This window comes from Paramormyrops kingsleyae, chromosome 4 (assembly GCF_048594095.1).
Source record: "Paramormyrops kingsleyae isolate MSU_618 chromosome 4, PKINGS_0.4, whole genome shotgun sequence".
Taxonomy (NCBI): domain Eukaryota; kingdom Metazoa; phylum Chordata; class Actinopteri; order Osteoglossiformes; family Mormyridae; genus Paramormyrops; species Paramormyrops kingsleyae.
The window spans coordinates 9,810,999-9,932,894 of NC_132800.1; the positions used below are offsets into that span (position 1 = coordinate 9,810,999).

The following is a 121,896-nucleotide window of genomic DNA, read 5'->3' on the forward strand; positions in this document are numbered from 1 at the left end:
GCTGGGTTATTGTCTGCAGGTAGTTTCTAACTGCAGCAAAGGCCAGTGTTACAGCTGCACTCTGTAATAACTGATCCAGTTCTGCCATAAATACATTATGATATATTAATAACATCATTTATCTCACCTGCCCACTATCAGGGCCCTGGGATGTGGACACTTTGGTCACAACCCTAATTTATTATTCTACATCTAACCAGCTTTTTAGTTGAATATTTTGGTTATTCTTTTTCAGTTTTAGAAATGACCCTCACAGTCTGTACTGGCTCACAGATCATGGCAGGGGTGCATGAATTTGGGGGGGGGGGGGATTAGGATGATTCCAAGGACCCCTGAGTGACAGGGCCCCAAGAAAATAGGAACATAATTGGATTGGTCTGTGCTGGGGGCCCAATCTGATTTGCTTTCATGGGGTCCAAAATCTCTAGTGGCCCCAGGAACAGGGTTGTTTATTTTTTATGTAACAATCCTTTCTCTTGTTTCCAATGCTGTCCCTTTTTGGCAAATGATGAAGAAGGAGGGATTAATGAAAAACAGAGGTAAGCATTCAGCAGCAATTACAGCAGTGTGGTGTCCAGCTATGAACATCTACCTGATCACACAGTGATGGGAAACTTCTGTTATTTTATGGGAACATTGTTTTTCTTTTGTTTCCTTAATTATAATATCCCTGTGATGGCATCACATCCAGGGTGAGCCCCTGCTTTGTGCCCTCTGCTGCTGGGGAAAGGCTGCAGCCCCCCTTCAGATCATCTGAATAAATATTTGGAAGATGGGTGGATGGAGGGATGAAGGGTTGGATGGATTTTACAAAAAAATATAGCATGCAGAACTGGCAGTTAAAATTCTTTAGCTATTTTTATAGTCTTTGTTAATGTCTCCTGCTCCTCACATACAGTCTGTGTTATAGTACAGATGTGGCTGAACCATGTTACTATAAAGCATGTAAGACTTTACTGTTCAAATCCATTCACCTCTTATTCAGCTCCTTGGTCCAGCTGGCTCTGTATGTAGGACTGGGCTTGTTGGTGCTGCTATTGATCAGGAAGGTGTTAGTGCCTCAGCCTGAACTGACGAATTAAGTAGCCAATGTTAATGCTTATCTGTTCCTTGTCCAGTAGGGGGCAGTAACACCGAGATGCTCCTCTACATGTGGAGAGCTGCTGCTGAGGATGAGAGCTGTGAGGGACACACAGATACTGCAGTGATGGGGAGGGATAATCACCAGAGAGGAGCATCTTACAGTAATGTCAGCTGTATTTAAATGGCATGCAGCTCTCTCACATTACAGTGTGTATTTCAGCCATGATCAATGTGCTGTTTATCTCACTTGTATGTTGCTTTGGACAAGATGGAATAAATGTAAATGTAAGGTATTATCTTGGCGGTCTGTGAACTGCCGCTTTTAATTCATATAATGGAAAAAATATCATTAACTATCCTGCTTGATTAGTATAAAATAAAGTGTTTGTTATTTCAATATGCATCACTTTCGGGTTATTTGCCAATGTCTGTTTGTCTCTTGTGTATGGAATGTTGAGCATTTACTGAGGTCTGTGGATAGAGAATGCCTTGTACGTCCAATGACGTTTTTTGACAGGTTGTTCAGGCTTGAGAATCCACTCGTAATTTTCAGAAGCGCAAGCGTAAATTTCAGAAGCAAGCGTAATTTTCAGAAGCGCAAGCGTAAATTTCAGAAGCAAGCGTAATTTTCAGAGGCGCAAGCGTAATTTACGCTTGTGAAACGTACATTTGACGTACATTTTTACGAGTTATTTTTGACAGCGATCTTACTCCATAAGCGTTGAGCGATTTGACTGGAGCGGGAGGAAATTTTAGTGGAGTGAGGAGCGGTGTTGAGCGGAGTGGTTTAGTGCGAATTAGAACGGAGAAGCGGGTGGAGCCAACAGCCTCGTGAGCGAGGAGCGGAAATTCTCACTGCTCCACTCCGCTCACATTCTCTGATACAAAGCCTCATTAATAATTTAGCCATACTAAGCTGCTTAAATTGTGGGCGTAAATAAACGTCCGTATAGCACAGAAAAGCTGGCGCACTGCCAAATGTTGCCCCTTTCATCTGAAGCCCTAGTGATTATTGCGCATGCGCGATATAATATCGATATGATATCGCCCAGCCCTAATTTGAACTCATTTAAGCATTCAGCTGCTGTGTTTTACTAACCCACCATAATAAGAAAGACTTAGACCAACATAGCCTTTTCTCTTTTTATGCCAGATTTTGTTTTTTTTTAAGCTTAGTTTTTGATGTCCAAAGAACTGTGCTCATGTAGGGAAAAAAAACAAAACTTTTGTTACAAGTGTATTTACTTAAGCATGAGTAAGGTTTCTTCAAATATGGTAAGAAAGAACCAGTCAAGCTCTCCTGGGGACCATCTGTGGTATAAAAGTGAGTGAAAAGTATTGCACCAGTTACCAAACACAGATTATTAAACTAGACTGTGTTAGACTGCATAACATAATTTAGCAGGGTTGAGAAAAGGTGAGAGCTATTTTAATGGTTGGAGAGTATTTCCACTAAATCAGATATAATGGGTGGTGGCCTTATTGCTTTTAGACAACAACTTGGGATAGGAGAACAAATCAAATCACTTTGCTCATTTAATATTCAGATTTTCATTAAGCTTAATTTTAGAAACCCACCACTATCGAGGATGGTATGGCACTGATATTAGTCTTTACCACATTGCATTGCTTGTTTTTCTGGGTTGCCTGTGTATGCTAATTTGTCTGAGTAGTATAGTTCTTATATAAATGCATCTCTAAAAAAACTACGATTGCAAAAGTACTTAAAAGGAGATACAAAATTATTGTTTTTTCTTAACAACATGCCTTCACTAGCTGAAAAGGCTAAACTATCTAGCTTATTCACTAGATAGCACATAAGAGCTGTTTCGGTGGTTTTTGTTCTCTTGCCCTATTCATCGCAATCATGGTGGATTAAAAAAAAAATCTAGTAAGTCAAAGACAGTACTGTGTCATGCTATGCAAATATACATCCAGCGCCATTGGTCTACAGGGGAGCGGGCGCTACCAGGAGCTGCACAGAGAAGGGTATCCCAACTGTAATAACACTTTCTGCATATATTAACCATTCAATGGCATGACCAGTATGAAAATACACCCCCACATCTTTCAAATATATATCACCCAGGAGACATATCCAGTATGTTTCCAAGAGTTTTTCCTCTGACTTGATGCCAATATGCCATATATCCAAAAAAAAAAAAAAAAAAAAAAACCAGCAGAACCATAGCTTGCTAATGTTCAAGATCAATCAGAACTGAGTCAGCAAAGCTTCAATATATAATCAGAAAAAGCTGTAATGTCCTTTTTGGTCAGAGTCGTTCTCATGACGGTGGGTAAATCTGGGATGGCACTTCTGATCCTCATGAATTGTGCGCATATTAAAATGGGGCAGATATCTGGAGGTGGAGACTCATTGACTTAACACCCTATGGTGTAATTTGAACACTATTAAAGTTAATAAAGATTAACACTGTAAAAACAACACTCACTGCACACTGTAATGTGTTAAAGGTAACACTGAATGGTGTGAACCCATATAGACACCATGTAGAGTAAATTTAACACTGGCAAATTTGCTGTGTGTCATAAATTTCTACCACACCTCCAAATACCTCTATGGGTAGCACTGTTCTCTCCAGGGGCATAGGACCGTGGGTAAGAGTGGACCTGACTAACCAGGCCTCTGTCTAGATGGGGGGGGGAAATAATTTGACTTTGGTTTCTAATTCTAATACTTTCTCATATTATATAAATAAAAAACTTAAATGATAAGTTCTGCTTGTCTGCCTAGTGTTTCCTTCATCTGCTTATCTGCTTGCTTCTTGGAATGAAAGTTAGAAGAGGGCAGGCACCTGCTGACAAGTGTCTTTCAGAAAACAGGTGAGTCTAAAGTGCACTAAATATGTTGCAGTAAGTTAGCTTGCAAATAAGAAAAATTTGAACAGATACGTGTAGAATCCTCATTTAACCTGCTTTAAACCCTGCACTGCCTGTGATTGGCTCCAGACCTCCCATGTGACCCTGACCACGATTACTGGCCATTACTGGAGATTGATAGACATTAAAAAACAAACATTCTTGTGATTCCATAACATATATAAATCACCAGGTGTAAGTATTATGTTGTAACATTTGTTGCTGACCTTAAACAGAGCCAAGAGACTAAGAGGTCTAAGAAACAGGAATTTATTTGGCGATTAGGGGAGATGGATTAACAGAAGCAGGACAGCATGATGCAAGGAAAACAGCCAAAATGTAGCTTATATATCACTTTGCTATTAAACGGACAATAACAAATATAGACAGTTAGTCATTCTCACTCTTGTGGTTGGTTAACAGAGTGTATGGACAAGCATTCATTATTGAGAAAGTGATAAAGGTAGAATTTCAGGGGTTGTTGTTTAAGACACTGAGCATGTGCAGAGGAGGAGAGAATGAGGGCAGGACCTCAAAGGGGGTGTCGAAGGGCAGGAGGGCGTCTCACACGGGGCCCCGGATTTCAGGAGGTGTCTGTCGCAGCTGGAGGTGGGATCAGAAGGGGCGTCAGTGCGGTCAGAGCCCCGTCCTAAGGAGCTGTCACTGCTGCTGCCCTCCCTAGGAGAGAGACCCCAGTGATCACTGCCCTGTTAGGGGGAAGAGAGAGAATCACATCCCGGGATATTAACCGAGCCTCAAGTCACTGCATCAGTAAATACACTGGTCTGAACACAATGTTTTCCTATTTACTTTTCCAATCCATTAAGACCCAGCATTTACTAGAACTTACTGTGGTTTCTCCAGGTGATAATGGCCACTCCGGTACACAGCAGGTAGACCAGACCAACAGCAGCGTGAAGCAGAAAGTGCCAAGTGTGGTCTCTGATGGATAAGCAAGCAAAGAACATGCATTCAGTGGAAACTTTATCCACCTTTTGCCTGAGAACAGCCTGACTTGATCCTGGCATGGATTCCAGAAGGTGCTTGAAACATTCCTCTCTCCACATCTGGCACCAGCAATCAGAACATGCTGGAAAATGCTTAGGTCTCACATTGTGCTCATTTTATTGTTCAGAAAGATTAAGAGGACGTCTTTCCCCTGCTTCTATGGATAATATACAGAGCTGTAGTCACAGTGTTTGCTGTGTGCAGGGGCAGGCTGGTTGCATTAACAAGCAAATACAGGGTTATGTCCCCCTAATAATGCAGAAAGCAAACACATATGGAAATGCACAGTCAGGGGGTGGCTGGATTGTTTTCTGTTACTGACCCACATTTCTGCTGAATGGTGAAAGTAAAGCTGAGTGTCGCTGTCATCTGTGTTGATTATTACAAGTTTGTGAGCTAACAGCACTATATGTTTAAATTTAATTTATTATAAAAAATGTGAATTATCTGTAAGCTAGCAGTAATAAAAAGAATATCCTTCACAATACCATTAACTTGTTTGATTATGTTAAGATTAGTCTGGCTCACTGGTTCTGCTGGTTCTGCAGAATCCAGATAATCATGACAGTGGCCAAAAGCAACAGAAGCAGCACCAATATCAGCAGAAGGAGCATTTGACTGGAGAAGAACAAGAGAAGGAAAGTGAAGGTTTAAGACATGCAGGGTTTCATGCAGGATCAATAACAGGTTTTCATTTATCAGACTTTGATTAACAAGTGTACAGAGAAAGAAATGGGTTTGGCAGTTTACCTTGGTGACTGTATGGTGTTCAGATTCTCATTAGTGGTGGAAGTCAAGGCACCAGAGGGATACATGGTCACAGCCCATCCTGTTGGGTGTTTTGTTGCTGAAGTAAAACTTTCTGTCTGCTGTAAAGCTGTAGTCAGCTCTCCCTGTTTGGCTGAAACTGCTGTTGCTGTGGAAGACCAGGTCAAAACAACAGTCAAAACATTTTAAATTACTTAAATCAAACTTACTCAATTTCACAATATACATGTACAGTAAATATGAATGAATTTACAACAAGTTAAAATTATCAAAGTAAAATACACTAAAAGAACCTTGGATGTCACTAGTGAGAATTTAACTATGTAACCATAAACATGTCATAGACAGTCTGTCCATAGTACATAATGTAATGATCAATAACAGACTGTGTATGTTTACATATGTAACATGCAGAGGAGTTAATATAATCTGCAGTCCTTGACCTGCAGGCTAATTTAATAATTCACCTTCCATGACAATCAGCTGTAGATAGACACCATCATCTGCTGCCCCATGAGTCTCCACAGCACACCAGTAAGTGTCAGAGTCATTTTCCTGCAGGTTCCTCATGGTTACATTAAAGACCAGGTGGGCGGGGTCATCACTGATTGACACTTTCCCTGCTGTCTGATTGGAGTCAGAACGTGCCAATATGGAGCAGGAATTCCAGTTAGACCCTCTACACCAGTACTTCACATGGTGTTTATTCTTCTGATCATAGAAACATGGGATGGTGAGAGATTCTCCACTCTGTGCATTTAAATACCCGAACGTCCTCACACTGTCACCACCTGCAGGGACATCATGGAAATCAGTGTTTACCAACTGTTTGATCTTTGTGGGTAGAAGACCCCCCCCCCCACCCCCGACTACGGCCTGCAAAATCGACCAATCACGACTCCGTAGCTCCTCAAATAATTCTCTTTGAAATAGTAGCTCGCAGTATAAACGTGAATGAAGATCACTGATGTAAATGGTGCACTGAGCAATTCAATGTCTTGGGGTGGGGCATACGCAGGTAATGTATTTTGTGAAAACCGCCGCTCATTAGATGTTTTTGCTTTTTCGGCAAATAACACATTGCAGCCATACATACTGTCAGTAAATAACTAGCATAAGTTCAGCTTCCAATAAATGCACAGGTACAAGTGCCAGCAGTATTGGCGCAAGAGCTACACAACAACTATACTTCTACACAACAACTACACAATAACTTCTATCAAGGCAAATATTACACAGAGCAACTTATCACATAACAGCAACACTAGTAAGTATCAAGCAATAACAGCCAGTGATGACACTGAACAATAAATGATGCCAAGCAAGAACACAGGGAAATAAAGAAATACAAAATGTAATATATTAAATAGAAATTAAATTAATATTGATGTTGTCCATTCTTTGTCTAAACAAAGACACAAATCTGAAAACATAAACTGATATATTTAGGCATTGTTCGTCTTTTATGGTCCTTTCTGGTGAGTTTGTGAATATTACGTAATAGTGAATATTTCTGTCTTACCTGGCAGCCTAATGAAGAAGACGTGGAGGAGGAAGAGGAGAGGAACCATGACTGAGTCTGTCAGAGACTCCAGCCCTCTGAAGACTGGCTCTCTCTTCCTGGTCCACTCTGATACCCCTGATATCCTTTTATGTCTCTGTTCTCAGAAGAAAAAAGGTGCAACACATGCGTACAGTAACACGCAGCAAATGCGCAGACACTGTGTGATGCGACATGTTCTATTAAAATAGTCACAGCACATCGTTAAGGAGGCTTTATGAAGGGACGCGGTTTAACTAAACATGAAAAGGGGAAGCAAATGACCGCAGTGATGCAGTATGTTAGAAATGGCCACCATCTTATCACGCAACAGGGCCTCTGTGGATTATCATGAATTCTGTGGTGAAACTGAACCTACAAGACTAAGTCCCATCACTGGAAACATCTGCAACATGGGGGATGGACGTCAGGAGCAAGACAAGTACTGTGGCAGCAGGCAGGCCGCAAACAAGCAAATATTTGCAAAGTACAGCAGCCTCATGCAGAGCAGAATATCATCAACGGCCACTGAGAGTCCATCAGAACAGCAGAACAAAAAGACACATTGAGAGCTTTTAGGTGTTTGTTTTGGAGCGAGCTAATGGTGTAGTGAAGCCTTCTGAGCGTGTCGTTAGCATTAGCGTTCGGGGACCATAAACAGCCATGATAAACACTGCAGTAAATTTTCATAACAGATAATGTGGTCGGCATTTTATTGTAAGGTGTTGTACTGCTGCAGAACAATGGCTGTAACAAGAGAGCAGTTGGTGCACCGAATTTTGTTTAGGTATATGTAGGCTCTGCCTCCTCGGTTTTTTCCCGACAGGGAATTCTGATCAGCGTGGCAGGGCAGCGATCCAATGAGTTGGTAGTTTCTGATATGTTGTAAAGCTAGATTTCAGTCAGTAGAAGAGCACAATAGTTCCGCATTTCCCAATAAATATTGTGTTTCCGTTCATTTCAATGTCCAATAAGCGTGCATTAGCCAGGATTAGTGATGGAATAGCTGGTCTGGGCTCATTAGCCTTTAGCTTGGCTATTAGGCCGCCCCACTCACCCCTCCTCTGCTTCTGAGTAAAACCGCTTCCTCTTTCCTCTGTGTAGTTACAGCCAGTTATGTCAGACCGCTGCTGCTGGGCCTGGTGTTCTTAGGAGCTGCAATCTATCAGGCTCAGCTTTCAGCCTCGGAGGCGGTGGAGCGAGTGATTTGTTTTGTTCAAAAGTGCAGTTAGACTGTTCTTCTTTGGTCTGATTGCATTGTAGGTACTGAATATATCATTTAGGGCTAGTTATCCTGAATCTGTAGCTGAGTCTTTGAATATATGAATCTTCTTGTTTGGGTCTCAAGTTGTGGTGGGTTTTCATGTCTATGTGGCAATTCAAAAAGTTTGCGTGAGAAGCTCTCAAAGAGGGTGTTGTTTTGAATTTTTGTCCATATTCAGAGCCTTGCAGGAGGAAAAGTATATAAGATACAGCTGATCTGATACATTCTTTAATTCTACAGACAAATGTAGCCCCAGTTGCAAAGTATCAAAGCTGTACATGCCATGTCAAAGTAGCTACTGTATGAATGTTCAATTCAATTAAATTTATTTTATTTAGCACCTTTCACAACAGAGTTGTGAATTCTCCCCAGACAAGCTTGATAGGCCTTTTTAATTGCTTCCCCACACTGGTGAGAGTGGGACATGGGAGCATCAACATACACACCACAGTCTTTATCATAATCAACTTCCTGTATTTCAGTGGGACCCATAAAATATCTGCACTCATTTGGAAACTTCTTATGCTCTCGTGTTCTTGACAGTTTGCATACTTTCAATGGTCCATCAGTCCGAAATGTCATTATCTCTGCGCCCCAAACCCATCAGTGTGAAAGTAATTGAAGAAGAGACAATAAAAGCCTTTTACAGTTTCTTACATGCAATGGATAAAGTAAATGGAATGATACAAAATGTGAGTAAATGAGTAAATTAACAATACAATATAAGTAAATGAAATAAACTGAATGTTATTAATGTTATTGCATGGCTCAGTAACATTATCTTCCTGCTCTCTCTCACACCCCTGATATCCATGTACTTCCTCTTCTGTATCTCTTCTGCCACAGAAGAGACACTGTAACACGCAGCCCTGTTCAGTATGAGCTCTACTTAAATAGACTGCAGCATGGCACGTCATTGTACGTCGCATGTGAGATTATTGTGGCTGCAATCATGTCATGATAATGAAGTCTAGAGTACAGGAGCCATGACTGAGCATGTTAGAGACCCCAGCCCACTGCAGACTGACTCTCTCTTCCTGGTCTTTTCCTGCTGCTCTGACATCACTGGTATCCATCAATTTCACATTCTGTCCCTCTGCTGTCACAGAGACATTACAGAGACATGCATACATTAACAAAAGGGGAACAAAATGACCTAAGAGAGACAAAATGTCAGTGTGAAGCTAAGCTTAGTGCCTGGCCCTCTGACTGCAGCATTTCAGAAATGGCCGCCATGATCAACATTCTGCGCAAAATGTTCTCTGTGGTTTATTACAAACACAGTGATACACCCCCACTGACTGTGAATCCTGTGGGTGGAAACATCTTATTGATGAGGGTCAAAGGAGGAAGGCAAGGCCTGAAGTTTTTTAGCAGGCAGCAGGCCACAAACAAGCAGATAAAAAAGAGAGTATAGCAAACTCACGCAGAGCAGAATATCAGGAATGGCTACTGAGAGTCCATCAGAACAGCAGCACAAAATCACATTTTACAAGGAAAACCTGAATTAGATCCGTCAGTGACGCTGCTCCACTCACAGAAACCCCATGCAAACAATTAAGGTGCTGCAGTTTGTCTGTGGGTGGAGCCACCATCCACTCTTGTTGGTGGAGACTGAAGGTTCTGGAGTGAGGGCTGGAGAGCAGGGAAACCCAGAGGGGGGTTCCAGGCGGGATGTGAGTTTGAACTGAACTGGAGATTAAGGAGGAGAAGATGAATCCAGACAGGAAGAGGAATAAGCAACAACTGACAGTCACAGAGGAGGATTCAGTGCAGCAGTGAAGGACTTAGAGGAGACAGTACCACAGGGGGTCAGCACAGGCTGAAAAGAGGACAAAACGAGAGGATCAGTACCAGCAGCAAAAGGCAAGAAACATAGTCTAGGACAGAGCAGAGATATCAAACTGAGGGAAACACAACCATGAAAGAGCTCATCACAAATCCAGTGACTCAAACCCTCAGGGCTACGCGACTCAGCACCAAGCCCAGCAGCGGGATGTTTACACAGGGAGCCGAGATCATCAGCCGGCAGCATTTCCAGGCTGAGCTGCAGTTTATGCTGTATAATCACCTCGAACACAAATATGTAACTCTGTCTCCCCCTAGTGCACCAGAGAATTCACAGCACAAGTAATAAATACAGGGCTTTTTAGAAGAGCAAAGTAATTAACGAGGCGGAAATCTACATCTACACAGGAGACACAGGATACATGCAAACTGCACCTCTAAAGCTGGAGGTGCAGGAAAACAGCGGTTCCCATTGAAAACACTCTACATTCAGCATACAAAAATACCTTTAGGTAGCATAATATAGCACAGATAACATAACAGGAGAAACACTGGAAAGGAGGGACTACATTGTCCCACTAGTCTTGTTGCAATGGTGAGACTCACCAAGCCTAACTGACTAATTAAATATACTCAGTGATGAGACTCATAAATAGTTACAGTCGGGCCTCATCATTCACAAGTTCAGCATCCATGGATTCAACCACAGTTTTAAAATAGAAATAAAATGCAAAAACAGAATTTGCCACATGCTGAGTGTTACGTTGAAAGTTTAACTTAGGGAGACTATTATAATTTTCAGTCAGATGTGGGGGCGGCTGAAAAGTAGTATGACTTCATTCATTTTTCCCGCTCCTACCTTCAGGTTTGCTGTATTGGTGAGACTGAATGCCAGAGATACTCATCTTTCTCATTACCCATAATGCCTTGTGCATTCTTGGTTTTAATAACAGGAAGCATTATCAAATAACATGCAATTCACTGTAGTTTAGTAACTGAAAGAAATATTATTTTTCCTCATACCAAGACAAACAAACAACTCAATCAGTTCCTTAGACAAAAAGGTCTGATAAAACTACACATTTTAAGAAGTACCCAGGCTGCCTGGGGGGGATATCTGGCTTATCAGATGGGGAAGAACACAAATAACTACAAATGGCGTCGCCTTCAGATACACTTCCTGTTTTCTGAGGGCATCACAGGCAACACACAGACTTAAAGAAGGACTTTAAGAGATCCGATTCTTCTTTGGCACCACAGCAGCATAGGTCACATCAGAGGGGGGGCATTCTGAGGGGGGAAAACACACTTATGATGAGAGATCATGGTCTCTGAAAGGGGGTCTCACAGGTAACTTTATGAACTTTAATAGAAATCCATCTGTCTCTGTCACAGAGCTGGTACATTGTTTCATCCTTCCATTCATTCTCCACCATTTATCCAGGTTGTGGTCGCAGCATCAGCAGTCCAAAATTCCCAGACCTGTCTCCCCAGCCACCTCCTACAGCTTCAATGGGGGACTCTGGTTGTGTTTGAGAACCATGACCACAGACTGGAGATGAGCTGAGCTACAGCACCATGGAGGTGCTGATCAGCATCCTGGCCGCTCCACAAAACACATGTAGACTCCATTATCCTTCTGAGTGTAATGAGCTGGTCCAGTGTTCCATGACCAGGATGGAATCCGCATTGTTTCTCCTGGATCTGAGGTTCAACTAATCGATGGAGCCTCTTCTCCAGCACCCTGGCATAAGCCTTCCCAGGCTGGCTGAAGTTGGAATACACCCTTCATTTACCCTTTCTTAAATATTGGGACCACCACCCCAGTCTACCAATCCACCTGTTCCCAGCTACAATGGAATACTGAAGCGGCATGTCAGCCAAGAAAACCCAGCAACATCCAGAGCCATCAGGAACTCAACATGAATCTCATACTGGAACCTTACCACTGAAGAGTTTTTTGACTATGTCACTGACCTCTGCCCTAGTGATGGGTGAGCCCTCTGAGCCCTCGGACTCTCCTTGCTTCAAGGATGGTCTATCAGTGGTATTTTGGAGGTCCTTAAAATGCTCCTTCTACTACCTGACTATATGCCTAGTTCAAGAATATTCCATGCCTGCTGCAAACTTCTTGGGCAAAACCCTGCTTTCCCCTCCTTAGTTCCCTGGTGGTTTGTCAGTATCTCTTTGAAGCTGACCCAAAGTCATTTTCCACACCTCCACTTCTCTCTTCACCCGACTGTCCAAGCCATACATTCACAGATCTGATGATTTCCTCCCAATGACACCCTTCCAGCTTTCACGTTTGTTACCCAAGCAAGACTTAAAGTTCCCCAGTAGGAGAACTGAGTCCGCAGAGAAGGTATGATGTTCCGTGAAGCACAGACAACAGTCAGAGCCCATCCCCCTACTCAAAGTCGAAGAGAGGCGGCCCTCTCATTAACAGGGGTGAACTGCAACACCCTGGCACCAAACTGGGGGGCTACGAGAAAACCCACACCTGTCTAATGCCTCTCACCCACAGCAACCTCCAGCACCTTCCCAGGTATTTCCTTTCAGAGCCCATGCTGTGCACTGAGGTGAACCTGACTATACCTGGACAGTATCTTTTGACCTTTCACACTATCTTAAGCTCCTTTCCCACGAGATAAATTATGTTCCATGTCCCTACAGCCAGTTTTAGTAACCAGGTTCTGTCTGCCAAGGTCCCTGCCTTCGACTGCCACCTGATTCACTTTGCCATGGTCTCCTATGACTCCTGCTACAGGTGGAGGCCCCACCAGAGAACAGTCCTATGTGGCTCAATCAGGCTGCGCCCAGGCAGCCCCATGGATGAAGGCTTGACCACCATGCATTCGCCAACAGGCTCCTCCCCCAGGTCTGGCACCAGGGTAGAGCTGAGGATTCTGGTTCCTTGTTTCTTCTTTCACAAGGGTCATTGGGAGTCTGGCCTCTCAGCTAAGACCAATTCACCTTGGAAGATTCTATCAGGGGCAGTTTCTGCTAACATCTCCTATAGGATCACTGGGACACACAAACCCCTCCACCGTGGAAAGGTGTAGATTTATCATTTCATGATTTATTTACACCCTAATTGATGGCTTTAGATTTCAGCAGTCTCATATTTGCTATTGTTCTACAGGTGAATCTTACCTTGCCTGTCCTGTAGATTGACTGAGCTGTATGTCACTTCATCCCCGGGGTCTACAGAGGGCTAGAGAACAAACAACCACTGTTACACTGTATAAATACAGAGAGGACACACACTGTAAATGGATACTGTAATCATTGAATATTCCCCATAAAATCTGGTAATAGAATGTGCTACATTAGTCATACTGCTTACATGACTGAGGTAATCAAAAAAACACTTGTTTTAACTAAAGGGAAACATTTTACTCAACTCACACTTTGTGGCGATAGTTTCTTAAAGACCATGCTGCTGTAGGTCAGCTCATCTCCAGGCTCTGTGGTCTGCGGAGATGAAACAACCACATACATTTGCATTTAGCCTTTTCCTAATTAAATTCATCCATTATAAACTGTCTCAGTTCTCTCATTTTTAATGGATTTTCACTGGAAATTGACTCCATAGAGTGTGTCCATGTTTTGTAATTGATTTAAAAACTAATGTGAGAGTTAAAATTGGACATTAATGCAACAAACACACAGAGCAGATGCAGGAATGGACACTCACAGGGTGGCTGGGTCTGTTTCTGTTACTGATCAGCGTTTCTGCAGAGACATGATGGTAAAGCTGAGCTTCATTCACACCAATGTGATCATGATCAATGCAAGCTTTGAGAACTAAAAGTATTATATGATTAATATTTTTTTAATCAAAATGAAACAATATCAATAATCAAATAATGTGGTTCAAATTCTGGAAATGTTTTAGATATTTCACTCACTGGTTCTTCTTCGCAGAATCCAGATAACCATGATAGTTGCCACAAGCAACAGAAGCAGCACCAACGTCAGCAGAAGGAGCATCTGACTGGAGAAGAACAAGTGAAGGAAAGTGAAGGTTTAAGACATGCAGAGGTTTTATGCAGGATCAATAACAGGTCTTTATTTATCAGACTTTGAATCTTGAATGTACAGATGTTAATTGAGTTTACAGAGAAATAAATAGGTTTGGCAGTTTACCTTGGTGACTGTATGATGTTCAGATTCTCATTTGTGGTGGAAGTCAAGGAACCAGAGGGACATGTGGTCCCAGCCCATCCTGTTGGGTGTTTTGTTTCTGAAGTTAAACCGTCTCTCAGCTGTGTGGCTGAAGTAAAACTTTCTGTCTGCTGTAAAGCTGTAGTCAGCACTCCCTGTTTGGGTAAAACTCCCATTGCTGTGGAAGACCAGGTCAAAACAACAGTCAAAGCATTTTAAATAACTTAAATCATACTTACACAATTTCATAATATACATGCTTAAAAATGAATCTACAATGAGTTACAATACTCAAAGTATAATAGGCCATAGGATGTCACTAGTGAGAATTTAACTATGTAACCATAACCATGTCATAGACAGTCTGTCCATAGTACATAATGTAATGATCAATAACAGACTGTGTCTGTTTACATATGTAACATGCAGAGGAGTTAATATAATCTGCAGTCCTTGACCTGCAGGCTAATTTAATAATTCACCTTCCATCACAATCAGCTGTAGATAGACACCATCATCTGCTGCCCCATGAATCTCCACAGCACACCAGTAAGTGTCAGAGTCCGTTTCCTGCAGGTTACTCATGGTCACATTAAAGACCAGGTGGGTGGGGTCATCACTGATTGACACTTTCCCTGCTGGCTGATTGGAGTCAGAACGTGCCAATGTGGAGCAGGAATTCCAGTTAGACCCTCTACACCAGTACTTCACATGGTGTTTATACTTCTGATCATAGTAACATGGGATGGTGACAGATCCTCCTCTCTCTGCAGATACCCAGCTTACAGTCCTCACACTCCGAGCAGCTGTGTGAACAGGAGAGAAATGAAGTACCGTTTGATTATTTTAGTACTGAAATATTGTACATTCCAACCCACAGTAACTGGCAAGAAAAGGTGTGAAATTTGTTAAAACATCTTACCTATAACCTCTATGTTCAGCTTTTGAGAGCCGTCCAACCCAAGTACTCCTCTAGTCTCTACAGCACACCAGTAGATACCAGTGTCACTTGTCTCCAAGTTCCTCATGATCACATGGAAAACATGCTGGGCAGGATAATCAGTGATTGACACTTTACTGGAGTTCTGTGGTGAGTCTGTGCGTGACATGATTGTACATGATTGCCCTCTACACCAGTATTTCACATGATCTTTAAACTTCTGATCATAGAAACATGGGATGGTGAGAGATTCTCCACTCTGTGCAGTTAAATAATTGAATGTCCTCACACTGTCACCACCTGCAGGGACATCATGGAAATCAGTGTTTACCAACTGCTCAATCACCAAGACATTCCTAGTCGATCGCAAAATCATCTACCAGAGAAGACCCACACCCCCACTGCAAAATCAATCATTATGACTCATTAGCTCACCAGATTATTCTTGGTGTCATGAGGGGGGCATATGCAGGCTATGTCCTCCCCCGATATGAGCCCCTGAAATGCCACCCACCAAGATACTGTCTTCTCTATTATTTTTCAATATCGTCCTTCGTCCTAAAACAAATCAGCTGCAGGGCCTCTGCCTGTCTGTCCGCCAGCTGGTCATTGCTCACAGGGCAGCTCCGGAGCAGCACTGGAGAGCAGTGATGTGCGAATCACAAACGGACTTGTCTTTTTGACCTGGTCTTTAAAGTGAACTGAACAAACCGATTTGCTGGCCAAAATGATTCAATATACTGTTCACGCATGCGGGGAATGCCTGCTAAGCCTCTGTGCCTGTGATCAGAAGGTTGCTGGTTCGAGCCCGGACTCAGCACATCTGCGGGTCCTTCAGCAGCAAGAGGTGGCTGCTCTTTGCGACCAGCTTGCGAAAAATAATTTCTCCATGGGGATCAATAAAATATTGATTATTATCAAGTTGGGGGAGGCATAAAAAATAATTTACCCACAGGGATCAATAAAGTATCTATTATTAAGTGCTGACGTTCGTGTCAGTCCATGTCGTGTCAGTCCATGTCGTGTCAGTCCATGTCAGCAATACGGGAAGCAGCCTATCATTAAACAGCATGAGAAACACAGCCATGACAACACCCAGCCATAGCAGGCACGCTTAAGTTCACCAAGCACCTCCCACTAACTGTACAGTTCCACTGACTTGAGATCAGCGACTACACTGACATCCTGCTCTGTCTGATCACAATGACCACCACTTGATCTGAGCGCCCCCACTGACCTGGAGTGCTGTTGCAGTTCAGAAGGATTCTCTGAACTAGAAGACCCACTGAATACAAGAGTCATCGAGTCCGGTCGTTTAGTGGTTCTTTGGTTCACCAGTTCATTTGGTTCACGTCATTCATTGAAACTTACGGTTCACTGGGTCTTTCGGTCATTCTCTGAGTCTATGGGCCCTGCGGGTTATTTGATTTATTGGTGCCTTTCTATAAGCTTGAACCAGTCCGGCCATTATCCTCTATTCTCTGTCATCAACACGTCATTTTCACCCAGAGAACTGCCGCTCACTGGATGTTTTTTTTCTTTTTTGGCAAATAGCACATTACAGACATACACTCACCTAAAGGATTATTAGGAACACCATACTAATACAGTGTTTGACCCCCTTTCGCCTTCAGAACTGCCTTAATTCTACGTGGCATTGATTCAACAAGGTGCTGAAAGCATTCTTTAGAAATGTTGGCCCATATTGATAGGATAGCATCTTGCAGTTGATGGAGATTTGTGGGATGCACATCCAGGGCACGAAGCTCCCGTTCCACCACATCCCAAAGATGCTCTATTGGGTTGAGATCTGGTGACTGTGGGGGCCATTGTAGTACAGTGAACTCATTGTCATGTTCAAGAAACCAATTTGAAATGATTCGAGCTTTGTGACATGGTGCATTATCCTGCTGGAAGTAGCCATCAGAGGATGGGTACATGGTGGTCATAAAGGGATGGTCATGGTCAGAAACAATGCTCAGGTAGGTCGTGGCATTTAAACGATGCCCAATTGGCACTAAGGGGCCTAAAGTGTGCCAAGAAAACATCCCCCACACAATTACACCACCACCACCAGCCTGCACAGTGGTAACAAGGCATGATGGATCCATGTTCTCATTCTGTTTACGCCAAATTCTGACTCTACCATTTGAATGTCTCAACAGAAATCGAGACTCATCAGACCAGGCAACATTTTTCCAGTCTTCAACTGTCCAATTTTGGTGAGCTCGTGCAAATTGTAGCCTCTTTTTCCTATTTGTAGTGGAGATGAGTGGTACCCGGTGGGGTCTTCTGCTGTTGTAGCCCATCCGCCTCAAGGTTGTGCGTGTTGTGGCTTCACAAATGCTTTGCTGCATACCTCGGTTGTAACGAGTGGTTATTTCAGTCAAAGTTGCTCTTCTGTCAGCTTGAATCATTCGGCCCATTCTCCTCTGACCTCTAGCATCAACAAGGCATTTTCGCCCACAGGACTGCCGCATACTGGATGGTTTTCCCTTTGCACACCATTCTTTGTAAACCCTAGAAATGGTTGTGCATGAAAATCCCAGTAACTGAGCAGATTGTGAAATACTCAGACCGGCCCGTCTGGCACCAACAACCATGCCACGCTCAAAATTGCTTAAATCACCTTTCTTTCCCATTCTGACATTCAGTTTGGAGTTCAGGAGATTGTCTTGACCAGGACCACACCCCTAAATGCATTGAAGCAACTGCCATGTGATTGGTTGATTAGATAATTGCATTAATGGGAAATTGAACAGGTGTTCCTAATAATCCTTTAGGTGAGTGTATGTGCTGTCAATATGTCAACTAGCATAAGTGCAGCAAGGCTGAGCTTCTAATAAATGCACAGCTACAAATGTCAGCAGTATTGGATCAGGAGCTACACAGCAACTACCTGTATACTTCTACACAACAACTTCTAACAAAGCAAATATTATACAGAGCAACTTATCACATACCAGCAACATTAGTAAGTATCAAGTAATAACAGCCAGTGATGACACTGAACAATAAATGATGCCAAGCAAGAACACAGGGAAATAAAGAAATACAAAATGTAATATATTAAATAGAAAATTAATTTATATTAATGTTCTCTATTCTTTCTCTAAACAAAGACACCAACCTGAAAATGTAAACTGATATAATTAGGCATTGTTCCTCTTTTATGGTCCTTTCTGGTGAATTTGTGAATATTGCATAATAGTGAATGTTTCTGTCTTACCTGGCAGCCTAATGAAGAAGACGTGGAGGAGGAAGAGGAGAGGAACCATGACTGAGTCTGTCAGAGACCCCAGCCCTCTGAAGACTGGCTCTCTCTTCCTGGTCCACTCTGATACCACTGATATCCTCTAAAGTCTCTGTTCTCAGAAGAAAAAAGGTGCAACACATGCGCACAGTAACATGCAGCAAATGCGCAGACACTGTGTCATGCGACATGTTCTGTTAAAATAGTCACTGCACATCATTAAGGAGGCTTTATGGAGGGACGCGGTATAACTAAACATGAAAAGGGGAAGCAAATGACCTCAGTGATGCAGTATGTTAGAAATGGCCACCATCTTATCACACAACAGGGCCTCTGTGGATTATCATGAATTCTGTGGTGAAACTGAACCTACAAGACTAAGTCCCATCACTGGAAACATCTGCAACATGGGGGATGGACGTCAGGAGCAAGACAAGTACTGTGGCAGCAGGCAGGCCGCAAACAAGGAAATATTTGCAAAGTACAGCAGCCTCATGCAGAGCAGAATATCATCAACGGCCACTGAGAGTCCATCAGAACAGCAGAACAATAAGACACATTGAGAACTTTCAGGTGTTTGTTTTGGAGCGAGCTAATGGTGTAGTGAAGCTTGCTGAGCGTGTCGTTAGCATTAGCGATTGGGGACTATAAACAGCCATGATAAACACTGCAGTAAATTTTCATAACAGATAATGTGGTCGGCATTTTATTTATTTTATTCCTCGGTTTTTTCCCGACAGGGAATTCTGATCAGCGTGGCAGGGCTGCGATCTAATGAGTTGGTAGTTTCTGATATGTTGTTGTTAAGCTAGATTTCAGTCAGTAGAAGGACACAACAGTTCATCATTTCCCAATAAATGTTGTTTTTCAATTCATTTCAATGTCCAGTAAGCGTGCATTAGCCAGGATTAGTGATGGAATAGCCGGTCTGGGCTCATTAGCCTTTAGCTTAGCTATTAGGCCGCCCCACTCACCCCTCCTCTGCTTCTGAGTAAACCGCTTCCTCTTTCCTCTGTGTAGTTACAGCCAGTTATGCCAGACCGCTGCTGCTGGGCCTGGTGTTCTTAGGAGCTGCAATCTATCAGGCTCAGCTCTCAGCGTCGGAACCAGTGGAGTGTGTCAGTTGTTGTTTTCAGAAGTTTAGATAAACTATACTTCCTTGGTCTGATTGCACTGGAGGTGCTGAATATATCCATTATCGGGCTAGTTTCCCTAAAAGTGTAGCTGAGTCTTTGAATCTTCCTGTTTGGGTCACAGGTCTCAGTGGGTTTTTGCATCGACCGTGTAACCCTGCTTCTACCTGCTGGCCCAGAAATGTTCTAACATAAATAGTAAATGAAGCCCCTTTTAAGCACATTGAAGCTGTAAAGTTGTATAGTGCCTCAGTGGGGAGCAGTCTCCTCTCACACGCTGGTCTCTGAGTGTGCAGCTTGCAAGTCCTCCCATGCAGGTTTCCTCTGTGAGAGAAAACTGGGCAGAAGGTATATTTTTCATAACTAGGTTTTAGATAAACTGCTTTTGGGATGTATTTTTATATTGTTGCAAGAACGGCTGGGTGACAGACAGCTGACACTCAGACAGGTTAAAAGAGAACTGAGGTTTGAGTTAAGTGTCAGACTCATGTTTTGGTTACAAGAAATGCAGACTGGGGGACAAAGGCGTGAACATCGAGCGCAAGTAGCAGACATGGCAGGAACAGCACAAAGACAGAGACCATGCAAAAGCGTAGCAACATGTGCAACCCTGCACTGCCTGTGATTGGCTCCAGACCTCCCATGTCACCCTGACCAGGATTACTGGCCTTTACTGGAAATTGATGGACATTAAAAAACAAACATTCTTGTGATTCCATAACATATATTCATCACCAGGTCTAAGTATTATATTATAACATTTGTTGCCGACCTTAAACAGAGCCAAGAGACACAATGATGTGTCTAAGAAACAGGAATTTATTTGGCGATTAGGGGAGATGGATTAACAGAAGCAGGACAGCATGATGCAAGGAAAACAGCCAAAATGTAGCTTACATATCACTTTGCTATTAAACGGACAATAACAAATATGGACAGTTAATCATTCTCACTCTTGGGGTTGGTTAACAGAGTTCATGGACAAACATTCATTATTGAGAAAGAGATAAAGGTAGAATTTCAGGGATTGTTGTTTAAGACTCTGAGCATGTGCAGAGGAGGAGAGAATGAGGGCAGGACCCCAAAGGGGGCGCCGAAGGGCAGGAGGGCGTCTCACTCGGGGCCCCGGATTTCAGGAAGTGTCTGTCACAGCTGGAGGCGGGATCAGAAGGGGCGTCAGTGCGGTCAGAGCCCCGTCCTAAGGAGCTGTCACTGCTACTGCCCTCCCTAGGAGAGAGACCCCAGTGATCACTGCCCTGTTAGGGGGAAGAGAGAGAATAACATCCTGGGATATAAACCGAGGCTCAAGTCACTGCATCAGTAAATACACTGGTCTATACACACTTTTCTCTTATTTTCTTTTCCAGTTTATTAAGACCCAGCATTTGTCAGAACTTACTCTGGTTTCTCCAGGTGATGATGGCCACTCCGGTACACAGCAGGTAGACCAGACCAACAGCAGCGTGAAGCAGAAAGTGCCAAGTGTGGTCTCTGATGGATAAACAAGCAAAGAACATGCATTCAGTGGAAACTTTATCCACCTTTTGCCTGAGAACAGTCTGACTTGATCCTGGCATGGATTCCAGAAGGTGCTTGAAACATTCCTCTCTCCACATCTGGCACCAGCAATCAGAACATGCTGAAAAATGCTTAGGTCTCACATTGTGCTCATTTTATTGTTCAGAAAGATTAAGAGGACGTCTTTCCCCTGCTTCTATGGATAATATACAGAGCTGTAGTCACAGTGTTTGCTGTGTGCAGGGGCAGGCTGGTTGCATTAACAAGCAAATACAGGGTTATGTCCCCCTAATAATGCAGAAAGCAAACACATATGGAAATGCACAGTCAGGGGGTGGCTGGATTGTTTTCTGTTACTGACCCACATTTCTGCTGAATGGTGAAAGTAAAGCTGAGTGTCGCTGTCATCTGTGTTGATTATTACAAGTTTGTGAGCTAACAGCACTATATGTTTACATTTAATTTATTATAAAAATGTGAATTATCTGTAAGCTATCAGTAATAAAAAGAATATCCTTCACAATACCATTAACTTGTCTGATTATGTTAAGATTAGTCTGGCTCACTGGTTCTGCTGGTTCTGCAGAATCCAGATAATCATGACAGTGGCCAAAAGCAACAGAAGCAGCACCAATATCAGCAGAAGGAGCATTTGACTGGAGAAGAACAAGAGAAGGAAAGTGAAGGTTTAAGACATGCAGGGTTTCATGCAGGATCAATAACAGGTTTTTATTTATCAGACTTTGATTAACAAGTGTACAGAGAAAGAAATGGGTTTGGCAGTTTACCTTGGTGACTGTATGGTGTTCAGATTCTCATTAGTGGTGGAAGTCAAGGCACCAGAGGGATACATGGTCACAGCCCATCCTGTTGGATGTTTTCTTGCTGAAGTAATACTTTCTGTCTGCTGTAAAGCTGTAGTCAGCTCTCCCTGTTTGGGTGAAACTGCTGTTGCTGTGGAAGACCAGGTCAAAACAACAATCAAAACATTTGAAATTACTTAAATCAAACTTACTCAATTTCACAATATACATGTAAATATGAATGAATTTACAACAAGTTAAAATTATCAAAGTAAAATACACTAAAAGAACCTTGGATGTCACTAGTGAGAATTTAACTATGTAACCATAAACATGTCATAGGCAGTCTGTCCATAGTACATAATGTAATGATCAATAACAGACTGTGTCTGTTTACATATGTAACATACCGAGAAGTTAATATATCTGCAGTCCTTGACCTGCAGGCTAATTTAATAATTCACCTTCCATCACAATCAGCTGTAGACAGAGACCATCATCTGCTGCCCCATGAATCTCCACAGCACACCAGTAAGTGTCAGAGTCCTTTTCCTGCAGGTTCCTCATGGTCACATTAAAGACCAGGTGGGTGGGGTCATCACTGAGTGACACTTTCCCGTCTGGTTGCTGGGAGTCAGAACGTGCCAATGAGGAGCAGGAATTCCAGTTAGACCCTCTACACCAGTACTTCACATGGTGTTTATACTTCTGATCATAGTAACATGGGATGGTGACAGATCCTCCTCTCTCTGCAGATACCCAGCTTACAGTCCTCACACTCCGAGCATCTGTGTGAATAGGAGAGAAACGAAGTACTGTTTGCTTATTTTAGTATTCAAATGCTGTACATTCCAATCTACTGATATTAGCAAGAAAATGTGTGAAATTTGTTAAAACATCTTACCTTTAACCTTTATTATCAGATCCTGAGAGTCGTCCATCTCACCAAAACCACCAATCTCTACAGCACACCAGTAGATACCAGTGTCATTTGTCTTCAGATTCCTCATGATCACATGGAAAACTAGCTTGGCCGGACTATCAGTGATTGACACTTTACTGGAGCTCTGTGGTGAGTCTGTGCGTGCCATGATTGTACAGGAGTTCCATAATTGCCCTTTACACCAGTATTTCACATGATCTGTATACTTCTGATCATAGAAACATGGGATGGTGAGAGATTCTCCACTCTGTGCAGTTAAATACCCGAACGTCCACACACTGTCACCACCTGCAGGGACATCATGGAAATCAGTGTTTTCCAACTGGTTGATCTTTGTGGGCTCTTCAAATTATTCTCTTTCAAACAGTCGCTCACAGTGTAAAATTGACATCACTGATGTAAATGGTGCGCTGTCATTCACAGCCACTGGCACAGGGTCAGTGTCATGGGGGAGCATACGCAGGTAATGCCCCCCCTCCTCAAATGCCACCCACCAAGGTACATTGACTATTCTGTTATTTTTCAATGAAATCATTCATCCTAAAACTAATAAGCTGCAGGGCCTCTGCTTGCCTGTCCGCTGGCCGGTCAGTGCTCACAGGGCAGCTCTGGAGCAGCACTGGAGAAACAGGGAGACACTGTAATTCCCATTACTCCCAGAGAAACCCTCTAGAGAGCGCCACTGCCCCAAGGAATAAAGCTGTGGCACTTTGAAATGACACATAAGAACATAAGAACTATACAAACGAGAGGAGGCCATTCGGCCCATCAAGCTCACTTGGGGATAACTTAACTAATAGCTCAGAGTTGTTAAAATCTTATCTAGCTCTGATTTAAAGGAACCCAAGGATTCAGCTTGCACTACGTTATCAGGAAGACTATTCCATACTCTGACTACACGCTGTGTAAAGAAGTGCTTCCTTAAATCCAGTTTGAAATGTGCATCCTTTTAGACTTTATTGCTTTTAAATGCAAACATTTGAAGCATTCAAGTGGTTTTATTTCGATGTCTTCTCTAGACCGGGCCTGAGCGTCACCGGACCAGCAGCATTTTCACATCCCATGAAAGCTACAGGATGCTTGTTCTCCTTCTTGCATGCCTACGTGGAAGCAGCAGTTGTATTTAACACAGATTATTGATGTAGAGTATTCAGAAACTGTTTCATCAAAGTTATATGAAAGCATGTCTCAGAAAAAAGGATGTCCTGATTCCACATTAGCATATTAGCATTATGTGCAGATAAAAAACTGTGCTCGTGCTTTTTAAATGAAGCAGGAAGGTAACAATAGGCTTACAGAACAGTTAGTGACTGAAATACCTATAAAAAAATGTTTCTGAATCAGTGGGCTGTTTGCATTGTATACATGAGACACTGTTATTGCAAGTTCAATAAATGATGAAGTTCAGCACATGAGTAAACTAAAGTCAACAGCTATGGTATACATACACTTATTAGACAGCTTTATTAGGTACACCTTGCTAGTACTGGGTTAGACTCCCTTTTGCCTTCAGAACTGCCTTAATTGTTTGTGGCTCAGATTCACCAGGGTGCTTGAAACATCCCTCAGAGACTTTGGTCCATGTTGACATGATCGCATCAGTTACTGAGATTTGTCAGCTACACCTTCAAAATGTGAATCTCCCATTCCATCATATCTCATAGGTACTTTACTATAAGACTGACATCTGGTGACTGTGGAGGCTATTTGAGGACAAGTCACTGTCATGTTGAAGAATCAGTCTGAGACAATATGAGCTTTGTGACATGGTGTGTTATCCTCTTAGAAGTAGCTATTACAAGCTGGGTACACTATGGTCACAAAGGGATGGACATGGTCAGCAACAATACTCAGGTAGACTGTGGCATTTAAATGATGTTCAATTGGTACCAAGTGGCAAAATCTATGCAATGAAAATATCCGCCACACCATTGGACCATCACCACCAGCAGCCTTAATTGTACAATAATACAAGGCAAGATTAATCCATTCTTTCATGTTCCTTGCAGCAAATTCTGACTCTACCATCTGCCCATCCAAAATTTCTAATTGCCCCCCCAGCCTGATCAGTCTAGATCCAGGCCTGATCTAAAATACTCTTCAATTGGTACTAATCTACTAATCTATGGCACAAAAATTTCCTTACACCATTAGACCACCAGCAGCCTTAGTTGGATACTGAAACAATGTTGTTCATGCCAAATTCAGACTCTACTATTTGAATGTCAAAGCAGAAACTGAGACTCATTTAACCAGCAAAATTGTTCATCCAAATTTCTATTTTGGTGACCCTGTGTCCACAGTAGCCTCTGTTTCCTGTTCTTAGCTGACAGGAGTGGCACCCAGTCCGGTCTTCTGCTGCTGTAGCCCATCTGCTTCAAGGTTCCTGTTGTGCGTTCAGAGACGATCTTCTGCATACCTTGGTTGTAACGAGTGGTTATTGGAGTTGCTGTTGTCTTACTATCAGCTCTGTGAATTTTATCTGGATTTTGGTTTAATCTTTTTTAAGCCCATTCTGTATAAACCCTTGGAATGGTTGTTTGTGAGAATCTCAGTAGATCAGCAGTTTCTGAAATACTCAAACCAGCCCGTCTGACACCAACAACCCTGCCACCTTCCAAGTCACATAACACACCTTTCTTCCTAATTCTGGTGTTTGATGTGAACATTAACTGAAGCTGCCGACCTGTATCTGCATGTTTTTATACATTACATACATTGTATCCAGTTTATACATTGTGCTGCTCACTTGATTGGCTGTGATTCTTCAATGTGTAAACAATTTAATGTCGTCTTACAATATTCATGTTTTAAGCTGTTTCATTATAGTTACTAATTACTGACTCACATACCTCCTGCAGACTAGCAACAAATGCATTTACTTACTTCACAGACACTTTGCTCCAAAGCGACATTCAAGTAAAGCAAATATCACATTGCCAACATACACACTGTCAGTAAGTCAACTAGACATACACCCTAACCCTAACCCTAACCTGTAAGTGCAGCTAGGCTGAGTTTCCAGTAAATGCCTGGGTACAAGTGTAAGTAGCATTGGAGCAGGAGCTACACAACAACTATACTTCTACACAACAACTTCTAACGAAGCAAACATTATAAAGAGCAACTTATCACATAACAGCAACACTAGTAAGTATCAAGTAATAACAGCCAGTGATGACACTGAACAATAAATGATGCCAAGCAAGAACACAGGCAAATGAAAAATACACAATGTAATATATTAAATAGAAATTTAATAAAAATTGATGTTGTCTGTTCTTTGTCTAAACAAAGACACCAACCTGAAAATGTAAACTGATATAATTAGGCATTGTTCTTCTTTTATGGTCCTTTCTGGTGAACTTATCAACATTGTGTAATGGTGAATATTTCTCTCTTACCTGGCAACCTAATGAAGACGATGTGGAGGAGGAAGATCAGAGGAGCCATGACTGACTCTGTCAGAGACCCCAGCCCTCTGAAGACTGGCTCTCTCTTCCTGGTCCACTCTGATACCACTGATATCCTTTAATGTCTCTGTTCTCAGAAGAAAAAAAAAGGTGCAACACATGCGCACAGTAACACGCTGCAAATGCACAGACACTGTGTGATGTCACTGCATATGATTAAAGAGGGAGGGTGTGTGATGCAACATGTTCTATTAAAATAGTCACTGCACATCATTAAAGAGGTTCTATGGAGGGACATTTTGTAACTAAAAATGAAACGGAGAAGGAAATGACCTCAGTGAAGCAGTATGTCAGAAATGGCCACCATCTTATCACACAACAGGACCTCTGTGGATTATCATGAACTTTGTGGAGAAACTGAACCTACAAGACTAAGTCCCATCACTGGAAACATCTGCAACATGGGGGATGGACGTCAGGAGAAGGTAAGTATTCAGCAACCATAATGAGTAATCAGAAGCAGAAACCAGGACAAGAAAAGAGGTCTCATACCAAGAGACACAGAGCAACATCAAAATAAAAAGTCAAGACACAGGGCATAGGACAGAGCAGAGAGATCAAAAGCAGGAAAATCAACAAGACAAGAGCCCCCAACAAGTCTGGTTACTCAAACATACAGGAATTTAAGATTGGGCACCAAATCCTGCAGCCAAGCTGGTCACAGAACCAGTGAAGCTTATTAGCTGAGAGCACTTCCTGTTTGGGTCATAGGTTGCAGAGAATGTTCACATCCACCATGTAGCCCTGTCTCCAACTTGTGGCCAAGAGATGTCATAACACAACAATAAATAAAGTCCCTTTTTACCTCTCTGCAGCATAAAGTTATATAGCATCTCATTGAGTATCACTGTTCTGCACCACTGGTCTCTATGTCTGGAGTTTGCAGGCTTCCCCCCCCCCCACAAACATTGTTGTAATCCCAGGATTAAGTATCATATTGTAACATTTGTTCCCAACGTCAAACAGCTACGAGTGACAAGGATGTGAGGAAGGAACAAGGATTTATTTGGGGATTAGTGGGTAAATTGATTAACAGAAGCAGGACAGTATAATGAAAAACAACAGGCAACATCTCCTCATTGTGCATCTTGCACAGAGTTTAATTATCTGACCACTGGATGCCAGGCACCAGTGGGGAGGTGACAGTAACTGCAGGCTGTCCGAGTATAACAAGGAGTTGATGTCATATTCCAGCCACTCTTTATTATGCAAAAAGCAGACGCTCAGCCACTGTTGTAATTACTATTGGCCTCAACGGGACCAAATGTACAAAAAAGTTGGTACCACAAATAATACTTTTAACATCGGTATGCGCATGATGTCACAGCAGGTAGAAGTCACTGTGCTCATACCCACTGAGTGGCAAAAAGTCTGAGTGGCAGCATTAGCATTTAGCTTGAATGCTGCAAAAAAACACATCTAAAATGGGAAAGAGCTGTTGTGTGATTGATTGTACAAATAGATTTAACAAGAAATAGGAGCTTTCTTTGTACAGACTGCCAAAAACTAAATAAGTCTTTATTGGACATGGATGGGTCACATATGGTTGATACCAGGACCTCAAGGGGGCGCCGAAGGGCAGGAGGGCGTCTCACTCGGGGCCCCGGATTTCAGGAAGTGTCTGTCACAGCTGGAGGCGGGATCAGAAGGGGCGTCAGTGCAGTCAGAGCCCCGTCCTAAGGAGCTGTCACTGCTGCTGCCCTCCCTAGGAGAGAGACCCCAGTGATCACTGCCCTGTTAGGGGGAAGAGAGAGAATCACATCCTGGGATATAAACTGAGGCCCAAGTCACTGCACCAGCATATATGTCTGAATACACTTTTTTCTTATTTGCTTTTCCAGTTTATTAAGACCCAGCATTTATCAGAACTTACTGTGGTTTCTCCAGGTGATAATGGCCACTCCGGTACACAGCAGGTAGACCAGACCAACAGCAGCGTGAAGCAGAAAGTGCCAAGTGTGGTCTCTGATGGATAAGCAAGCAAAGAACATGCATTCAGTGGAAACTTTATCCACCTTTTGCCTGAGAACAGCCTGACTTGATCCTGGCATGGATTCCAGAAGGTGTTTGAAACATTCCTCTCTCCACATCTGGCACCAGCAATCAGAACATGCTGAAAAATGCTTAGGTCTCACATTGTGCTCATTTTATTGTTCAGAAAGATTAAGAGGACGTCTTTGCCCTGCTTCTATGGATAATATACAGAGCTGTAGTCACAGTGTTTGCTGTGTGCAGGGGCAGGCTGGTTGCATTAACAAGCAAATACAGGGTTATGTCCCCCTAATAATGCAGAAAGCAAACACATATGGAAATGCACAGTCAGCGGGTGGCTGGATTGTTTTCTGTTACTGACCCACATTTCTGCTGAATGGTGAAAGTTAAGCTGAGTGTCGCTGTCATCTGTGTTGATTATTACAAGTTTGTGAGCTAACAGCCCTATATGTTTAAATTTAATTTATTATAAAAAATGTGAATTATCTGTAAGCTAGCAGTAATAAAAAGAATGTCCTTCACAATACCATTAACTTGTTTGATTATGTTAAGATTAGTCTGGCTCACTGGTTCTGCTGGTTCTGCAGAATCCAGATAATCATGACAGTGGCCAAAAGCAACAGAAGCAGCACCAATATCAGCAGAAGGAGCATATGACTGGAGAAGAACAAGAGAAGGAAAGTGAAGGTTTAAGACATGCAGGGTTTCATGCAGGATCAATAACAGGATTTTATTTATCAGACTTTGATTAACAAGTGTACAGAGAAAGAAATGGGTTTGGCAGTTTACCTTGATGACTGTATGGTGTTCAGATTCTCATTTGTGGTGGAAGTCAAGGCACCAGAGGGATACATGGTCACAGCCCATCCTGTTGGGTGTTTTGTTGCTGAAGTAAAACTTTCTGTCTGCTGTAAAGCTGTAGTCAGCTCTCCCTGTTTGGCTGAAACTGCTGTTGCTGTGGAAGACCAGGTCAAAACAACAGTCAAAGCATTTTAAATTACTTAAATCAAACTTACTCAATTTCACAATATACATGTAAATATGAATGAATTTACAACAAGTTAAAATTATCAAAGTAAAATACACTAAAAGAACCTTGGATGTCACTAGTGAGAATTTAACTATGTAACCATAACCATGTCATAGGCAGTCTGTCCATAGTACATAATGTAATGATCAATAACAGACTGTGTCTGTTTACATATGTAACATACCGAGAAGTTAATATATCTGCAGTCCTTGACCTGCAGGCTAATTTAATAATTCACCTTAAATCACAATCAGCTGTAGATAGACACCATCATCTGCTACCCCATGAATCTCCACAGCACACCAGTAAGTGTCAGAGTCCTTTTCCTGCAGGTTCCTCATGGTCACATTAAAGACCAGGTGGGTGGGGTCATCAATGATTGACACTTTCCCTGCTGGCTGATTGTAGTCAGAACGTGTCAGTATGGAGCAGGAATTCGAATCACGCCCTCTACACCAGTGCTTCACATGGTGTTTATACTTCTGATCATAGTAACATGGGATGGTGACAGATCCTCCTCTCTCTGCAGATACCCAGCTTACAGTCCTCACACTCCGAGCATCTGTGTGAATAGGAGAGAAACAAAGTACTGTTTGCTTATTTTAGTATTCAAATGCTGTACATTCCAATCTACTGATATTAGCAAGAAAATGTGTGAAATTTGTTAAAACATCCTACCTTTAACCTCTATTATCAGATCCTGAGAGTCATCTATCTCGCCAACTCCACCAATCTCTACAGCACACCAGTAGATACCAGTGTCACTTGTCTTCAGGTTCCTCATGATCACATTGAAAACTAACTGGGCGGGACTATCAGTGATTGACACTTTCCTGGAGCTCTGTGGTGAGTCTGTGCGTGCCATGAATGTACAGGAGGACCATAATTGCCCTCTACACCAGTATTTCACATGGTCTTTATACTTCTGATCATAGAAACATGGGATGGTGAGAGATTCTCCACTCTGTGCTGTTAAATACTCGAACGTCCACACACTGTCACCACCTGCAGGGACATCATGCAAATCAGTGTTTACCAACTGGTTGATCTTTGTGGGCTCCTCAAATTATTCTCTTTCAAACAGTCGCTCACAGTGTAAAATTGACACCACTGATTTTATGGTTACATGATGGTGGACTGTCATTCACAGCCACTGGCACAGGGTCAGTGTCATGGGGGAGCATACGCAGGTAATGCCCCCCCTCCTCAAATGCCACCCACCAAGGTACATTGACTATTCTGTTATTTTTCAATGAAATCATTCATCCTAAAGCAAATCAGCTGCAGGGCCTCTGCCTGCCTGTCCGCTGGCCAGTCAGTGCTCACAGGGCAGCTCTGGAGCAGCACTGGAGAAACAGGGAGACACTGTAATTCCCATTACTCCCAGAGAAACCCTCTAGAGAGCGCCACTGCCCCAAGGAATAAAGGTGTGGCACTTTGAAATGACACAGATTATTGATGTAGAGTATTCAGAAACTGTTTCACCAAAGTTATATGAAAGCATGCCTCAGAAAAAAGGATGTACTGATTCCACATTAGCATATTAGCATTATGTGCAGGTAAAATACTGTGCTTGTGCCTTTTAAATGGAGCAGGAAGGTAACAATAGGCTTACAGCACAGTTAGTGACTGAACGATATGGTATAGCTGTTTACCTATAAAAAAATGTTTCTGAATCAGTGGGCTGTTTGCATTGTATACATGAGACACTGTTATTGCAAGTTCAATAAATGATGAAGTTCAGCACATGAGTAAACTAAAGTCAAAAGCTATGGTATACATACACTTATTAGACAACTTTATTAGGTACACCTTGCTAGTACTGGGTTGGACTCCCTTTCGCCTTCAGAACTGCCTTAATTGTTTGTGGCTCAGATTCACCAGGGTGCTTGAAACATCCCTCAGAGACTTTGGTCCATGTTGACATGATCGCATCAGTTACTGACATTTGTCAGCTACACCTTCAAAATGTGAATCTCCCATTCCATCATATCTCATAGGTACTTTACTATAAGACTGACATCTGGTGACTGTGGAGGCTATTTGAGGACAAGTCACTGCCATGTTGAAGAATCAGTCTGAGACAATATGAGCTTTGTGACATGGTGTGTTATCCTCTTAGAAGTAGCTATTACAAGCTGGGTACACTATGGTCACAAAGGGATGGACATGGTCAGCAACAATACTCAGGTAGACTGTGGCATTTAAATGATGTTCAATTGGTACCAAGTGGCAAAATCTATGCAATGAAAATATCCGCCACACCATTGGACCATCACCACCAGCCTTAATTGTTGATACAAGGCAAGATGGATCCATCCTTTCATATTGTTTACAGCAAATTCTGACTTTACCATCTGAATGTCGTAGCAGAAATCGAGACTCATTTGACAAGCAAATTGTTCTTCCAATGTTCTATTTTGGTGAGCCTGTGACCTCTGTAGCCTTGGTTTCCAGTTCTTAGCTGACAGGAATGGCACCTGGTGTGGTCTTCTGCTGCTGTAGCCCAATTGCTTCAAGGTTCAAGGTGTTTTGCCTTCAGAGATGCTCCTTTGCATGCCTTGGCTGTAAATAGTGCTTGAATTACTGTTGCCTTTTTATCAGGTTGAACCAATCTGGCCATTTTTCTCTGACCTCTGCCATCAATTCATTTTTGTCCAGAGAACCGCCGCTCACTGGATGATTTTTCTTTTTCGACCCATTATCTGTAAACCCTTGAGATGATTGTGTTGCAAATCTCAATAGATCAGCAGTTTCTGAAACACTCAAACCAGCAACAACCCAACACTCAAGCTGGCTGACAGCAACAACCATACCACCTTCAAAGTTACATAATGCAGCTTTCTTCCTCATTCTGGTGTTTGATGTGAACATTAACTGAAGCTGCCGACCGGTATCTGTGTGTTTTTATACATTGCATACATGTTAAACATTGTGCTGCTCACTTGATTGGCTGATTTTCTTCAACAAGCAGTTAAACAGGTGTAGCAAATAAAGTAGCCAGTGAGTATACATTAAACAATTATGCATACGCTTTGTCTGCCAAGCATCACATAATCACAACTGAGACGATGGTTCTTCTCTCTCTCTCGCTGTGGGATTTCAACATTCAACATTTTAATACATGTTAAATAATAACATGGTCCCAGCTGTTTGAGTACAAGAATTTTTATAAATAAATGACAAATATCAACTCTAAACACAAAAAGCAACTAGTTGTAACTATTTGCATGGACATTTCTGAGTAGAAAACAAAAAAATTAAGGTAGAGCAACTTTATTTGAATGTTGAGGTAACTTAATATTTCCATGAAATATTACAGTAGGTATTACATGACTTGATTAAGGTACACATAGGCTGATATTTGGTGCCCGAGCTGAAACTGTTCTGGGTCAGAACAGGGCCACCAACATGTCTGCATCTGGCTTTGTGCTGGCCCATGTGTGGGCCACCTCTGGCAAACCAGATCTGGGCCATCAAGGGGCCGTCATTCATTGCGGTGTGTGGACCAGATCCGGGCCTTACCAATTTTGCTATGTGGGCAAGTCTTGGCTACATGAAGATGACTAAATGGTGTAGTTGCAACATTCAGTTGGATAAATAAATAAGAAAAAGCTAACTCATGCCACTATTTCTGGCTCCTTTCACTGAATATGTAGCAACTTTCATGTGTATGAATGAGCCATTGTCACCTGGCCACGTCCCTACCTCCCTTTTATGGCTCTGACGGGGAAGTATCTGGATCGCGTTTCATCGTTGCGCTGTTCATGAAATTACCATGCAAATGCGATTTGAATACACGCTAATGCGGCTATTCATAATGTGAATAGCGATCTTCGGGTGAGAGCGGTATTACACGCCCCCGATGCAGGTAAAACAAAGTAAGATGACATGGTTTACTTTTTTGCCGATTTAACTTAATTTTAAAAACTTTAATACTTCCGACAATAGACGTTTTGAAAAGGAGACAGATTATGGATTTAGCTAGTGTTTTTTTCATGCTGGCTGGAGGAGCTAAGACAGTATGACTTTGAAATCGAGCACAGGATAGGGAAACGACACTCTAATGCAGATGCACTGTCAAGGTGGGATGATGAAAACTGGGACCAATGCAACTGTTACCAGGCAGGAAAATAATTGACAGACCTGCCATGTCGAGGCTGTAGCTATTCCAGTAGGCTCCATGAGCAGTGGGAAAGATTCAAAGAAGATGTTGACGATGTTGTGCCCCTAGGAGTAAGGTGTATTGTAATGGGAGAAGGTGCATGCAACGCAGATGGGCAGGGACGAGCAAAGGACCAGCCAAGACATTCACAAGGGAATGGCTAGAGCCATTCAGATGTGAAGAGTTAATACAGGAAAGGAAATCAGATCCTGTCTTGTCTATTCTACACAAATGGACAAAAGCAACAACAGCGGACAATAACAATCAATATGATTACCTAATTTTCTCAGCAAAAAAGTACAATATTAACAACAAAATACTTGACTTTTCATGTGCTTTAGATTAGTTGCACAAAAAGTGAAGAAATACCAGTCCTTACCTGGTAACACTATAAAAACGATGAAGAGGAGAGGAGCCATGTCTGGGGTGTCGATTGTGGCCTTTAGCTGTATCTGTTTCTATCCATCTGTAATAAAGTGACTGTCTGTCCTCATTCTGAATGTGTCAGTGCATTAAAGAGGGGGCCTGACAGAGAGGGAAGGGAGGAGATCACACACACACACACACACACACACACACAGACACACACGCACAGAGAGCATCAACCACAAACACAGACAGACACACACACACACGCACACAGACACACACACACACACATGGAGCATCAGCCACAACCACCCCAAATCAGCTGCAACTATTTTCAGTTTCTCAGCAGTTTCTGCATCTTTCATATGAGTCGTCATGAAGGGTCTGTAGAGTAGTGGCAGACATGTTTGCTGTTATCTCTGCTCCTTTGCACAAGACACTACTGTTACATGATAGCTAACAACTTTTATGTAATCTTGCAAAATATTTTTAAGTTATAAGAGGCAGTTTTGATATTGCTACTAGAAACCACATTCCTGCAGAATCCCAAATCATCATAATTTAATTCACTGTAACTAATTAGCTGATGAGGCTACAAATTCAGATGAAGGCATTTCATAATCACCGTTAGTTTGGCTAATTACTGTCAGCAGCACAGTTTACATTAGGAAGTTACCATGTCATTTATCGAAAAATGCTCCCCTAATCATTTCAAGAATCCGCTGGTTTCCAAGACCTTGGAAAGCAAGCTGAGGTGAGCTTTGGCCCAGCAATATACTTCACCTTCAATGTCATGCAACACAGGATTAGTCTTATTAATACAATCAGATGCCCAAAGGGTTTAAGATGTTTATCTCTAAGTGTGCAGTCACATGATTGTGGCAAAGAGGTGACAAAATGATACAGACACACCGCTTAGAAATAGGCTGACACGCTTTTAGCAAAGCCTGCATACGCCCCTCTGTTCGGCTGTGCGGCCACCTGCCTGCATTTTACTTCTGCTAAACTGTACAGAGAGCCGTGTTGGTAAGTGTGGGTCACCAGCTTCAGAGGGGGGGAAACTGCCAAAGCCAGCAGTGACAGAGTGTCAATTTTCACACGTCCATCAATTTTCACACTTGTGCCTCAAGTGACACGTACATCAATACATCTGTTTGCAAGTCAAACATGCTGCACGTTTACCATCACATGCTTAGTGTGAATCTTTATTTTGTATGTTAACAAGAAAATTCTGCAGTGACCAGTGCACAATATCCTACAGCTGTGCCGGTCGAAGCCCTAGACGAGCTTCAGACTTTAGTTACTTTTTCTTAGCCGGTATTGTACATTCTCCCTGTGCCGGGTGGGGGGGGAGGGGGTGGTGCTAGTGGTTTGCTAAGTTGGCCCCCCCCTCAAAAGATGGCGCCCTAGTCAGCCCCCTATGTCACCTAATATGTTGACCAGCACTGTCCAACAGCGACAAGAGCATTTTAATCAGGTTAAAAAAAAAGAAACTAACTATCAGAACAATAGAAGGCATTAAAGAGGAAGTTTGTGCTCGTGTCACTTCCTCCTTCTCTCTGGTCCAAACTTGGCCTAATTACATCTTCTGGCCCTGCTGTTCTTTTTTGCCCTGAAAATAGACACATTTACTGTATCTGGCTGAGAAGCAGGGGGCGCTGTGACACAGTGAGCACCATGTTACCTCACTTCCTGTCTGTGTGTGTCATTAGTATTTTCTATCTCTTTATTTCCCCTAAAGACCTGCAACTTAGCTGGGCTGCTCTCTCCACATTCCCTGCTGTGTCTGTGTGTGTCTCTGGGTCCCTGTCCATCCCGTGCCCTCTGTTCCAGGTTCTTACTACAGGGTGTGTGAATGATCCCTTACTCATGCTGTGGTGAAAAACTGAGCTTAGTTTCACTGACATCTTAATATGATTCCTTTGTTTTCTGATGCCAATATTGTTTGTTTATCTCTTTGTTTCATGTAAAAACACTGTAGGGCCTCTATCTTCACCTCTTTTGTTTTTGTTCCTGACACACAGCCTCTATAAAACTACCTGCAAGTAGTATCTCACAGTTGCTCAAATCACAATTGAAACAGCATGACTGAACATGACAGATATTCCAGTCTCAACATTATTGGTTTCATCATCTGGATTTGGTTTGAGATAAAAGGCCACGATTCAGCTACTTACTGCAGTAGCTCCATGTTCTCATCACAGCTACCATGGTGCGGATTAAGTAGACGAGGCCAGTGTCTGAGTTCAGAGTGATATGCAGAGCTTGCCCCCTAGTGGAAATAATCAGGAAGCTCAGGTTAACCATAATCAGTCTGTATGACAATAAGCCTCCTGTCAGAACACAATACTGTGAAACAGGGAGTCATATTAACATCAGCTATAGGCAAACTAATTATATTATTTTTTCATTAATAGTGAGCTGTTAATTATCTAAGGTTTTATATTTCATAAAAAGGACAGCATTTTGTGGAACTATATTAATAATAGTGTAATTAAAAGTGTGTAACATAGCATGAAATAAAACACTACATTTTTGTAAGCAATGAAAGTCATCTTACCTTAAATCAAATGATGTAGTTCCATTCACATTACTTGGGTGTCAATGTGATGAGGGTGTGGTAGAGGGACTCAGAAGTGGATCAGGGTCTTTAATTCGGCAGGTAAAAACAGTGTCAACAATCCAGGGCATAACCAGCGTGAGAAAAACAGCATCCAAACTATCAGGCACAACCGAGTTCGGTAGAACAAGCAAGGGTCAGGCGAGGGGGAAACAGGCCAGCAGAAGACAAGGTGGTATCAGAGAACCAAAAAGGCAGAGCACAGGGAGAGAAATGCTCAAACTCTCACAAAAGGAGAAGATCTTGTGCTGTTAAAGCACCCAATGGGACTAAAATAGTGGGAGGTAAGACCGGAGGCGGGGGGGCGGGGGGTACTGTATGTGTTTACATAAATAAGGCCTGGTGAACAAACACACATGCAACACCTACAGCACAAACAGACCCCTTGAACCTGAAATGTGTGACAAGGGAATTATCCAAGGGAAGGCAGAAATATACATAAGTAATGATGGCTAGATGAGGAACAGGTGTACGTAGTAACAATTAACTGAGCACTAAGGATTAGGGCCACACAGGAGATACTGGGAACAAAGGTGAAAGAAAACGTAACTACAAAACTAGATATAAACTAAGAACAAAAGTAAGACCCTAGAACCAATGCAGAAATACACAAATACAAGATTAACAATAGGCTTCCAAAACATGACAGTAATGAAGCACACTTACTTACCCGCACTCTCAACACATTCAGCCACATGGCCCAAGGAGAAGAGGAACACACTAGGGATAGTGAAGGTGCTAAACACAGGAATGAAAATCACCAAACCCTCATGAAAAGTGCGACCCCACCTGGATTAGGGAGACTGGGGGGGGTGCTCATAATCAAGTGCCTGGTGGCTGGGTCTCTACCCATAAGGCCCAGCCAGGCATAGCCTGAACTAATTACATTGGTCCTCCTGTCGGCCCAATACCTGGTGGTTGGGGGGGGGGCATGGGGGTCAGGGGTGATGTAGATCAGATGACAGTCGAAGGCAGGAACCTTGGCAGACTGATGCCTGGCTACCAGATCTGGCTTTAGGCACATGGAACGTAACCTCTCTGGTGGGAAAGGAGCCTGAGCTGGACGCAGAGAAATACCGACTAGATATAGTCAGACTCACCTCAACGTGCAGCTTGGCCTCTGAAACCAAACTCCTGGAGAGGGGCTGGGCTCTATTCCACTCTGGAGCTGCCAATGGTGAAAGGCACTGGGCAGGTATGGGCATATTCATAGCCCCTCGAGTCAGTGCCAGTAAGTTGGAGTTTTCCTCAGTGAACTACAGGGTTGCTTATCTTTGAATTTGAGTCGGGAGACAGAATCTGACTCTTGTCTGTGTTTATTCATCGAGCACCAAATCCGAGTATCCAGCCTTCTAAGGGACCTTGCATGGGAACTCGATTGTAGAAACTGATGATTTTTCGTGAATCCTGTGGGTCATTGGATTCCTGTGGGATTCCTGCGGGACGGGAGTAATTTTTTCACGTGATTGGGATGGGATGGGAATAATATCCAAAACGGGACCAGCTGAACTGTGAAACCTAATATATTTATAGATTTAGTGGAAACTGCTTATATAGTGATCACATCTGTCTGGGTGAAATTGATCAGTATAAGCAGATGATCATTATAACCGATTTTGAATTATAATTTTTTCTCAGACAGATACCATCTAATTGACATTTGTATATTTATTACATGCATATAAGTTAATAAGATGGACAGCGTCACTATTTACTGGTTTTTATTGACTGTTTAAAAACACAGTAAAGCTGTTTCAACTGCTTTTCAAATTACATTATTGTACAAGTTAAATTACTGAACTGTTTAAAATTCAAATATGAAATAATGCATTATAGTGCTGTACATAAACACCTTATTGTAGATTTGCTGCTGCATCTTGTTGGCTCGTTTTTCACAGTTTTTCATACACTTTGATGTGTCTATATTTGACTTTGAGAGAAAATTACTTTCTTTTTCCCGTCATGTTTTCTGTGCATGCAGTATTAGCCTCACGTAGCTAGCTGGAAGCAGATGGGTTACCGCAAGGCAAAGTAGGGCTATCAAAGTAAAGTTTTAGAATTACCGTCATTTTACTTTTCTCCATGTGATGTCATGTATAAAAAACCCAAAATGAGCACTGTAAGCGGACTACTTGATTACACATATAATATAAGCAAATTATTTAAATGACACTTGTACAGGAATTAAGTAATGATTCTGTCCAAAGATTTTGATCCATATAAGTGGTTGATCAATATTGCCATGATCACCATTTGCAGTTATAATACGAATAAAGTCTTTTTATTTACATTTTTAATTGGCCGAGTAATTGTTTTTTTTTTACAGTGTAATTTCCCCTAGGAAGAATGACTTTGTGGAGATCTGAAATGCTCTTTTTGACTAGGAAGACGTGAATTACGGATATCTGCAATACATATCCAATCTAGTGATTAAATGTCAAAACGGGCACTTATACTTTGTAAAAATTAAAATCTTAAATAGAATTGTGACTAGGAGAAATAAAGTTTTAGATATCTTGAAATACATTTTCTACTACTAAGAATGCAATTGTGGATATCTGTAATTGCCATTCTGACTATTAAGAATATAATTTTGACTAGGAGAAATGATATTGTGTATATCTAAAAAGTTATTACATGAAGTACATGTAATAGACTAGGAACAAGCTTCACTCTAGTAGTTTCTCAACTTTTAAGAATGTGGGACCAATTACAGTGATACCTTGGAACTTAATGCATTCCAGAAGGCTGGAAGGAGCTGCGATTTGGTCAAGTTCCAAGTTGAATTTATCCATAAGAAATAATGTAAATGAATTGAATCCATTCCAGACCACATAATGAGTGCCTATTTAAACTTATCTACATACCTAATGATGAAAAGCATTAACAATCAATATACGTAAAACTAATACATACCGTATTTGCCGACGTACTGTATAAGACGACTGGGCGTATAAGACGACCCCCCAACATTTCCACTCAAAATATAGAGTTTGTTATATACTCGCCATATAAGACTACCCCCTCTTCCGCACACCTTCCACACACCAAATAAAACGTAAAAGAACATCAGATTTGATTTCAACATGTTAATTTATATTCAAATGCTTATGACATGCAGGAAAACTGTCACAAGGCTGTATGTTATCAAACATGTACAGTAAACATAAAACAGTGCAAGTTTATTAAACGTAATTCACTAAAGACAACACACTCCTCTCCTCCTCAGCGCAACCCTACCCCTAACCCTAACACTCCAAGTGGACCCTATGGACGGGTAGATGCTTCTCAGGAACACAGGCAGGCAGCCCACAACCCAGAGGGACTCTGGCAACACACTGTAGAAGACAAGAAGAAAAACAGCGGGCACCACCTCCTCGTGTAAAACCTTTTTAATAGATCCGTAAATCAGAGATAAAAATGATACTCACAAACATAGGAGTATGACAGGCACATCAAGAGTATAAACACTGGATCAGCAAAACCACGGGATAGGTAACATGTTTCTGGGGACACGCCCCCTTCGTCAGACCTTGCTGAGCTCCCAAAGGAATGTTCATAAAGAGTGTGAGGGTGGCTAAGACCCCTCCCCATCCTGTATTATACCAGCCAATAGTAAATGCCAGAGGCTAATTCACTAAAGCTGAATGGAACAATAAACCTATGGGAGCTGCCATGCTGTTTGTTTTCTAAGCTGTTAACCAAGCTGGAACTGTCAAAGATAGAAGGAAGATAACAAATAGAGGGAGAGAGCAAGTGCCGGGCAAGTCCCTAGCAAGTTTGCTGGCGTGACAGTTTCCCTTTAAAAGCCTTCAAACTCCTGTTCGTCATCTGATATTAAAAGTTCATCAATGACATCTTGTGATACAGTTGCAAGGCAGTCATCATATGGATCTAATTCCGTGTCAGATGATGTGGCCTCAGCTTCAGCTTCCTCTTCATCTTGCCACAAGTACTCGTCCTCCATACCATCTAATGAATTTGATATGCCACACTTCTTGAAAGACTTGATTACTGTTTGTGCAACAATATCATTCCAGGCTTTTATGACAAATTGGCACAAAACATTCAACTGTGGAGCTCGCATGTTTCCTCCTTTTGTGTATGACTTTTCGCCGCTAACCATCCATTCATTCCACTGTTCTCGAATGCGATCTTTAAACGGCTTGTTTAGGCACACATCCAGGGGCTGTACCAATGATGTCAATCCTGCAGGAATAACTGCTGCATCTGTTTTTATTCTCGCAAGCCTTTCCTTGGTGGTGGGAGTTAAATGAGCCCTGAACTACGTTTTTGAAGTAGACCACCTGGTCGTCTGCTCCATACATTATCCAGCCATAGTTTCACACCCTCCTCATCCATCCAGCCTTTTTCATGCACGTGCACAAAACAACCAGCAGGGAACTTGAGTTTTGGCATTGTTTTCCTTTTAAAAATAATCATAGGTTTCAGTTTGTTGCCATCAGCTGTGCATGCTAGTACCACTGTAAAACTTGACTTCTCATGTCCTGTTGTTTTTATCAAAATAGTCTTTTCACCTTTTTGATGGACAGTTTTATTTCCAATCATATCAAAATTCATTGGACTTTCATCCATATTTCCAATATTACTTAACGCATAGCCATGTTTAGTGCGCTGTTGTATTACGTATCGATGGAAACTATCCACTTTGTTATCCAGATCTGCAGGTAATTTTTGGGCAATTTTTCTCTTTTGCCTTAGTACCAGATCATGCCTTGCCATGAATCTACTACACCAGGATATAGTGGCCTTAAAATTGTTGCTGTGATCTGGGTTAGATTTGGCCCACTGAAGTGCAAACAAGCGTATTGTATTTCGTGTCACCACATAACCGTTTTGGCGATGCTGAGCCACCATGTCTGCTACATGTTTTTTGAGTTCTGCCCAGTGTGGGGTGCCTCTTCTTAATGCACACTTACCCCTTGGCATACTCTTTAATGCTTTTTCATTTGATTTCCAGTCCCGAACCATCTTTTCTGTTACTCCATATTGTCTTGCAGCAGCACAATTATTATGTTCCATGGCAAAGTTTACAACTTTAAGTTTTAAAACTTGCATCATATTTCTTTCTTTTTGCTGGTGCCATGATAGGGTTGATAGGGTTTTGACTGCTGGACATTTTCTATGCTGTACTGTACTGTACAATGGTGCAGTACTGTGGTTGGCTGTTGGCTGTATACAAAGCCTGATTGGATTGGTCCCTGCTCCCTGTCTGCCCTCCCTGTCTCCCTGTCTCCATGTCACTAGCAGCAGTCTGGTCCGCCCTTGAATCCATATTATGGATAGTACCAGTATTATAGTACCGTACCATATATTAATACCAAGTGACATACTGTATATTATGACCTGATAAGAGATTTGGATAGGGAGTATTTATCAAGGTATGCATAAGAAGGGGGGCGAGGAGAGAGTTGCAAAATGTATAAAAGTGTACCCCTGTGTGCTATTATTGTTACCGGTATTATACCGGTATTACATGAGTGCCATTAGTATTTGTATTAGTGCCATTACAGTACCTGTCATTGTCACCATTGTACGGCCGCAGCGCCTCCGGCCCGCCCCTGCATCTCCTTGTGACCGGCACTAGTGCGCAAGTGCGCATGTGCGAGCTCTGCGTAGAGAAGGGGCGGGCCGGAGCGCCGCTGCTTCCCGCCGAGCAGAACGGGCCGGTCACGCCGAAAAGGCTGGCACCCCTGTCTCGCTGCTGATGCTCGCCGCAGCCACGTTGATGACCCACCGCGGCCGCGCTGGATACTGCGCGATACTGGATGGTATGTAGAATGAGGTGGGCGGGCATCGGGAGGCCACTATGGGCACCGGGCGGGCATCGGGAGGCCACTATGGGCAGCGGGCGGGCATCGGGGGGCCACTATGGGCACCGGGCGGGCATCGGGAGGCCACTATGGGCACTGGGCGGGCATCGGGAGGCCACTATGGGCACCGGGCGGGCATCGGGAGGCCACTATGGGCAGCGGGCGGGCATCGGGAGGCCACTATGGGCAGCTATGTCTATCCCAACTGAAGTGCACCCGGCGTATAAGACGACCCCCCCACTTGGAGGCATGTTTTTCAGGGGGAAAAAGTCGTCTTATACGCCGGCAAATACGGTACATGAAATAGCACACATATTAAAGCTATAAACATGAAATAAATGCCAATTTATAAGCACTTTACCGGTTTTGAGGTGAGTTGGTGGCATACTGGAAGTGGCAGGTAGAGAGGAGGAGGGACGACGGGGTTATTGTTTGAAAAGACAGACATGTCTCGATCCATACGAGTTTTAGCAGGTCTCTTTTGTTTTGTCATGTTCCACGTTTTCGGTCGAATTGCAGCTAGATTTTTCTCAACGACCCGATCGAGTTAAATGCGTCTTGACCCACACAGGTTTTAGTAGTTTAAGCTGAAGTACAAGTTGAGGAAAATTCGACAGACCGGTGCGACATCCGGTCGAGTGAAGAGGCATTGGAGATTCAAGGTTCTACTGTAAAGGAATAACTCAGAACAGAATGGGGATGGACCACTATAGGAAAAATTAACCCAAATAATTTGTCTTCACCAATATGTAGGGAAATTAATTATTAATTAGTATTAGTTTATTTCTCCCTTGTCTGGGAGATCTTTAACTCACACCTAGAGCAGAACTTCTCTTGCATCCAGAGGGAGTCAGGGGACATTGAGCCTGAATTGGCCATGTTCTGGGACTCCATTGCAAAGACAGCTGTGTGGCGCTGTGGCCAGGAAGGAGGCCCTCAGGGCTTGGTTAGCTTGTGGGACTCCGGAAGCAGCTGACAGATACTGGATGGCCTAGCAGAATGCGGATTTTGAAGTAAAAAGGGGCAAGGGGCAAGGGGCATTCAATGGTGGAAGAGGAAGAAAAGCGACAACTGACAGTCAGAAGAGGATTCAATGCAGCAGTGAAGGACTTAGAGGAGACAGTACCACAGGGGGTCACCACAGGCTGAAAAGAGGACAAAACGAGAGGATCAGTACCAGCAGCAAAAGGACAAAGTTTGAGAAGTTCGATGGTCTAGGACAGAGCAGAGAGACCAAACTGAGGGAAACACAACCATGAAAGAGCTCATCACAAATCCAGTGACTCGAACCCTCAGGGCTACGCGACACCAAGCCCAGCAGCAGGATGTTTACAGAGGGAGCCGAGATCGTCAGCCGGCACCAGAGAATTCACAGCACAAGTAATAAATACCGGCCTTTTTAGCAGAGCAAAGTAATTAACGAGGCGGAAATCTCCATCTACACATGAGACACAGGAAGAACATGTAAACTGCACCCCTAAACCTGGAGTCTTAACTCACTCTACATTTACAAAAATAACTTTAGGAAGCATAATATAGCACAGAAAACACTAACGGGAGAAACAGGAAAATCTATTTTTCATATGAATCTCATAATAATAACATAATAACATTGTGATCAAATATTCATGAAATTCCATGACAATTTTACATCAGTGGTTCCCAGAATAATATTGTACCACCTTTTAAGGATGGTGAACAGAGTCACAGGACACTGGGGTTGGAGGAAGGAACAGGCATTTATTTGGGGATGGGGGGTGTGGTGGGGGGGGGGGGGCAGTGGGGATGGTTGAAAATGAAAGACAGCTGCATCGGCCTCAAAAAGGGGAAAAAGCACAGAAAAAAACAAACAGGCCTTAGGTCACAGGAGGGACTAAATTGTCCTGTTGCCATGGCGAGCCTCACCAAGCCTGTGGTTTCAGGTTCTATTATTGACTTATTAGTACATTGAGGCAGTGAATAATTAAATATACTCAGTAACGAGACGGCCCTCGGTATCCGCAAGTTCAGCATCCAAGGATTGAACTACGATTTGAAAACAGAAACAAAATGCAAAAACAGAAATTTCCTAAAAGCAAGACTTTTGCCACATGCCAAACACTATGTCGAAAGTTTAATTTAGGAAGGCTATCATAATTTTCAGTCACATGTGGGGGCAGCTGAACAGTAACATGGCTGAATGCCAGAGATACTCTCCTTTCTCGTTACCCACACTGCTTTATGTATTCTCAGTTTTAATAACAAGCATTAAGAGATAACATATAATTCACTGCAGTTTAGTAACTGAAACTAAAAACAAATATGAATTTTCCTCATACCAAGACAAACAAACAACTAAGTCAGTTCCTCCAAAAAAAAGGTTTGATGAAGTGACACATTTTAAGATGCACCCAGGCTGCCTTGGGGGGGTGGAGGGGGGTAGACGGCTTCTCATATGGGGATCATATGGGGAAGAACACAAATAACCCCAAATGGAGTCTCCTTCAGAAGCACTTCCCCTTTTCTGAGGACATTGCAGGCAGCACACAGACTTAAAGAAGGACTTTAAGAGATCTGATTCTTCTTTGGCACCACAGCAGAGTAGGTCACATCAGAGGGGGGGCATTCTGAGGGGGGAAGACACGCTTATGATGAGAGATCACGGTCTCTGAAAGGGGGTCTCGGGTGATTTTATGAACTCCAATTAATAGCAATACATCTGTCCTTGTCACAGAGCTGGCAAACTTCCATTCATTCTCCACCATTTATCCAGGTCGGGGTCGCGGTGTCAGCCATCGCAAACGCGCAGACCTCTGTTTCCCCAGTCACCTCCTGCAGCTCCACTGGGAGGACACTGAGATGTTCCCAGGCCAACTAAGAGGCATAATCTTCCCAGCATGTCTTGGGTGTGCACCAGGGTCTCCTCTCAGTTGGACATGCCCAAAGCACCTCCCAAGAAAAGCATCCAGGAGGCATCCCAGAAAAGATGCAGATCTACCTCAGCTGGCGTCTTTCAATGCGGAGGAGCAGCAGCTCTACTCCAAGTACCTCCTGAATCTCTATGGCTGAGTCCAGATACCCTGTGAAGGAAACTCATTTCTGCTGCTTGTTTCCATGATCTCATTCTTTTGGGCACTTTCTAAAGGTCTTGACCATAGGTTAGGGTAGAAATGTAGATCAACCAGTAAATTGATAGCTTCACATTTTAACTTCATTACGACAGACCAGGACAATGTCCACATAACTGGTTGATGCTTCCCTCATTCATGAACAATACCCTGAAATATTTAAACTCCTCAGCTTGAACCAGTAACTCATCCCCAACCTAGTGGGGGCAATTCACCCTTTTGTGGTGCAGAACCTTGACCACAGACTTGTAGGTGCTGATCAGCATCCCGGCCGCTCCACAAAACACATATAGACTAGTTGAGCAAACTCCCATGAACCCTCCATTATCCTTCTGAATGTAATGAGCTGGTTCAGTGTTCCATGACCAGGATAGAATCCGCATTGTTTCTCCTGAATCTGAGGTTCAACTAATGGACGGAACCTACTCCCCAGTACCCTGGCATAAGCCTTCCCAGGCCTTTCTGAAGTTGGAATACACCCTTCATTTACCCTTTCTTAAATATTAGGACCACCACCCCAGTCTACCAATCCAGAGGCACTGTCCTCAGCTTCGATGTAATGTTGAATAGGCGTGTCAGCCAAGAAATCCCAGCAACATCCAGAGCCTCCAAGGAAGGTATGTCAGTGAGATTTAGGAGGTCCTCAAAGTGCTCCTACCTGACTATATGCCCAGTTCAAGAACATTCCATCCCTGGTGCAAACTCCTTGGGCAAAACCCTGCTTTCCCCTCCTTAGTTCCCAGGCAGTTTGTCAGTATCTCTTTGAAGCTGACCCAAAGTCATTTTCCACACCTCAACTTCTCTCTTCACCCGACTGTCCAAGCCATACATTCACAGATCTGATGATTTCCTCCCAATGACACCCTTCCAGCTTTCACTTTTGTTATACCTGCAAGAGTTAAAGTTCCCCAGTAAGAGAACTGAATCCCCAGGGAAGGTGTGATGTTCCGTGAAGTACAGACAACATTTAGAGCCCATCCCCCAACTCAAAGTCGATGGGAGGCGACCCTCTTGTTCACTCGGAAACTCTCTGGCACTGAACCGGGGGGCAATGAGAAAACCTACACCTGTATAACGCCTCTCACCCAACTCCAGAGTCTAGCACCTTTCTAGGAATTTGCTTTCAAAGCCCATGCTGTGCACTGAGGTGAACCTGACTATACCTGGACAGTATCTTTTTACCTCCAACACTAGCTCAGGCTCCTTTCCCACCAGAGAAGTTAGATTCCATGGCCCTAAAGCCAGTTTTATTAACAGGAATCTGTGTGTAAAGGCCCTACCTTTGACTGCCGCTTAATTCACATTATCACAGCCTCTTATGGCTTCTCCTACAGGTGGAAGCCCCACCAGAGAACAGCCCCATTTAGCTCATTCAGGCTGTGCCCAGGCAGCCCCCTGGGTGAAGGCTTGGCCACCATGCATTCTCAAACAAGATGTCCTCCCTGCAGGCCTGGCATCAGGGCGGGGCCTTGGTTTCCCCGTTTCAGGTGAGGATTCCAGTTCCATGTTTATGTCCTTCACGAGGGTCATTGGGATCACACTGAGTCTGACCTCTCAGCTAGGACCAATTCACCTTTGGAGATCCTAACGGGGGCAATTTCTCCTAACATCTCCTATAGGATCACTGGGACACACAAACCCCTCCACCGTGGTAAGGTGGAGATTTATCATTTCATGTTTTACTTACATCCTAATAGATGGCTTTAGGTTATTGTAGTCTCATATTTCCTGTTGTTATACAGGTGAATCTTACTCTGATTGTCCTGGAGAGTTACTGAGCTGTATGTCACTTCATCCTTGGAGTCTACAGAGAGCTGAAGAAGGAACAAACAATGTAAATGGATACTGTAATCATGGAACATTACTGTTACACTGTATAATTACAGAGAGGACACACACTGTAAATGGAAATTGTAATTATATAAGATTTGCCATTTAATCTAGTTACAGAATGTGTCACATTTGAATATTCATACTACTTACATGACTGAGGTAATCAAAAATCATTTGATTTAACTAAAGGGAAACATTTTATTCAACTCACACTTTGAGCTGAAGGTTTCTTAGAGACCATGGTGCTGTAGGTCACCTCATCTCCAGGCTCTGTGGTCTGCTGAGATGAAACAACCACATATATCAGCATTATCCAACAAACACAGATGCAGAAATGGACACTCACAGGGTGGCTGGGTCTGTTTCTGTTACTGATCAGCGTTTCTGCAGAGACATGATGGTAAAGCTGAGCTTCATTCACATCTGTGTTGATCAATACAAGCTTTGAGAACTAACATTACTATCTGAGTAATCAAATTGAATATTCATACTACTTACATGACTGAGGTAATCAAAAATCATTTAATTTAACTAAAGGGAAACATTTTATTCAACTCACACTTTGAGCTGAAGGTTTCTTAGAGACCATGGTGCTATAGATCACCTCATCTCCAGGCTCTGTGTTCTGCTGAGATGAAACAACCACATATATCAGCATTTAGCCTTTTCATAATAAATTTAATCCATTATGAACTCTCAGCTCTGTCATTTTAAATTAATTTTCACTGGAAACTGACTCCGTAGAATGTGTGTATATTTCTTTTACTTATTTCCAAACTAATGTGAGAATCAAAATAGGACATTAATGCAACAAACACAGATGCAGAAATGGACACTCACAGGGCGGCTGGGTCTGTTTCTGTTACTGATCAGCGTTTCTGCAGAGACATGATGGTAAAGCTGAGCTTCATTCACATCTGTGTTGATCAATACAAGCTTTGAGAACTAACATTACTATCTGAGTAATCAAATTTTTAATAAAAAAAAAAAACATCAATAATCACATAATGTACTTCAAATTCTGGGTAAATGGTTTAACTGTTAGTTTTTCTCACTGGTTCTTCTTCGCAGAATCCAGATAACCATGACAGTGGTCACCAGCAACAGAATCATCACCAACGTCAGCAGAAGGAGCATCTGACTGGAGAAGAACAAGAGAAGGAAAGTGAAGGTTTAAGACATGCAGGAGTTTCATGCAGGATCCATGACAGGTTTTTACTTATCTAGCTTTGAATCTTGAATGCACACTTTTAAAGTATTTTACAGAGAATGAAATGGGTTTGGCAGTTTACCTTGGTGACTGTGTGGTGCTCAGATTGTCATTAGTGGTGGAAGTCAAGGAACCAGAGGGATATGTGGTCCCAGCCCATCCTGTTGGGTGTTTTGTTGCTGAAGTTAAACCATCTCTCTGCTGTGTAGATGAAGTAATACTTTCTGTCTGCTGTAAAGCTGTAGACAGCTCTCCCTGTTTGGGTGTTTGTGAAACTCCTTTTGCTGTGGATGACCAGGAGGGTATTCCACAAAATTAAAAGCCAGAAGTCAAGACTGTCCAATAGGAATGCTTCTTACCTAAGCTGTTATTGGACTATCATGACTTCAGGTTTAATTTATCCAACTAACTGAGAAATCTTGTTTTGTGGAATACCCCCAGGTCAAAACATCAGTCAAAACGTTTCATATAACTTAATTCTAACATACTGTATACAATTTCATAATACACATGCTAAATAAAAATGAATCTACAACCAATGAAATTAATGAAAGTATTATAGATTATAAGAACCTATGAATTAATTACTGATTATTTCACCATGTAATCATATCGTCTCAGTCAGTCTGTCCATAATATGTAACAATAATAATAATAATACAGTGGTACCATGGACCATGAACTTAATTTATTCTAGGAGGCTGGTTGAGCTATAATTTCCTTTTTAAGTTCTGCAGTTACTCTCACTACTTTCTTATTTGGTTTGCTGCTATCACTGCTCACTTTCTTAGGGGTCATGATTACTGTGTTACTAAATGTACTAGATAAAGTAGCAAAAAATTCCCACCAAACCCAGGAATACAGCTTTTGCACGTCGAACTTGGTCGACGAGACGGAGAGCATTCATAAGTATCAGCATCCCAGTAGGTCCGTTTGCCTTTATTTCAGCCCATCAGAGATGCGTCTCAATCCGTACAAGTTTTAGCAGGTCTGTTTTGTTTTGTCGTGTTCTGAGTTCTCGGTCGAGTTGCCATTAGATTTTTCTTGACCGACCCTTACGAATGTATGTCGACCCATACAAGTTTTAGCAGGGACGTTCGAGTTTCAAGGTTCTACTGTAATAATATTATGCTGTATCCATTAAAATCATGTAACACACAGAGGAGTTCATATAACTTAGAGTCTAATGCTATGAGCTGCAGGCTAATTTAATAATTCACCTTCCATGACAATCAGCTGTAGATAGACACCATCATCTGCTGCACCGTGAATCTCCACAACACACCAGTAAGTGTCAGAGTCCGTTTCCTGCAGGTTCTTCATGGCCACATTAAAGACCAGGTGGGCGGGGTCATCACTGATTGACACTTTCCCTGCTGGCTGATTGGAGTCAGAACGTGCCAATGAGGAGCAGGAATTCCAGTCACGCCCTTTACACCAGTACTTCACATGGTGTTTATACTTCTGATCATAGTAACATGGGATGGTGACAGATCCTCCTCTCTCTGCAGATACCCAGCTCACAGTCCTCACACTCCAAGCACCTGTATGATGTGGAAATTAAAAATGTCAGAAGAGCCCTTCACAAATCAACCTACATTTTATAGCTTTTCTGTCAGTGACATCCCTACATGAACTTGCCAGATGTTTCTTGTTGGCTCATCTCCTTGTTTCTCGTTAGCTCAGCTCTTATTTACTTTCTCATTAGTTCATCTCTTTGTTCCTTTTTAGCTCGGCTCTTATCTATCTCGCTACCTTTCAAGGTTCCTGGTACAGGGCCCTTCAGTTCTGCCCTTAAACCTCCTAAAATTTCCTGCAAGGGCCTCACCTGCTCACATATCTTTGTTCATATAATATTCCATGTTCAATAAATGTGAAAAATGGAATAAACATTTCAAAGGGATAAAAGTTGATTGTGACAAATTAGAAAATATATATGTCCTTTTACATAAGTAATAAATATTATACCATAATTGGTGTTACTATTGCTACAGCTACAGTACACATACACATGCTGTTTAATATATAAGTACAGTGAAACAACAGTTAATTGAGTATTATATGCATAAGAACATTGTGAAAGATGAATGTGGGGTATTAAGCTTCTTTAAAATTCCACTATCCTGGTGAACAGGAAATAAATAAAGTACTGCTTGCATATTTTTAGTCAAACACACAGTATATGAACATTGTATGAAATCAGTATTAGTTTCTGCACACTACAACCCACTGATATTGGCAATACAGTTTGTGTAATTTGTAACATCTTACCTTTAACCTCTATTGACAGAGACTTACAATCATCCTTTTGACCACCAATCTCTACAGCACACCAGTAGATAGCAGTGTCACTTTTCTCCAGGTTCCTCATGATCACATGGAAAACATGCTGGGCGGGATTATCAGTGATTGACACTTTACTGGAGCTCTGTGGTGAGTCTGTGCGTGTCATGATTGTACAGGAGTTCCATAATTGCCCTCTACACCAGTATTTCACATGGTCTTTATACTTCTGATCATAGAAACATGGGATGGTGAGAGATTCTCCACTCTGTGCAGTTAAATACCCAAAGGACCACACACTGTCACCACCTGCAGGGACATCATGGAAATCAGTGTTTACCAACTGGTTGATTGCCAACACATTCACAACATTGTCCTCATTCACAACATTCTCTTCCACAGAAGATCCCCCACCCAAGACATACAAAATCAACCATTACAACTCAGTAGCTCCCTTGATTGTTTTCTTTGTAGCAGTAGCTCATAGTGTAAAACTAAAAAAATCATTCATCCTAAAGCAAATCACCTGCAGGGCCTCTGCCTGCCTGTCCGCTGGCCGGTCAGTGCATTTATTAACCAATTTTATTACTGAGGTTCAGACCTCGGTGACCTCATGTCTGGCTACTGCCCTGGATATTAGCATAATGTGCAGGTAAAATATTGTGCTTGAGCTTTGTAGCTGGAGCATGGAGGTAACAGTGGGCTTACAGAACATTTAGTGACTGAGGATACAATCAGATCGGTACAGCAGTTTTATAAGAAAATGACACTGAATCAGTGGGCTGTATGCATTAACCAAATAAATTAATCAAGGGGGGCACTGGCCTGTTCCAAATGATTGACAACATTTTTTATTGCCCCCCCCATGAAAATCATGAGCCAGCCAATCTCCTCCCACCGTATGAGACACTGTTATTGTAAATACGATAAATGATAAAGTTTAGCGTGTGAGTGAACTCAAGTCAGCAGCTATGGTATAGATACACTTACTGGGTAACTTTATTAGGTACACCTTGCTAACTGGGTTGGACTCCCTTTTCCCTTCAGAACTGCCTTAATTCTTTGTTGCACAAATTCAACAAGGTAATTTCTCAGAGACTTTGGTCCATGTTGACATGATCATGATTTGTGGGACCTTCATGAATCTCCTGTTCCACCACATCCCATAGCTTATCTATTGGATTGAGATCTGGTGACTATGGACGTTATTTGAAGACAGTGAGCTCAACAAACCAGTCTGAGATTATATGAGCTGTGTGACATGACTTGTTATCCCCCTGTTAATACCTCTAAGAAGCTGGCTACACTGGATGGACATGGTCAGCAACAATACTCAGGTAGACTGTGGCATCTAAACGATGTTCAATTAGTATTAAGGAGCCCAATCTGTGCAACGAAAATATCCCCCACACCATCAGACCACCACCATCAGACTTAATTGTTAATACAAGGCAAGATGTATCCATCCTTTCATGTTGTTTATGCCAAATTTTTACCTTACAATCGGAGTGTCACAGCAAAAATTTTGATTAATTTGACCAGGTAAAACTGTTCTAATCTGCTCCAAGATTCTTCTTCTGCATACCTTTGTAAAATGAGTAGTAGTTTGATTATGATTGCTTTTCTATCAGCTTCATCTTGGCTATTCTTCTGTGACCTCTGCCATCAACACGGCATTTTCACTCAGAGCGCCGCTGCTCATTGCACATGAAAATCCCAGTAGATCAGTTTCTGAAATACTGATACCAGCCCATGTGGCAACAACAACTCTGCCACCACCAAAGTCCCCTAAATCACCTTTCTTCCCCATTCTGGTGTTTGATGTGAACATTAACTGAAGCTCCTGACCTGATCTGCATGATTTTATTCATTGTGCTGCTGACATGATTGGCTGATCAGATATTTGCTTCAACAAGGAGTAGACCAGGTATATCAAACAAAGTAGCCAGTGAGTGTACATTATCTAATGTCATCTTACAGTACTCATGTTTTGAGTTGTTTTGTCATAGTTACTAATTACTAACTCACATGCCTACCACAGACTCACAACAAATGCATGTACATATTTCGCAGGTGCTTTAGTACATAGCAACGTACAAGTGTGTATTGCCAACATACACACTGTCAGTAAGTCAACTAGACATAAATGCAGCTAGGCTGAGCTTCCAGTAAATGCCCGGGTACAAGTGTAAGCAGCATTGGAGCAGGAGCTACAGAACAACTACATTTCTACACAACAATTGCACAACATCTTCTATCAAAGCAAATATTATACAGAGCAACTTATCACATAAGAACAACATTAGTAAGTATCAAGTAATAACAGTCAGTGATGACAAATGATGCCAAGCAAGAACACAGGGAAATAAATAAATAAATACAAATTGCTATATAGTAAATAAACAGTTAATTAAAGTTAATGCAAATATATGAAAATATAAATTGATATATTTACACATTGTTCTTCTATTGTCATCCTTTCTGGAGAACTCATGAATATTGAATAATAGCCAATATTTCTCTCATACCTGGCAGCCTAATGAAGAAGACGTGGAGGAGGAAGAGGAGAGGAACCATGACTGAGTCTGTCAGAGACCCCAGCCCTCTGAAGACTGGCTCTCTCTTCCTGGTCCACTCTGATACCACTGATATCCTTTTATGTCTCTGTTCTCAGAAGAAAAAAAAATGTGCAAGACGTGTGCACAGTAACATGCAGCAAATGCGTGTCATGCGATGGGTTCTAGTAAAATAGTCACTGCATGTCAGTAAATGGTCTCTATAGAAGGACACTGTGTAACTAAAAATGAAAAGGGGAAGCAGATGGCCTCACTGATGCAATATGTCAGAAATGGCCACCATCTGTGGATTATCATGAACTACTGTGAAACCCTGCAACTTGCAAGACAAAGTCCCGTCTTTAGAATCATCTGGAACATGGGGGTGGATATCAGGAGCCAGACGAGTACTGTGGCAGCAGGCAGGCCGCAGTCAAGGAAATAATAGCAAAGTACAGCAGCCTCCTGCAGAGCAGAATATCAACTACGGAGAGTCCATCACAACAGCAGCGCAAAATCACATTTCACAGAAAACCTGAATTATATCCATCAGTAGTTCATCTGGACTCATCTCACAGAAACCCCATGCAAACAATGAAGGTTGGCTCACATGAGAAGGCCTCTCTACCTCAGTATTCACATAATAACCTGCTGACTGTCTGTGGGAGGAGCCGCCATCCTATATGGTGGCAGGAGGTTCTAGACGACTGGGAGGCGCAGAAAGCAGAGAATCAGGCAGAGAACGGGGACCAATGCTGGATCCTACACGGAGGGAGCCGGGAATGAAGCAGGAGACGGTGGATCCAGAGACAGGAACAAAGGCGAGGGGAGGAGTCCAGGCAACAGTGGAGGACTTAGAGGCAACAGAACCATAGTGAGCAACCAGTAGCAGATACCACAAGTTCAGAGGTCTCATACCAAGAGACACAGACCAAAAACAAAGGACATATGCAAGACGCAGGGTCTAGGACAGAGCAAAGAGATCAAAAGCGGGATAATCGACAAGACAACAGCCCCCAACAAGTCTAGCTACTGAAACATCCAGGTATTTAGGACTGGGCAGCAATTCCTGCAGCCAGCTGTTCACAGAACCACTGAAGCTTATTATTATTACCTGTTTAGGTCAGAGGTTGCAGAGGATGTTCACATCCACCATCGACACTGTCTCCACATCCTGGCCAAGAGATGTTATAACACAAATAATAAGTAAAGTCCCTATAGAAAAAAAACAGAAACTGAGGGATGTTAAACCAGCTAAAGTGTACATATTCTGTTTGATGTAATTCCAACTCTGGCAGCTAGGGGTATCTGAGTCACGAATTGCACTGATTACATTAGTGTCTCTGCATCCATACCAAGATATGCAATGGATGGAAGGAAACAGGTAACATCTCCTGAATGAGTAGCTTTTATATCACGTGCCTGCAATGAAAAGGACAGTAACAAACATGGACACTAAGTCATTGTGCTTGATTAACAGAGAGTGTGAACAAACATTCATTACGGAAAAAGTAATAAAGTTAAAATTTCAGGCACTAGTGTTGTTTTGCCTCAGTAGTTAACTCAGTTCAATGCTTTGCGTTCGGCGTTTGCACTGTTTATCGTTTTTTCCAGTTTTTTCCCCATGTTCAGTTTGGTATTTAACACGGATTGCAGTTGTTTTCCGCAGCTCTGAGACTTGGAGCAGATGCGTGTGTGAGTTTGAAGGCGAAGAACATGCATGCAGTGGCCACGTTATCAAGTTAACCTGCTTTGTTCCAGGAAGGACCCCTTCTAGCCTTGATAGCAGCCTGACTTCAGCCTGGAATGGATTCCAGAATGTGCTAGAAACATTCCTCTCACATCTGACATCAGCAATCAGAACAGGCTCAAAACTAAATAGATCTCACATCATCCTGTGTGCAGTGGCAGGCTGGTTACAGTGACAAGCAAGCAACTTAATGCAGGGTTACGTTCCCTAGTAATGCAACAAACACACAGAGAAAAGCACAATCGGGGTGGTTCTGCTACTGGCCCACCTTTCTGCTCAAAGGTGAAGTTAAAGCTGAGCTTCATTGACATCTGTGTTGATTATTACATATTCAGGATCTAATGTGAATTTTATAAAAACCTCCGGTTTGATTCCTCATGGTTTTTTTATTTCTGTTTTGTATTTTGGTTCAGCAATAAGTCCCCTTCAGTCCACCTGAAAGCTCTGTGTCTATTGTCCCTCCTTCCCGTTGTAACAATAAGGACCTTGGAGCTCACCACTGAGAATACAGTGATCCCCACCTGTCGCGGAAGTTACGTTCCAGACCCATCAGCAATAGGTGAAAATCCGCGATATAGAAATACCATATATATTTACATTTTTTATATAGTTTACGACTTTAAATACCCCTTCCACATGCTTTAAACACATGTAAACTTATTAAAACACACTTTGCAAACACATATATATGATATGTGGACGTCGGGCTAAGGATATGAGTAACATGATAATAATATGTCCATCCATCCATCCATCTTCCCAAACCGCTTATCCTTCTGGGTCGTGGGGGGTCTGGAGCCTATCCTGGAAGCTATGGGCACGAGGCGGGGAACACCCCCGCACAGGGGGCCAGCCCATCACAGGACACACTTACACCTACAGGCAATTAAGTAACTCCAATCAGCCTCAGCATGTCTTTGGACTGTGGGGGGAACCCGGAGTATCCGGAGGAAACCCCACGACAACACGGGGAGAACATGCAAACTCAAGACTCAAACCCAAGTCCCAGAGGTGTGAGGCAACAGTGCTAACCACTGCACCACCATGCCACATCCAGAAGCTCACTTTGGTGGGGATTCCATGCTGAAATTGTCACATTACGTTCTGGAGCTCCTCTGGCGGAGACGTCCTGTGCGGTGCCCCGGGGAGGTGATTGAGTCAATCAAATCAAGCAAAGAAGGTCTGGCCGCTGTTTCTTTCGTCCCAAATCACTTTGGTGCAGCGAAGGGGGCCAATTAATTAGCACTGTGAAATGGTACAGTTTGTTCATTAATAAAGTTCTTTGTAATTGTCGGTCTGGCGAAGAGATTTGTTGGTTCCATGGGGGCTGCGGCCAATCAAGCAGCATGAAAAGACGAGCAAAAAAGCAAAAGGACCAAAGTTTAAAAAGACAGAAGTGCCAAAGAAATGCCCCACCGCTGTCTAACAGAGACACCTTCCTAATAGGCCTCTTCTTTCCTTCGAACCCACAGAGATTGTAAGAGCCTACTGCAGTAGCCCTGTATAACATACAGGCCTGAGCAAGGGGGTAACTATGGTTTGAACACTGGTGAGGGTTGGGGTCTCCACCCATTTAGAGGGGCGACGTGATTATTGGGGAGTCACATTGGCCGGTTACAACCAACCCCCCTGTCCCCAGGACTTTACACCCATGGGTTTGAAGATAGACCCTCTGCATACAGCACACAGTGTTTCTACAGAGTCTCACCCTCACATCCTGTATGATGACATTTCTGCTTTCAGAATAAGTGTCTGTCTGAGATTTACTTCTGCATCATGCTAATGATTTAGCTGCTTCATGAGTGTGCGAGTGAGAAAAACAAAGAAGTTAAACAATTAAGAAATAAGTTTGACTTATTGGCTTCACTTTCACATATTTGTAACATCTGTGAGCCGCAGTGATATATGATGATGAACTATCAATTTCTTTTACAATGAAATTATGTTTCTAAAATAAAAAAAAACAGATATTGTAAAAATGTCATTCCTGTAACCAGCAGGACAAAACCAAGATATACTACCCAGTCTTGCTCTCCATGGGACGCAAATGCAGGTGAGCTGCAAGTGCGGGGGGGTGGGTGGGTGTCACAGCATAGGGTCAGCCAACATACAGTGCCCCTGGAGCTGAGGGCTAAGGGCCTTGCTCTGCTGAGGCTGGGGCTCAAACTGGTGACCTTCCAATCACAGGCACAGACCCCTCTCTGAAATCTAATCTGACTGTCTAAATAAAAATAGAAATGACAGAGACAGTGAAGGTACAGAGAATGAGGAAGTGATTGTCACCCTCCACAGATCTGGGCTCAGTGACACACACACGTATGGATCCTCTGATGCTCCTGTTTCTTCTCATTGCTGGGCTCACAGGTGAGTGTCTCTCATTACAGTGGAACTGAGTAGAGATCTCTCTCCTGCTCCTCCACACACTGTCAGGTACAGTTTGGAGATCATGATGGAGATCTGCTCTCTGGTAATGGCAGCCATAAAACCAAACCAGTGAACGCTCTGCATTTAAGAGAGCAATATGGCTGAGAGACAATGAAGCGCGTTTTGGAATGCATAAATACATACATGTATAGGTAAACATCCACACCTATCTCTACGCCACACACATGCACACACACATAACCAGTAGTACACATACAAAGGTAGAGGCAGGCACTCATGCTCATTTTACTGATAGGTTCCTACATTTGTATTATGTTGTGGTTGATGTTGCTGCTGTTATTGTTCTTATCACGTTTGCAGCTGCAGTTGTAACCTGTGTTATTACTGTTACTGTTGTTGTTGCCGCTCGTTGTTGTTTTAGTTTTATATTTTTATTATTATTTTGTTTTACTTTGTATATCTTTTTTTTTTTTGTCCATCAATCTGTGTGGTCCTTTTTTCTTTATTTCTCCCCCCATACTTCCTCCCCCATCCATGTTTTCTGTTTCCCGTAACCTCTGCTTGTTGTCTTCTTTATATAAAAAAAAAGAATAAAAAAACTTGCAATGGAATTAAAAATAAAGCAGCTCTCCTTAGAGGGGGGGTGGTGAAGGGAATACAAAAAGGGGGGGGGGGGGGGAAGAATGAATCAATGATTCAAAGAATGGAATCATTTCAGTGAACTGGACGAAATCCGGGGATATTAGCATATTCTACAGGTAAAATACTGAGCTTGAGCTTTTTTAATGGAGCAGGGAGGTAACAATAGGCTTACAGAACAGAAGGTGACTGAAAGATATGGTAGGATTGTTATAGCTGTTTACCTGTAAGAAAATGTTTCTAAATCAGTGGGCTGTTTAGATTCATCAATGAAATTAACCACGGGGGGGCACTGGCCTGTCACAACTGATTGACAATTTTTTTTACTGCCGCCACCTACTTACAATCCCCCCCCTCCCCCATGTGCCCCCCTGTGAAAATCTTCAGCCCGCCAACCTCCTCTCAACGTATGAGACACTGTTATTGTAAATGCAGTAAATGATGAAGTTCAGTGTGTGAGTGAACTCAAGTCAGCAGCTATGGTACAGATACACTTACTGGGTAACTTTATTAGGTACACCTTGCTAACTGGGTTGGTCCTCCTATTGCCTTCAGAACTGCCTTAATTCTTTGTTGCACAAAATCAACAAGGTGATTCCTCAGAGACTCAGGTACATGTTGACAAGATCATGAGTTGTGGGACCTTCACAATGTGAATCTTTTTTTCCACCACATCTCGTAGCTGCTCTATTGTATCGAAATCTGGTAACTATGGAGGCCATTTGAGGACAGTGAAGTCATTGTCATGTTCAGGAACCAGTCTGAGATGATATGAGCTTTGTGACATGGTGTGTTATCCTCTTAGAAGTAGCTATTACAAGCTGGGTACACAGTGGTTACAAAGGGATGGACATGGTCAGCAACAATACTCAGGTAGATTGTGGCATCTAAATGATGTTCAGTTGGTACTAAGGGGCCCAATCTGTGCCACGAAAATATTCCTCAGACCATCAGACCACCACCACCAGCTTTAATAGTTGATACAAGGCAAGGTGTATCCATACTTTCATGGTCTTTATGCCCATCTTTCACCCTACGATCTGAGTGTCACAGCAGAAATCAAGACTCATTTGAGCAGGCAGAATTGTTCTAATCTTCCAATGTTCTATTTTGGTCAGCCTGTGATCTCTGTGCCCACTGTGACCTCGGTGTCCTCTGTGACCACTGTGACCACTGTGACCTCTGTTTCCTGTTCTTAGCTGACAGCCGTGGCATCCGGGGTTTTTTTCTGCTGCTGTAACCCATCTGCTTCAAGGTTCCTGTTGTGCAATCAGAGATGCTCCTCAGCATAGCTTGGTTGTAATGAGTGGTTATTTGATTTATTGGTGCCTTTCTATCAGCTTGAACCAGTCTGGCCATTATCCTCTATCCTCCATCAACACGTCATTTTCACCCAGAGCACCGCCGCTTACTGGATGTTTTTTCTTTTTTGGCAAATAGCACATTACAGACATATGTGCTGTCAATATGTCAACTAGCATAAGTGCAGCTAGGCTGAGCTTCCAATAAATATTCGGTACAAGTGTAAGCAGTATTGGAGTAGGAGCTACACAACAACTATACTTCTACACGACAACTACACAACAACTTCTAGCAAAGCAAATATTATACAGAGCAACTTATCACATACCAGCAACACTAGTAAGTATCAAGTAATAACAGCCAGTGATGACACTGAACAATAAATGATGCCAAGCAAGAACAGGGAAATAAAAAATACAAAATGTAATATATTAAATAGAAATGTAATTTATATTAATGTTCTCTATTCTTTCTCTAAACAAAGACACCAACCTGAAAATATAAACTATAATTAATATAATTAGGCATTGTTCCTCTTTTATGGTCCTTTCTGGTGAATTTGTGAATATTGCGTAATAGTGAATGTTTCTGTCTTACCTGGCAGCCTAATGAAGAAGACGTGGAGGAGGAAGAGGAGAGGAACCATGACTGAGTCTGTCAGAGACTCCAGCCCTCTGAAGACTGGCTCTCTCTTCCTGGTCCACTCTGATACCACTGATATCCTTTAATGTCTCTGTTCGGCAGTGGTGGCTTGATGGTTAGGGTAGCGCACTTGTAATTGAAAGATTGCAGGTTCGAATCCCCCACCAGCAAGTCACCACTGAGGTACCCTGAGCAAGGTACCGTCCCCAAGCACTGCTCCCCGGGCGCTGAATTAGCTGCCCCCTGCTATGTCACGAAAGTCACATATGGGTCAAATGCAGAGGACACATTTCGTTGTTGCGCACTGTGTGCTGTGGTGTGTTGACAATGATCACTAAATTCTAATTCTCAGAAGAAAAAAGGTGCAACACATGCGCATAGTAACATGCAGCAAATGCGCAGACACTGTGTGATGTGACATGTTCTATTAAAATAGTCACTGCACATCATTAAAGAGGCTCTATGGAGGGACGCTGTACAGTACATCAAACATGAAAAGGGGAAGCAAATGACATTGATGCAGTATGTTAGAAATGGCCACCATCTTATCACGCAACAGGGCCTCTGTGGACTATCATGAATTCTATGGTGAAACTGAACCTACAAGACTAAGTCCCATCACTGGAAACATCTGAAACATGGAGGATGGACGTCAGGAGCAAGACAAGTACTGTGGCAGCAGGCAGGCCGCAAACAAGGAAATATTTGCGAAGTACAGCAGCCTCATGCAGAGCAGAATATCATCAATGGCCACTGAGAGTCCATCAGAACAGCAGAACAAAAAATCACATTGAGAGCTTTCAGGTGTTTGTTTTGGAGCGAGCTAATGGAGTAGTGAAGCTTGCTGAGCGTGTCGTTAGCATTAGCGTTCGGGGACCATAAATAGCCATGATAAACACTGCAGCAAATTTTCATAACAGATAATGTGGTCAGCATTTTATTGTAAGGTGTTGTACTGCTGAAGAACAATGACTGTAACAAGAGAACAGTTGGTGCACCGAATTTTGTTTAGGTATATGTAGGCTCTGCCTCCTCGGTTTTTTCCCGACAGGGAATTCTGATCAGCGTGGCAGGGCAGCGATCCAATGAGTTGGTAGTTTCTGATATGTTGTTAAGCTAGATTTCAGTCAGTAGAAGAGCACAATAGTTCATCATTTCCCAATAAACATTCTGTTTCCGTTCATTTCAATGTCCAATAAGCGTGCATTAGCCAGGATTAGTGATGGAATAGCCGGTCTGGGTTGATTAGCCTTTAGCTTGGCTATTTGGCCACCTCACTTACCCCTCCTCTGCTTCTGAGTAAACCGCTTCCTCTTTCCTCTGTGTAGTTACAGTCAGTTATTCCAGACCGCTGCTGGCTGGGTCTGGTGTTCTTAGGAGCTGCAGTCAATCAGGCTCAGCTCTCAACCTCGGAACCAGTGGAGTGTGTCAGTTGTTGTTTTCAGAAGTTTAGTTAAACTGTACTTACTTGGTCTGATTGCACTGGAGGTGCTGAATATATCCATTATCGGGCTAGTTTCCCTAAAAGTGTAGCTGAGTCTTTGAATCTTCCTGTTTGGGTCACAGGTTGCAGTGAGTTTTTACATCGACCGTGTAACCCTGCTTCTACCTGCTGGCCCAGAAATGTTCTAACATAAATAGTAAATGAAGCCCCTTTTAAGCACATTGAAGCTGTAAAGTTATATAGAGCCTCAGTGGGGAGCAGTCTCCTCTCACACGCTGGTCTCTGAGTGTGCAGCTTGCAAGTCCTCCCATGCAGGATTCCTCTGTGAGAGAAAACTGGGCAGAAGGTATATTTTTCTTAACTAGCTTTTAGATAAACTGCTTTTGGGATGTATTTTTATATTGTTGCAAGAACGGCTGGGTGACAGACAGCTGACAGTCAGACAGGCTAAAAGATAACTGAGGTTTGAGCGAAGTGTTACACTCATGTTTTGGTTACAAGAAATGCAGACTGGGGGACAAAGGCGTGAACATCGAGCGCAAGTAGCAGACATGGCAGGAACAGCACAAAGACAAAAGTGTACAATCCCCCTCATGTGGCCCAGGCCTGCAGCATGCTGATCACGTGAAGTATACATGCTTGAAAGATGCAAACTGCATAACGCATATGTGCTACAAAGTGCACCCCCTGTCATGGATCGCTCAGGGGAAGCCCCTGTGACATCACGCAGGGTTCCCCTGCCACGCCCTCAGGGTTTCCCTAGACGAGAGTCGAGCAGCGGCCGGAGCGCTTCTTCCACACTGATCCCGAGAACCGGCAGGACCGGTTACCGTATGCCCTCCTCGCCCAGCTGATACCGATCGGAGTGATTAAGAGACTTTTTATTCGCTTCTGGCTCGTCAGCCAGACGCGAGATCTTCAGCCTTCAGTGCGAATTTCAAGCGTTTATTCCCTGCCTGTCTGTACCTCTGCCTGCCTGTTATAGTCATCTGGTGCATTACCTGTGCAGAGGGCAGGTGTCAGATTCTATGAGGCCCATCTTGAACATCCTTTGTCCTGTGTAGTGTGTTCTATGGAGAGTCTTATATTGTATGAGTTGTAGATTTGGTTTTTTGGTCATTCTAAAAGTATTTAAACATATTTGTGTCCAGATGTTCTGGTCTATATTAATCGATAAATCAGTTTCCCATTTTGAGGTTGGAAGAGATATTGAGTGGTTTAATTCTGACAGTGATCTGTATATTTTGGACAGTGTTTTAGGTGCATGGATTCTCAGTAGTTCAGTTACCTTTGTAGGTAATTGTAGATTTAATTCATTATGTCCATATTTAACCATCTGGTCCTGGAGCCTTATTGTTGGCCATGTGCTGAAGGGCATCATGGAGTTCTGCTACTGAAATGGGAGCCTCCAGTGCCATTACCTGATCTTCCTGTAATTTTGGAAGATTTATATTATTAACAAATTCATCAATACCAGCCTGTGGTGGATCAATCTGTGACTTATATAAGTTTTCATAGAAATTTCTGAAGGTGTTGTTTATTCCATCTGGGTCATGTGTAATGTTACCTAATAGGTCTTTTACAGAAGAGATCGTTGTTTTTTCCTTGTTCAATTTTAATTGGTTGGCTAAAAATCTGCCTGATCTGTTGCTTTGTTCGAAATTTTCCAATCTAAGCCTTTGCACCAAGAACTGTGTTTTTTTATCGTTAATCTCGTCTAATTTAAGTTTTGTTTTCCTTAGTTCATTCAGAATGCATTCTTGGGATGAGGCAGTGTATTTACTTTCTAAAGTTTTAATCTTTTGCTCCAGTTCTAATATTAGTGAATTCTCCACTCTTTTCTTATGTGAGGAATAAGAGATTATCTTACCTGGCATGACTGCTTTCCCTGCCTCCCAAAGAACACATGCTGAGATTCCTGGTGTGTCATTGTCCTCCAAGTACACTGCCCACTCCTGTTTGAAATAATTTATAAAATTTTGATCTTTAAGTAATGATGTATTAAATCTCCAGTGTTTGATTGGCGGAGTGACCTTTGTGTTAGTCAGAGTGAGGGAGACCGGGGCGTGGTCGCTGATAGTGGTAGGGTGGATCTGAACCGCTGAAGTGTCCCTCATTTTGGAGCTACTGATTAGGAAATGGTCTAGGCGAGAGTATGATCGGTGTACGGACGAGAATAAAGTATATTCTCTAAGAGTGGGATGATGAGAACGCCAAGCATCACACAGACCAAGGTCCCTCATATATTGTTTCAGGATTTCTGGGGATTGCCAATTCCTGCAGCTCCCTGCATTACTAAGCCTGTCAATTTCAGGGTTAAAAATCAGGTTGAAGTCCCCTCCAATAAGAGGTGTGGTGTCAGAGTGATCAGAAAGTGAGGTGAAAAGAGTGTGAAAGAAGGAGGGGTCATCAACATTTGGGCCATATATACTAGCGATACATATGTTCATGTTTTGAATAGATAAGTTAACTATAATGAATCTACCTTCTGGGTCTGTAATAGTGTTAATGGTGGTAAAGTGTATTTTTTTATTAATCAGTTTGGCCACAGCAAACATGACATCTTCCTTGATAACTTCCTATTAAACTTTCCCTTAAAATAAATGAAAATATAATTTTCAAATATTCAGTAAATTAGTAAACATAAGAAAATAAAATCAGCAATGTGATGCAGTTCCCCCAATCTATTGAAAAGAAATAAAATACTAAGTAAAAAATAAAATAGAAAATATATAATTCATTATGAAAAATATAAAAATAGATTACAAAATAAATACAATATCAATAAAACACAATTAATAAATAAAAATAGAAAGGTAATACCAGTTATTAACACTAATAATACTAACAAGAAGAAATAGGACCAAGTTATTTAAACCAAAATAAGTTTGCTCACATTTTAGTGCACTGCCACAACATACTGAAGGATCCTATTCATGTATTCAAAATTTTGGCAAACTAAACTAAATAATTTCCAGTCAGTAACTCCATCCAAGAACATTGAAGACTGGCCCATTATATGGCAAAGCACACAGAAAACATGTTCAGCATCAGTCTAAATCAAATATATTCAGGCCAAAGCAGCAAATGCTGGTAAGGCTGCTCAAATAATCTTTAGATTTTTAGTCAGAAAAACAAGCCTGTTTACATGATCAGGTTTTAATGAAGAGCACAAACAGGGGAAAATCTTTCCGCCTGTGCTAAAGACCCTCTCTGAAGAGGAACTTGTGGCTGGAATGCACAGATATTTTCTTGCCAGGTTGGAAAGCCGTGGACAGAGCTTCTGGTATTTCCTCCACCACTTTAGCGGGTCTTCTTGAACATCCAGTGTTTCTGACTGGAGATAGAATTAAAGCTCAAGTGTTATGGCCTGGTCTTGTTGCTGAGGGCGTCCTGCTCCTAGTACTAGCATCCATAATATAAAGGTCTTAGCATCATTTATAATTTTTGAGTTTTAACCACTTGTACTTTGAAACTTTAATATTAACTAATGCTGAAGATGACTAAAATATTGTAATTAGTATTCTGTCACCACTATAATCTACCTGGATATTCTCAGCCAAATTGAAAGGCCTCTGCCAATGTCCACTGCCTCGGGGTTGGGGGTCTGCTTCTGTCGACGGCAGGTTGTGTTGGATTCATCACCTCCTCTCTCCATTTCTGTAGCTCTGCATTTTATTTTGAATGATTTCTCATATGCTTGTATAAATTAGTTGCATTACCACTGTACTTGACAGCCTTTTTACAAATAATACAACTTACCGTTGATTGATCTTCGGCTTGAAAATAAAGCCACACAGCACTCCTATTTCTCTCTGCCATAATATCTTGTGAGCGCAAGTGAGCCTGTTTGCTTGCCTGGCGCCGCTGAGTCACGTGACGGTGCAACGTCAAAACACTAGAGGGAGGAGGAGGAGCAAAGCCTGCTCTGCGCTGTGACAGCCGGGAGCGGCATTTGAGAGCAGCAGCGCGAACACAGATAGCCGCCGTGCATTCGGGAGAGAAACTGAAACTGAAGTATCGATCTCATAAACTGGTATTGATCAATATCAGTACCAACATTATTATCAAAATTATTGATACTTGGATCGATCCGCCCACCACAACTCAATATAAGTGGAGAAAATATAATAAGTTTCTACTTTGACCGCGGTGCGCACACAAGCCCGCCGAGCGCTGCACCGCGCTTGCACTTTGTTTGGCGCAGGGGAGCCATAAAATAATGGGTTTTGTTGGAGTCGAACTCCGCCGGGTCCGTTGATGAGAAGAGATTCACTGCACAGTCGAGGAGTAGTTGCAAGTCACCAGTTTATTACCTATTCTGATTGCATGCAATCAGGGAGCGACCATCTGACATACATTCAGCATGTACAGGAAGAAGCTCGAACCATAGGTGTCGGCTCTAGGTCTTTATAGGCCTTTTGGGGTGTGGCCCCCCTTCTCTGTACTTTTCCACCTAGGTGACTACCACATACATTGACATTTACTCTAGTTAGCCATTAAGTACGTGTCCCGCCTCCCCTTTTATATTGTGCAAAAATTAGAAAAAGTATTAGTTCACCCTGTCCTCTGGCACAGGTCATCTCGAGCTGTTCTCTCGCTATCAATTCCTGATTTCTGCCAACTTCATGAAGTGAGATCGCCCCATCCTGCAGGCCCAGTATCAGTTCCCATGTCCGGTGTCTGCATTATATTCAACACTGTGTTATTAGACATTAGTAAATTAGTATTTGAATTATTTGTAAAATCACCCCTCATTATTGTATGATTAACCCCTCAGTTTTAAAGCGCCGCGTAAGATCGAAAAATTGTATGTCGAACCATAGTAACCCGTACATTTATATAATTATTTTTAGTAGTAGTAGTAGTAATAGTAGTAGTTAGGCAATTACAGTGCTGACATCAATTGCTAATTATTCATAGTATTGTTGATGCTGTTGTAAAAATTACCTAACTGCATAAAATTAAATCATGCATGTCTAATACAGAAAGTAGGAATCGTACTCATCTGTGGGCAAATGGAGCCTGTGCCCGAAACACTGAAGTCGCATCCATCCATTAATCTTGGCCGCCAACTTTTTTTTCCCCTCTTTTCAGCAGTCAACTTAAGGTTGACATATGTATGAAACATATCACATGAACATGAACATCGCCAGGGGTATATACACTGTAAAAAATACCTGTGAAATCCACAGTAAGTTACTGTGTTTGTGCACAGTAAATTACTGTTTACCCATTAAGAGTAGAATACTGTGTATTCTTTCAAAATTTACAGCAATCAAGGATGTATTGTAAAAAACACAATCAAATTCCTACTGTAGAAAATCACAGGAAACAAATGTGTTGTCACGCCCCGCTCCGTCCGCTCCTGATGTGTGCCACGCCCACCTCGTTACCTCGTGTTCAGCCCTGATCATGATCACCTGTGGCTCGTTACCCGTAGCTTGTCTTTTGTATTTAGTCCGAGTCTCAGTCAGTCTTCCCCAGATCAGTCATTGTGGTGTTACGTTCGATGTTTGTTGCCAGTCTGCCCCGGAATAAACTCCCTTTGTCCGTATCCCCGGCTCCACTCAACTTCCTGCTCATCTGCCTACCATGCAACCTGACAATTTTGGTCAATACTGAAATCATGACTATTTAACACGATTACTCATTGACTCTGAAAACACATTCGATTTATGGCACATTATGGACCTCAAACATGACATTTTCCTTGACACCTTCCTGTTAAACTGTCCCTCAAAATAACTGAAAGTATAATTTTCAAATATTGAATAAATTAGTAAACACAAGTAAATAAAATCAGCAATGTAGTGCAGTTCCCCAATCTACTGAAAAGAAATAAAATACAAAATATATAAATTAAATATGAAAAATATAAAAATAGATTAAAAAATAAATAAATACAATATAAAATCCAATTAATAAATAAAAATCCATCCATCCATCCATAAGTAATACCAGTTATTAAGACTAATAATACTAATAAGAAGAAATAGGACCAAGTTATTTAAACCAAAATAAGTTTGCTCACATTTTAGTGCACTGCCACAACATACTGAAAGATCCTATTCATGTATTAAAAATTTTGGCAAACTAAACTAAATAATTTCCAGTCAGTAACTCTATCCAAGAACATTGAAGACTGGCCCATTATATGGCAAAGCAAACAGAAAACATGTTCAGCATCAGTCTAAATCAAAATTATTCAGGCCAACCCAGCAAATGCTGGTAAGGCTGCTCAAATAATCTTTAGATTTTTAGTCAGAAAAACAAGCCTGTTTACATGATCAGGTTTTACAGAATAGCACAAACAGGAGGCAATATTTTCCCCTGTACTAAAGACCATCTCTGAAGAGGAACTTGTGGCTGGAATGCAAAGATATTTTCTTGCCAGTTTGGGAAAGCCGTGGACAGAGCTTCTGGTATTTCCTCCACCACTTTAGCGGGTCTTCTTGAACATCCAGTGTTTCTGACTGGAGATAGGATTAAAGCTCAAGTGTTATGCCCTGGTCTTGTTGCTGAGGGCGTCCTGCAGCTTTGTTTGCGGTGACCTTAAAGAAGCTGCCCAGGCCCTTCTTCTTCTTCTTTGGAGCAGCAGAATCCTGTGTATCATCAGCAGGCGTTGCTGCTGTCTCAAGAGTGGTGTTCTTCTTAGAGGGAACATATTGTCATGCCCCGATCTTCCGCTCCCTCCGTGTGCCATGCCCCCTCATTAACCCTGTGTGGATTCCCCATGTTTACCAGCTGTTCCTGATCATTGTCATTAGTCCATTGTATTTAGTCCGCGTTTCCGTTTGTTTCCCCAGTCCGGTCATTGTAATGTCATCCCGTGTTTTGCCTGATCGTTTTGTTGCTGCCTCTATTAAATCCCGTGTTTGCCCGGACTTTTGGCATCCTGCGCCTTTTTCTACGCTTCGTGCGCCGGCAAGCGTGACAGAATGACCGGACTCCGCAAGAACACGCTTCCTCTCACGGAGGAAGAATACCTCGAGCTGAACGAAACCATCTATTGGCTCACACAGCCCGAGGTGAAAAGGACCCTGCAGCTCGAGTCCTCGCTACCAGGTTGAGAGAGATCCTGGAACAGGTGCGAGCCAACCTGCAGCAGTTAAGGGAAGGAGTGGCAGAGGTGCTGATCAACCCGGTACATCTGGACAACGGGCTACCTCTTCCCCGCCGTCCGGGCAACCCGAACTCCCCGTCGCCCCCGCAGAAGAGCCATAAACGGAGGGGTGAGTCAGATGCCCGTCCGGAATCCGCCACTTCACCGCGGACGCCAGACACCTGCGCAGCCGCTCTCCCGTGTGCACCTGACGCCTGCGCAGCCGCTCTCCCGTCAGCATCTGAGACCCTGGGCAGACACTTTTTTACTCTCCAGGGACTTTACTGGCGGGTAATGGGGGAGCCAGCGTGGCAGGCCTACCCAGGGTCTGCCCTCTTCATAGAGCAGCTGAGGAGGGAATTAGTGGCCATCACTCCAGCTTCTCCACTCGAGGAACTGGACAAGGTGGAGAAGACCCTGAAGGAGCTGCTCCGCTTGAGGATGGTGCAGACTTCCCCAGCAGGGGATGCCGTGCCCGCGCCTGCAGCGCCCCCCGAGGTACCTGTGGTGGCGGTTTCCGCGGCGCCCCCTGCAGATCCCTTTTCGTCGCCCAAGGCCCTGGCAGCACTGCCGGTCGATGTGCAGCATCCTGCTACTACAGTGCCCCCAGTGGTTCCCGTGCTGGCTGTTCCCGCAGAAACCCTAGGGGTTCCTGTGCTTCCTGCTCCGGCGGCGCCCCCAGAGGTTCCTATACCTCCTGCTCCTGCAGCACCCCCCGAGGCACCTGTGACGTCAGCAGAGCCCCCCGAGGTATCCGTGGCTTCTGTGCTTGCAGCGCCCCCTGCTGGCCTGGAGTTGGCCCCTGCTGCTGCTGCACTGCCCGTGGCCATTCCTGTGCCTCCTACCCGATCACCTGTGCAGGCCCCAGTGTTCCCCGTGACTACTGTGCAGCCCCCAGCGGTCCCCGTGACCCATGTGCTCCCCGCTCAGCTTCCCATGACTCCTGTGTTCCCCGCTCAGCTCTCCGGGGTCCCAGTGGAAGTGCAGTGGAAGTCTATGGCAACCCTTAGAACCGATTGGTAACTTTTTTTGAAATATGGCACATTGATAGAGTACAGTGGAAACTATTCTAATGCCACCATCAGGCCAAATTTTAAGATACATTTTTGCTTTTAACTTTTGACCCCTTTAGCCTACAATTGAAATCTTTGATTCCTCTGAATCTTTGGGTCAGCCCGATTCAGATGCACCCATTGCCGTTAATTTCCTGCCATATTGGATTTTTCACCATTTTGAATTTTGTTGAAAATGTACTTTTGCGAAATCATCCTAGGCCGTTGATCCAATCAGCACCAAATTTGGTGTGCATCATCTAGAATGGGTTCTGACAAAAAGTTCTTCAAAGCATTATGCTAAGTCGAATGCTTTGGCCCCTGTCGTCCAATGAATTTGAGGACGAAGTCACCTAACAGGAAATGAGGCCATATCTCAGCAACGATTTCATGTATCAAAACCAAATTTGGGATATGTACTTGGGATCCAATTCTGAGGTAAAGCACCAAACATGGTGCCATTGCACAACTAGGGGGCGCTACCATTAGCAAAAATAAATTTTGGCTAATAACTGTTGATCTGTTTGTCGGAGAAAAATAAGTCTTGTATTTTCTAATTCTGTGGGATGGCCGCAGGTTGACTCCTGGGAAGGCTAATGCCCCCCGAATTTATGCGGCAGCCATATTGGATTTTAGTGAAAATTTCAGTATTTTACACATGACACAAAATTGATCCAATCTTCACCTTTGAAGTTTGGCATACTGATAGAGGCTAAGCCACAGTATACTCTCACCGAATTTGGGGTCAATCTATATATACCTGTAGCGCCACCATCAGGCCAAATATCAAGATACGTTTTTGCATATAACTTTTAAACCCTTTGACCTACAATTGTGATCTGTAATTTCCCTGAAGTCTTGGGTCCTCCCAATTAGAATGCATCCATTGTTGTTAATTTCAACAGTATGGGATATTTTTTGCCACATTGAATTTTCTGCAAAACTACTTTTGTGAACTCATCCTAGGTCATTGATCCAATCACCACCAAATGTGGCATGCATCATCTACAGTCAGTCCCAACCAAAACTTGTTCAAAGCATTATGCTAAGCCAAATAGTATGGCCGCTGTTGTCCAATACATTTTATGACAAAGCCACCAAACAGGAAGTGAGGCCATATCTCCAAGATATCAAAACCAAATTTATAATATAGACTTGTGACCCAATTCCAAAGGCAATCACCAAAAATTGCGCCATTCCACCACTAGGTGGCGCTGAAATAAGCAAAAATGTGTTTTGGCTGATAATTGTGGAAGGGTTTCACATAGAAAAACAATTGTTATGTCTTCTAACACCATGGTACATCCCCAGTCCTCTCCACTACCAAATTTATGTTTGTGTAATTGATGCAGACACTATATTGGAAATGTAACAATTTCCCATAGGCAAATGTCTGGGGATTGTCAAGATTAGTCTCTGCCAGTCTCTTTTTTAATTCTTTCCATGCCATCCATGCCTTGGTTGTATCCTTGGCCCCATTTTTGTTGCTTGCTATATTTATTATTATTATTATTACTATTATTATTGTCACGCCCCGCTCCGTCCAATCCTAATATTTGCATCGTGATTCCCCGGTCCTGTTACCTCGAATAAATCCCCGTTTTGCCCTACTTCCTGACTGCGTTTCCCTGCTTCCCGGACCGCCTTCTGACCGACCGTGACAGAATGACGAGTCTCCCCCACACGCTCAGCGCTGCCATGGAGGATCTCACCCTAGACGAAGAGGTAATTTGGTGGACCAACATGCTGGAACTTCAGGGGGATCCAGTGGCCCGCCCGCTAGTGGAGAGATGTTGGGTGCTCCTGAGAAAGAGGTACGACATTGGTGAGGAGCAGCTGTGCGTAAAGGTGGGAGAACACCTTAAGCGGCTGAGGGAGAGAGCGACAGTCTGGCTGTCCACCCTGGGGTACACCTCCTGGGAGCCGCCCCCCCGACTCACCCCCTACCTCCATCCCAATTGCTAGCAAGCCGGAAAGGGCTCCAGCCTCGATTACACCGCGAAAGACGTCTCTTCAGTGGCGCAACACTGAGCGTAACGCGGCTTCTGCCGCTCAACCCCCCTGCTCCGGAGAACTTCCCTGGGTCCTAGAGAGCCCAACTCTCCCTAAAAAGAAGAGGCGAAGTGGAAAGGGAAAGAAAGCCGACTTAACGCTCTTCCTGGGAACGTGCTCCCTTCTCCCCGCCTGGGAAGACGCCGCGGATGCCGCCCTTAAAGGGGCAGCGCCTGCACGCCTGGTGCCCATCCTGGTGCCGATTCCGGAACTGCCTGCTCCGGACCTGCCGGCCACGCCGCCTGCTGCTGCCGCGCTGCCAGCGGCACCGCCTGACCTGCCTGTCCTGCCTGACTCGCCTGTTCTGCCTGCGGTCCCGGCTGCTGCCGCCACTCTGCCTGCGGCAATGCCCGAGGTGCCCGCCGAGGCGCCCCCTGCTGGCCGCGTGATGGCGGGGCCCGCCGAGGCGCCCCCTGCTGGCCGCACGCCCGAGGTGCCCGCCGAGGCGCCCCCTCTTGGCCGCACGCCCGAGGTGCCCACAGAGGTGCCCCCTGCTGGCCACGTGATGGCGCCCCCTGCTGGCCGCACGCCCGAGGTGCCCGCCGAGGCGCCCCCTGCTGGCCGCACGCCCGAGGTGCCCACAGAGGTGCCCCCTGCTGGCCACGTGGTGGACTCATGGCCGAGGCGCCCCCTGGTGGACTCATGGCCGAGGTGCCTCCTGGTGGACTCACGGCCGAGGCGCCCCCTGGAGCGCCCCCTGCTGACCGCACGTCAGTCCAGCCCATCCTGCCCTGCTCGTCTGTCCTGTCCTGCTCGTCCGTGGATGAGGTGGCACCCCCGGCGGCCACCCCACCCACGTCCTCACTGGCCACCTCCCTGACTCTCTCTCCTTTGCCCCACCGGGAACAACGCCAAGTAGGACTCCGCCTTTCAGTATCCCGCAAGGGACGGGGACACCCACCCGCCCTGCCCCCTGGCTCGCCCGTTCGGCCCCTGGCTGTGGCTCGGTGGCTGCCTGCGGGTCCTCTGGCTCGGGGTCGGCAGTCCCCTCCGGGTCCCCCCCTGGTTCCTCGGTGCCGGTCCTCGGTCCCGCCTCCGGCTCCGTGTCGGCCGCCTCCGGGCCCCCCTGCTCCGGCTTGGCGTCGGACGGCGCCTTCCCCGGCTCCGGCTGTACCTCCGCCTGCTGCAGCTTCCCCCTCCTGCCTGCCTGCACCGGTGTTCCCTCCTGCTCCCTCCATGTCTCCTCCTTCACTCCCTCGACCTGTCCCCTTGGCCCCTGTATGGTTCCCTCCAGCTCCCTCCTCCCTCTTGCCTGCGGCCCCTCCGGCCGCTGCCCGTCGCCCGCCTGGGCTCCCTCAGGCTCCCCTTTGTCCCCCTTCCATTCCTGTCTGGTCTCCCCTGTCTGCTCCTCCTCCTTTCGTCCCGCCTGTGTTTGCTCCTCGTCCCTGTGTTCCTCCTCTGTTCACTCCTGGCCCCTTCGTGTCACCTGTGGGTGTTCCCTCTGTGTCTCCCTTCTCTGTCTGCCTGTCTGCCTTTCCTGTTCTTTGTCGGGTCCTGTTTTTCTTTTCGTCCTTGTTCCTGTTTTGTGTCTCTGTCCTCTTCCCGGTCCCTTGTTGATGTCTTGGTTTTTGTCTTCCAGGTCCTGTTCCCCGGTCTCGTCTCGTCCGTTGTCTCCTCTCGGGTGCGCCCGGTGTGCACGCCTTTGGGGGGGGGTTCTGTCACGCCCCGCTCCGTCCGATCCTAATGTTTGCTGTCGTGATTCCCCGGTCCTGTTACCTCGAATAAATCCCCGTTTTGCCCTACTTCCTGACTCCGTTTCCCTGCTTCCCGGATCGCCTTCTGACCGACTGTGACAATTATCATCATCACCATGTCAGTTACTAAGCTCTGCATCTTTGTTGTCAGTCTGTCTATGATCATTACAGCTCTCAACAAATATATGTGTGTGTGTGTGTGTGTGTCTTCTTTTTGAGGTCTGTCATTTTGTTGTGACCTGGTGCGGTGCACGCAATGGGGAAGCAGGAGAGAGACGCGTAGGTCTGGGGAATACGGGATTTAATGGAAAAAGAGAGCAGGGACATGGGACAGGCAATGACAGGCAGCACTACACCGAGTGACTTCAATGACAGACCTAGGGAAATAGACTCTAACGTTAACTAAAATACACAGGACTAATTGGAAATAACACAAAACAGTGGATAACAATTGGGATTCCACACAAGGTTAACGAGGGGGCGTGGCACACAGGAGGATCGCACGAGCAGGGCATGACAGTAAGAGTAATTTGTATATCTGAACTATTTGTATAAGGAAACTAGTGTTTCTAACGGTGTTACTCAAATTAGTAAGTCGCGATCAGCAGAGTTAGATGAGATAGAAAAGCTATTATTAGTGTGGATAAACGAAAGGCGAGGATAACATGGCAAAACAATTTTAACAATAATAATTTTTTTGTCGAATAGATTCTTTTTTTTGATCGTTTGGAGCCTAAATCTAATTAAAAATCCAACTAATTGCACAGCCTTAAGCTCTGGCTCCTGCCCTGCAGGCCCCTCGGGGCCCTCCTATTGTTGTTCCAGTTCCTGCTACTGTTTCTGCTCTCACCCTTCTCTCCTCTCCGCATCACCTGGCCCCGCCAACCTTGTTATCTGGCCATCCAAAGCCTGAAAGGCTCTGCGTCTCTGAGTCTGTGTCCCACAGTCAGAGGTCGTGAGGACCCCCCCTGCCAAGCCCTGGTCCCATTCATTCTGCCCTAGTTTTTGCCGCAGTGCCCTGTCCAGCCTTGGTTTCTCCTTGGCTTGTGGTCCTCGTCCCAGTCTCTGTCCTTGCCCACGTTGTCCTTGCACTTGTCCACCCTGTATTGAAGTGTCTTGTCTCTGTGGTCCCTGGCTTTACTTATCTGCTTGACCTCCTTTGTGTCATGAGTCTGGTCCTGTGTCCCTGGTCCTGCCCGATTGGTGTCCTCTACCTCTGTATGTCTGCCCCGATGTTTGGGCTTTACCGTTCCAACCCTGTTTGGTGTCCCTGGCTGGACCCATCATGCCCTGTTTGTCAGGGATGCTCTGCCACTCTGGTGTTTGGGGATGCCTATCTTGTTTTGGTATGGTTGGTGTCTGCCCCTGTATCGACTCCCGTCTCTGCTGTTCCTGGGTTTCCAATGTGATTAGTGTTTGTCCCTGACTCTTAGTCTTGTTTCACGTGTCTCTCCTGTTGGTCCCTGGTCTGGTTCCTGCCGGTTTGATGCCGTGATTTTTTCAATCCCATCCTGTCTCATTACCCATGCCCAGTGTTGTGGCTCTCTGTCTGCCCTGTTTTGTAGCCTCTTGGTCCCCTCCTTGGACTGTCCTTTGTACCCACAGGCCATGCGTTGGGTGGGGGGGTTAGAGGGTACTGTCATGTCCTGTCCTGCCTGACACTCCTGTCTCCTCCTTGCTGTGGTTCTAACAAGCCATGCCTGCTGCTCGCTAGCCTCCCCTATTCTCCTTGCCCTCCTGTTGATCACACCCAACTGCCTCTGTCTGTTCCCTCATTAGTCCAATATTTAAGTGCTTCCCAGTCTAATGTTACCCAGTTCTGTAATTTTACTTGTGTTGCCCCTGTTACTTGTGCCCTAGCCTCCATCAGAGTAAATATTTAAGAATTATCATGATGGCTGGGTGCTTTGTTTATTTTATTTTTCTTTAAATCAGTGTAATTTCAAGCTGCACATTAAAATGTTTGTTGTGTCTATTGATATTTCATGTTGCACTGAATGAACACTTTTGACACTTGTAATAATAATGCACATATACTATACATGTTTATGTTTTAGAAGGATTTCACTTGGGGCAGATGAAAACAAGATATAAGGGTAAGGGGGCCTCTCTGCCTACCCTGCCTAGGGCTCCTCCAACCCACCAGCTGCCACTGAGCGTGAGAGTCTGAATGCATGAGTGTCACGCCAGGTGCGTGAAAGCTGGCAACTCTGAAAACATACATTTTTTGGTTTCACCTGAGTTGATTTGGATAAAAAATATCACTACCTTTTACAGCTGTTAAAAGTGGAAACTTGATGTACATGAAATCACCAAAAAACTACGTCTATCTATCCAACATTTTATAAAAAATACCATACTGCGTTTTGAAACTTTTAAACTTTACGATTTCAGGAAAACGCACCCACTCTGTTAGGAACATTACGGCTTTTTGGTTGAGGGTGTTAAATTCGCTGTTGTTATTAAATCTAATGGCACATTAACAGCTGGAGGATGAATGGATGGATGGATGACTGAATGACCCCTGCAGTAAAATCAACTATCAGTATTCCGTAATCACAATGAAGGATTTCCCTAGTTAATTTGTAGTTATTTAATTATGTTCATTTAGTTCACTCATCTATAGTGTTTCTTATTTCTTATTTTTATATTTCTTTCTGTCCTTGTTACTCGCTCATAATGTTCTTTGCCTCTCATACAACTTACTCTCACCAAGGCCGTCTGACCCCCCGGCTCCAGGAGTCTGTACGAAGACCATAGATAAAGGGCCTGCTTCCCTCAGGGGGGGCAGAGACAGACACAAACAGACACTGAACCGGCCATGTGAAACATCTTTCTGTAACATCTTCATTATGTCTTAGTAAACTGCTTAAGCTTAAGGAACCTGCCTCATCATTGAACTAAAAGACCCTGAGGTTTCACTGAAGAAATCTATCAACAAATAACCTGAACAGACAGACGTTTGTTAAATGTTTTTTTTTCATTATATGCAGAACAATTGATGTGTTATAAAGATCAGCAATTTACTCCTAAATATCAGTTTTTTAGTTCATGGGCACCCTCTGCAAACTTTATTCACCCCTACTGGAACCGCCCTGCACTCATGCCGCCTTTTAATCAATAGCGTTTGAAGGAAATAACCAATCACGATTCTCCCACATCTGTCATTTAAGTGTATTAGCCTATAGGAAGTTGCGCTATGTAATTCCCCAGCCCTTATCTGTATTAGTTGTAAAGAGAAAACGTGTGCGAAGTTGATGCTGGACTGTTAACGGTGTTCGCTCATAAAGTTTGTGCGTCAGTGATACTGTAAGTGTTCATTTCAATATGTTCGTGTTATTCACTAGATTAGACTATGTTTGTTCTTTTTGTTCTTTGATATTTAAAGTGTATATTGTTAACAACCGTAATGTTTCAACACCTTCTTAACCCTCTAGAGAGCTCCGTATCTCTTCGTCATTTTGTTGTTTTTATATTTTTACCTTGTTAATTTTAATACTTCATTGTATGTCGATGAGAATTTTAAAGGTTTTCGTCTTTGAGGTAATGCAGTTTTTATCATTTTGATTTTCTTCTTAAATCCTTACATCGCGTGCATTGCCATACCAGTCACTTTATATATGTTATTTATATATGCAATATGACGGTTAACCTACTGCAGTAATTGCACTCCAACTTTGTCTCAGGGATCTAGGCAGGAGTGAATTACACACTAACAACAGTATGACAAAATTACATTATACAAAATCTTTTGACCAGGAAGTTAATCATAAAAATATGCCAATTTGTGGATGTATATATGCATTGTAAAAATAACAGGAAACCCAACAGGGGAAAACTTTCCCAATGGAAACAGTAGGACTGATACACTGTCAACACTGACCCCACCCTCTTGGGACATGAAGTCAGCACAGACCAGGTCCCGTCCCCCAGCCAATAGGCTGCCTGGAGCTGAAGGGTGGTCCAGCTAGACCCTACAGTAGGTGATCTGGTTGTTGTGGGGGGGAGAGAATGGTCACAACAGAGGGGGTAGCACCCCCCCCCCCCCAGGAAGTAGAAGTGGAGGGTGAGGACAGCTCATTTAATTATCAGTCACTGTATCTCAGTGCTGCTATACTTTGTCTCTCTTGCAAGGCAAGTTTATTGTCTTGCAGACAGTTTCTTGCTCCTGTATGATGACATTTCTGCTTTTCAGAATAAGTGTCTGTCTATAAGAATATTTTCTGCATCAAGCTAATGATTTAGCTGCTTTACGCTCATGTGTCAGAGGAAAACAAGTTCCGAAATAAATCTGACATATTTGCTTCCCTTGCATGTACACAGAAATGCATCGGCACACAAATTCTCTCACTGGAAAGATTATAGCCTTTGACAGTATGTACTGACCCTCACTGTTTTCTCCCCTCTCATTTCTTAATTTCAGTTTAGTTGTGAAACCAAAGAAAATACCTTTATAACACGGAAAAGTATGCAAGCTATTATTAGATATCTGACTGATACACCTGCTATTTCAGCACTCCTGATTGTTGGCTCTGAATGTGACCATGACTGTGTCTGTGTGCAATTTTTTTGTCTTATTAGCATGAACATACTATAAATACCCTAAGTCTAATTCATGAAGTCTTCTTTATTGAGCAGAAATTAATTTGTTAATGAAGGAGTCTATGCATTGATAGTTTATTCTCTACAGACTAATAATAATGATCTGACTGTCTAATGGGCTAAACATTCAGCTTTGTAGTTTTGTCACTTCCTGTTTAAAGTGTCCACTCCCCCTTCACTCTGCCTGCTGTATTTGAGAATAGAAACGACAGAGAAAGTAAAGCTACAGAGAATGAGGAAGTGATTGTCACTCTCCACAGATCTGGGCTCCGTGACACACACACGTATGGATCCTCTGATGCTCCTGTTTCTTCTCATTGCTGGGCTCACAGGTGAGTGTCTCTCATTACAGTGGAACTGAGTAGAGATCTCTCTCCTGCTCCTCCACACACTGTCAGGTACAGTTTGAAGATCATGATGGAGATCTGGTGAGAAGAAATTGCAAAATGTCAATTGTGAAAAGATTCAGCTGCTTTGCCTAACATTGTCTCTGAAATTGTGAATACTTTTTGGATTCTTACGGGTGTTTATATCAAAACATTTGTAATTGCTATGCTAATATTTTAAACAATGTTGCATGTAACAGGTTATTGATAATATAGATTTAATATCTAAATACTCAGTGTAATACTGTCATGTCTTTCTTTAGTAATCGAACAGTACAAAGACTGTTAGTGCAGATAAAATGCCCTTGTCTTTTGCATGCTTTGATGTTCAGTGAGGTGTAGGATTATCTTACTGGGGTCATTTCAGCAGCACAGGTGGTTATGTGAGCAGACAGCCGGGATGCCATCAGTCATTTCTGTGTGTACAGTCAGAGGGGTCTAAACACCCAGCTTCATGTGCTACTGGGGCAGGTCTCTGTTTATCTGGGCTCAAGATCAGCCTCAGAGTTATTTCATACTTCACTTTTCTGCATGTGCTTTCAGGCTGTGGATGGTCATGTATGTGGCAATTTATGTTCATACTGCATTTGTCGGTGGATGCAGATGGTGGTGGTCAATGCATGCATATAGCGGCAATATTTCATCAGACCAGGAGAGGGCAGATGTATTGCAAAAAAGACAAATACAAGCAGTTTAGTGAAATGGGTAAACATATTACAAACAGTTTTAAAGTTCTTAGTTAAAGCTTGGGCAGAATTGTGTTTCTTTTCCAAAGACCATATACTACGGTGTAATGTCAGGATAGTATAAATTATCAAAACAACAAATCTCCATCCTCTGCTCTTTCTTGGTTGACCTCTGCTCTGCAGTGCTGTCACCTACTGGAATTACCTAGTCAGTTACCTGTACAAACATATTTAAAGCATACAAATGTACATGATCTCTGCCAGACGTAAAAATCTCAGCTACACGAGCATCATCCAAAGCCATCTGGCACAAACCTGATGACAGAATGTGTGACCTATGTGCGATCAAAAGTGCATGGAGAAAAGAAAAGTGAAGTATGAATTGGCCTTCAGGGACTGAGATTAGACCTGGTTGTCTTTCACTCTGCAGCAGGTTTGGAGAGCTACTGTAGTTAACCTCTAGCTGGTAGAGACTGGGGGCAGCATGGGGGCCTCACACCTCCAGGCTTGTGGTTTTGGTATCTGGCCCAGCTCTCTGTGGGCAGTTTGCATGGTCTTCCTGTATCTATACTGGTTCCATATGAGGTCTCTGGTTTCCTCCCACAGTCCAAAGACAAGTGGTTCAGGTGAATTGGTGCCTCTGAAAGTGCCCATAGTAACTGTTTGAGTGTTTGCCCTGTGACAGACTGGCATCCTGTCCTGGTTGTTCCCCTGCCTTGTGCCCTGTGACAGACTGGCATCCTGCCCTGGGTGTTCCCCTGCCTTGTGCCCTGTGACAGACTGGCATCCTGTCCTGGCTGTTCCCCTGCCTTGTGCCCTGTGACAGACTGGCATCCTGTCCTGGTTGTTCCCCTGCCTTGTACCCTGTGCTGCCTCAGATCAGCTCCATGCTCCCTGTACTGTACTGACCCTGTACTGGATGAACATGTGGCAGATGGATAGCTGAACTAGAATATATTTCAGTGGCAAACTCTGGACTAAAGCTGCTCGATTATGGAAAAAATCATAAACATGATTATTTTGGTCAATATTGAAATTACAATTATTACCCATTGATTACTCATTAATAGAAAGGGTAATACCAGTTTTAAGACTAATAATACTAACAAGAAGAAACAGGACCAAGTTATTTAAACCAAAATAAGTTTGCTCACATTTTACTGCATTTTACTGAAAGATCCTATTCATGTATTCAAACTTTTGGCAAAGTGAACTAAAGTTTGTCAGTAACTCAATCCAAGAACATTGAAGGCTGGCCAATTATAACCCAGAGCAAACAGGAAACATGTTCAGCATCAGACTAAATCAAAATTATAGCAAATGCTGGTAAGGCTGCTAAAATAATCTCTAGATTTTTTGTCAGAAAAACAAGCCTGTTTACATGATCAGGTTTTAGAGAATAGAACAGACAGGAGGCAATATTTCAGACAGGATTTAGGCAGCATTTTTTTCATGATTCTACATTAAGATTTCAGGGAGATATAAACTGAAATAGACGCCAGAAGTACGCTGCGTCGTAAGAGGGTTAATGTAAAGCGTTTGAAATTCGGTGAATGATGCGGCACACCGTTGACATATGGACATGAAATACATCCCCTAGAATAAAACCGCAGAGCAATCATTAATTGCGACGCAGCTGGGAGCACAGCTTTGGACTGTAGAGTGATCCAACTGTAGATGGTCAAACAAATCATAAATTGACTGCCGGTGAAATTTATAAAGCAAAATCAATTGCTCATCATTAAGCGTATCTAAGGGGTTCTCCTGGTCGCGGAACACTCTTTTTGGGATGCGTTAATTTTCGTTATTTATTATCATAAACTCGGCCATGTTGCAGTTAAGGTATGGTTAGAGGTACCTTAATTTTTTTTCCCTTAGTTTGGTTGCTAAGGTCTTTTGTGCAACCGTTAAGGGATTCCTTAAGTATAAGACTAAGATAAAGAGAAAAACTTAAGTACTTAAGAGAACATTTTAAGGAAACCTTAAGGAGGGGACTTAAGGGTGTTTTGTGCAACCAACTTTATTTTGAGGAGACCTTAACTCGGACTTAAAGGAAAATCTTAACTTAAGGTGTTTTGTGCAACCGGCCCCTAGTCCCGATTTACAAGTCCATGGGTTGTTTCACTTATGCCTTTTCTCGTGGTTACTCTGATGCATCACACCGCACAACAGGAACTGGAACTTTAAAGCTTGTAATTCCACCCGAAACTACACCGCCATACCAAAACAACAGAGGATAAATAAGTTGTTTTGTTAGTTAATAATTTGTTAGTTATTGGGGAGATCGATCGATCAAAACGGGACCCAGCCTTTTATTTATAATTTACTTTACTTACAACCAGCAACATGTTTATGATTCTTATTACATCTGGCCAGCAGACCAATCTTTCATTTTCAACAGAATAATAAATTACATAATGTTATCACTATATTTCCGATGTGGCCCACTACTGTTCTGGCTCATTTCTTTTGTGGTCCACTTCCGTTGTGGCTTTTGCATTCGTGTTGTGGCTTTTGTATTTGTGTTGTGGCTTTTGCATTACGCTGACCCATCTGGGCCACTGTACTACCCCATACCCCGCAACACATCACCATCGTAAGTCACAGACTACCTGTAATAATAATAATAAAAATTCACCAGGTCCTGTCTAGTGACCGAATGACCAGGCATCTGATCCTCTCATGGCAATTATAATTAAGGAATTAATGTTTTGGCAAAATTTTGAGCTTTAATACCATGATTGTCAAATTAATCATAAAATTAAAAAAAATATGTTCCCTCTAAGAAGAACACCACTTTTGAGACAGCAGCAACGCCTGCTGATGATACACAGGATTCTGCTGCTCCAAAGAAGAAGAAGAAGGGCCTGGGCAGCTTCTTTAAGGTCACTCCCCATACAATCACGCCCCACAGTATAGACCCACCCCTGATGCTGATTGACAGGTTTCCGTGTAAGGCGTCGGAAATTCAAATGCAAAATGAATTGCGATTGTGTTTGAGTTTTGGCAGGCTACATACGCGACACAGAGAAAGTGAAAAAGCAGACGTGGTAATTGATTTTGCTATTTAAATATGACAGGCTCATAACTTTTAAGACATGGGAAATGCAATTGCAAATGGACTTTGCTTTTTCATTTGAAATTTGGCAGTCAGTGTTTGTTCGCGAAAGCGAAAAAGCAAACGGCATTGCAAAATTTGCAATTGCATTTGAATTATGTCACACTTTATGCGTCCACATATTTAAAACGCAATTGCAAATGCAATTTGCAATTCCTTTTGAAAAAATGTCCGGGATTTCCCTCCATACGGATATGGAGTCATACTATGGAGTGCGTCTTTCATTGATGATTGTGTTCTGTTTCTGTATTATAGTTGGTCGTAAGTGACTCATAACTGGTCGTAACTAGGTGATTAAAGAGATTTGTCGTGTTGCCGAGTGGGCGCAGACACCACCGAATATTAGTGCTGGGCGATATCATATCGCGCGTGCGCAATAATCACTAGGGCTTCAGATGACAGGCGCAACATTTGGCCGTGCGCCAGCTTTTCTGTGCTATACGGACATTTATTTACGCCCACAATTTAAGCAGTTTAGGCCCAATCCCAATTCTATTTTCTACCCCTTTGCCTACCCCTCACCCCTTCCCCTTGCCCCTTGAAATGAAGTGGAAAGGGGTAGGGTTAAAAAATTTCCCCTAAGAAATGTTTTTTTTTTTTTCTTTATTTAGAAGTATATATAATTACAACATTACAGTATAGCGATGTATGACAAAATATAATCAGAACCAGTAAGACATAAACAGTGAACTATAAATGAATAACCTATTAACTACAAGTAAAAGAAAAAAGGACAAATGTAAAAAGAAAATTTATGTAACATTCATTAAATCATTGTATAATTTCACAAGTTTGGCACTTTTTCTGTTATTAACATTTTTAAGCGTTGTAATTATGTATTTGAAATCACAGAGAAAATTATATAATTTTGGGAGTATTGATGAAAATTTACATTTATGAATGTAATATTTTCCCAATAAAATAAATACATTTCCTATATATTCAATGTTGTATTTTTCCCCTAAGAAATGGGACACCACTACTTCACTGTTATACGTCATCATCCATTGTCACAACCTCCTAACGTTACGTCAGAGGACGTGCGCCGATGTTTATCACAAATTCCAAGATGTCGCTGTCAGCATCGTAGCATGTAAAGATTACTCACTCCCAAAGTTTTTTTGCGCCATATTTGGACTTTAAAAACAGATGTTCGTTTTCACCTCGAAAACGTATGAGCCTTCGGGTTTCCTCAGCTGTCCCTATACAGAATATAATTTACACAAATGTTGTCATGTTGCAATAAGTACGAATAGTGTAATCACCGTTCATTTACATGTACACATATGGCCGTAATCAAAACAAGACAACGCGGTACCACATGCAGTCAGTTACCGGGTAACGTTATATGACATAAAAATATATTTCCTAATATTGTGCAATCAATGCTATCCGCAAGCAAACTTTAACGATTTTTTTTCAAACATTTCTTTACAGAAACACAAGATTGATGGTAATATACATGTAATGAAAAAATGTCATAAAAATCCTTATTTATGGCAAAAATGACTTAACATTTATGGGTCTGCTTGCTCGAGTGGGCAGCCATGTTGTAAATTTCTCTTAGCCCTTCGTTTGAAGTGAGGTCCCGAAAAATCTTCGTTTCGAGGGCTATCTAGCCCTTCCCCTTACCCCTACCCCTCCAATCAAAAGAGAATTGAGACACCCCTACCCCTACACGTGAACGCGCCAAACGGAGGGGTAAGGGGTAGAATTGGGATTGGGCCTTAGTAGTATGGCTAAAATATTAATGAGGCTTTGTATCAGTGCATGTAAGCAGAGTGGAGTGGTGAGAATTTCCGCTCCTCGCTCACGAGGTATGGAAGGCCAACGGGGCCAAAACGTCTTAAAAAACACGTCGATTTTTTACATGCAAAAAATCAACACGTCGATTTTTTACATGCAAAAAATCAACACGTAGGTTTTTCACATGCAAAAAATCAACACTTCGATTTTTCACGGCTAAAGACGTATTTTTTTTACGCCTTCAGACGTCAAAAACAGGCAGAATTTCTCTCTTTTTAAATGAGGACATACACTTAATTATTTTAAAATATGATAAAATATGTGCATGTATGCCTATATTATTAATATTCTTAATTACAATTCGTTGGTACTAGTAGTTGTATTTAACAAATTCTTACTACTCTTCTTCTTCTTATTATTATTATTATCATTATTATTAAAATGAGTAATTATTTGTCACCACAGCACAGTGCACCACAACTAAATGTGACCTCTGCATGTGACCCATCTGTGAAGGAGCAGTGGGCAGCTGACAAGCACTGTGCCGGTAGCAGTCATGATCAAAGTACAGTACCCAGTTATTACTGGGGGATAGCCTGTCAACAGGAGGGGAAAATATTTGAAAATATTTTTTTAAATATTCAAAATGTTTGTACAATGTCATCATTTGTCTATTTAATCAATAAAAAACTAAAACATGTTTTCTTTTAATTTATAAATCAGTAAGTCAGCCCCTTCCTCATAGCTATGTCATAGCATTCTGCTTACAATCTTGTGAAGTTTTATACTGTATAACACGTATGCCCACTTCACCTCTATTGGCACACACAGATATAGAGAACGGTCAGAGTGAAGGAAGGTGATTCAAGATTCAAGATTCTTTATTTCTCACATGCATAGTCATACAGGTACAACATGCAGTGAAATGTATAGTGAACCGCTCTTTTTGACTGTGCCTCCATTAAATAATTAAACAAAAAATCAAACAAAGAGAAACAAAAAGATTAAATTTGTAAAACAATGTAGGAAAATAGTAAAACTTTGAAATAGATTAAACAAGTCTGAGACAGATTTACATATGTGCAAGTTATAAAGTTAAAGTGCATTTTGCAATGTCTGCACAACAGTGTGAACAGCTTAGAAACCCTTGTAATAGTGTAGCAGCATGAACAGTGCATGTACAGTAATAAATGATAGAGGCAGTATGGAATGACTGGAATGACAGACAATTATTATTAATACAGACAAAAATTAGGCTGCTCTGCAGTGATCAAGAATGTAATACTACAAAAAGGAGGGGTTGGACAGGTCTCAGTTGAGAAGCTGAATGGCCTGAGGATAAAAACTCCTCACAAGTCTCTCTGTTTTGCCCATAATGGTGCAGAATGGTTTACATTCCTAGTATTTATTACCTTGATTGTACTGGAACAAGGTTTGTTAGGTCAAATTCCTTGTAAATGTCACATTACTTTGGCAATTCTGATGTACAATTGACAGGTTGGCTCCTAAGAAAAACTTGGGTTTACGTGCGTAGATTAGCTGCACCACTCTGGATTTGTCAATTAATGGCTGTAGTGATTTTTTCTGCTTTGGGACAATTGAAACTGTAATAATAATATACAATTGTAATATATGTTTAATATAATACACTTGACAAACCTTGTTGCTGAGTGAGTGTTTGAATCACAACAAACTCTGAAATTATCATCTCATCAGCAAATTCATTTTCAATCAATCGCCCACTTGCCCAACATACACTGCTTTCCATTGTAGTCATTGTATTATAGCAAAATAGAGATATTCAAGGACACGCTAAGGGCATAAATCATAATAACAGCTGTTATATTAAAGTAGCGAAAAATGAGTTACTTCGTCAGTATTGTGTCTACATTAGCTTGTCCATTATTAGACAATGCCAACCGGGTGTATTCTGTAAATATCTGATTGCAGTTCAAAAGAAAGCTTCTAAGAGCCATTTTCCTTTGCGCTCCGAACCAAGTTCTCTATCTAGTTTAATGGCACGCACACCTCCGTTAAGCAGTCTTCTGTGGCTCATCACAACCACGCAAAGAATCCGTAATCAAAAACGTAAAGTGATGCAGAAATACGTACCTGCGGCAAAGACCTAGCTGCGTTGAATCTTAGTCACGGTACGTTTAAACACGTACGGCGATTCGTCCCACTGCTTATTAGTATAATTTATATATTCATTGCTGCGACACGAAACGTCCACTTTCGTAATAATAAATATTTATATTATGTTAATTTTTTCTATGACGTAAGTATACGCGTGGATCGTTGAGGTGTGACTGCAAATCACTTGACAGTGATGACCCTCCTATTATGTTGCGGGTCAAATTGACCCGTTTTAAAGTTTGAAGATTTAGGAAAAATAGTTTAAAAATTTTTTTTAGTATGAAACTACTTCTGCTGGCCTTAATTAGCGTAATCAACATATAATATGAAAATGGTTCATCTCATATATTTGCAACCACCCCCCCTGAAAGTTTATATCACAGATACTGTTTGGGTCAATTTGACCCAGCAGCAAAACTGGAGGTAAAAGGGTATCAGAAATGTCAGAGTATTTCTGTCTTTGCAATTGTGAGACATATTTCACTACAATCACACATGCACACACACACACACAAACACACACACACAGACACACGCACACACGCACAAACACACACACACACACACAGAGACACGCACATCCACACACACACAGACGCACACAGACACGCACATCCACGCACACACACAAACACACACACACACACAAACACACACGCACACACACAGACACACACAAACACACGCACATCCACGCACACACAGACGCACACAGACACGCACATCCACGCACACACACAAACACACACAGACACACGCACACACACAGACACGCACATCCACGCACACACACAGACACACGCACACACACAGACACGCACATCCACGCACACACACAAACACACACCTACACACAGACACACGCACACACACAGACACGCACAAACACACACACACACACAGACGCACACAGACACGCACATCCACGCACACACACAAACACACACACAGACACACGCACACACACAGACACGCACATCCACGCACACACACAAACACACACACACAGACACGCACATCCACGCACACACACAAACACACACACACAGACATGCACATCCACGCACACACACACACAAACACACACACAGACACACGCGCACACACACAGACAAGAACAGGGCTGAACTCCCTGCTGAGCTGCTGGTAATAAAGAACAGGGCCCCTCAATCTTCCATGTTCCGAGTTACTTATCCTAATTGCACCATTACCTGTTAGAGCTAAGGAATACCATTGCGCTAAATATTGGTAGAATAATTAGTATAGTAGTTAGTGATTAAATATTTAGACTTATTGTTAAGATTTTTTGTATTTTCAGACACCTTTTGGATGATTAAAAATGCACCGGGTAAAATTGACCCAGGAACACCATTGCTGTTCCTGAAAAATGAACATAATAGGACAGTCTATTGTTGTCGTATTTCCTCTTTTCGATTATTCAAATTAGAGCACAAGGTGATTCTGCCTTTATTATGTTGGTTTTACAACTTCAAATCTACAACTTCAAGTGAAAACGAGCCTAGAATAACGCAAAATGCCGATAACAATTTAGATGAATGAAGCACTAATGTGACGGATTTCTCCATCGGGGGAGCTGATCAGACATTGCACAGATGATGTATTTGCGTGTTGCAGTTTTTCTGCACAATCAACCATTTTCACTGATGCCCGAAATGGTAGTCAGAGTATGCTGCCATCATTTTAACATGTTAAATTTTTAAAATGCAGTAATTTTTGCTCCAACATTTTCATGTTGACTAACTTTAAAATAATGTCTGTGGGACAACGAATGATGAGAAAAAGTAACAGCTGTATATTACAAGAATTTAAATAATAATAACTAATATGTTATGATCTGTCCTTGCGTTTGGAGACTCGTGTCATGACCTGCTCGTATGATCCTCGTGTGTGCCACGCCCCCCTCGTTACCTCGTGTTAATTCCTGATTGTGATCACCTGTTGCCTGTTATTTTCGCCTTGTCCTGTGTATTTAGTCTGCGTCTGAGTCCGTTTTCCCCAGGTCTGTCATTAACGTTCATCCTGTGCTGCTCCCTGTCTGCTTTAATAAACCCCGTTTACCCGTCACGGCTTCCTTAGTCTGATTCTCCGCTCCCTGCTCGTTCGTTCGCGCAGGTCTCAACAACTTGTATGTAAAAAGCCATTTATACATGGATAATAAGACTTCAATGTAGACACCATTAAATACCAGCAGTGCTGGGATAGCTGAATAAATATGTTGAATGTAGTCACTGGATGGAAGTTACAAGTATGTGCAATTGTTTGTCTAATGGACAAAAGTACTTGAGGCAGGTGTATGACAGCAGATAGGCAGTATAAAAAGGCAGTATATCCATGTTTTTTATGTTTAAGTGTGCATGTATTAATTGATAGATAATGAATAGATAATTTAAAAAGATGGAAATACTCAAGGGACGTTTGTGGACAGGAGTTGGTGGTGCTTTTATTTTGAAAGGGTCGCTTTGTCCATTTCAGCACACGTTGCAAAATGCCGCCTGTTTTTGACGTCTGAAGGTGTGAAAAATGGACGTGTTGATTTTTTTGCATGTGAAAAATCGACGTGTTGATTTTTTGCATGTAAAAAATCGACGTGTTGATTTTTTGCATGTAAAAAATCGACGTGTTTTTTAAGACGTTTTGGCCCCGTTGGCCTTCCATAACGAGGCTGTTGGCTCCGCCCGCTCCACCGCTCTAATTCGCACTAATCCCACATAGGCTACTGTATATAGGGCCGGTTTCCCGAACTAGGATTAAGACTAGTTTTGGACTAAATTGCCGTTTCAATGGAGATTCACCATTGTAACTCAAAGCTAGTCTAGGCTTAGGCTTAATCCTTGACTGGGAAACTGGCCAATAGTGTCTGAGGACAGGCCACATCTCACCCCTTGCAAAAACACGAAATGGTTTAGTCTGCCTTGAGCGGACTTTTTAACTAGATGCATTTTACTTAGCGTTCCGTTCCTTCTGCTAGACTCTGCATTGTAGCCTTGCAGTTCACAATGCCCTTGTCCAAGAAAGTGAAATCAGGCTGTCAGAAAAGAAAGGTGGGAAAGAGAGAAAAAGCAAAATGAGGGAAAGTAACTACTGACAAACTTCTTTTACAAGAAAGGTGAGCACAAATGTGAAAACAGATCCCATGGGTATGAACCGCCTGAATACCACCGCGATTGTCAGTGCTAAAAACCGCATGACAATTGAAAGAACGTCTAATACACTTTATAGTGATGCCTTGGTTACATCTGTAATCTGAGGTAAAGCCTAAATAAATTGTTGTTTGCATACCACACCATTGCAATAGTACTAATTTGAAAATTAGAGTAATATTTATTGGTTATTATAGATCATAACATAATTAGGCTAATATTTGCTTAATATGCTCAGTGTCATAGGTTCATATAGACCAGGGGTACCCAATACGTCGATCGCGACCGACCAGTAGATTGCAAAGGTAGTGCAGATTGCGCCACATTTGTTTTAGATGTTAGCCTCTATCATCTGTCAATCCCTTTGCCATTCACCACTTGATTGACATAACGGGTGGCCAGTTCACTTTTGCTTAAAACTTTGTTATACAGTGGTACCTCAGTTCTCAAACTTATTAGAACTCGAATTTCTTAAAAGTCGAACCAACTAGTTCGAAAAAAAAAATACCTAGACCTCGATCTGAATCTCAGAAGTCAAACTGTGAACGCTAACCTAAGATAACTTGTACGGGTGGGGAAATGAGTCACGCCGCAGGTCTCTCAGCGGAAACAAAGGGTAAAGCTTCAGTTTCAGCCTTGCATTTGCTGTGATAGCACCGTGCATGTTTACACTAACTGAATACATATATTTAGACAGTAAAAATACATTTAGACAATGATAGACAGTAACAGTAATTATTATTATATAATAAAATACATTTAAAATAAAAATTTCTTATTCATTATTTTAATATTAATAATAAACCATTAATACATTCAATTATAATAATATTATTGTGTTGAGCTGGGACAGAACGGAGACAAAGGCGCAGACGTCAGGGTATTGGGGAATACGGGGTTTAATTACAGATAAGACAGGCAAAACGCAGACGGACAATACAATGACCGGACTGGGGAAACAAACTGAAACACGGACTAAATACAGAGGACTAATGACAACAACCAGTAACAGCTGATCACACGGGGATTCCACACGGGGTTAACGAGGGGGCGTGGCACATGGAAGGAGCGGACAATCAGGGCAGGACACATTGTTTGGATACATTTATTTTCTTACTTTACAAATTACTATTTTGATTAATGTGCTTAGATGTGTTTAGTACAGTATATGCTCTTCTTGTTTTATCCTGTTCATTTTGTGTTTAAATGCTAAAAAAAAAAACATATTTAGGTGTAATTAATTGGTTTTCCATTATTTCTTATGGGGAAAATTCTATCACAACTCGAACTTTATAGGATTCGATCTGGAGTTCTGAATGGATTAAATTCGAGTTCTGAGGTACCATTGTATATAGGTTAATTCTAGGACTGGGGCTAGGAAATCTGATCGGGGATCAGCACAGGAGTTTGCTGCTTTGAAAATGCTTACATTTCTAACTCACGACCAATTCATAACTTGCAGTAACCTAAATTTGGGTCACAACGCATCGGTTGAGAATCGCTGCTCTAGGGGAGGGTCACTCAACTATCATTCCCATTACGGGCACATTCATGTCATTTACTGATCGGGGTTGGTGTCACGTTTCGGGCTGGCGAGCTGGCGGTCAAGCAGGCAAGTGGAGCCGTAACTCAGGACAGACGGGGTTTATTCGGAGACAGGCAGGTAAACGGAGGTTGAAGAGCACACATAACATTACATCAATGACAAATCTGGGGAAGACTGACTGAGACTAGGACTAAATACACGAGACAAGGCAGAAGGAATAGGCAACAGGTGATGAAAATCAGCAGGAGGCGGTGCTGCAGGCAGGTCCGGAATGGGCGCCAGGATGGGCGCCGGCCGAGCAAGCGCTGCCCCTTTAAGGGCTTTAGGGACCTGGGGACTTGCGTCTCTTACGGCGCTGATCCCTCTTCCGGGAAAGCGCTCTGGCCGGTGATCACCAGCCTCCAAATGAGGTAGCTTCTCCTCGTCATGGGGCTCACCAGTAATAAAGGCGTCCTCCCACGCGGGCATTAGGGAGCAGGCACCTAGGTAGAGCACTGACTCTCCCTCCTGCTGCGCTCGGTGCGGCTCTCGCCGCTTCCTTCCGGAGCTGGGGGTTTGAGCGGCAGAAGCCGCGTTAAGCTCAGTTGTGCGCTTGGGGAAAGTTGTCTTTTGCCATATTTGATATAGGGTCACGAGCTGGCAATGTAAAAACTATGTCGCGGTGCAAATAGGGTTGAGAATCACTACCCTATAACACATTTGTTTTGTTTTTCTGTGTCTTTCGCTTGTTATTTTGGCAAAATGACAGTTTTGCTGTTTTACTTCCTCAATGATCTCTTTGTACCATGAACCCTGGTACAAGTGTTACACAAACTGATAATACATAATATTAACTACATATACTGTGATGCTGAAAATGTGAATTCAGTTGGTTGTTTTCCCCACAGGTGCTGACAGTGTGTCCTCAGTGGGATCAGTGTCTGTGCATAGAGGAGGATCTGTCACCATCCCATGTTTCTATGAAGGCAGATATGAATCTCATGTGAAATACTGGTGCAGAGGGAATGACTGGAGTTCATGTACAACCATAGTACGCAGTGACTCTCCACAGAAGAAGGATGAAGTGTCAATCAGAGATGATCCTGACCAGCGAGTCTTCACTGTGACTATGAACAATCTGAAACCTGGGGTCTCTGATTACTACTGGTGTTGTGTGGAAATTAGAGCAGCTCCAGATGTTGGAGAACAAGTTTACCTGTCAGTCACTGAGGGTAAGATGTCTGTACTGCAGACTGTAGCCAATGAGATGCACAGAATGTAATATGTCACTCAGAGTCAATGATGGTTTTTAAAACCATCAGGGACGTTCTTGGGGTGACATTGAGACCTTTTCAGCTTTTCAGGTATAGTAGCGAGTGCGCAAAACAGCCCAAGCTAGCGACTCCCAAATCATTGATTTGCTTTTTTCCTATTACTCACGTTGTGAGTAATTGCGTGCACTTTGTTTAGTGTGATTTTCCACTTTGAACTTGAACTTTGTGAGTTTGATTTAAATGTAATCAAGTCCGACATTCACGTCACTCTTAGCCTGTAGGAGAATTTGGCTGCCCTGGAAATCTCCCACTCCTTCATCTGCTGCTGCTTGGCTAGAAGACATAACTCACTTCCTAAAGCTAGAAGAGATTAAATGTTGGCTGAGGGGTCTGTGAAAAGCTCTACTCCAGATGGGAACCTTTCTTGTCATACTGTGACGTGTCATATGTGTGCCTGTGTTGGGGTTGGGCAGTGACAGTGTACATTTTTATTTGTGAAATGTTGTGTTGTGAACACATCAGCTGTAGAGGTGCATCGATCTGATATTTGGAATTTGCAATCTTTTTAAAAACAATGTTTTGAGAGGTGGACGTATGCTTAGTGGAAAATCACACTAAACAAAGTGCACGCGATATTGGTATCAGAACTGGTATCGGTACATCCCTAATCAACTGCCAAGGTCCATTTGGGTCGGGCTAGGGGAGTCTTGTTATAAATGCTAAAATGATAGACAATGTAATGCATTACTTAACATGCATTGTATCATACCTTCATTTTAAAAATAAAAACAAAACTTCTTTAATAGATTACAGGACAAATTTTAGTTGTGATCAATACAATAAAAGAGTCCTGGTGTCAGTTTTAATGGGCTACTTCAGGGGGTTAAATGTAATAAATAATATATTAAGAAATGTCTAGTGCAAGTTAATTTACAATAAAATGTGAAGCATAAAAATATAAATTAACATACGTAAATGACATCAGTTTGGCTGTTATTGATGTTTGGTCTATTTATGTAAATTGAAATAAGTGTAAGTGAAAGTACAAATCCAGATCAGGTTTTGTTTCTCTGTACTCTAACTGTGACTCTTTATGCTCAACTGGTTGATTGAAGCAAAATCTTGGTCTGGATTTGTACTTTCAGAACCTGAACTTTCTACTTCTGAATGTAAGCAAGCAAAGTACATTTTTGTGAGCTAATCTTATACTAAATGATCATTCATTACAGTTTTATTTTTGCAGGTACAATTATAGAACAAAAATAATCCACATAGTGAAGTAATATAACCTACAGTAGACTGGCACTGACTTTATGAATATGTGTATAAATGGTGTAAGAGGGAGTGAGAGTTAATCATCTTGGTAATTTTCATACTGTCCCTGCAGGTGTGTCCACACTGAACACGGTGACTGTACAGATTGGAGGATCTGTCACTATCCCATGTTTCTATGACAACATATATCAACAACATGTGAAATACTGGTGCAGAGGGAGTGACTGGAGTTCATGTACTCCCGAAGTGCGCACTGACTATCCACAGATAAGTGGTGAAGTGTCAGTCAAAGATGATCCTAATCAGCAAGTTTTCACTGTGACCATCAATAATGTAAAAACTGTGGATTCTGGTGATTACTGGTGTGGTGTGGAGATCAGCAGAGGTTCAGCTGTGGGAACATGGGTTTACCTGTCAGTCACTGAGGGTAAGATGTCTGTACTGCAGGCTGTAGCCAATGAGATACACAGTATGTAATTTGTCATTCAGTCAGAAAGGAAGGACATTAACACAAACACAGGAGATAATATTTTAGTAAATACGAGAGACTGAATTTTAGTTTTTTATCAATACCATAAATAAGACCTCCGAGTATTAACAATGTCAGTTTAAATGAGTTGCTTCAGGGGGTAAAATATGATCAGTTATATGCTAAGTAATGTGGTCCAGTTTGTGAGTTTTAAATCAATTCATACATTTTACAGAAAAGTATGAATATATTCAATTTTTTTTCAATTCAATTTTATTTATATAGCGCATTATCACAACATTACATTGTCTCAATGCGCTTTACATTTCTGCCTCGTAAGGACCCCCCATTGAGTAAGCCAAAGGCAACGGTGGCAAGGAAAAACTCCCTAAGAGGAAGAAACCTTGGGAGGAACCAGACCCAAAGGGGGAGCCCATCCTCCAGGGGCCGGCAGATGAGTCAAACAAACAAGATGAAATGACTAAGCTAATACAGACAAGAGGAAGTGACTAAGCTAATACAGGGGTTGAAATATATGTCTCAATGCAGCGGCCGACCGGTGCAGGCACGTGGTGCTTGATGCACGATGGCAGGATTAATAGACACACAGCCGCAGGATGGATGGCGAGGCATCGTGTTGAGCCAAGGGCAGGCAGGTTGGAGGGTAGTTGCCGGAGGTCGAGGTAGATGTCTTGCAGGCCGCAGAGGCATAAACTCTTCAACGACATTGTGCTCCATGGAGCACACCCCAGAAGGGGTGAGGGAGGAAGTAAGAATAATTGTGTATTAGCCAGAGTTGAGGAAATCAGAGGCAGTGCAAGCAAAATGATCGAGTGCAATATTCGTCTAGGCTCCGGCAGATCTGAGTATAGCAGCATGAGAAAGAGGGAGAGACAGGCGGGAACACAGGCATGTGGTATAAAAAACATACCATAATAGAGCATCAGTTTGTCTCTCAGTTACTGATGTTTGCCCTGTGTATGTACATTTAAATAACCATTTAATCCAGTTAAAGAGGTTTTTGTGAGCTAATGTTATACTAAATCATCAGTTAATATAACCAACAGTGGACTGGTACATACTCTTTATTACTATGTGTAAAAATGGTGTAAGAGGGAGTGAGAGTTAATCAGCTTGGTAATTTTCATACTGTCCCTGCAGGTGTGTCCACACTGAACACTGTGACTGTACAGAGAGGAGGATCTGTCACCATCCTATGTCCCTATGACAACATATATCAACAACATGTGAAATACTGGTGCAAAGGGAATGACTGGCGTTCATGTACTCCTATAGTACGCACTGACTCTCCACACAAGGGCAAAGTGTCAGTCAGAGATGATCCTGACCAGCAAGTCTTCACTGTGACCATGAACAGTCTGATAACTGGGGACTCTGGTTACTACTGGTGTGGTGTGGAGATCAGCAGAGATTCAGCTGTGGGAACACGGGCTTATCTGTCAGTCACTGAGGGTAAGATGTCTGTACTGCAGACTGTAGCCAATGAGATGCACAGTATGTAACATGTCATTCAGTCAGAAAGGAAGGACATTAACACAAACACAGGAGAAAATGTTTTCATTTATAAGAGGCATCGGATTTTAGTTTTTATCAATATCTTAAATGACACCTGTGAGTGGTAAAAATGTGAGATTAATTGAGTTGCCTCAGTTGGTAAAATATGATATGTAATATGTTAATCAATGTCATTTGGTTTATGAATTTTAAATAAATTCATAAATTTAAATGAACAGCATAAAGATGTAAATAAACTGTAAAAGGACATCAGCTTGGCTCTGTTTTTGGTATTTGATCTATTTATGTAAAATAAATAAATGTAAACCATCAAAGGAGGTTTTTGCAGGCTAATTTTATACTAAATGATCAGTTAATTTATTACACAATTTAACTTTTACAAATATAGTGATAGTAAATACAGCGAATAATCAAAACAAAAGTTAATATTGTGAAGTACTGTAACCTACAGTTATTACTATGTGTATAAAGAGGGAGTGAGAGTTAATCAGATTGGTGATTCTCATACTGTCCCTGCAGGTGTGTCCACACTGAACAGGGTGTCTGTACACAGTGGAGGATCTGTCACCATCCCATGTTTCTATGACAACGTATATCAACAACATGTGAAATACTGGTGCAGAGGGAGTGACTGGAGTTCATGTACTCCCATAGTACACACTAATTCTCCAAAGAAAAGTGGTGAAGTGTCAATCAGAGATGATCCTGACCGGCAAATCTTCACTGTGACCATGAACAATCTAAAAACTTGGAACTCTGGTTACTACTGGTGTGGTGTGGAGATCAGCGGAGGTTCAGCTGTGGGAACACGGGTTAACCTGTCAGTCACTGAGGGTAAGATGTCTGTACTGCAGACTGTAGCCAATGAGATGCACAGTATGTAACATGTGATTTAGCTAGAAAGGAAGGACATTAACACAAACAAAGGAGAATTGTTTTAGCATATAAGAGGGACTGAATTTTAGTTTTCATCAGTACCATGAATGAGACCTCTGAGTAGTGAAAGTGTCAGTTTAAATCAGTTGCTTCAGGAGGTAAAATATGATCAATAATATGATAAGAAATGTGATTCAGTTTATGAATTTTAAATAAATTCATACATTTTACAGAAAAGTGTGTATATGTATATTCACTCACCTAAAGGATTATTAGGAACACCTGTTCAATTTCTCATTAATGCAGTTATCTAATCAACCAATCACATGGCAGTTGCTTCAATGCATTTAGGGGTGTGGTCCTGGTCAAGACAATCTCCTGAACTCCAAACTGAATGTCAGAATGGGAAAGAAAGGTGATTTAAGCAATTTTGAGCGCTGCATGGTTGTTGGTGCCAGACGGGCCGGTCTGAGTATTTCACAATCTGCTCAGTTACTGGGATTTTCACGCACAACCATTTCTAGGGTTTACAAAGAATGGTGTGCAAAGGGAAAAACATCCAGTATGCGGCAGTCCTGTGGGCGAAAATGCCTTGTTGATGCTAGAGGTCAGAGGAGAATGGGCCAACTGATTCAAGCTGATAGAAGAGCAACTTTGACTGAAAAAACCACTCGTTACAACCGAGGTATGCAGCAAAGCATTTGTGAAGCCACAACACGCACAACCTTGAGGCGGATGGGCTACAACAGCAGAAGACCCCACCGGGTACCACTCATCTCCACTACAAATAGGAAAAAGAGGCTACAATTTGCACGAGCTCACCAAAATTGGACAGTTGAAGACTGGAAAAATGTTGCCTGGTCTGATGAGTCTCGATTTCTGTTGAGACATTCAAATGGTAGAGTCAGAATTTGGCGTAAACAGAATGAGAACATGGATCCATCATGCCTTGTTACCACTGTGCAGGCTGGTGGTGTAATGGTGTGGGGGATGTTTTCTTGGCACACTTTAGGCCCCTTAGTGCCAATTGGGCATCGTTTAAATGTCACGGCCTACCTGAGCATTGTTTCTGACCATGTCCATCCCTTTATGACCACCATGTACCCATCCTCTGATGGCTACTTCCAGCAGGATAATGCACCATGTCACAAAGCTCGAATCATTTCAAATTGGTTTCTTGAACATGACAATGAGTTCACTGTACTACAATGGCCCCCAGTCACCAGATCTCAACCCAATAGAGCATCTTTGGGATGTGGTGGAACGGGAGCTTCGTGCCCTGGATGTGCATCCCACAAATCTCCATCAACTGCAAGATGCTATCCTATCAATATGGGCCAACATTTCTAAAGAATGCTTTCAGCACCTTGTTGAATCAATGCCACGTAGAATTAAGGCAGTTCTGAAGGCGAAAGGGGGTCAAACACCGTATTAGTATGGTGTTCCTAATAGTCCTTTAGGTGAGTGTATATGCACTTAACATGTTTATTGAGCATCTTGAACATTTAACAAAAACTCTCTCTAAACATTTATCCACATTAATGTGGCCCTGTTACTCCTCTTTCAACCAGTTACTAAGACAAACTAACTTGTTGACATTGTCCGAGAGGAGAGCTGACCGATTCTTATTTACAATGTTGCCTGCAACTGAGAAAAGTCCCTCACACGGAACAGTGTCACGGAAGTCACGGAGTTTGGTGATAAGGCGGGGGAAGCTGACGAATGCGTTCAAACTCCACGTCCAAGGTGAACAGATTCCAACAATCAGGGAGAATCCCATCAAATGCCTGGGAAAGTGGTACGATGACACTCTCAGCGACAGGAACAACATCTCTGACACTGGAAAACAGGCAGATGAGTGGCTGAGGAAGATTGACGGGTCGGGACTACCTGGCAAGTTCAAATCCTGGATTTACCAGCATGGGCTTCTACCAAGGCTGATGTGGCCGTTGACAGTATATGAGATTCCAATGACTGCAGTGGAGAAGTTGGAGAAGAGAATAAACACACATCTGAGGCGGTGGCTTGGTATCCCTCCCAGCTTCACAGCAGTGGGGCTCTATATTCAGTCTGGCCAGCTTCAGCTTCCATTCTCATTTGTGGTGGAGGAGTTCAAGGTGGTTAAGTGCAGGGTGGTAATGATACTCAGAGACTCTAAAGACGAGCGTGTCAGCAATGCGGGGGTCATAACAAGAACAGGCCGCAAGTGGGTAGCAGACACCGCAGTTAGGCAAGATGAAAGCTCCATGGAGTTGAGGGATATCATTGGCAATGTCTGCACTGGCCGGCAGGGACTAGGAACCTCCCGTTTCATCCAGTGGGGGAAGGCAACTGTGCAGCAGAGGAGAGAGATGGTGCAAGCCGAAGTGCGTCATCAAGTGGAAGAGACACGGAAGGCGAAGGCTGTTGAACTAGCAACCCAAGGAACTTGGACCAGATGGGACCTCCCAGAAAGGAGGGTCACATGGACCGAAATCTGGAGGCTGGAGCCGTTCCGTGTGAGTTTCCTCTTGAGGTCTGTATGACACACTCCCGTCACCTGCAAACCTGGCAAGGTGGGGCCTGAGGGAGGATCCACTCTGCAAATTGTGTGGGAAGAATGGCACACTCTCCCACATTCTAGCAGGGTGTCAAACAGCTCTGGCCCAGGGGAGATACAGGTGACGGCATGATCAGGTGCTCAGTGTAATTGCAGACTTCCTGGAGCAGGCCAGGAGAAGACTGCAACCACTCAAGCCACAAACACCAGCATTGCAGTTCATCAGGGCAGGGCAGCAGCCATCTTCTGCAAGGAGAACCAGGACCAACATCCTCCAGGGGGCACAAGGATGGGAGATGATAGCTGACCTGGGTAGGAAGCTCATTTTCCCCCCCCATCGTCCAGACCACCTTGAGACCTGACATAGTCATCTGGTCAGAGCAGGCAAAGAAGATCATCATGGTAGAACTGACTGTCCCATGGGAAGAAGGCTGTGATGAGGCCCATGAGAGGAAGTATCTGAAATAGGATGGCAAATGTGGCTGTTTCCAGTGGAGGTGGGGTGTAGGGGGTTTCCGGCACAGTCTGTATGGTCGGTGATCACTACACTCGGCGTATCAGGCAAGGACCGCAAGACAGCTGTGCGCAGGATTGGAGAGGCAGCAGAAAGAGCCTCTTGTTGGTTGTGGTTTAAAAGGGAGGAGGGGGGCTGGAGGCCTGGAGCTGATGGGCAGTGACCTGGCCACCACTGCCGACCCGCCAAATGGAGGGTGTAGCGGATAAGGGGCGAAACACCCTGAGAAGGTTGGGCACCGTCTGACGACATCGGCTCCATGCCAAGGCCACAGGCATTCTAAAGAGTAACTGTATGTGTGGCATCATCTGATGTATTAAGCAAATGAGCTGACCACCACTCCAAGGGACAGTCCTGCATACTGCTCTGTACAAGTGCATGATTCCGTCAGGCAGCAACTCCGCATCTGATTCTGAATCTGAGCCCATCTGTAAAAGACTCATTTTCTTGGGCGGCTCATCTTCACAAGTCTGTCGAGGTGGGGATTGATCATGCAGCAGTCTTCCAAGTGTGGTCCACACCTTCTTTCTGTCACTCTTGGGGAGGCACTTCAAGTCCTTGAAACGAGGATCCAAAGCTGTTGCAATCTTGAGCCATTCATTGTTGATATAGTTTTCTTGACAGGAGGTTAGGTCTTCTTGGAATGCTGTTTTAAACCTAGCTACATATGCAGGGTCATCATCAGAGGTTTCCATCACACGATGCAGGTGGCAGAGGGCAGGCAGTACCACTGAGCAGGAAATGTAGGGATTCCCCACCCAGAATCTGTTACATACTGTGGGGGCGGCAGGCAGGAGAGCTGACAGAGTGCGCGACAGGAAATATGTCTGCAAAACATTGAGCTGCTGCAAAAAGCATAGAACAGTCTCACACCTATAACCACGAATGTTCTGCTTGCCCCTTATATGGAATCTTGTTCCGAGAAGTATGTCTGCACCTGTGAACAACAAAGATTCTGAGAACCCAGTAGATATGAGAGACTGCGTAATGGAAATATACCAGCTTGACTTTTATTCTTTTGCTTGTGTGCTACAATGTAACAAGGAAGTAACCCAGAATAATGCAAGTATATAAGACTGCGTAAAGCTTTATCACCTAGAACACGCTGAGCTGACACACTGGGGGTGTGTAGGCAGTCTGTTCCCGAGCCGGCTCGCATTAAAGCAATAAGAGGCATTAACAATAGAATGCATTACCAAATAAAAGCATCATTTATAATCAAACTGAGAGTCTCCTTTGCGTGTTCCCTTCTCATCCGGACCCGGTGGAGCGGCGTACTCCAACAATACCTGTAGTGTAAACAAACAAACAGAGAGAGAGAGATGGAAGAAGAACAAAATGGTTATTAAAACAAGAAATGGATTTTCTTTAATCAATTCATTTTATTTCAGCCTAAATTGTATATAGATTGCTTACTTGTAGGGCTCCAGAAGAGACTCCAGTTTCTGCAGTTTGTCCCATTCTTGTGGCGTCAGCATGACAGGTTTGTGGCTCTGTTGGTCAAGGGTCGCTTTAATTTCTGCTTGGTTGCGGTTTAGACGCTTGACCATTTCTAGTGTTGAATTCCAGTGTGTTGGCACTTCCTGGATCAATGGCTCCTTCCACTGCCCCAGGGTTGTCTGCTGTGTTTCCAGCTCTGAGGCATTAGCTGGACTATGTTTGAAGTGGCCTGCAATTTTCCGACACTTGGACAATGCGCTCACAAATCCACTGTCACCAAGACTCACAGTGATATATTTCTGTCAGATGTGTCACACAAGGTATATGCTCAAATGGCAAAAGTTTAGCTGCATCTGTCATGTTTTGTGCACAATCAGTCCCTACAGTTGTGATTTTTCCTTCAATTTCCCACTCACGTGCTACTGTTAAGAAATGTTCAGCACATGCCTCTGTGAAGTGACGCTCCTCTGTCTTCATTATTCTTCTTGCAAACAACTTTATTTCCCATGCAGCAGTAATTAGATGTGCAGTAACACCAAGATAGTTACTGTTACTCACAGAAGTCCAGTAGTCACCTAACAGGGTGACATGTTTGGCTACAGCTAAATCTTCATACTTTTTTACCTTTTAAGTTTCATAGAGCCCATTAATTTTTGACATTATTGTGCTTCTTGTTGGAGCTTTGTACAATGCATCTTGAGAGACAACTTGCAAAACCATTGTGAAGCCCGTGTCCTCGACGATATTAATAGGTCTGCAGTTTGTTACAATCCACTTGGCAATTGTGTCAGTCAATTTGTCCGAGGTAGACTTGCTGAAGCCCCGATGCTCCGTGAGAGTGGTTTCTCGCAAGCTGTGCGACACGTTAGCCAAAGTGCTAGCGGCATTTCCGACTAATGTATGCTTCGCGTTAATGTGGTATTTTAAGCTGGAAAAAGAAAATTCCTTACTGCACAATGTGCATAATACTTTGTCGGTCAACTGTTCCGTCTTGTTTTTATTTATACTCAAATTTCCCATCGAGAGGGCCAATGTGCTGTTTATCATCTTCCATATTGAGTTGATTGGTTGTGCTGTCTGTCACTATCAAATCAACTGCCTATTTGTGCATGTGCGAAGGTAACTCTACTTGGACAAACTGCCCGAAATGCGTTGACAGAGACATTTCATGCATTTTGAGTCATTCTGCGCTGCAGATGGGTTAATTGCGTTAAAATTTTTAATCAGATTAATCATGATAATGGATTAATCCGCATTAACCCGTTAATTTTGACATCCCTAATATATATATATATATATACACACTCACCTAAAGGATTATTAGGAACACCATACTAATACGGTGTTTGACCCCCTTTCGCCTTCAGAACTGCCTTAATTCTACGTGGCATTGATTCAACAAGGTGCCGAAAGCATTCTTTAGAAATGTTGGGCCATATTGATAGGATAGCATCTTGCAGTTGATGGAGATTTGTGGGATGCACATCCAGGGCACGAAGCTCCTGTTCCACCACATCCCAAAGATGCTCTATTGGGTGGGCTCCATTGTAGTACAGTGAACTCATTGTCATGTTCAAGAAACCAATTTGAAATGGTTCGAGTTTTGTGACATGGTGCATTATCCTGCTGGAAGTAGCCATCAGAGGATGGGTACATGGTGGTCATAAAGGGATGGACATGGTCAGAAACAATGCTCAGGTAGGCTGTGGCATTTAAACGATGCCCAATTGGCACTAAGGGGCCTAAAGTGTACCAAGAAAACATCCCCCACACCATTACACCACCACCACCAGCCTGCACAGTGGTAACAAGGCATGATGGATCCATGTTCTCATTCTGTTTACGCCAAATTCTGACTCTACCATTTGAATGTCTCAACAGAAATCGAGACTCATCAGACCAGGCAACATTTTTCCAGTCTTCAACTGTCCAATTTTGGTGAGCTCGTGCAAATTGTAGCCTCTTTTTCCTATTTGTAGTGGAGATGAGTGGTACCCGGTGGGGTCTTCTGCTGTTGTAGCCCATCCGCCTCAAGGTTGTGCGTGTTGTGGCTTCACAAATGCTTTGCTGCATACCTCGGTTGTAACGAGTGGTTATTTCAGTCAAAGTTGCTCTTCTATCAGCTTGAATCAGTCGGCCCATTCTCCTCTGACCTCTAGCATCAACAAGGCGTTTTCGCCCACAGGACTGCCGCATACTGGATGTTTTTCCCTTTGCACACCATTCTTTGTAAACCCTAGAAATGGTTGCGCGTGAAAATCCCAGTAACTGAGCAGATTGTGAAATACTCAGACCGGCCCGTCTGGCACCAACAACCATGCCACGCTCAAAATTGCTTAAATCACCTTTCTTTCCCATTCTGACATTCAGTTTGGAGTTCAGGAGATTGTCTTGACCAGGACCACACCCCTAAATGCATTGAAGCAACTGCCATGTGATTGGTTGATTAGATAATTGCATTAATGAGAAATTGAACAGGTGTTCCTAATAATCCTTTAGGTGAGTGTATATTCCATTTTTTCTTGAGTCTGTTTGCTCATGCGAAATGAAATGTGATTAATATAGATTAAAAATTAATATTTAATCGTGATTAATCGAAATTAAACCACAGCAATCCGGTGATTAATCTGATTAAAAATTTTAATTGTTTGACAGCACTTATATATATATATATATATATATATATATATATAAAAAATGATTTTCCTCACCCTCCGCGGGTGGTCTCGTCCTTTTCAAGCTCGGGTCCTCTACCAGAGGCCTGGGAGCTTGAGGGTTCTGCGCAGTATCTTAGCTGTTTCTAGTACTGCACTTTTCTGGAGTGAGACGTCTGATGTTTTTCCTGGGATCTGCTTTAGCCACTCCTCCAGTTTGGGGGTTACTGCCCCAAGTACCCCGATGACCACGAGCACCACCAATGCCTTCACTCTCCAGGCTCTCTCAAGTTCTTCTTTGAGGCCCTGGTATTTCTCTAGTTTCTCGTGTTCCTTTTTCCTGATGTTGATGTTGGCATCAATCGGTATTGCTACATCAATCACGACGGCTTTGCTCTGTTGTTTATCGAATCAATATATATAGTGCTGTCAAACGATTAAAAATTTTAATCAGATTAATCACAGGGTTGCTGTGGATTAATTTTGATTAATCACGATTAAAATCATTCATTTTTAATCTATATTAATCGCATTTCATTTTGCATGAGCAAACAGACTCAAGAAAAAGGGGAATATATGTGCACTTAACATGTTTATTGAACATCTTGAACATGAGTCGGATGCATTCCATCTGCCACAGAAGTGCAATTCCATGGACCTATATCAAAAAGCAAGATTTTTTGCTTAGCCTGACAACTTGTCGGATTTAAAGTACCTCAGTTTAAATGGTCTTTATCTTCATTCACTTACAATTAGCCTGAACTACCGTAAATCCGACAAAAAATCTGACTAATCATGAAATCCAATTCTAGCCCAGTTAATTTCCATTGTTAGCAATATCAGTTAACACATTACGTGCGGTGCTTTATGTATAAAACTCTGTAGCAACATGTCCACAGATAAGTTGGACGGTATAGTGTGTGCGACCGATTTAATGAGCCACAAATGAGAAGTAGTGCTTAAACAGTATAAAACTACAACTTTCCCTTCTGTTGATAATGGGCGCAGTCATCTTGGATTCTGAACTCGGGATCCTCTGTGCTGCTCCGAAATATTTCTCGGATCTCCGAGAAACGGGAGCGCACGTGTCATCACTTACGGCTTCAAAACTCCGGAATCCGACTCAGAATACGAGTTCCGGGGGCAAATGGAAAGCACCAAAACTGCCCGAAATGGGTTGACAGAGACATTTCAGGGATTTTGAGTCATTCTGTGCTGCAGATGGTTAATTGCGTAAAAATTTTTAATCAGATTAATGATGGATTAATCCGCGTTAACCCGTTAATTTTGACAGCCCTAATATATATATATATACACACTCACCTAAAGGATTATTAGGAACACCATACTAATACGGTGTTTGACCCCCTTTCGCCTTCAGAACTGCCTTAATTCTACGTGGCATTGATTCAACAAGGTGCCGAAAGCATTCTTTAGAAATGTTGGGCCATATTGATAGGATAGCATCTTGCAGTTGATGGAGATTTGTGGGATGCACATCCAGGGCACGAAGCTCCTGTTCCACCACATCCCAAAGATGCTCTATTGGGTGGGCTCCATTGTAGTACAGTGAACTCATTGTCATGTTCAAGAAACCAATTTGAAATGATTCGAGTTTTGTGACATGGTGCATTATCCTGCTGGAAGTAGCCATCAGAGGATGGGTACATGGTGGTCATAAAGGGATGGACATGGTCAGAAACAATGCTCAGGTAGGCTGTGGCATTTAAACGATGCCCAATTGGCACTAAGGGGCCTAAAGTGTGCCAAGAAAACATCCCCCACACCATTACACCACCACCATATAAACATACCATAATAGAGCGTCAGTTTGTCTCATTTACTGAAGTTTCCCCTATATACATGCATTTAACCATTTTATCCAGCTAAGGAGGATTTTGTGAACTAATCTTATATTAAATCAGCAATTAATCATTTATTGCACTTTTGCAAATATAGTGATAGTATACATCAATATGTGTATAAATGGTGTAAGACGGAGTGAGAGTTAATTAGCTTGGTGATTTTCATGCTGTCCCTGCAGGTGTGTCCACACTGAACACGGTGTCTGTACAGAGTGGAGGATCTGTCACCATCCCATGTTCCTATGACAACATGTATAAAACACATGTGAAATACTGGTGCAGAGGGAGTGACTGGAGTTCATGTACTCCCATAGTACGCACTAATTATCCAAAGAAAAGTGGTGAAGTGTCAATCAGCGATGATCCTGTTAAGCGAGTCTTCAATGTGACCATGAACAAGCTGGCAGCTGGGGACTCTGGTTACTACTGGTGTGGTGTGGACATCAGCAGAGGTTCAGCTGTGGGAAGACGGGTTTCCCTGTCAGTCACTGAGGGTAAGATGTCTGTACTGCAGACTGTAGCCAATGAGATTCACAGTATGTAACACGTCATTCAGTCAGAAAGGAAGGACATTAACACAAACAAAGGAGAATGGTTTTAGCATATAAGAGGGACTGAATTTTAGTTTTCATCAGTACCATGAATGAGACCTCTGAGTAGTAAAAGTGTCAGTTTAAATCAGTTGCTTCAGGAGGTAAAATATGATCAGTAATATGATGAAAAATGTGATTCAGTTTATGAATTTTAAATCAATTCATACATTTTACATACTGTCACGGTTGCGGAGAGGCGAGCAGGGAAGCAGGGGAACGGAGCCAGGAAGTCGGGTTGCAACGGGGATTTATTCGGGAAAGACGGGACTCAATAGGACACAGGCGATCGGAATCAGGATTGAACACGAGGTAATGAGGTGGGCGTGGCACACATTAGGAGCGGACGGAGCGGGACGTGACAGAACCCCCCCCCAAAGGCGCGCACACCGGGCGCGCCAGAGAGGAGGCGACGGACGGGACGAAACCGGGGAACAGGACCTGAAAGACAAAACAGAACGTCAACCAAAACCAGGGAACCGGACGGAGACGCAAAACAAGAACAGGGACGAAAAGAAGGACAGGACCTGACAGAGGACAGGGAAGGCGGACAGACAGATCAAGAAGGGAGACACAAGGGGAACACCCACAGGCGACACGAAAGGGCCAGGAGTGCCAAAAGGAGGAACAAAGGGACCAGAAGGAGAGACAGGCGGGACGAACGGAAAGGGAGGAGGAACAAGGGGAGCACGAGGAAGCCCAGGCGGGCGACGGGCAGCGGGCGGAGGGGCCGCAGGCGAGAGGAAGGAGGGAACCGGAGGGGACCACCCAGGGACCAAGGGAGCGGGACGAGGGAGTGACGGAGGGGACAAGGAGGTAGCAGGAGGGAACACCAGTGCAGGCAGGCCAAAGGGGGAAGCCGCGGCAGGCGGAGGCGCGGCCGGAGCCGGGAAAGGCGCCGTCCGACGCACAGCCGGAGCAGGGGGGCCCGGAGGCGGCCGACAAGGACCCGGAGGCGGGACCGAGGACTGGCCCCGAGGACCCAGGGGGGAACCCGGAGGGGACCGCCGACCCCGAGCCGGAGGACCCGCAGGCAGCCACCAAGCCACCGCCAGGGGCCGAACGGGCGAGCCAGGGGGCAGGGCGGACGGGACCCGGGCCCTTCGCCTATGTCCCCGTCCCTTGTTGGACACGGAGAGGCGGGGTCCCAGGTGGCGTTGGCCTTGTCGGGGCAAGGGTAAGGGATCCCGGAGAGAGGTGCCCGAGTGAGTGGGCTCGGGCAGAGCCGGGAGCGTGGCTGCAGGTGCCACAGCCGGAGCCACAGGCGTGGCCACAGGCAGGCAGGGCAGGCCGGGAGGAGCGGCCTCAGGCAGGGCCGTGGGCTGGACAGGCAAGACGGGCAGTTCCGGTGCCGGCAGGACCGGCAAGGTGGGCAGTACAGGAGCCGGCAGGACAAGCGAGACTGGCAGTTCAGGTGCCGGCGGGACAGGCGAGACGGGCAGGTCAAGAGCCGGCAGGACAGGCGAGACGGGCAGGTCAAGAGCCGGCAGGACAAGCGAGACTGGCAGTTCAGGTGCCGGCGGGACAGGCGAGACGGGCAGGTCAAGAGCCGGCAGGACAGGCGAGACGGGCAGGTCAAGAGCCGGCAGGACAGGCGAGACGGGCAGTTCCGGTGCCGGCAGGACGGGCGCCGCCGTCACGTGGCCAGCAAGAGGCACCTCGGAGGGCACCTTGGGTGTGCGGCCAGCAGGGGGCGCCTCGTCGGGCGCTGCAGTCACTTGGCCAGCAGGGGGCGCCGCAGCGGGCGCCGCCATCACGTGGCCAGAAGGGGGCATCGCAGCAGGCGCCACCATCACACGGCCAGCAGGGGGCACCGCGGCGGGTGCCGCCATCACGCGGCCAGCAGGGGGCACCGCGGCGGGTGCCGCCATCACGCGGCCAGCAGGGGGCACCGCGGCGGGTGCCGCAGCCAGAGTGGTGGCAGCTGCAGGGACTGCAGGCAGAGCAGGCCGGACTGGCGGGTCAGGTAGGACAGGCGGGTCAGGCAGGATCGGCGGGTCAGACAGGACAGGCAGGTCCGCTGACAGAGCGGCGGCATCAGCAGCAGGCGGTGCCGCGGGCAGAGCGGCGGTATCAGCAGCAGGCAGCGCAGCCGCGGGCAGATCGGCGGCGGCAGCAGGCAGCGCAGCTGCGGGCAGATCGGCGGCGGCAGCAGGCAAATCCGGATCAAGCAGTTCCGGAGCAGGCAGGAGGGGTGCCGAGTGCGTCGGCGCTGCCCCTTTAAGGGCTATAGGGACCCGGGGAATGCCGTCTCTTACGGCGCGTATTCCACCGTGCCCCAGACGCTCCGGCCGATAAAAGTAGGCCTCCAGCGGAGGTGACTTCTCCGCATGGAAGCCAGGCAGGCAGCGGTGATGTCATCCCAGGCGGGGAGAAGAGAGCAGGCTCCCAGGGAGATCGACGGGACGGCGTTCTCTCTCTTTCCCCTGCGCCTCTTTTTCTTCACCCGGCCGGGTGTGGTGGGTGATGGCGGGGTTGCCTCTGGCCAAGCGAGCGGCTGAAGCCGCTTTTCTTTTACCTGGCCGACGAGCTGTCGTAGGAGGGAACGCACTTCCGCCATAGCGTGCGCTTCCGTGGACGGAGTCACTCCCTGTAGCAGGGTCCAGCTCCGATCCACGAGGGCGTAGCAGCCGGGATCCTCTTGGATCTCCGGTAGCTCTCGCCAGAACGCAGTTTCCTGCAACAGGGCGAGCCAAAGATCCTCTCCCTGCTGCGATGCGTCTTCAGGGAGATCCGTCATTCTGTCACGGTTGCGGAGAGGCGAGCAGGGAAGCAGGGGAACGGAGCCAGGAAGTCGGGTTGCAACAGGGATTTATTCGGGAAAGACGGGACCGGGGAATCACAACAGGCAACATTAATGACGGATCTACCGGAGACGGACTCAGACGAGGACTAAATAGGAAAGACAGACCAGACTCAATAGGACACAGGCGATCGGAATCAGGATTGAACACGAGGTAATGAGGTGGGCGTGGCACACATTAGGAGCGGACGGAGCGGGACGTGACACATACATTGTATATATATATATATATATACACACATTAGGGCTGTTTTCATTTATAAGAGGCATCGGATTTTAGTTTTTATCAATACAGTACCTTAAATGATACCTGTGAGTGGTAAAAATGTGAAATGAATTGAGTTGCCTCAGTTGGTAAAATATGATCAGTAATATGTTAAGAAATGTGGTTCAGTTTGAGAATTTTAAATAAATTCATAAATTTTGCAGAAAAGCACAAATATATAAATAAACATCATAAAAGACCATTAATTTGGCTGTGTTACTGATGTTTGGCCTATATATGTAAATTTAAATTAGTAGAAGCGAGCAAAGGAGGTTTTTGCTGGCTAATCTTTTAATAAGTGATCAATTAATCATTCATTACACTATTATTTTTGCAAATACAGTGATAGCAAAAAAAAACGTAATAATAAACATAGTGAAGTACTGTAACAGGGTTTCTGCAGGTTTTCTAAGAGTAAATTTAAGACTTTTTTAAGACCAAATAAAGAAAATTTAAGGAAAAAAAAAATATCGTAGGGAAATTCATACGAATATATTATAATCATAAGAATTATGATATTATATTATAATCATAAGAATCATAAGAATATACGTATTCTTCGGCCTTCCAATCGCACTACATGTCTAAATAGCGCGCTTTAGAAGAAAGGGTTCATCTGCGCATGCTTGTCAAGTTCTTCTTCGGGTTACTGACAGATGAAGCAGCACATAACGCCATCTACCGTTCAATGAATATTGAGCGATCTAAGCCATGTAGCACAGAAATTACGCTTTCGCTTCTCTTTAAAATCAAAACACACGAGGAAACAATCCCTCACAAAAATTAATGCCATGATCATATGAATTTAAGACTTGCTGGTCTGATTTAAGACCTTTTCAAGGCCTTAATTCACGGAAAAGTGATTTAAGACTTTTTAAGACTTTTTTAAGACCCGCGGAAACCCTGTGTAACCTGCAGAGGCCCAGTACTGACTGTATTAATTTGTGTAGAAATGGTATAAAAGGGAGTGAGAGTTACAGTAATCAGCTTGCTGATTTTCAAACTGTCCCTGCAGGTGTGTCCACACTGAACACGGTGACTGTAGAGAGAGGAGGATTTGTCATCATCCCATGTTTCTATGACAACATATATCGACAACGTGTGAAATACTGGTGCAAAGGGAGTGACTGGAGTTCATGTACTCCTATAGTACGCACTAATTCTCCAAAGAAAAATGGTGAAGTGTCAATCAGAGATGATCCTGGCCAGCGACTCTTCACTGTGATCATGAACAATCTGACATCTGGGGACTCTGGTTCCTACTGGTGTGGTGTGGAGATCAGCAGAGGTTCAGCTGTGGGAACACAAGTTTCCCTGTCAGTTACTGAGGGTAAGATGTCTGTACTGCAGACTGTAACCAATGAGATGCACAGTATGTAACATGTCATTCAGTCAGAAAAGAAGGACATTAACACAAACACATTAGAAAATATTTTGTTATGTAAGAGGGACCAAATTTTAGTTTTCTATTGTTGCGCTTGAGTTTTTCTTAAGTGAAGAAGGGTTTCTGATGATCTTTGGACAATCTTTGTTGTTGTGTATTGTTAGTAATTGATTTCCAATAATAAATGCATACATTGGCAAAAAGCAATCATGCCTTGCCAACTCTAATATTGATAACAATATTGACACCTGAAAAAATCCCTTAATGGTAAATGTTCAATGTTGAATAAATTCATTATTTAATTTGTGAATAACTATAGAGAGTTGTGCAATTAATCACGATTAAATATTTTAATCTATTGACAGCCCTAAAAAATACAGAAATAAAAATCGTAAAAGATCATCAGTTTGGCTCTCTTACTGATGTGTGGCGTATACAGTATATGTACATTTAAATTAGTACAAGCGAGCAAAGCAGGTTTTTGCTGGCTAATCTTTTACTAAGTGATCAGTTAATCATTCATTACACTTATTTTTGCAAATACAGTGATAGTAAAAGAAAAAATAATACTCTACATAGTGAAGTAATGCAACCAACAGAGGCCTGGTACTGACTGTATTAATTTGTGTAAAAATGGTATAAAAGGGAGTGAGTTAATCAGCTTGGTGATTTTCATGCTGTCCCTGCAGGTGTGTCCACACTGAACACAGTGACTGTACAGAGAGGAGGATCTCTCACAATCCCATGTTTCTATGACAACATATATCGACAACATAAGAAATACTGGTGCAAAGGGAGTGACTGGAGTTCATGTTCTCCCAAAGTACACCCTAATTCTCCAAAGAAAAGTGGTGAAGTGTCAATCAGAAATGATCCTGTTAAGCGAGTCTTCAATGTGACCATGAACAATCTGACAACTGGTGACTCTGGTTCCTACTGGTGTGGTGTGGACATCAGCAGAGGTTCAGCTGTGGGAAGACGGGTTTCCCTGTCAGTCACTGGGGGTAAGATGTCTGTACTGCAGACTGTAGCCAATGAGATGCACAGTATAACATGTCATTCAGTCAGAAAGGAAAGACATTAACACAAACACAGGAGAAAATATTTTAGTAAATAAGAGAGATGGAATTTTAGTTTTCATCAATAGCATAAATGAGACCTCTGAGTAGTAACAATGTCAGTTTAGGGCTGGACAATAATTCGATATCAATATATATCGCGATATAATTTTTTTCGATAACGGTGATACGATTTTTAAACACATTTCCGATATTTCGATATACATTTGAATATTATATATATTCACCGGCTTTTAAAAATGTATCACAAGTGCTAAACAGTGCGTATTCAAATCGCATTCGCATGGTAATTTGCTGAACAACGCAGCTGTGAAACGTGATCCAGGTAAAACTTTTTTAGACAGCATAAATAATATTGAAGCATTTGTTTTCAAGCAGACTGTTAAAAGCAAAAGCAACAAAGCATTTTAGACTTTGTAAAGAAACCATAGTAACCACGTGTATGATACTTTTCAGAGCTGCGTCAGAGGGAAATGACTCGTGAATTTAATTTTGACACTGGTTAGCTTTTTGTGAAAACGAACTACAGTACACCCCGCAGGTTTTTTGTGATTTTGTGAGCGATCTTTGTGTTTTCAATGTTGGAGAATATAATTAAAGGTTTGTATCAAGAAACGACGGTGGTTTTTATTGTATACTGGTAAATCTCTGCTGTTAGTTGGTGGTATGCCTTTTGTTAGCCAACATGTATGTCGGGGCCGGCTCTACGCTGGGGCAACGCCCCCTTAAGCAAACGTCCTGCCCCCTTAAATCAAACTTTTAGAAGTTGAGGAAGAAAATAATAATTACCCACAAACTGAATATGGACAAGATTTACTACAGTAGCTGAAAAATCCACTGAAAAAGGCACAAACGAGATGATAAGTTTCACTTCTTGTTCGCTCTTTCCCTCCGCGCTCTGTTTGTGCGCGGGCTCACGCAGCACTCGGCAGATCCCCCACTCACCCTCCCCCCAGCTAAACATCCAATCACTGTTAGTATGCAAATGAGCCAGTTTCTCAGTAGGCAGGGCAAAGCGAAATGAGCTGCGTGATTGCGGAAGGTTTGGAGGAAACAGCAATCTCTCTCGTCAAAATCATAGTGACTAGTGAGATCATGGTTCGAATTATTTTTGTCTATTTGGGGGGGTCTTGATCGGGGGGTACTGTACCCCCCAGTACCCCCCGATCAAGACCCCCCCCAAATAGACAAAAATAGCAGTTTGGGGGGGGGGGGGTGGTATTAACATTTTTCTTGTTTTTTTTTTTTTTAAAGAAAGAACCTCATCTTGTAGGAAAATTTTATGTAAAACGATTTTAGACACCCCTAGTGTGGATCGTACCATTTGAACCACCTTGGCGCTAGAAGCAGCTTAGCCAGTCGGTTACGTCATTCATTCTCATTGAGCGACTTGTTCGTTGTGATTTCAAGATTCTTTATTCGTCACATACATAGTTATAACAAGTACAACATGTAGTGAAATGAACCCTGACCGATCCTATTTTTCAGTTTTATATTTCAAGACTCGGTGAATTGATTTTTTCTTTTTCATAACTTAGCCTACCCTTTTTAGTTTTGGTAATATTGGCAATAGTGAAAAGTGTTTTGTTGGGTTCAAATATGTTTGATATAGGCCATCCAATTAAGGTAAATGTCTTGTTTTTAATCTGATGAGGAATATTTTATTTTATTTTTTGTTTTACTTTTCAGTTTTCCCCCTGAGGGATTGCCACCTTACTGTGGTCAGGGGCTTTGCGTGCCTCAGTGACCCTAAGAGGTACACCAGCAGAAGCTTAGCCTTCAGGTGGGACACCCAAGTTGGACAGGTCTTAGGGCAGAGGCCTGACAAAGTGCAATCCAATTACATGACAAAAACAGTTATCCAGAGCACCACCCCACCCCTTTCCCGCCTTTGTCGCCACCATGTGCCCCCTTCACATTTCTGTCTGCCCCCTCATATATGCATGTCTAGAACCGGCCCCGATGTATGTACATATTTATAGCATGCCGATCGCGTCAAACAAATCGCGGCAATGCCAAAAACCCGTGCATGTACATTCTCAGTTATTAACGCACATAAATACATTTCAAGCACATACTAATATATTGCTGCCATATTGGTTTTCGGTTATCTCGATCATCGGTTATCTCGACGCTTTTTGGCAACCCCCTAGGCCGGCGACATAACCGGGTTCGACTGTATATGAATAATCAGCCTGTTCTAGTTTAAATGGAAATATATTATTGTTAATAAGCTGAGTCTGAGAGTTTTATTTATTTGATAGTTTATTTCACATTTCTTGTTTGTAAAGGCTAAATACAAAAAAAAAGTGAACCTTTTTTTTTTGTACTGTTTTTATTTAAAAAAAAAATATATAATTTTAATAGGAGGAGCCTGGAGGTATTATAGACTTTGCAAATTCAGTTTGCAGACAACCATTGTGCGTGTCCTCGGCAGTTTTTTCCTGAGGCTTTTTAATATTGTCCATATCGATATCGGAATTATATCGTATCGACCAAAATTAAGAAATATATCGTGATATAAATTTTTGCCATATCGTCCAGGCCTATGTCAGTTTAAATGAGTTGCTTCAGGGAGTAAAATATTATCTGTTATATGCTAAGAAATGTGATTCATTTTATGAATTTTAAATCAATTCGTAAATTTCATTGAATGCATGAATTTATAAATAAACAAACCATAATAGAGCATCAGTTTGTCTCTCAATTACTGAATAACCATTTAATCCAGCTAAGGAGATTGTGAGCTAATCTTATACTAAATGATCAATTAATCATTTATTGCATTTTGGTAAATAAAGTCATAGTAGAAAAAAATCAAGAAATCTTGATAATCAGCCGAGTGCGGCAATGTAGCCAACAATGGACTGGTACTGACTCTTCATTACTATGCGTATAAATGGTGTAAGAGGGGGTAAGATTTAATCATCTTGGTAATTTTCATTCTGTCCCTGCAGGTGTGTCCACAGTGAACACAGTGACTGTACAGAGAGGAGGATCTGTCACCATCCCATGTTTCTATGATAACAGATATAAATCACATGTAAAATACTGGTGCAGAGGGAGTGACTGGAGTTCATGTACAACCATTGTACGCACTAATTCTCCAAAGAAAAATGGTGAAGTGTCAATCAGAAATGATCCTGTTAAGCCAGTCTTCAATGTAACCATGAACAACCTGACAGCTGGGGACTCTGGTTCCTACTGGTGTGGTGTGGAGATCAGCAGAGGTTCAGCTGTGGGAACACGGGTTTCCCTGTCAGTCACTGAGGGTAAGATGTCTGTACTGCAGACTGTAGCTAATGAGATGCACAGTATGTAACATGTGATTTAGGTAGAAAGGAAGGACATTAACACAAACAAAGGAAAAATATTTCGGTATACTGTATAAGTGGGACAGAATATTAGTTTTCATCAATACAGTAAATGTGACTCCTGAGTAGTAACATTGTCAGTTTAAATGAGTTACTTCAGGAGGTAAAATAAGATCAGTTATATGCTAGGAAACGTGATTCATTTTATGAATTTTAAATCAATTCATAAATTTCACAGAAAAGTAAGAATATATAAATAAACATACCATAATAGCGTATCAGTTGTCTCACAGTTACTGGTGTTTGCCCTATATATGTACATTTTAATAACCATTCTATCCAGCTAAGGAGGTTTTTGTGAAGTAATCTTATACTAAATCATCAGTTAATCATTTATTGCACTTTTGCAAATACAGTGCTAGGAAAGAAAAAATCTTAATAATCTGCCGAGTGCAGTAATATAACCAACAAAGGACTGGTACTTACTCTTTATTAATATGTGTATAAATGGTGTAAGAGAGAGTGAGAGTTAATCAGCTGGGTAATTTTCATACAGTCCCTGCAGGTGTGTCCACAGTGAACAGGGTGACTGTACAGAGAGGAGGATCTGTCACCATCCCGTGTTCCTATGACAACATGTATCAACAACATGTGAAATACTGGTGCAGAGGGAGTGACTGGAGTTCATGTACTCCCATAATACGCACTAATTCTCCAAAGAAAAATGGTGAAGTGTCAATCAGAAATGATCCTGTTAAGCCAGTCTTCAATGTAACCATGAACAACCTGACAGCTGGGGACTCTGGTTCCTACTGGTGTGGTGTGGAGATCAGCAGAGGTTCAGCTGTGGGAACACGGGTTTACCTGTCAGTCACTGAGGGTAAGATGTCTGTACTGCAGACTGTAGCCAATGAGATGCACAGTATGTAACATGTGATTTAGCTAGAAAGGAAGGACATTAACACAAACAAAGGAAAAATATTTCGGTATATAAGTGGGACAGAATATTAGTTTTCATCAATACAGTAAATGTGACTCCTGAGTAGTAACAATGTCAGTTTAAATGAGTTGCTTCAGGAGGTAAAATATGATCAGTTATATGCTAGGAAACGTGATTCATTTTATGAATTTTAAATCAATTCATAAATTTCACAGAAAAGTAAGAATATATAAATAAACATACCATAATAGCGTATCAGTTGTCTCACAGTTACTGGTGTTTGCCCTATATATGTACATTTTAATAACCATTCTATCCAGCTAAGGAGGTTTTTGTGAAGTAATCTTATACTAAATCATCAGTTAATCATTTATTGCACTTTTGCAAATACAGTGCTAGGAAAGAAAAAATCTTAATAATCTGCCGAGTGCAGTAATATAACCAACAAAGGACTGGTACTTACTCTTTATTAATATGTGTATAAATGGTGTAAGAGAGAGTGAGAGTTAATCAGCTGGGTAATTTTCATACAGTCCCTGCAGGTGTGTCCACAGTGAACAGGGTGACTGTACAGAGAGGAGGATCTGTCACCATCCCGTGTTCCTATGACAACATGTATCAACAACATGTGAAATACTGGTGCAGAGGGAGTGACTGGAGTTCATGTACTCCCATAATACGCACTAATTCTCCAAAGAAAAATGGTGAAGTGTCAATCAGAAATGATCCTGTTAAGCCAGTCTTCAATGTAACCATGAACAACCTGACAGCTGGGGACTCTGGTTCCTACTGGTGTGGTGTGGAGATCAGCAGAGGTTCAGCTGTGGGAACACGGGTTTACCTGTCAGTCACTGAGGGTAAGATGTCTGTACTGCAGACTGTAGCCAATGAGATGCACAGTATGTAACATGTGATTTAGCTAGAAAGGAAGGACATTAACACAAACAAAGGAAAAATATTTCGGTATATAAGTGGGACAGAATATTAGTTTTCATCAATACAGTAAATGTGACTCCTGAGTAGTAACAATGTCAGTTTAAATGAGTTGCTTCAGGAGGTAAAATATGATCAGTTATATGCTAAGAAATGTGATTCATTTTATGAATTTTAAATCAATTCATAAATTTCACAGAAAAGTAAGAATATATAAATAAACATACCATAATAGCGTATCAGTTTGTCTCACAGTTACTGGTGTTTGCCCTATATATGTACATTTTAATAACCATTCTATCCAGCTAAGGAGGTTTTTGTGAAGTAATCTTATACTAAATCATCAGTTAATCATTTATTGCACTTTTGCAAATACAGTGCTAGGAAAGAAAAAATCTTAATAATCTGCCGAGTGCAGTAATATAACCAACAAAGGACTGGTACTTACTCTTTATTAATATGTGTATAAATGGTGTAAGAGAGAGTGAGAGTTAATCAGCTGGGTAATTTTCATACAGTCCCTGCAGGTGTGTCCACAGTGAACAGGGTGACTGTACAGAGAGGAGGATCTGTCACCATCCCGTGTTCCTATGACAACATGTATCAACAACATGTGAAATACTGGTGCAGAGGGAGTGACTGGAGTTCATGTACTCCCATAATACGCACTAATTCTCCAAAGAAAAATGGTGAAGTGTCAATCAGAAATGATCCTGTTAAGCCAGTCTTCAATGTAACCATGAACAACCTGACAGCTGGGGACTCTGGTTCCTACTGGTGTGGTGTGGAGATCAGCAGAGGTTCAGCTGTGGGAACACGGGTTTACCTGTCAGTCACTGAGGGTAAGATGTCTGTACTGCAGACTGTAGCCAATGAGATGCACAGTATGTAACATGTGATTTAGCTAGAAAGGAAGGACATTAACACAAACAAAGGAAAAATATTTCGGTATATAAGTGGGACAGAATATTAGTTTTCATCAATACAGTAAATGTGACTCCTGAGTAGTAACAATGTCAGTTTAAATGAGTTGCTTCAGGAGGTAAAATATGATCAGTTATATGCTAAGAAATGTGATTCATTTTATGAATTTTAAATCAATTCATAAATTTCACAGAAAAGTAAGAATATATAAATAAACATACCATAATAGCGTATCAGTTTGTCTCACAGTTACTGGTGTTTGCCCTATATATGTACATTTTAATAACCATTCTACCCAGCTAAGGAGGTTTTTGTGAAGTAATCTTATACTAAATCATCAGTTAATCATTTATTGCACTTTTGCAAATACAGTGCTAGGAAAGAAAAAAACAAATCTTAATAATCTGCCGAGTGCAGTAATATAACCAACATAGGACTGGTACTTACTCTTTATTAATATGTGTATAAATGGTGTAAGAAAGAGTGAGAGTTAATCAGCTTGGTAATTTTCATACAGTCCCTGCAGGTGTGCCGACACTGAACAGGGTGACTGTACAGAGAGGAGGATCTGTCACCATCCCGTGTTCCTATGACAACATGTATCAACAACATGTGAAATACTGGTGCAGAGGGAGTGACTGGAGTTCGTGTACTCCCATAATACGCACTAATTCTCCAAAGAAAAGTGGTGAAGTGTCAATCAGAAATTATCCTGTTAAGCGAGTCTTCAATGTGACCATGAACAATCTGACAGCTGGGGACTCTGGCTACTACTGGTGTGGTGTGGAGATCAGCAGAGGTTCAGCTGTGGGAACACCGGTCTCCCTGTCAGTCACTGAGGGTAAGATGTCTGTACTGCAGACTGTAGCCAATGAGATGCACAGTATGTAACATGTCATTCAGGTAGAAAGGAAGGACATTAACACAAACACAGGAGAAAATGTTTTAAATCTCAGTATTTAAAAACTTAATTTGCTGTCAGTTACTGATGTTTGATGACCAATTTCAAGTGTCTGCATGAATGTACAGGAAGATTAACTTACATATCAGCATTACCTCTAATGGAGACATCCCATAATATATTCTGATAACCTCATCAATTACAGGTCCTGCTCTTTATCAATTTCATGAGTGTGTTATCTGCATGTTACATCTATTTCTAATTTATGATACATTTGTATGATATGATTAATATTACAGATCTGACTATTTTCTTAATCAGACATCCAGTCAGATGTCTTTCATAATACATCACATTACTGGAAACAGACAGACAGACATATTCATCTTACAGTCAATTATCCAGTTTGGAAAACATCATACATTAAAACTGCTTTTCCCCTTCAGATTTCAGACATTTATAGGGATTAATTGTTACTAAAGGTGTACAGGCTGGGTGATTGTCTGCAGGTAGTTTCTAACTGCAGCAAAGGCCAGTGTTGCAGTTGCACTCTGTAATAACTGATCCAGTTCTGCCTTAAATACATTATGATATATTAATAACATTATTTATCTCACCTGCCCACTATCAGTGCCCTGTGATGTGGACACTTTGGTCACAACTCTAATTTATTATTCTACATCTAACCAGCTTTTTAGTTGAATATTTTGGTTATTCTTTTTCAGTTTTAGAAATGACCCTCACAGTCTGTACTGGCTCACAGATCATGGCAGGGGTGCATGAATTGGGGGGGGGGGGGGATTAGGATGATTCCAAGGACCCCTGAGTGACAGGGCCCCAAGAAAATAGGAACATAATTGGATTGGTCTGGGCTTGGGGCCCAGTCTGATATGCTTTCATGGGGCCCAAAATCTCTAGTGGCCCCAGGAACAGGGTTGTTTATTTTTTATTTAACAATCCTTTCTCTTGTTTCCAATGCTGTCCCTTTTTGGCAAATGATGAAGAAGGAGGGATTAATGAAAAACAGAGGTAAGCATTCAGCAGCACTTACAGCAGTGTGGTGTCCAGCTATGAGCATCTACCTGATCACACAGTGATGGGAAACTTCTGTTATTTTATGGGAACCTTGTTTTTCTTTTGTTTCCTTAATTATAATATCCCTGTGATGGCATCACATCCAGGGTGAACCCCTGCTTTGTGCCCTATGCTGCTGGGGAAAGGCTGCAGCCCCCCTTCAGATCATCTCAATAAATATTTGGAAGATGGGTGGATGGAGGGATGAAGGGATGGATGGATGGATTTTACAAAAAAATATAGCATGCAGAACTGGCAGTTAAAATTCTCCAGCTATTTTTATATTCTTTGTTAATGTCTCCTGTTCCTCACATGTATCCTGTGTAATAGTACAGATGTGGCTGAACCATGTTACTATAAAGCATGTAAGACTTTACTGTTCAAATCCATTCACCTCTTATTCAGCTCCTTGGTCCAGCTGGCTCTGTATGTAGGACTGGGCTTATTGGTGCTGCTATTGATCAGGAAGGTGTTAGTGCCTCAGCCTGAACTGACGAATTAAGTAGCCAATGTTAATGCTTATCTGTTCCTTGTCCAGTAGGGGGCAGTAACACCGAGATGCTCCTCTACATGTGGAGAGCTGCTGCTGAGGATGAGAGCTGTGAGGGACACACAGATACTGCAGTGATGGGGAGGGATAATCACCAGAGAGGAGCATCTTACAGTGATGTGAGCTGTATTTAAACGGCATGCAGCTCTCTCACATTACAGTGTGTATTTCAGCCATGATCAATGTGCTGTTTATCTCACTTGTATGTTGCTTTGGACAAGATGGAATAAATGTAAATGTAAGGTATTATCTTGGCGGTCTGTGAACTGCCGCTTTTAATTCATATAATGGAAAAAATATCATTAACTATCCTGCTTGATTAGTATAAAATAAAGTGTTTGTTATTTCAATATGCATCACTTTCAGGTTATTTGTAGAGATGCACCGATACCGATATTCGGATCGGTATCGGCGCCGATCCAGACCTATTTGACGGATCGGGAATCGGCCATGCGTGACCGATCCACGTCCTATACTTACTTATTTAGTTTTTGGCAATCAATCGCACGACAGCTCTTTCCCATTTTATATGTGTGTTTTTGCGGAATTCAAATCGAACGCTATCACTGCCCCTAAGTCTTTTTTGCTACTCAGTGGGTGTGAGTACAGTGACTTCCGCCTGCTGTGAGGTCATGCGCATACCCTTCGCAGTACGAGGAGCGTAAGATAAGACGTGACGATCTGGGAGTATTTTAGGCTTTTAACAGAAACCGGAAGCACAGCGTTTTGCAATCTATGTAAAATAAGGTTTTGAGGTGGGAAAAGCGTTTAATGGAAAATCCCATTTAACAAAGCGCACGCAACTGCGAGACAAAACAAAGCAATGGATGATTTGGGAGTCGCTAACTTAATCGGTCTTTGTCAGTCACGTGTCTGCACTGTCTGACACGCCCCCATTCGCCATTTTGAAGGTATTCGCGGACGCAAACACTAGGAAGAATGGAGAAGAAAAAGCAGAACGAGAAAATTCCTTACAGAGAAAAACTTACGAAGGACGCCAGGGATCAGTATTTGGCTAAATTGTCAACAATCAGCAATATAGATCCGTATGATCTCACATAAAAAAATGGAATTCCGACGCGACATTGTTGCCTCTAACTTCATCTCTGGATATAACAAACTACCTTGTTTATGGTATCAGCGCTTACACATATGAACAGTTCAAGAACTATAAATCTCTTGAAGCCCACGGACATTTCATCAATGGCTGGGTGTAGGATCTGTTCACATTTCGAACGCAGGACTGCGACAACACAATCGTCACTGCAAAGATACGCTAACTTGTAATCAAGTTGCAAACAAATCTGTACAGCCTCGAACAAATTAGACTAAGAGGGGACATGGTCCAGGCATATTAGATTCTAACAGGTCTGGATGCAGCCAAATGGCTACTTCAATAAATTTCTTATGTTCTTATGTTCAAGTTAAGTTATTAGAAATTATATGATGAAGTTAACTGTAATCATGTAGACAGCCTTACAAATGCATAATAAATAATAATACATGGAATAATTTAACACCTCCTATACCTGCCGTCCATATCCTTTTTTCCAAGTGGGAATCCGAAAAAATCTTATGTTGTGGTCCACCTTTCTGCCTTGTGATTTAGTATGACAGCCTTTCACACAGCACGAGTATCCCATCTTTCGAAGGATAAAGGCGGATGCAAACGCTTGCTCTTGAGTTATATACCTGCAAAATGGCGATTCGACC

General features: G+C 42.9%; 4 protein-coding genes, 2 long non-coding RNA genes and 1 pseudogene across 9 annotated transcripts; 3 read left to right on the top strand and 4 right to left on the bottom strand.

The window, feature by feature from the left end:
* Window positions 1-9,478: 9,478 nt before the first annotated feature.
* Window positions 9,479-15,862, bottom strand: LOC140588714 (uncharacterized). The gene is made up of 8 exons (XM_072710621.1): window positions 15,421-15,862; window positions 14,981-15,304; window positions 14,481-14,676; window positions 14,243-14,328; window positions 14,029-14,066; window positions 13,740-13,805; window positions 13,485-13,545; window positions 9,479-11,621 (listed from the first exon to the last, which is right to left on the bottom strand). Exons 1-8 carry the CDS (start codon window positions 15,812-15,814, stop codon window positions 11,560-11,562), a joined length of 1,227 nt encoding a protein of 408 aa, XP_072566722.1. The 5' UTR covers window positions 15,815-15,862; the 3' UTR covers window positions 9,479-11,559.
* A 6,601-nt stretch (window positions 15,863-22,463) lies between these two features.
* Window positions 22,464-26,541, bottom strand: LOC140588980 (polymeric immunoglobulin receptor-like). Its single transcript, XM_072711638.1, has 3 exons — window positions 26,493-26,541; window positions 23,050-23,430; window positions 22,464-22,933 (listed from the first exon to the last, which is right to left on the bottom strand). The coding sequence occupies exons 1-3, from the start codon at window positions 26,539-26,541 to the stop codon at window positions 22,593-22,595; spliced, it is 771 nt and encodes a 256-aa protein (XP_072567739.1). The 3' UTR covers window positions 22,464-22,592.
* A 1,462-nt stretch (window positions 26,542-28,003) lies between these two features.
* On the bottom strand, window positions 28,004-55,300 carry LOC111844820 (CMRF35-like molecule 8). Of its 4 annotated transcripts, none has more exons than XM_072710623.1 (10): window positions 54,674-55,300; window positions 53,533-53,668; window positions 50,993-51,313; window positions 49,942-50,265; window positions 48,804-48,882; window positions 48,567-48,652; window positions 48,352-48,389; window positions 47,723-47,791; window positions 47,432-47,492; window positions 44,888-45,177 (listed from the first exon to the last, which is right to left on the bottom strand). In XM_072710623.1, exons 2-10 carry the CDS (start codon window positions 53,579-53,581, stop codon window positions 45,116-45,118), a joined length of 1,089 nt encoding a protein of 362 aa, XP_072566724.1. In that variant the 5' UTR covers window positions 53,582-53,668; window positions 54,674-55,300; the 3' UTR covers window positions 44,888-45,115. The 4 variants fall into 4 exon arrangements, with proteins under 4 accessions (XP_072566725.1, XP_072566726.1, XP_072566724.1 ...); XM_072710622.1 differs by having other exon boundaries at window positions 48,804-49,005; window positions 54,674-55,298; XM_072710624.1 differs by lacking the exons at window positions 44,888-45,177; window positions 47,432-47,492; window positions 47,723-47,791; ... (1 more) ...; window positions 48,567-48,652; window positions 54,674-55,300 and adding exons at window positions 28,004-28,266; window positions 28,435-28,526 and having other exon boundaries at window positions 48,804-49,005.
* A 20,999-nt stretch (window positions 55,301-76,299) lies between these two features.
* Window positions 76,300-92,195, top strand: LOC140588711 (uncharacterized). Its single transcript, XR_011989882.1, has 3 exons — window positions 76,300-76,933; window positions 78,487-78,558; window positions 91,893-92,195. It is a non-coding gene; the product is annotated as an uncharacterized lncRNA (long non-coding RNA).
* Window positions 92,196-95,417: 3,222 nt separating this feature from the next.
* Window positions 95,418-115,791, top strand: LOC111841098 (polymeric immunoglobulin receptor-like). Its single transcript, XM_072711598.1, has 7 exons — window positions 95,418-95,475; window positions 96,058-96,372; window positions 105,606-105,920; window positions 110,100-110,414; window positions 111,158-111,472; window positions 114,505-114,819; window positions 115,418-115,791. Exons 2-7 carry the CDS (start codon window positions 96,270-96,272, stop codon window positions 115,789-115,791), a joined length of 1,737 nt encoding a protein of 578 aa, XP_072567699.1. The 5' UTR covers window positions 95,418-95,475; window positions 96,058-96,269.
* On the bottom strand, window positions 99,584-101,961 carry LOC140588953 (E3 SUMO-protein ligase ZBED1-like; annotated as a pseudogene).
* Window positions 115,792-118,180: 2,389 nt separating the features above from the next.
* Window positions 118,181-120,537, top strand: LOC140589020 (uncharacterized). The gene is made up of 3 exons (XR_011990200.1): window positions 118,181-118,499; window positions 119,564-119,588; window positions 120,172-120,537. It is a non-coding gene; the product is annotated as an uncharacterized lncRNA (long non-coding RNA).
* The last annotated feature ends 1,359 nt before the right edge of the window (window positions 120,538-121,896 follow it).

Excerpts from the sequence above, each read along its gene's own strand:
- LOC140588714 (XM_072710621.1), bottom strand. The coding sequence starts at position 15,814 with ATGATTTTGCGATCGACTAGGAATGTCTTGGTGATTGAGCAGTTGGTA. Across the intron at positions 14,329-14,480 it reads AACATCATACAGTCACCAAG|TCAGATGCTCCTTCTGCTGA; the intron begins GTAAACTGCCAA and ends GTTCTTCTCCAG. Across the intron at positions 13,806-14,028 it reads GAAACAGACCCAGCCACCCT|ACCACAGAGCCTGGAGATGA; the intron begins GTGAGTGTCCAT and ends TCATCTCCGCAG.
- LOC140588980 (XM_072711638.1), bottom strand. The coding sequence starts at position 26,541 with ATGGCTCCTCTGATCTTCCTCCTCCACATCGTCTTCATTAGGTTGCCA. Across the intron at positions 23,431-26,492 it reads CGTCTTCATTAGGTTGCCAG|AGCCCACAAAGATCAACCAG; the intron begins GTAAGAGAGAAA and ends AATAATTTGAAG. Across the intron at positions 22,934-23,049 it reads TCTGATAATAAAGGTTAAAG|ATGCTCGGAGTGTGAGGACT; the intron begins GTAAGATGTTTT and ends CTATTCACACAG.
- LOC111844820 (XM_072710622.1), bottom strand. The coding sequence starts at position 53,581 with ATGGTTCCTCTCCTCTTCCTCCTCCACGTCTTCTTCATTAGGCTGCCA. Across the intron at positions 51,314-53,532 it reads CTTCTTCATTAGGCTGCCAG|GTGGTGACAGTGTGTGGTCC; the intron begins GTATGAGAGAAA and ends ATGTCCCTGCAG. Across the intron at positions 49,006-49,941 it reads ACAGCTGATTGTCATGGAAG|CAAAAGGAGTTTCACAAACA; the intron begins GTGAATTATTAA and ends GGTCATCCACAG.
- LOC111841098 (XM_072711598.1), top strand. The coding sequence starts at position 96,270 with ATGAACAATCTAAAAACTTGGAACTCTGGTTACTACTGGTGTGGTGTG. Across the intron at positions 111,473-114,504 it reads TTCCCTGTCAGTCACTGGGG|GTGTGTCCACAGTGAACACA; the intron begins GTAAGATGTCTG and ends CTGTCCCTGCAG. Across the intron at positions 114,820-115,417 it reads TTCCCTGTCAGTCACTGAGG|TCCCTGCAGGTGTGTCCACA; the intron begins GTAAGATGTCTG and ends ATTTTCATACAG.